This window comes from Helianthus annuus, chromosome 4, assembly GCF_002127325.2.
Source record: "Helianthus annuus cultivar XRQ/B chromosome 4, HanXRQr2.0-SUNRISE, whole genome shotgun sequence".
Lineage (NCBI taxonomy): Eukaryota > Viridiplantae > Streptophyta > Magnoliopsida > Asterales > Asteraceae > Helianthus > Helianthus annuus.
In genome coordinates, this window is record NC_035436.2 from 3,051,224 (window position 1) to 3,185,048 (window position 133,825).

Below are 133,825 nucleotides of genomic sequence, written 5' to 3' on the forward strand. Positions count from 1 at the left end.
CGTATGTTGACGATCAATAGCTGCCTGGACAGCATTGTTGATCAGAGCCTTTAGCTGTGCGCCTGTCAAATGTACTGACGCATTGTCATAGTCATCTTCATTCGTGTGGCTGTTCTCCCCATTGGGATCCGCCATTGTAACTTGAATCTGTTACAGAAGATAACAAAATTTTAATTTAGGAGATTATTATGTGATTGTCTTTTATGACAATTTGTCAACCATGGTACAGAGACCATATTCGGTTAATTTATTATCTCATTACATTAAATATTAGGATTTGAATATATCCTATTTTAACCATATAAATAGTACTGGCGGCATAAAGCCTAATCATGATGATGTTTTATAATATTAGCCGAGATTTCGGAGAATCAAAGGCATAGAGAGTTGAACCGTAGTTCTTTTATCTCTTTCTGACAGAGAGTCATAGACTACCACTGCCTTTTGTCTTTATAAGACAATTACTATGGCCCATAGGCACTACACCTCTAATGGATGTCTAAATATGGTTGGCCCGTAGGCACTACATCACTAATGGATGTTTTAATAATATTGGCCCGTAGGCACTACATCACTAATGGATGTTTTAATAGTACTGGCCCGTAGGCACTACATCACTAATGGATGTTTTAATAGTTCTGGCCCGTAGGCACTGCATCACTAATGGATGTTTTTATAATACTGGCCCGTAGGCATTGCATCACTAATGGATGTCTTAATAGTTCTGGCCCGTAGGCACTGCATCACTAATGGATGTTTTTATAATACTGGCCCGTAGGCATTGCATCACTAATGGATGTTTTTATAATACTGGCCCGTAGGCATTGCATCACTAATGGATGTCTTTAATATTGATCACCTTTATTGGCGATTTACCCCACGATTTATATATCATTTAGTTGGGTTTTGAAATCCTCAAAGGATTATTGTATAAGAATGACGTGTGTGATTATAACGAATCACATCTGCCATGTATGTTAACATGCGTACAGAGGTTAACAGGGAATCAGAATCTTTTCAGCTAGGTCGTACCATCTTGACTGATCTTAAAAGACCCCAAGCTAGGTTTCACCCCCTTAAGATTCTTTATTAGGCAGATCAATATAAAAGGAATGGTTTTGATTTATTTTTATATATATTAAAACAAAACTCATTACATACATTCCAAAATCTCAAATACAATTACATATTGCCCTAAACGGGTCTTTCAAATAATACATACCTCCATAGAGGTTTTAAAATAAGTGACAAGTCCACGCAGGGACTAATATAAGATAGGTGTCCATGCAAGGACTAAAGATAAGTCCACGTAGGGACTGAAATACGATAAGTTGTCCACACAGGGACTTATTTTTAAAGTAGAAATTACATTCGTACTACTATTAAGGGCTAGTGGTCACGTTTCTTCTTTTTGCCCTTTAGTAGGTTCGCCAAGCCCTTGAGAAATCCTCGGTGGCTTTTCTTCTCTTCCTCGAACTCTCTCCACACGATCTAGTCGATGGAGTATTTCTTCCTGTTCAGGAGGAGAGAATCGTGGTTGTGGCGCTTGATGCAGAACTGGAGGTCTGGGAGGTATTGGATACCCATGAGCTGAGTAATCCGGTGGTCCCATGTTTCCATGTGCTCCGTCAGGGTAGCGCGCATTATATCTAGCCGACACCACATATGGGTCGCGCTCATAGCCGTAGTTGTATTGTGCTTGTGACGGTTCAAACGGGTTGTAAGCCGTTGGACCTGTGTAAGCTGGTATGGGTTGGTCATACCCAAATGGTGGCGAATTTCGTGCAGTAGGTGCGGAGTTCGCTTCTTGTATAGGACTTGAAGGTCCTTCTTCATGTAGTGGCGGATAGTGGCTACTACTAGAATGTCGAGGAGTGCTGAAGTGGTTACCCCCTCCTCCTCGTGTAGACATACGAGCATTGGTCCTCCTACGCCTCGGCGGATCAGGTATAACTGGTTGTGCCGGTGGCGGAGGTGGTGGCGTAACTGCCTCAAAGCGTGAATCCTCAGAGGGATCCTGTGGATGTCTCGGTTGCGATGTCTGATGAGATGGTGTGTTGTACCACTCATGTCGGTCAAACAAGGCCATAAAGCTATCTGGGCCTTGATACTGCGGACCATGATATGAAGATCCATCAGATACTTCTATCGGATGCGTGGGCGTACCACGAGCTGGTTCAGTTGGATCCTCATCTTCCTCCATGGGATCTTCAGAAAAATGGTCTTGTGGCCCTAGTGGAACAAAACCTGAAGGTTCCTGTATGTAGTCAGCCGGATTAAACTGAGCTACGTAGTATGGACTAGGGTCGTCATAATTCCGGTGCGAAACCGAACGTTGTAGAGGTATGAAGGAAGGTTGTGGGTTGTTGGGATTATTTTCTGAATCTGGCCCAAAGGAGTGCCGGTAGGATGGCGTTGAGCTGTGCGAAGTGGAATGCCTCGCTGGTTCGTAAAGATCTCTTCGTCGTTGTGGCTCTTCGCTCCTTGTCATCGAAGGATGTCTTGTACCAGATGGTCCAGCTTCTTGATCGTGATGTGTCACGATTTCTCCTCGGCCTCTTCGTCCCCTTCCTCTTCCTCGGAATATAACAGGTGGCATTTTCCTGCTCCAAAACTTATTAAAAATCAAATCGAAAATAAAGACAAAAAGGAGTATTAATCCGAATTTGTCCTAAGTTCTTGTCTAGACTCAAGTATGTGCAATTGTGTCACTGAGATTAAACACAATAGGATAGTGTTTAATTCACTCAATGTTGGCTCTGATACCAACCTGTCACACCCCGATTTCCACGTGTCTCACCGGTGGGCCCGGTGGGGGATTACCGTGACGATGTTGGCAACAATATAGTCAAACCACACAATTATATAATGCACAGCGGAAGCATAATTTAAATATATAATTTCAACCTCTGATTGTAATATCAAAATGTATTACAGAAGTTGAATATCCACAGTGGATCGTAAATAAAAGTAAAGTATTGTTCCATTAGATACTGCAATCAAGCTTGCGAGGCTTATCCCGACGCTAGGGAGCTAATACCAGCCAATTACGTTTAGGTACCTGCACTTAATCTTTTTGGGGAAAATACGTCAGTTTACACTGGTAAATACATTCAACTGACACATTTGAAAATGTTTATTAAGATTGATTTGAATGCACAAGGCACAAACTCTTTTATAACTTGGGAAAATTCATAATGATCTTGTGAACGTTTTACATGTTCTTTTATGCGTTCAGTAGCCCGGGTCGTGCCGGGTTAAAGATTTATAGACACACCACGTTTGCGTAAAACCGTAGTACAGAAACCAACGGCTACGTCTTTTAGTTTTAATGTCAACACTTTATACCGGGTGTACGCCTACACCGGGATGTCGATGGTCGTGGCCATTTCGTAAAATGATGCCAAGGATATCCGGGACAACGGTCATTAAACCCCCCAAAGGCTTATAAGCAACAAAACTGTTTAAATGAGCCGATCATATTTAATCAATTAACCACCTAAGCGATGGAATTATATAATGCTCAATCAAGCGGTATTAATATACCGTAACCCAAGCCCATATAGGGGAAATAAGTCAAAAGTATTTACCTTTGCAAGTATTAATCCTTAATTTAGATCAAGTCACCGATAGCTTTTACTGGGGCTCCTAATCTGGAACGAAGGTTTTAATTAACCTCTTAGAATCCTAACGGTCCTTATAGTAGCCGTAGCTTAAACCGGTTGATTCCGATATATAGATATGGTTAATTCGCACGAAAAAGGCGAAAACCGAGAATGGAGTATGATTTGGACCCAACAAGTTCAGTGACTTGTTTTATATGGGTTTATAGTTCATACTCTGGATTTTGGGGTTCAAATAATATAATTTGACCCGTATCGGCTATTGCACGAAAACTAGTTCCATGAGCCGTACCGTGTGCGCAAATAGGCGAAACGGTTAACCATAAGAGTCGTACGCTTATTTCCTAAGTCAATATGCCTTAAAAGTATTTTGGTATCAGTAGGATACCTTCCGTAATGCCCGTAACGAGTTTAAGTTAATATTATGCCCCGTAGGGGCTTTTCGGTCATTTTAAAGACTTTAAAAGGGATTTTCGAGTTCTACAGGAAATCTGAGTTTCCCGAACAGTTTATAAAGCTTAAAATACTTTATTTATTATTTAAAATCAGTAGCAACTGGAATCGGGTCAAAAGACCTTGTAGAACTCCCGTCTTGGCCAAAAAGGGCATATTCGGTATTTACCGAACCGTAGCCATAACCGCAGGTTATGAGCAAGGTAAAATTTATTAAAAATCTTTAAAATTCCCAAAATATTATTTTACCACAGTGGGTAAAAGTTTTGGTGACGAAAACTTGGGTTAGATGGGCGTTATGCTAATTGCGCCGTTAATTACAAAACTTTCTTAAAAGTGCGCCTTTTAGCATAACTCTCATTCTAGACCTCGGATTGACGTGAAACTTTAAGGACATGCTTATAATTTAATAAGCAAGGTTTTGGTCCGTTCACGTGTCCGAAATACTCGTTTTAATTTTAAAAGGCCGTTACGGTCAACTTTTAGGCGAATGACGGAAATACGTAAAAGACTTGGATAACTCATGAACCGACCACAGAGGCTTACACCAACATGTGACCTGGTCCTAGGAGAGTCCTAAGGTATATTTATACCTCACTAAAACGGGTCAGAACTGAAGTCAAAGCAAAAGTCAAACTTTTGCGACATTCGGCTCCGAACCGGTTCTATATAGTAAATGATCGATTCAAACGAGCGCAAACATGTTTATATACATATTATCATGTTTTATGATTGTCAAAACAGGTTCCATAACATATATATTACAGATTATGCATAAATCGCCAAAATGGCTTTCTGTTGACTTTTTAACCGCACGTTTGACTCGATATTTGACATAGTTAGAGTGGTGATCAGGGGGAACCATTTTAGAGGTTTAATACCCACATAAATACCAACTCATAACCATTTTTGATTCGTCATAAGACTGAACCGTTTGCAAGATATTGCAATGACAACCGTTAGTTACGACGGTTGCGTTTATAGGCTATAACTATGGAAATGTGAAACCAAAATGGTTATGAACGACTTACAGAAGTTAACTCTTGATGAGAGAACAGAAGGGAAAGCTAGAGAGCTCTTGAATGATCAGATATAAGTGTTTTTGAGTTGTGTGAATTGTTATGCTTAAGGCATGCTATTTATAGCCAATGCCAAGCTTTGTTGATCATTGCAAGCACTACCATCTGACCAGAGGTAATGGTAGGTGTCCCCTAAGTGATATGGGTTGAGCATAGGGTGCCCATGCCCCATAATTATGTGCATGATCGTTCACAAGTTCCAAAAGCCAAGTAGTTACCATATTTCTGCATCTGGGCACTTTACGCGGCCCGCATGGGACTTTCCATGCTTTTTAACGCGGGTCGCCTAAAGTTCAAATAACAGACGCGAATTAGAGGAGGCTCGCGGCCCGCCTCAACTTATGTTGAAACCTTACGCGGGTCGCCTAAGGTTATATTTCAGGATTTTTAAATCTTTTTGTAATTATTACAGAATCTGGCCATTAATAACGAAATCTTTCGTAATGATTTGCCTGACCTTTCGGGTTTGAAGGGGTAACTTTGCGGTTTGGCCCTCGGTTATTTACCGATAGGGGCCTCGTGTTAATTACCCGCATTATTAAGTCCCCGGTTTATTTATTAATTATATTGGAAAGTCTTAACTTTCACTGTTTACGCTTTTAACCCTTCTTTTACGAATTCGATCGTAGCTTTCTCGTTTCATATCGAAACCTCGCGAAATTCATATATATCATTTTAGTGAGGGTATAATACCGTTACAAAGTCTTGGAAACGTTAAAGGGTCACTCAGAGATATTATTAAACATGTTGACACAGTTAACCCCTGTAGTTTGTAATCTCTCACTTTCTTCCGCGTTTTAGTTTTGTACGATCTATAATTTATTTGTTTGAAGGTTTAAGCATTATTTAGGGATACTATACAGTATATTCACCCTTGTTGACATTTATAACCCTCGAATTTATATACTTTCAAGGTTTGTCAAAATTAGTCCTTTATTTATTATAGATGCCACGTGTAATCAAATGACACGTGTTAACACATCATTGGACACAAAATTTCGAGGTGTTACACTTTTTGGTGTGAAGAACACATTGGAATCATAAGTTAATTGTCTTTGATCTTGATGAACAATATTACTTTTGTTATGATGTTGCTTCAAGCCATGTGTGGCTAAATCATACGTGGCCTCCTCCAGACAGATGGTTTAGTTAGGTTTTATTTCTTTCCAGTTTTATTCATGTTTGGAATTACTTTTGGATTGACAAACCTTTATAAGTAATTTGATGTGTTGATTTTGTTTGAACTATTTGCTTGTGTTTTTGAGTCCTTACTTTACAATTTGTTCGGTTGATGACAAAACCTTGTAGCGGATTGGGTGACATAGAGTAGGTTGATTCACGCTAGTGAATAGGGTTAATTGACTTATAAGAGATCTGATGACAAAGACCCGTTTTCAGTAACCAATCAAACTAATCAACTTTTCCACACTATGTCTATGTGGTGTCAATTATGGAATTAAACTGAGATTTTGTAAACCTAGAACCTGAAGTTTGGAGGAGGTTACCTTTACCACTATTGTTTTCTAAATCACATTAGTTTAGATTTTATTTTCTAAAGAACAAAACAACCAAACCAATCAATTACTCATTTTATTTAGTTAATTTAGATAGAAAACCAATTCTGACCACATACTCCTCGTGGACCGACACCCTACTTACCCTAACTAGTTAAGGTATTTAGGAACTTTTTATAAATATTTTTTTGACCGACCAAACGACATCGATCATTCATTAAATTAAAGATCGATCCCTGATGTTTGGATCTTGCCGGGTAAGTATAGTATGGGCTCATACTTTTAATGTTTGTTTATTATGTTTCGTTTCCTAACACTGTGTGTGTTGCACAGAGCCGAAGGCAGCCCAACCAAAAATCAAAACTATTCATTCCAAGTCTGGACCGAGGGCACCTTCAACTCCGCACACTGGTGTCACCAAAAAGGTGGAAAGTACGCCTAGGGCCAGCACCAAGAAATCTGCGCAGCCTGAAGCTGGAGTTCCCATCTCTGCTGGCACTCCTAGTACTGAAGGTGTCACTCCTAGAAGTGAGTCTGTGAAGACAACAGAGAAAACAGCTCAGGTAGAGAAGTTAGTTGGGGTTGAAAAAACCCACTGAAGCGAAGAAGACTGCAATCGTTGAGGTTGAGAAACATGTTCAAGCGGCTGACAAGTCGACTCAAAAGGTCAGGTAAGAAGCCGGTGACGTTGGTAAGGAAAAGGGGGTTGGGAGCATGCGCAAGGCGCGGGTGGTGAGGGTGTTAGTTCTTTCAGTGTGCAGCACAAAGAACCCTTGCCAATCCGTCCTGAAGACACCTTGGGCGATAACTATTACCGTTCATATAACGACAGTCGCGCCGAGGAGGATCATGTCCCAGTCTGGAAGTTGAAACAAGGTGACACTTTTTCCACCTTTGCGCCGTGCCGGGAATGGTTTATGGGAACCTTTCCCCCTTCTTAGATCTTGCACCAGAAAAAGCGTAAACATGAGCAGCTGTACCAATCGCACGTGGTCGCGCAGGCTAATTAGGTTTCGACTTGCAACCAGATCATGCGTGAATGGCGCACCATGCATCGCGAACGTGCTAAGTGGGAAGTGTACCGGAGTCGTTTAGCCGTTGATGCCAAAAATTTTGAAAAAGCCAAAGCTGAGTTAGATGTCAAACAAGCTTAGTTTGAGGCTGAAAAGCAAAAATAATAGTGGGTCCTTTTGAGCCTGAAGAAAAAGTTGAAGGTTGCCGAAGACACGCTTGCTGAAGAGCGCCGACAGTGGCGCGAGGCGTGTAAGAAAGATAACGACAATATGCACCGCGCGCACACCGAGATCACAAATCTGAAGGCGCAGGCTCAAGTTTCTGCTAAAACCATTGTAGACTTGAGTGCACCGTGAATGCGCGGAGCAAAATGAGGTTCGTACTGCTTCCATGTGTGTTCAACAAGAGAATGAAATTCAGAGATTAACTGCTCGTTTGTCCGCGCAGGAAGAGTTGGCAACAACTCGTCTCCAAGGACAGAGATATGACTGGCAAGGACGCTGAGATTGCAGAGCTCAAGCGTCGTTTGCGCGAGTCACAAGAGAAGGTTGACTCTCTAGAGATTGATTTAGAAGCTGAAAACAAAGCCGAGAGTGCTATCCAGTCGCGCAACGTCTCTCAAGCGGCCTTAGATGTAGCTCCCGATAATTATGCCAAAATGCAACCGATCGTCGAGCCAATCGATCGTCGAGCCCTTAGTCAACAACTCGGAGTGGTTGCAGTAATACGGGATTGCGCATGTAAGTTACTTATTACTTAAGTCTTTTTGTTGTGTTTACTACCATCTGGTAAACTAACTCTTTAATCTCGCGACAGGTCGGGAATACAGTGTTGAAGTCGGTCGAGCTTGACCAGACTATGGCGGTGCTTACAGTTACAGCGCACCACATGGGCCATCGTGAAGGTTATATAGAGTGTGCATCACATGTTGAGCCGCGCTTAAAATCAAGTGCGACAATAGCCATGAGGATAGCCAAGGTTTACGTTCGGCAGGAAAAATCGATAATAGCCAGTCACATGGCTAATAAGAAGAAGGAATCATATCGCCCGACGGAAGAGTCTGATCGTCGGGGGGGGGGGGGGAATCAAAACCCAGAGCGGAAAATTCTCTCGATGAACTCACTCCGAATCTCAGGGTAGGTATGATCGGCCTAGAAACATGTCATCACGGAGCGACTACTCCACGAGTGGAACAAAAACCGACTACCCGCTTTAAGCAAGACGCCCGCAGAGATCCTAGCATCTGAAAACCTTAAGCTTAATCCACCTAAGCCATTGAAAGATTCCACAGGGAAAGACTCATCCAAGTACTGTGAGTACCATAAGCGGCGCAGGCATGACACCAACGATTGCTACCAGCTAAAGAAGCAGATCGAATACTATGTTAAATCCGGTAAATTAGCACATTTGGTCAAGGACATCAAGCAGTGGCCAATAACAATAAAGGAAGAAGAAGGAAAGGCTAGTAAAAAGCGGGAGATGAACATGGTATACGTGGAAAAAACAAGAGGAACAAAGCGGGGGTTCAAAATCCTCGAACCACGGATGTCAGTTGATATCCGGGCGGGCCCTAGACAGCGGGATATCCGGATAAGCACAGAGCCACTCGTGGTCACTACGGCGGTGGGAGACTATCATATGAAGAGAATATTGATAGACACCGGAAGCTCGGAAGATATCATTTATGAGCACCGTTTCAATCGAATGCAGCGAGAAGACCGGGCACTCCTCAGAACAATTCACGCCCCCATCAGGGGTTTCACAAGAGAAAAAGTGGATCCCATCGGTCAGATTACATTCCAAGTAACCTTCGGAGAAGCTCCATGTGAAAGAACAATAATCATATACTTCCTAGTGGTTCGGGCGGAGTCACATTACACTGTAATCATCGGATGTTACACGCTTGAGAAGCTTGACGCCATTGTATCTGCAGCATGAGGATTTATGAAATTCCCAACTCCAGGAGGAGTGGCCACAGTATGTCGTGATTACTCCGGCGAAATAATGAATGTGAAACGATGTAGACAAGGGCCAACGGGTGTAATACGCCCTAAAAGATGGGTTTTGAACAATGATCACCAGGACCATATGGTCACTATTGGCGATACCCTGTCCCCGGAAACAAGGGAAAGCTTAAAGACCTTGCTCCGAAACAATATGGATATTTTTGCCTTTGGGCATGTGGACATGACCGGCATACCACGAGACCGAGCCGAGCACCGGTTGTCCACCATTCCCGGGATGAAACCCATTACTCAACATAGGCACAGCATGGTGTCCGATAGAAGGGAAGCAATAGTCAAGGAAGTATTAAAGCTGACCGAGGCGGGGATACTCCGGGAAACGAATTATCATACCTGGGTGGCCAACTCGGTCATGGTCAAGAAGGCAGATGGCACATGGAGAATGTGCGTTGATTACAAGGACCTCAATAAGGCGTGCCCCAAGGACGTCTATCCTTTGCCAGAAATTGATTTCAAGGTCGATTCGTCGGTCCCCTACCGTTTCAAATGCATTCTGGACGCTTATAAGGGGTACCATCAGATACAGATGGCGAAGGAAGATGAAGAAAAAATGGCGTTTTTCACTGACATTGGCATATTTTGTTATACAAAAATGCTATTCGGTCTCAGAAACGCAGGAGCAACTTATCAAAGATTGATGGACAAGGCATTCGCAAGCCAGATTGGACAAAATCTAGAGGTGTATGTCGACGACCTCGTAATCAAGAGTATGGAAGAGAAAATAATGCTTCAAGATATCGAAGAAACCTTCAGGACCCTGAGGGAATACAACATTAATCTGAACCCAAAGAAGTGCTCTTTCGGGGTCGAAGAGTGTAAATTACTTGGAGTCATTATCACGAGGGATGGCTTTAAGGTGAACCCCGAAAAGGTTATGGCCATTGTTTTAGTCAAAAATCACACAAGGATAATGTAACCAAATCTGATTTTTGTGAGGTTGGATGCTTGGTTATATGAACAAATATGAGAACAATGATTGAATGAAAATGACAATGAACACAAGGATTTATACGAGGAAAAAGCCCTTGATTAATGAATGATCTCCGACATAAAAAACCCCGGATAGTGAAAACTATCACTATCAACTATATTAAACAATGAAGATTACAACTTTGGATGATAACAAGCTTGGTACAACGATTTCTAGTGTGTCTGTGTGTGTATTCGCCAATGAGTTTCAGAGAGTTCGAATGTGTGTAATTGTGTTTCTAATAATAGCTTGTTATCCCTTTTTGAATGGAACAATATCTGGATAACTAACTATACGTAAATTGTGCTTGCCATCCACGATCAGCACAACGGTCATCACCTCATGCACGTGCCATAATAAGGAGCATATTCCCCTAGAATCTCGGTTAGAACAAGTCTCCTTCGAAATACACCAGCAAAACAAGCTAAAAGGTTATGGAAACAATTTTTAGTTTAAGAATATCAGAGAGGATCCTGGATCCTTAGTCTTCTTGCACCATTTCATGAGGATCCTTGATCCAGGTTGAACTGAGGATCCTTGATCCAGGTTGAACTGAGGATCCGTGATCCACAATCATTAAAATTCTATCCCTAACAATTGCCCCCAAACATGAAGAGTTGAAATTCAATCAGATAGTCATGTTTCAGCGAAATGCGGACTAGCCGTTACTTGGAGATAGAGCCATTACAGGCTTACGTCAGCGAGGGTCATCCCTACAACAAACAATGATTATAAATAGGTTAGAGATAGGGGTGATATTTCGCATTTAAATTCAAGATCTTCTCCTTTAAATCCTCATTCGAAGATCTCAACAGGTATCTCCTTCCTTCTTCTCTTTAAATTTCTTTCTTCTGATCCTCTGTTTCTTCAAGATCCATGGCTAAAATGAACACCCGATCCTTTCCTGCTAAGAATCCTGAGCACAACAACCCTCCGAAGAGTCAGGGCCTCACTAAGAATTCCTCCATGGAGCTTTGTCGCTTCACTGATCCTGAAGTTGATCAGTTACGTCACTGCTTCCCGGATGGAACTATTTTCCGGCCATTTGACTCTTCTATGAAGAGTGATTATTTATCAGAAGTCTGGATCACTTTTCCTGCTGCTCCATTTCATATAGGTTTCATATAAAGAATGTGTTTAGTGCTGGCATCAGATTCTGAATTGATGGAGAAAGGTCTTGTGGCAAGAAAAGCTGCTTCCAGGAGGTTGTCAATTGTTTTCGCTCGATGATTCCATTCTTGGGTGGTTGGTTTGGCCCTTGTTCCTGTAACTCGAATCCTAGCCCGGTATATCTCATTTTAGTTTTATACCATTGTGAACCTTACGCCTTTTTTAATCTCGGATCGAGGTTCTCGGCATTGAAATATCTTCGTAAACTAAATCACACGTCTATCTGTTTTGACATTGAAGAGATATAGAGTCAAGAAAATCAAGAGCAGTGGTGCTATATATGCGGATTAGACACCAAAAAATAAACACTCAAAAAATGACTACAATTTAAGGAATGTGTTTAGTGACGGCATCAGATTCCTAATTGAGGGAGAAAGGTCTGGTGCCAAGAAAAGCTGCTTCCAGGAGGTTGTCAAGTTTTTTCGCTCGACGATTCCATTCTTGGGTGGTTGGTTTGGCCCTTGTTCCTGTAACTCGAATCCAAGCCCGGTATATCCCATTTTAGTTTTACACCATTGTGAACCTTACGCCTTTTTTACTCTCTGATCGAGGTTCTCGGCATTGAAAAATCCTCATAAACTAAATCACACGTGTATACGTTGACATTTAAGAGATATATAGTCAAAAAAATCAAGAGCAATGGGGATATATGTGCGGATTAGACACCAAAAAATAAACACTCAAAAAGTGGCTACAATTTAAGGAATGTGTTTAGTGACGGCATCAGATTCCGAATTGATGGAGAAAGGTCTGGTGGCAAGAAAAGCTGCTTCCAGGAGGTTGTCAAGTATTTTCGCTCGACGATTCCATTCTTGGGTGGTTGGTTTGGCCCTTGTTCCTGTAACTCGAATCCTAGCCCAGTATGTCCCATTTTAGTTTTACATCATTGTGAACCTTACACTTTCTTTAATCTCTGATCGAGGTTCTCGGCATTGAAAAGTCCTCGTAAACTAAATGACACGTTTATATGTTGACATTTAAGAGATATACAATCAAGAAAATCAAGGGCAATGGTGATATATATGCGGATTAGACACCAAAAAATAAACACTCAAAAAATAGCTACAATTTAAGGAATGTGTTTAGTGACGCCGTCAGATTCCGAATTGATGGAGAAAGGTCTGGTGGCAAGAAAAGCTGCTTATAGGAGGTTGTCAAGTGTTTTCGCTCGACGATTCCATTCTTGGGTGGTTCGTATGGCCCTTGTTCCTGTAACTCGAATCCTAGCCCGGTATATCCCATTTTATATTTTTCACCATTGTGAACCTTACGCCTTTTTTACTCTCTGATCGAGGTTCTCGACATTGAAAAATCCTCATAAACTAAATCTATTAGGAAACTTTATTTGTAAGTATTGAAAAAAGTCTCAATCAACTGGATCTCTGAAGAGATAACAGTCCTGAAGAACACAACAAGAAGAAGAATATCAGATAGGACAACTGAAATGCAAAGTATCTACTTCAAAGAATCACAAGTTGATCAAGAGTTGATTTGGATTATCAGATAAGGTCATTTCTGATGGATTTGATGATATTTCTGATGAAATATCATCAGTTTCTGACGATTCTAATCATCAGACTTTCTAATGATTTGTTCACCAGAATTTCTGATGAAGTGGTTTATCAGAAATTCTGATGAAAGCCCCACTTGTCTAAAAATCACAACTCTATCCTGCCACCAATGACCGAAGCATGACATTATTGGTTATCATGATTACAAATGCAACTTGAACGATGGATTCAATGAATATGTCAAATTGCTACTTATTGCATGAATAAACAATTGTTTATTCATGTACACAGCCGTCTATAAATAGAAGGCTCGAGAGGCCGAAGATACTTGAGTTTGAAGCTTAGCATTCATATACAAACACCCAAACTCCACTGCTCTTCTCACCCACATAATTCAAGATTCATTTGTATTAGATAATAATCTTACAATCACCTTGTTAAACTAATTTGTTTCAAAGTGATATAAACTTGATAATCCTGTAGGTCTTGTTTCTTGAAAGTCTGATTTCCATTTCCGCACATCTTTTTCACATATACTGAAATCACTTGCCATATTACGTAAAAAAGAAGTTGTTAAGGCCATACTGGGTCCAACAATTGGTATCAGAGCAGATTGAATAAATTATTTTCAAACGATCAATCGTTCTTCTTCTTTTTACTAAATATGACCAGCTTTCAATCCTGGAATAATGCTTTCAATATTGGTTCTATGTCCAAACCTCGGACTCTGGTCAGAGAGGAATACCCCTAATGGAAAATCAGGATGGTCAATTTCCTTAATGGTCATGACTGAGCTCTGTTTCAATCCATTGAAAGGGGTCCACATATACCAATGACTGAAATACCAGCAATTCCAGCAACGGACCAACTACCTGCTATCCCTGCTTCCCGAGCTCCCAAAAGTGAAATACTTTGGAGTGAGGAAGGCAAGGAACTGGTAGCTGGGGATGAAAGAGCAAAATCACTCGTAATTATGGCCATCCCTAATGACATATTTTCACAAGTTGATGCTTGTGCATCAGCCAAGGAAATATGGGATCAGTTGGAAAATCTTTGTGAAGGAGGAGAAAGGATGACACATATCAAAGGTTCACAAAACTTTTAAACGAGCTAAAGAAATTTGGAATAACTAAATCAAATGATGAAAGAAACATAAAATTTCTTGATGCTTTGCCTAGAGAATGGAGGAGTCTCACAATGACTTTGTCCTCAACCTTAGAACCAGGAAACATGAGTCTTCATGACTTATACAACATCTTGATCCCCAAAGAGGAAGAAATATTTGAAGAAACCGTTCAAAGAGGGGGATCTTTAGCTCTTATCTCAAACCCACAAAGACAAACAACTTCCAATGATCCACAACCATCAAACAGCCAGAGTCATGAAACTTCTGATACATCATCAGATTTTTCAGCTTTTGCTGAAGCAATAGCACTGCTCACCAAAACATTTGAGCAGAGGATGAGGGGAGGAGGCCAGAGATACCAGAGGAGTGATAGAGGGAGGGAGGGAGGATGGATGGTAGATCTAAAGAAGAATTTAGATATAAGGATAAAGGAAAGGCTGAGGTGGTGTGTTACAAGTGCAAGCAAAAAGGTCATTATGCATCTGAGTGCAAGACCAAGAAGCTGAAAGATGTTGCTTACTATGAAAAGAAGCTTGAGGAAGCTAAGAAGCAACAACAGCAAGTCAGCTTAATTGCTGGGACAGATACATGGCTATCTGATGACTCTTCTGATGAAGAAGAAGAAGAAGAAGAAGAAGAAATGGCTAACTTCTATCTCATGGCACTTTCTGATGACATACCAGAGACTTCAGGACAACATGTAAGTTTAGACAATCTTGATCTTGAACACAAGCTAAATGAGCTCATGTCAGATTTTTTAAACTTGCAAGTTAAACACCAATCAGATGGTAAAAAATCTGATGAGTTGCAGAGGACCTTGAATAAAATTATTCTTGAAAATCAATTACTTATAGAACAAAGTTTAGATCAAAGAGCTAAAATTGAGTTCTATGAAAATGAAAGAAGAGATCTTTACAAGAAAATCAATGATAAAGAAATTAATGTAAGAGGTTTTCAAGAAGCAAAAGAATTCATAAATTTCATAGAGTCCACTCCAAAGAACAAAGGAGAAGGTTTAGGTTATGTAAGAACAAATAATAACAAACCCACTGTCTTTGTAAAAGCAACTCAACAAATTTCTGATAAATTCATATCAGAATCTGATTCTGAAACTTGCAAATCAACATGTTCTGAATACTCCTTTGAAAATCCCAAGTGGAACCAAAAAGGAGTGAATTCAATCAAGAGTTTGTAAAAACTCCAGAAGCAGTTCACTCATCTTTTCAAAATTATCCCTTCATTCCATCACAAGAAGGAACATCAGAGATTTCTGATGAATCTTGTATGTGTGTTGAAATACTGAAGCTTGTTCAACACCATCTCCAAAGGAAAAAGAAAAATTATGTAAATGGCTCAGCATTTAACAGAAATTCTGATGAAAGGTCATTTAGAAGAGATAATAAAACCAGAATATCATCAGAAAGATACCCAAGCATGCCTGGGTACCTAAAACCCTCTAACCATTTCATTTCAGGACCATCATGTGCAGCAGATCTGGTACTGCGACTCAGGAAGCTCCAAGCACATGACTAGGGATAGGAGCTTACTCAGCAACTTTGTCTCAAAGCTGGGTAAAATGGTGAACTCTGGAAATGAAATAAATGGAAGGATCATAAGATAATTTGATCATTGAAGAAAGTAGCCTATGTTTAAAAGGCTTAAGGTATGATCTGCTAAATCATGGTCAAAATTGTGATAGAGTTCTTTTTGATTTGTAACTTGTTTGAATAAAAGAGTCATAAGAAGAAAAAGTGCATATCTGATAAAGCACCAGAAATTCTGATAAATTATGAGAAAATCTGATACATTATTAAAAAATTTAACAAATCATCAGAAATTCTAGTAACAAATCAGAAGACTTCTTGGAACAAAATTATTGAATGATTATTTGAACAAGTTCATACATTTCATCACCTTTATCTATAACTCAAATTGACAAATGCATAATCTGAAATTTTGCATATTCTTAATTTTTTTTATTTTTTTTGTTGTTATTATTATTTTGTTTTTTTTTTTTTTGTTACTACAATTGAAAACGTCATTTGATAGAAGTTTTTCTGGGGATTGTTAGTAGGTGTAGAGATTTTTCTTCTTCATTAAATACACTGAAGTGACAACAGTAGGTAATCATGATATATAAATTGAAAAATAGCCGTCTAAATCATTTAATGAAGAGAGTTTTTTCTGGGTTATTCTTTATGCCACTTGATAAACAATTAAATAACCAAGATTGTGGTAGACAAGATACAGTGGGTAGATACCATTTATGGCAGTTCTTGAATTTACTATATATGTTTACCACATTAAGCAAAGTCTGTCACCATCACTTAGAGATTCACCAGAAAACTTCCTCATCTTCTTCTACATACTTTCAACATGCTTAAAATTAGAGCTGATCGTTTTCCACTTACTCAACATCCATACCACAACCTCAAACTCAGAACTAGCTTTGAGGGTCCTCTCTGGGATGGGTGTCAAACGGTGGTAAACATGCTAATGGCAAGTAACATAGGATATGCTCTCACTGCCAACATAACGATATTCCCTGAAATCCTTCAAATCTTCTGGCAAAACGCAACTTTGTCAGAAAGTCAGGATAGAAGGAGAATATATATTGAAAGTGAGGTGCTCAATCAAAGAGTCTGAATAACTGAAAGTAACATCAGAATGGCTCTTCAACTGAATGATGACAACAATGTACTGATGTTCTCATATTCTGAGATTCAAGAAACACTGGAGCACATGGGGTACAATCCTGAAAATGATCCTAGAGCAATCAACAAAAATGGCTTCATTAAGCCATGGCAGTTTCTGATTACTCAACTAGGTGCATGCTTCTCAAAGAAAGCCATAAATCATCATGAAGCATCTAATAAGTTGTTAGAAATTTGCCGAGCTATCACATTGAACATTCCTTACAACTTCTCTTATTATTTAATGAGAGACTTTGCATGCAATATGTGGTCAGGCAAGCCATTTTTTATGTATCCTCGTTTTCTGATGAAGATAATCACAAGCCAACTGGGCTTTGGTGGTATACTGCTGGTTATCAAAGAGCAGAGTTGTATCTTCAACAGAATGCAAGCATCAGTTTACTCAGACCAACAAATAAAAATTCTGGTTTGGTAACTGAACTTTGGGTACTTCTTGAGATAGAACATGGAGATGGAATAGATATTGATTAGAACTCTCCATAATTGGATCATATGTGTGTAGATAGATGGTATGCTAAATGTGTTTATATAATATGTTGCTTGTTCTGCTTTAAATTGATTCTTGTTTTATTTTGTTAATAGGGAAATGGATAAATAAGAATGATCATCAGAAATAAAATTTTAACTCAAAATTATAATTTTCTGATAACCTAAAACAAAATTTGGTAAAACAATCTGATTTTCTGTTAAAAAGGGGGGGTTACTCACTCAATATCAAGAGTGTTGAAGTGTTGCTTTAGAATCTGGTGAAAACGGTCACAAATTTAGGGGGAAAACACATCAAAGAAATTCTGTTGACTTCTGTTGACATCTGTTGACCATGTCAAAAGAAGTCAAATAGAAGTCGGAACAAAGGAAATGCATATTTGTTAACAGAAATTGTTGAATGTCTGATGACATGGAACTTTGACTTACAAGGAAGGAAAGGATGAAGATGAAGAAAGTTAATTGGACCTCTTCATAAGAGTAGGGTCCACAAAAATGGAAAGGTGTCATACAACCGATAATCTTCTCCAATCTGAACTCAGATGAGCACTTCAGTGAAACTGCAGATTAAAAGAACAAGTTGAAAGGGCACAACCAATCATCATTAAAGTCTTGATACCCACGATCCAACGGTTATATCATGAACCAAAAACCGACATCCCATGATCAAACGGTAATAAAGAAAATTAATGATCCTTTAACCGCCACTACATGACACGTTCCATATCCTCTCAACTCCATAAACCCACAACTCTCTGCTAAAACCCTTTACTTTATAACTCTCACTTAGCAGAAAATTCAAAAATCACACCTTTCTCACAAACTCCAAACCAAAACTCACTTTGTTCCTCACTCAAAAAATCCCTAAATTTCAAACCCTAATTTACAAACTTCAAAAATGGCCGAAGTAAACCTCAACATCCCAATTGTTCAACACGATGTATCTTTCATTGAAGACACTGAATTTCTGCCAATGAAAGAAAACAATTTGCTGATGAATACAGAGCATTCAGAATATGATGTAAGATGTCAACTTCTGACAGAGTATCTCATGAAATGTCCAATTTCAGGAGCTCTAACAAAAGAGAGAGAAGTACCAGAAAAGCTACTACAACAATTTGTTCACACCTTTGATGAAGTTGAAGAAAACCAAATCTCTGCTCATGTATGGGAAAATGTTTTTGTAACATTAACTCCTGCAAGGGTAAGAGAATGGCTCGAACTACCTATTCTTGATAACTATGTTGAAGCACCGAGCAGAAAAGAGCTATTAAGTTTTATCATTGGGCTTGGTTACAAAAACAAGAAGATCAACAAAATTGGTTCAATCAGAAGAAACGAAATGCCAGCTATATGGCAAGTGATGATGGAAGTATTAAACAAATGTCTCACCTCAAAAATCGGAGGAACTGATCAGATCAATCAAGCTATTCTAACAATCATGTATGGACTCATAACTGGGTTCAAAATTGATTATGGGTTAGAAATTTTCAACCTGATCAAGAGGTCAATCATCACCAAAATTGGAAAAAATAACTTCACATCTGCCATATCCGAGGTTAATTTCTATTTTCATTTCTGAAACATTTGCTGCAAGAGAAATAGAAATTCCCATTTTGGAGAATTTGTGGAGATCAAACACAATGAAGGCCTTGAGTTCCAATCATGGATGGGAATCTGACAAAGATATCCCTGAATTACCAGAAAGCATGCTATGTCTCATTACATCAGATTCACAGTTCAGAATACAGCATGAAGCACTTCTGACCAAATCAGACTCTACAACAGAAAAAGCCAGCAGAGAAGTTTTCAAATGCTCTTCATCATTAGAAGGAGATGAAGAACAAAAATCAAGATCATCAAAAGAGGTAGGAGGAGAAGGGATTCTGATGATTACCAACTCACCAGGTAGTAAGTCAGATGATGCTGAAGATGATCAAATTCATGAAGGAAGAATTCATCCAGATTTTGATATGCTACAAGAGACAGAACAAGAACATTATGCAGAATCACATATTGCTGGAAGAATTCATGAAGATGCTAGAGATCATTATGAAGAAGCTCAATTTGATGGCACTAAAATTGAAACAACTGAAGTAATACATCATAATGAATCCCATATCGCGGGTACATCTCTCTCAAGAACTGTTTTAGTTGATACTCACTCAAAACAAACAAAATCAGAAAGTTCAGTTAATGTTTCTTACAACTTAGAATATGAAAAAACTGATGTTGATAAAGAGGTTACTAGTGCTTTTAATCTCAAATCTGAATCAGAAAATGAGGAAGAGAATGAGGTCTCAACAGATAGAGATCAGGAAACTGATCAAGGAAATCTGGAAAAAGGTAATATGTTTACCTTAAAAACTTATGGAGAATCACATGTTAATGTGATTCAAGGATATAAGGAAATCCAGGATGAGAGTATGTCACTCACCACTGGTGGAGATGATACTGTTAAACTTAAGGTTGCACCAAACTCTGGTAAAGCCAAAAGTGACCCTATCATTTCCAAAACGGCAGCAAATGTGTTTGCAGCTGGAATGTTAGCAGGAACATCTGTTGTTCCAAATATCCCTGAAAAAACCCATGAATCAAGAAAATCTGGAAACTATGTTGAAAAATGTTTACAAAGTCTGCAAAAGAAATCTAGTGGAAGAAAAACTTGATATGTTGCTGTCAGAAATACAAGGTCAAAGGGCTGAGATGAAGACTTTGTCAGAATCAGTGGAAGCAATAAAGAAACAAACTGATGATAACACTGAAGCACTAAAGTCTCTTCAGAAGATGAAAGAAAAGGCACCAGAACTCAACATCTCTGCATCAGAAATCCAAATGATTCTCATAGAAATAGAAAAGATCAAAGAATAAGTTGTAAATGTGATGGAGTCAAGGCAGTCAAGCAGTGGAAACAGAGTTTTGGAATAAGTTACCATTCTAAGGGCAAGTAATAACAGTATCACAGATGCCCTTGAGAAGCTGTCAAAAGAATGGGCTGCAAGTCAGATGAAAGCTCAAACTGAATTCAACAAAGTTCAGAAAAACATGGCCAGCAACTCAAAACTGGTAAGAGAAGCGCAACAACTAATGGAGAAGATGCAATTCAATATTGCAAAATTAGCCAAAGTGGATCCTCAAGAACTCATAAAAGAAATCCCTGCTGAAAGCTCACATCAGGAAGCTCCAAAGTCAACTCCTCAACAATCATCAACCACACCAATCACCAAAGCTGAAACCACAATGATGGGTCCACCTCCAAATATCCCAAAAGATGAAATGCTGAAAAGGTTAGCAGCTGCAAAACCTCAAGTTATTACAAATTTGAAATTGCTAGCTGATGTTCCAAATCCAACAGTATTTGATGACTCAGCAATAAGCAAATATATGAATATACAAACGATGAAGGAATGGGAACAAGAAGGTAATTCAGTGACAAAATCAAAGATTGTTAAGAGAAAAATCTCTGAAACCAAGTCTGTCATGGTTAAAGAGATTGCCAGGGATGTAATGACATTTCCTGAATACAATCTGGTGAGTTATTATTTGACAAAAGAAGATGAAATGCCAAGATCACTATCTCCTATCAGACTGGGTTTAAGAGAAGAAAGAATGAAAAGAGGGTCAGGTAGCATTCACACACATAATGAGAATCCGGTAAGAAGAATTTTAAAGGTGGATGAAGTGAAAGTTGCAACTAATGATATAGGAGGAACTTATGTGCAAAACAGATACACACTTCAGAGAGAAAATGGGGATGAATAGAAGGTGACTGATGAAGAAATAGCTGACCAGTTGCATCCTTTAGACATTTTGTTCATGAAGGATCACTATGAAAAGGAAAAGAAAAATAACCAAGAGGTCAGAAGGGCATATCAAAGGCTGTAATATTGCTATTTGAAAGAATGGCTTTTTCAGACTTTGATCTATGCATCAACTATGAACATGTGCACAATAAAATGGTGTACTTTAGATCACCAAAGACAAAAGTTCCCTCAGAAATATTGGATGATGCAAGATCTGGAGACATCATTATGCAGACAAGCAAAGATGGAAAACAAGAATATGGTGTAATCTTCAGAGATTATGATAATAACAAAGCTCTGTTCAGAAGTGTTGACATCTGTAAATACTCAAATCAAACTCTGAGGTATATCTTGAAAACTATGAACAAAAGACAAGAACATCTTCAGAAGATAGAAAAGAACTTGGAGGGAAGCAGAAAAGAAATTGAGCAAATGATTGAAGAATAGGTCCAAGCAAGAGAATGGTACAAAGACATGTATGATAGTTGCAACAAATATATCTCCTACAAAAAGAAGATAAAGAAAGGAGATGTGCACAAAAGAGTGAAGCTGAATTAAAGAAACTTGTTTATTTTTTTCATCTTTTATGTAACTTGTTTTTCAAAACTTTAGCAACTTGTTTATATTTGCAAGTATTAAGTTTCCACTGTTTGGAAATTTTATATTCATGAGGTAGTTCATTTTCTTACAATACTTAGGGGAAAACTGTTAGGAAACCTTATTTGTAAGTATTGAAGAAAATCTCAATCAACTGGATCTCTGAAGAGATAACAGTCCTGAAGATCACAACAAGAAGAAGAAGATCAGATAGGACAACTGAAATGCAAAGTATCTACTTCAAAGAATCACAAGTTGATCAAGAGTTGATTTGGATTATCAGAGAAGGTCATTTTTGATGGATCTGATGATATTTCTGATGAAATATCACAAGTTTCTGACGATTCTGATCATCAGACTTTCTGATGATTTGTTCACCAGAATTTTTAATGAAGTGGTTTATCAGAAATTTTGATGAAAGCCCCACTTGTCTAAAAAACACAACTCTATCCTGCCACCAATGACCGAAGCATGACATTATTGGTTATCATGATTACAAATGCAACTTGAACGATGGATTCAATGAATATGTCAAATTGCTACTTTACGCAGCACTTATTGCATGAATAAACAATTGCTTATTCATGTACACATCCGTCTATAAATAGAAGGCTCGAGAGTCAGAAGATACTTGAGTTTGAAGCTTAGCATTCATATACAAACACCCAAACTCCACTACTCTTCTCACCCACAGAATTCAAGATTCATTTGTATTAGATAATAATCTTACAATCACCTTGTTAAACTAATTTGTTTCAAAGTGATATAAACTTGATAATTATGTAGGTCTTATTTCTTGAAAGTCTGATTTCCATTTCCGCACATCTTTTTCACATATACTGAAATCACTTGCCATATTACATAAAAAGAAGTTGTTAAAGCCATATTGGGTCCAACAAAATCACACGTGCATATGTTGACATTTAAGAGATATACAATCAAGAAAATCAAGAGCAATGGTGATATATTTGCAGATTAAACACCAAAAAATAAACACTCAAAAAATGGCTACAATTTATGGAATGTGTTTAGTGACGGCATCAGATTCCTAATTGATGGAGAAAGGTCTGGTGGCAGGAAAAGCTGCTTCCTGGAGGTTGTCAAGTGTTTTCGCTCGACGATTCCATTCTTGGGTAGTTGGTTTGGCCCTTGTTCCTCTAACTCGAATCCTAGCCCGGTATATCTCATTTTAGTTTTAGACCATTGTGAACCTTACGCCTTTTTTACTCTCTGATCGAGGTTCTCGGCATTGAAAAATCTTCGTAAACTAAATCACACGTGTATATGTTGACATATAAGAGATATACAGTCAAGAAAATCAAGAGCAATGGTGATATATATGCGGATTAGACACCAAAAAATAAACACTCAAAAAATGGCTACAATTTAAGGAAAGTGTTAAGTGACGGCATCAGATTCTTAATTGAAGGAGAAAGGGCTGGTGGCAAGAAACGCTGCTTCCAGGAGGTTGTCAAGTGTTTTCGCTCGGCGATTCCATTCTTGGGTGGTTGGTTTGGCGCTTGTTCCTGTAACTCGAATCCTAGCCCGGTATATCCCATTTTAGTTTTACACCATTGTGAACCTTACGCCTTTTTTACTCTCTGGTCGAGGTTCTCGGCATTGAAAAATCCTCGTAAACTAAATCACACGTGCATATGTTGACATTTAAGAGATATACAGTCAAGAAAATCAAGAGCAATGGTGATATCTTTGCGGATTAGACACCAAAAAATAAACACTCAAAAAATGGCTACAATTTATGAATGTGTTTAGTGACGGCATCAGATTCCTAATTGATGGAGAAAGGTCTGGTGGTAGGAAAAGCTGCTTCCTGGAGGTTGTCAAGTGTTTTCGCTCGACGATTCCATTCTTGGGTGGTTGGTTTGGCCCTTGTTCCTGTAACTTGAATCCTAGCCCGGTATATCTCATTTTAGTTTTACACCATTGTGAACCTTACGCCTTTTTTACTCTCTGATCGATGTTCTCGGCATTGAAAAATCTTCGTAAACTAAATCACACGTGTATATGTTGACATTTAAGAGATTTACAGTCAAGAAAATCAAGAGCAATGGTGATATATATCCGGATTAGACACCAAAAAATAAACACTCAAAAAATGGCTACGATTTAAGGAATGGGTTTAGTGACGGCATCAGATTTCTAATTTATGGATAAAGGTCTGGTGGAAGGAAAAGCTGCTTCCGGGAGGTTGTCAAGTGTTTTCGCTCGACGATTCCATTCTTAGTTGGTTGGTTTGGCCCTTGTTCCTGTAACTCGAATCCTAGCCCGGTATATCCCATTTTAGTTTTACACCAATGTAAACCTTATGCCTTTTTTACTCTCTGATCGAGGTTCTCGGCATTGAAAAATCTTCGTAAACTAAATCACAAGTATATATGTTTACATTTAAGAGATATACAGTCAAGAAAATTAAGAACAATGGTGATATAAATGCGGATTAAACACCAAAAAATAAACACTCAAAAAATTGATACGATTTAAGGAATGTGTTTATTGACGGCATCAGATTCCTAATTGATGGAGAAAGGTCTGGTGGCAAGAAAAGCTGCTTTCAGGAGGTTGTCAAGTGTTTTCGCTCGACGATTCCATTCTTGGGTTGTTGGTTTGGCCCTTGTTCCTGTAACTCGAATCCTAGCCCGGTATATCCCATTTTAGTTTTACACCATTGTGAACCTTACGCCTTTTTTACTCTCTGATCGAGGTTCTCGGGATTGAAAGATCCTCATAAACTAAATCACACGTGTATATGTTGACATTTAAGAGATATACAGTCAAGAAAATCAAGAGCAATGGTGATATATATGCAGATTAGACACCAAAAAATAAACACTCAAAAAATGGCTACGATTTAAGGAATTTGTTTAGTGACGGCATCAGATTCCTAATTGATGGAGAAAGGTCTGGTGGCAAGAAAAGCTGCTTCCAGGAGGTTGTCAAGTGTTTTCGCTCGACGATTCCATTCTTGGGTGCTTGGTTTGTCCCTTGTTCATATAACTCGAATCCTAGCCCGGTATATCCCATTTTAGTTTAACACCATTGGGAACCTTCCTCCTTTTTTACTCTGTGATCGAGGTTCTCGGCATTGAAAAATCTTCGTAAACTAAATCTCATGTGTATATGTTGACATTTAAGAGATATACAGTCAAGAAAATCAATAGCAATAGTGATATATATGCGGATTAGACACCAAAAAATAAACACTTAAAAATGGCTACAATTTAAGGAATGTGTTTAGTGACGGCATCAGATTCCTAATTGATGGAGAAATGTCTGGTGGCAAGAAAAGCTGCTTCCAGGAGGTTGTCAAGTGTTTTCGCTCGACGATTCCATTCTTGGGGGGTTGGTTTGGCTCTTGTTCCTGTAACTCGAATCCTAGCCCGGTATATCCCATTAGTTTTACACTATTGTGAACCTCACGTCTTTTCTACTCTCTGATCGAGGTTCTTGGCATTGAAAAATCTTTTTAAACTAAATCACACGTGTATATGTTGACATTTAAGAGATATACAGTCAAGAAAATCAAGAGCAATGGTGAGATATATGCGGATTAGACACCAAAAAATAAACACTCAAAAAATGGCTACGATTTAAGGAATGTGTTTAGTGACAGCATCAGATTCCTAATTGATGGAGAAAGGTCTGGTGGCAAGAAAAGCTGCTTCCAGGAGGTTGTCAAATGTTTTCACTCGAAGATTCCATTCTTGGGTGGTTGGGTTGGCTCCTGTTCCTGTAACTCGAATCCTAGCCCGATATATCCCATTTTAGTTTTACACCATTGTGAACCTTACGCCTTTTTACTCTCTGATCGAGGTTCTCTGCATTGAAAAATTTTCGTAAACTAAATCACAATTGTATATGTTGACATTTAAGAGATATACAGTCAAGAAAATCAAGAGCAATGGTGATATATATGCGGATTAGACACCAAAAAATAAACACTAAAATGGCTAAAATTTAAGGATGTGTTTTGTGGCGGCATCAGATTCCTAATTGATGGAGATAGGTCTGGTGGCAAGAAAAGCTGCTTCCAGGAGGTTGTCAAGTGTTTTCGCTCGACGATTCCATCCTTGGGTGGCTGGTTTGGCCCTTGTTCCTGTAACTCGAATCCTAGCCCGGTATATCCCATTTTAGTTTTACACCATTGTGAACCTTACGCATTTTTTACTCTCTGGTCGATGTTCTCGAAATTGAAAAATCTAGTAAACTAAATTACACGTGGATATGTTGACATTTAAGAGATATACATTCAAGAAAATCAAGAGCAATGGGTACATATATGCGGATTAGACACCAAAAAATAAACACTCAAAAAATGGCTACAATTTTAGGAATGTGTTTAGTGACGGCATCAGATTCCTATTTGATGGAGAAATGTCTGGTGGCAAGAAAAGCTACTTCAAGGAGGTTGTCAAGTGTTTTCGCTCTACGATTCCATTCTTAGGTTGTTGTTTTGGCCCTTATTCATGTAACGCGAATCCTAGCCCGGTATATCCCATTTTAGTTTTACACCATTGTGAACCTTACGCCTTTTTTACTCTCTGGTCGAGGTTCTCGGCATTGAAAAATCTTCGTAAACTAAATCACATGTGTATATGTTGACATTTAAGAGATATACAATCAAGAAAATCAAGAGCAATGGTGATATATATGCGGATTAGACACCAAAAAATAAACAATCAAAAAATGGCTACAATTTAAGGAATGTGTTTAGTGACGGCATCAGAGTCCTAATTGATGGAGAAAGGTCTGGTGGCAAGAAAAGTTGCTTCCAGAAGGTTGTTAAGTGTTTTCGCTCAACGATTCCATTCTTGGGTGGTTCGTTTGGCCCTTGTTCCTATAACTCGAATCCTAGCCCGGTAGATCATTTTAGTTTTACAACGTTGTGAACCTTACGCCTCTTTTACTCTCTGATCGAGGTTCTCGGCACTGAAAAATTTTTTTAAACTAAATCACACGTGTATATGTTGACATTTAAGAGATATACAGTCAAGAAAATTAAGAGCAATGGTGATATATATGCGGATTAGACACCAAAAAATAAACACTCAAAAAATAGCTACAATTTAAGGAATGTGTTTAGTGATGGTATCAGATTTCTAATTGATGGAGAAAGGTCTGGTGGCAAGAAAAGCTGCTTACAGGAGGTTGTTAAGTGTTTTTGCTCGATGATTCCATTCTTAAATTATGATTATAGTTTATTTAAAAAAATTAACAGAATTTCTGATGTTTTCTGATAAATCAGATGAAATTTCTGATAAAATAATCAGATTTTAATTTTAAATACCGATTATTTTAAAAATAACGAGCCAACCAAACCGAGCTAATCCGGCTTGTTATGAACTGAGCTAGGCTTGCTTTGTAGCCGAGCTGGTTGGGTCAGTTTCAAACTGAACCATATCAAACAAGCCTTTTTTAAGCTAAATCTGTGAGTTATGAGTCACGTGCTTTTTATATAGCCCTACATGTTGAGATCGGAATGTCCTACATGTTGAGATCGGAATGTGCATAGGAAAGTTGTATATAGAGCATCAATATTGATACCAAATTGATTATTTTATGTTTTTGTAGACTAATAAAAACTAATCTGAAAGGACCAACATGAAAGTATTTCGTACTACTCAAAGAAAGCATAAATGCAATTAAAGACTATATGGGGCACAGCCTGATTCTTCTAGTTAATATTAATAATATGGGCAAAAGATCAAATACAAATAATTTTAACATACTAAACATACAAATTGAAGGAAAACCCAAAAAGACAAGGTGACATTTTTGTAATTACCACCAACTATCAAAGTTACAACCAAAAATACCTAAAAAAAACACTTTTTTTTTAACATTTTTTATTAAAAAATCGCTACATTTCGTTAGCAAAAAAAAAAAAAAAAAAAAAAAAAAAAAGAAAATAATTTTTTGCTGCTACTAAAAGTAGCGATTTTTTAATAAAAAATGTTAAAAAAATAAAATAAAATAATTTGTGTGTTTTTTTTTTTAGATTTTTTAGGTTTTTTGGCGGTTTAGTTTTTAGCATTTTAGCTTGGGTGGGGTGGGGGGGGGGGGGGTTAGGTTTTTTTTTAGGTTTTTTGGGGGGTTTAGTTTTTAGCATTTTAGCTTGGGTGGGGGGGGGGGTTAGGTTTTTTTAGGTTTTTGGGGGTGGGGGGTGGGGGGGGGGGGTTAGGTTTTTTTTTTAGGTTTTTGGGAGGTGGGGGGGGGGGGGGGGTTAGGTTTTTTTTTAGGTTTTGGGGGGTGGGGGGTAGGTTTTTTTTAGGTTTTTGGGGGGTGGGGGGGGGTGGGGGGTTTAGGTTTTTTTTAGGTTTTTGGGGGGTGTTGGGGGGGGGGGGGGGTAGGTTTTTTTTAGGTTTTTGGGGGGTGGGGGGTTTAGGTTTTTTTTGGGGGTGGGGGAGTGGTTAGGTTTTTTTAGAGGTATTTGTAGAGTAACTTTGATAGTTATTGATAATTACAAAAATGGCACCTTGTCTTTTTGAGTTTTCCTTCAATTTATATGTTTAGTATGTTAAGATTATTTGTACAAGAACTTTACCCTAATAATATATAGGTAATAATGGTAATACAATTTCAGAAAAACAATCATGAACATGTTTAACTCTATATACACCCTTTACATCATCAAAACAAAATGATCCAACTTGAGTCATTGAACTCCTATTTACAAGGTGCATTTTTAGTTCCCACTGTCTATTTTATATTTTAATGCATCTAAGTGTCTTCCACCAATTCATGTGGGTTAAACACAGAGCTAAGTTAGATCGTAAGATTGAATAGATTCATGTAATTTTACATTTTAATTTCTTTGTCTCTATGTACGGTGGCTTTCAGAACTAATCTCTTGCTAGATCTGTTTAAAAAAAAAAGGAAAAAAAAAAACATAGCGTCTCCATGGTTTCTAGCAAGCATGGTTGTAAAACAAGGTTTTCAAGGCCGAGTACTTCCCGAGTAGTCGCTACAAGGTAGGCTGCTGAGGCGACTTTCTTTGACTCCGCCTAATTATTCAGAATCGGTCAAACGCGGTCAACCTCGGCCAAAATAGTTTCTAGTAGGTCAACTTGGGCCGAGTTTGACTTAAAAAATAATAAAACATAATTTCTATACCTATCATATTAAAGAATGAATATCATTCCACGTATTTTGTTATAGATATTAGTAAATTTATGTTATTTGACATATATTTAATTTTCAAAGAGTTAATTACTGTTTTCGTCCCTGAGGTTTGTCAAAAATAACGGTTTCAGTCCATTAGTTTAAAAATTGCGATTCCAGTCCATTAGTTTCATTTTCGTAACCATTTCAGTCCACTAACTTAACTCCATCCATTTATTTTGTTAACTTTGAGTTAACTAACTAATTCAGGGACGATTTGCGTCAGTTTTAGAAACACAGGGACTTAGTGTAAACTCTAAAACATTAAAACAAAAAAAATAGTAAATTCCAAAAAATCAAAAAATTCCAAAAAAAACCAAACAAATTCCAAAAAATTCTAAAAAATAATAAAAATTCTAAAAAATCATAAAAATTCTAAAAAAATCCAAAAAATCCGTTTCGGCGCGAACTGTTTCGAACCCGAACCGTTTCGAGCTGAACCGTCCGTACCGTTTCGACCCGAACCGTTTCGAGCTGAACCGTTTCGACGCGAACCGTTTCGACCCGTACCGTTTCGAGCCGAACCGTTTCGACCCGTACCGTTTCGAAGCCGAACCGTTTCGAGCTGAACCGTTTCGAACCGAACCGTTTCGACCCGTACCGTTTCGAAGCCGAACCGTTTCAAGCCGTACCGTTTCGAACCGCACCGTGCCGTTTCGAACCGAACCGTTTCGAGCTGAACCATTTCGAACCGAACCGTGCCGTATCGAACCGAACCGTTTCGAGCTGAACCGTATCGAACCGTACCGTTTCGACCCGAACCGTTTCGAAGCCGTACCGTTTCGAAGCCGAACCGTTTCGGTTCGATACGGCACGGTTCGATATGGCACGGTTCGCGTCGAAACGGTACAGCTTGAAACGGTTCGGTTCGAAACAGTTCGGTTCGATACGGCACGGTTCGGTTCGAAACGGTTCAGCTCGAAACGGTTCGGTTCGAAACGGCACGGTTCGGTTCGAAACGGTACGGCTTGAAACGGTTCGGCTTCGAAACGGTACGGGTCGAAACGGTTCGGTTCGAAACGGTTCAGCTCGAAACGGTTCGGCTTCGAAACGGTACGGGTCGAAACGGTTCGGCTCGAAACGGTACGGGTCGAAACAGTTCGCGTCGAAACGGTTCAGCTCGAAACGTTTCCGGTCGAAACGGTACGGACGGTTCAGCTTGAAACGGTTCGGGTCGAAACGGTTCGCGTCGAAACGGTTAAGCTCGAAACGGTTCGGGTTCTAAACAGTTCGCGCCGAAACGGATTTTTTAGATTTTTTAGAATTTTTTAGAATTTTTATGATTTTTAAGAATTTTTATTATTTTTTAGAATTTTTTGGAATTTGTTTGGTTTTTTTGGAATTTTTTTGATTTTTTGGAATTTACTATTTTTTTTGTTTTAATGTTTTAGAGTTTACACTTAAGTCCCTGTGTTTCTAAAACTGACGCAAACCGTCCCTGAATTAGTTAGTTAACTCAAAGTTAATAAAATAAATGGATGGAGTTAAGTTAGTGGACTGAAATGGTTACGAAAATGTAACTAATGGACTGAAATCGCAATTTTTAAACTAATGGACTGAAACCGTTATTTTTGACAAACCTCAGGGACGAAAACAGTAATTAACTCATTTTCAAAAACTAATTTCTTTATAATTTAACATGTCCGAGTACTCCTCGAGTACTCTCCGCCTACGCAGAGTACTCTCAACTCCCCGGTCAACCGACTAGGGAGCGCCTAGCGACTGGTACAACCATGCTAGCAAGCAACTATGGCTCTTTCGCCTTGTGAAGCGAAGTTCATGGCTGCTACCACAACTATGTGCCAAGCTCTATGGCTTAGTGAAATAATGGGATTGAGGTCGTAAAATGTATTGTTGAAGGTAGATAACATGTCGGCTATCACTCTCATTAAGAATCTTGTCAGAGACTAAATCAAGCAGGTTATTATTAGCCGGTTGGGTTGTGGTTTATGATTTGTAACTAAGTTTTGAGTAATTTTCTTAGTAATATAATTTGAGATTATCCAATATTTTGCATTTTGTTTTTCTGTTTTGTCGATATCAAACTTGAAAAGTAACCCCTAATGCTAATAACGTTAGATTTCAGTTAGTTAGACCACCCGTAGTGGGGCGTGATTTTTAAAAAAATTGAAAAAAAAAACGCCTCAAAATGCCCCCCCCCCCCCCTTACACTAGGCGTTATGAGGCGTGTTTTTTGAAAAAAAATACCTTTGGCGTTTTATTTAAAACGCTTGCACACAACCATGACCAACCAATCACCACTCACATGTCTGACAAGTTCATTTAATGCCGCCCACTTTTGCAAAAGAGTAGCAGCTTTCTCTTTGCCCCAACCAATGAGAAACTAGTAAGTGTTTTTTTTTTTAATGATTGGAAGGGGGTTATTGGCATAATGCCCCACTACGCCACTTTTGCTATAATGCCCCATCGCTGACTAGGACGCCACGTGTCGGATAATGCCCCATGGTGGGGGCATTATAACACATTACCACTACACATGTTCTTAGAAATTCACAAAATTGTAGTTGACATCCTATCTTGAAACTCTTAATGGAATAAAGTTTCCAAAAATTACATGTCCACAACATCATTTCATCGAAATACTTGAAAAATAACGTTCAAGGGGATGAACGTGTAATGATGTTGTGGACATGTAATTATTGGAAACTTTCTTCGACTGAGAGTTTGAAGATAGAATGGCAACTACAATTGTGTGCATTTCTAAATGTCTGAAATCTAACGTTACTTGCATGTGTTATAAGCATGATTATTAACACTAACATGTGTAAAAAAAAAACCTTTCTTATTACAATAAATCAGCCAAATGTAAGGTTAAGGGGCTGTTTGGCAACTTCTGAGCGAGTAAGTGTTGAACCAGTAACCATTAAGAGCCAGTATAATGCTTAACCGTTCAGATGTAAATATCTGACCAATTCAGATAAGAGGTCTTAATCGTTCAGACTCAGTATAATGCTTAACCATTCAGATACAAATGTTTGAACCATTCAGACATCTGCTCACGAAACAAATAATCTGAACCATTAAGAATACATTAAGAGCTGAAACAAACATCCCCTAAATTCCTTATAGTCGTTGACCTTAAGTTATTCCCACTATTGTCAGTTGGTTTTAGAATGGAACTCCATATGGTCTCATATATTAGTCAGATAAGCTAAATTATTAGTATGATAAAGGGGTGTTCATAAATCATCAAGGATATAACTTATAGTTTGAGAACAATAGATGACAATGTTGATTTACAACTCATCATGTAAAAAAGATACGTCGCGTCTTATGATTACCGGAGTACCCTAAAACTAAGCCATCATACTGTCTCATGGTCACATCATACATTCGCGTTTCAACCACCACTGCAATGACAAATAAGCAACGAACGATTACGTATTGTGTTACAATAGTGACAACCATACCCATTAAAATCTCACCCACTGCAAAATACTTATATTGTTTTAGTATTAAATGTGATTCCTTGCCTTTTTGTTATGAGTGGCAAAAACTTCTATATATTTTGTAAATAAGTTGGACAATGTAGAGTATATAACTATAGGGTGGGGTTCTAGAGTGAACACTAGTGTATTTGCGAACTGAGTGAACAAATCCTAGCCATTGATCTACACACGTGTATGCAGGGGCGGACCTAAGTTCATGGGTGGGTGGGCGGGCGCACCCTTTGAAAGAAAAAAAATAGTGTATTTTTTAAGGAAAAAACCCGATCGCACCCCTTAGAATTTTTCAGTCGCACCCCTTGAATTGTCTGATGTACATTGGAAGAGAGAAAGTGAGAAAGGTTTCATCGAATTTTTTTCTCCGGCCATTGTATAGTTGCAGAGCTGTTTGAGATGTAGGTAGAAGATGATATGAGAAAGATGATAACTAGATGTATGCTCTAGAGTCTATTAAGTCTACCCACTATGTACTGCAAAGTTTTCTTTCATGTGATCATGATAGCTAGATGTAGGCTCTAAAGTCTATTAAGTATACATCTCACTAAACCCTTTTTTTTCTAACTTAGAACTTAGAAACACAAAAAAACTAAAATAATAAAAAGGAGAGATTTTATAGTCAGTCAACTGAATTCTTAGTTATAATGTTTTACAATTGTTGATTTATTTAATTTAATTAATCTTTTTTGGTTTACTTTTTTTTTTTATTTTATTGTTTCATTTAAGTATTTTTAGTTAGAGTAAAAGGTTCTCACACAATAACAAATATTATCTCTACTAATTTAGTAGAATAGAATGATTTTGTTTGACTTTTATTTAATTTATGTCTTTACTCTATTATTTTATTTATTTAGTTATAATTTACTATTTTTTACATAAATATATCTTATAATCCTCCATTTGAAGGTGTTTACTTTGGCAACAATAAAAAAAAAAACTAAAGAAGTGTTGTATCCTTCTTATTTGTTTCTTATTTAATGTATATTGGTCGGTAGAGTTTCTTACTAATGTACGTAAATCAAGATTAAAAAAATTCTATTGCAACTCTTTGTATTAAAATTTCAATTTTCTATTTTCGCCAAAGAAGATGACCTGATATTTTGACAAACTTTTAACTGAAGAGTCTTTTTTTTTCTTTTTCTTTTTTTTTTTTTGTAATTTCCCCAATTCACTAAAAAAAAGTTCCAAAGTGATTATATGAAATTCATAGTAAAATGTGATAATGTGATTATTGATTTGAATGAGAATCATATTAATTGGTAAAATTTTAATGCTTTTATTTGGTTTATAACAAGATTTATGAGTCACATAATGGGTGATTCCTCAATAGTAAAGTTGGATTATATTAAAGAGCACCTTATGATATATAAACTTCCGAATATGCTGACTTGACCGACCTAACTCGACCCGACTTGAACCGTTCCGAAAAAAATTATAATACAGTAATGGCCAAACGACCCCAAAAAATTTTCGCACCCCATGAAAAAATTTCCTGGGTCCGCCACTGCGTGTATGGCCAGAATCTCATCATCAAATCGTAAAATACACTAGTGTATTTCAACATCAAATCCTGACCATTGATCTACACACGTGTATGGCCAGGATTAGTTCACTCAGTTCGCAAGCTACACTAGTGTTCACTCTTGAACCTAATCCTATAACTATATATGTTAAAATTGCATTCTACAAATATGTTATCATAAAAATAAAACAAAAAATATAGCAGGTTAACCCGCTTTGACCCGAATGGCCGAGTCCATCTGACTTGCTTTTAAACCTGCCCAACCCATTTTGACCCGTTATACAACCCGCCTAAACAAAAAACTAAGCATATTTGGTTTTTACCTCGATTGGATATCACCTAGGCAGCAGCCTGCAAAATATAACAATTACACCATAAAGCTAGAGACAAACACACACATACATACATATATAGGGGAAGGTTAACGTACAACAGCTCCTTAACATGCGACGGCACGCAACTTAATTACGCATGTTCATTTGTAAATTACGCACGTTATAAATTTCAAACCCTAATTACGCATGAAGAAGGAATCACGCATAGTCAAAACACAAAATCACGCATAGGTTGGTTTTTACCCTAATTACGCATGTTATATCATAATTACGCACGTTATTTTGTTGGTCGCGTACGGTCACACGTTAAGAGACTTTTGTATTTTAAACATGGATATAAATTACTGGCATTAAATTTATAAATATACCTTGTCATCAACAGGGGTGAAAACAGCCTTAACTGCTTCAAAAACTTCGGCAACCGGCTTAGCGGCATCGATCTATGATCGATCAAGTTTAAATTAGTCGTCACAATATTACTAACAAAATTTTCAGCATACCATACCAGTAGTAACAATGATAAAAAAAAAAAAAAAAAAAAAAAAAAAAAAAAAAGATAAAAAAGTAGTTTGTTTACCTTTCTGACCCTCCCCTTTGAGTTGTAATAGTTGATAACAAAGAGACTAGATTCAACGAAAACCTTAAACCGCTTCCTTATTGTGTCAATGTTATCATCTACTCTTCCCTTCATACAACAAAGTTAAATTCAAATAGTTAAAAAAGTAGTATGGCTCAAGTAAAAAAAAAAAGAAAAAAAAAAAAGATATTCCACGGTCCTCCCAACCGCCGAGGTGATCCCACCTCGCAGACCGCCACCCAGCGAGCCTGAGTCTGGGGGTAAATCTGCTACCGTAGGGGCATTGGGAACGAGCAAGACTCGAACCCGCCACCTCCAGGTTAGAATGCGGGCTGGTGGCCATTGGGCTGACACATTCGCTAGAGGTGGGAATTTTGACCCATGTACTTGAATATGGGTCGACTGTGGTTATGGTTTAAATCATACGTATGAAAGAGGTGGGAATTTTGACCCATGTACTTGAATATGGGTCGACTGTGGTTATGGTTTAAGTCATAAGTATGAAATATCAATTGGGCCGAGTTTTTTAAACATAGCACGAGTCAAACGGGTTGAGTGGGTCGCCGAAAGTGTTACTCGGATGTCTTCAAGCCCCTATATTGACTTATTCAAACACATTATAAATTATTTTTAATATAATACAATAATTATTCATAAAATTAGGGGTGTAAACAAGCCTAGAGGCTCGAGAGCTACTTGGGATGGACTCGGTTAAAAGTTAGAACGAGCCGAGCCTTAACGAGCCTGGGCGCGAGCTCAAGCCTGAAATACAGCTCGTTTAGTTATCGAGTCCAAGCTCGAGTTGGAGTCTGAAATACAAAGCTCGTTTAGGCTCCGAGCATAAACGAGCCCACACATAATTTTAGTTTTTTTACATATAAATGATAATGATGATTATAACCCAATGGTTTCAACTTAGGCCCATATGATTTAAAGTAATAACTTTGGTAAGCTGAGCTCGAGCCGAGCTTTGGTTCGTTTAAGCCTTTTTTCTTTTTATTAACCCTTTTCTTTTTATTAACCCTTTTTTCTTTATGGCTTTTTCTTTTAAATGAAATGACAAAAATGCCCTTGGCAGACTTAACAGATATGGATGGAGTTAAGTCAGTTGGACCAAAATGGCAACGATGAAACCTTTTTGGATCCAGATGTTAAAAATGAAACCTTTGGACTAAACTGGCAAAATGACCCAAACCACAGGGACTAAAATGGCAATTAACTCTAAAAATAAAAACTAGTAAAATTAATCAAGTTGTATACCGAACCTGGTTGCGGCTTAAGAGGCGCCTCTCCATCTCTTCCTCAGAACAATCAAAGAAAAGAACAAACTCGGGTACAATTCCGGTCTGTATATTACCATAAGATTATAACTTCTTTACCAATAAATAAACATTTTTTTATGTAAATTTGGTCACAACTTACGACTGACTCAAACATTGCACGGTTTTCCTCATTACGGGGAAACCCGTCGATCAGGAACTTGTCGTTCTCACTTTCCATAATTGCTTTTTCAAGAAGCTTAATGGTTACTTCTGGCGGAACGATTACTCCTTCAGAAATCATGTTCTGGATCATGGTCCTATAATGTATCAACACAAAATTTATATATTTATTTCCAGTGGTCAAACCATAGTTGTTAATAGCGATTACTATGCAGTTAATCTCGGTGATATATCGGTGATATATCGGTCATATCGGTCGCCCAGTAAAATATCGGTCTCAAATATCGGTCAAAATATCGGTACCGATATTATCAGCGATATTGACAGATATTTGACCGGTTATGATTTGACCGATATAACCGTTATATCACCGATATTTGACTGATATAATCGATATATCACCGATATATCACTGAATTATTATCAACTTATAAAGAAGCAACTTGAATATGCATTATTGTGTTGTAAGATGTGCTTAGGGGGGTTTTCAAAAAAAAAAACTATAATTTTACTTTGTAACCCTAAAGTTTTTATCTTTAACAATTTAAGTTTAAAGTTTAGTCTTTGTTTCCTTTTAACCCTAAAGTTTTAATATTTCACAATTTAAGTTTAAAGTTTAAATCTTTGGCAATTTAACCCTTTTGATTAATTTGATTTTCCACTTCTAATTCAAAAGTTTCTACCTTATACGATTTAACTACTTTGATTAATTTGATTTTTCACTTCTAATTCAAAAGTTTCAATCTTTTGCAATTTAACCACTTTGATTTTTTTTACTTATGTGTGGTAATCTTGGCTTTGGGGTTTTTTAAACAAAAAATGGTTATGCATATGGTTGTTAAAACCTTGGCTTTTGGGGGTTTTTAAAAAAAATTAATGTTTTTACTTCACTCAAAAGTATTTCATAAATTACTTTTAACCCAAAACTATTTGTTTTTTTTTTACTTTTAACACAAAACTTTTTATCTTTTGCAATCTATCCTCACAACTTTTTTTTATTTTCAGCTTTGGTCCTTTATAGTTTTTGTTTTCCGCAAATTTTTCGCTTTATACTTCGTTCTAAATTTTGTGACTTAACACATCGGAACGTGCGTCTTTGGTTTAACGTTTTTACGTTTCGTTTTAAATTTTACGAGTTAACACGACGCAACGTGCGTGTGTGGGTGAACGTTTTTACATCGTCTATTTTTTCGCGTTTGACAGGTTCAACATAACATACGCGTCTTAAATCGACTTAGTTATAACTAAAGAATCCCCGCCGCATTGCGGCGGGTCGTAATTCTAGTTAGTATTAAATTGCTATATATATAAATTCTACATTGTATTAAAATCACCGATATCCCACCGATATCTCACCGAGATAACCTATATCTCAAATATCGGACCTCGACCGATATCCGATATTTTACCGCATTAACTGCATAGATAGCGAATAGCGATAAATAACGGAAGCTATTTTATAAATAGCGATACGCTAGAAAAAAAGTTAAAAAAAGTTTATATGTATATTATCTGAAAATACCCTGGTATATACGCTATTTAAGAAAAATCGAAAAATCCAGCTATATTTAATCGTTATTTATATTTAAAAAAATAAAAATAAAATAACTGAAATCCCGCTGTTAATGGCTGCATATCATGTAGTGACCTTCGACCAATACGCTACGCTATTCCCTATAGCGACCACTATTGTCTATTGACAATTATGGGTCAAACAGGTCAAAAGAAAACATACCCGTTTTCAGATCCGGAACTTATTTCGGCCCGGAGAAGATCTCCGGCACTGAGATGCGTATACCCAAAGTGTTCTACGATATTTGCACATTGTGTACCCTTGCCACTGCCCGGGCCTCCTGCTCGATGTAAGAGAAGACACTTATTGAAGGATATGCGAGACATTTCCAGTAAAATGTTGCAAAATTCTTATTTTTTATTCAAAGCTTTTTTTTTCTAAACATGATTATTTGTAGGCCTGTAAACGAACCGAACGTTCATGAACTGGTTCAGTGGAAGTTCGTTTATTTAATAAACGAACAAACATTAACACAATTTTTTGTTCATTTAATTAAACGAACGAACATGGACACATTTCTTCGTTCATTTATGTTCATGAACGTCCATTTATGTTCGTTCATCTATGTTCATTTATTTACATTTGTTTATATTCGTTCGTTTATGTTTGTTTCAAGTTAAATACACAAGTAGTTATATTTATATAAATATTAAACATAAATGGAACTTTCTATCTACTTATATAAATATAACTAATTGGTAATTGAGCTTTCTAGTAATAAAAATGAGTTTTCCAATGGAATTTATCATAAGTAATCACTAATTTATATAAAAAGAGTAAATTACTTTTTGAGTCCCTGTGTTTTAGTGGTTTTAACCACTTTAGTCGAAAATCAAAAAGTTTAACGCCCTGAGTCCCTAGCCATTTATTTTATAACGTTTTGAGTCCAATTTTGTTCATTTTATAACGGTTTGAGTCCAAAAATAGACTCAAAAGGTTAAAATTTGGACTCAAATGGTTATAAAAAAAAGCGTCTAGGGACTCAGAGCGTTAAACATTTTGATTTTGGACTCAGATGGTTAAAATCACTAAAACAAAAGGACTCAAAAAGTAATTTACTCTATAAAAAATTACTTTATGTTCGTTTATGTTTTGTAAATTATGTTCATTTATGTTTCTTCAATTATGTTCATTTGCGTTGTTTATTGTGTGTTAAATTACGTTCATTTACATTTGTTTGTTTGTTTATGTTCGTTTACGTTCGTGAACTGTTCTTTTAGGTCTTAAACAAACAAACATGAACATGCTCATTTTCGTAATGAACGAACACAAACAAAAAAAATTGTTCGGTTATATGTCCGTGTTCGGTTAAATTTAAATGAACGAACACGGTTTACAAGCCTAAATAGAACTATAGAAGTCCTCACCTAGAACAAACACAACTTTGGGCTTCTTTACACTAAGAGCGCTTTCGGTTCCTTCCTGCAACCAATTAGACAATATTTAGCTTCTCATAAATGAACTATTCTAGTATTAAGCCGATTAAAACAATGACGTTATATAGCTACCGTATGTGCAGCATCAACGCTAGTCCCCATGATCCACACTAGAGTAGGCTTAGCTTACTGCATCCAACAACAAGGAAGTATGAAACATTTCCGCCAAATTTTTTTTATCATACTTATGATTTCAATCATTTTGTGACCCGATTTAATTACCAAAATTTCAGGAATTTTCTGGATATGATCAAATTCAAAACCTTTTGCTCTCTTTAATACACCTGGCAAAACGGGTGGGCCGGGTAGAGGTGTACAAATCGGATTTTTTTTTAAAAGAGTTAATTACTGTTTTCGTCCCTGTGGTTTGTCAAAATTCACTATTTCAGTCCATTAGTTTAAAAATTGTGATTTCAGTCCCTGTGGTTTCACTTTCGTAACCATTTCAGTCCCTGTGGTTTCACTTTCGTAACCATTTCAATCCATTATTCTGTTAAGTACAGGGACTGAAATAGTTACGAGGTGGACTGAAATGGTTACGAAAGTGAGACCACAGGGACTGAAATCGCAATTTTTAAACTAATGGACTGAAATAGTGATTTTTGACAAACCACAGGGACGAAAACAGTAATTAACATCATACACTTATGATTTCAATCATTTTGTGACCCGATTTAATTACCAAAATTTCAGGAATTTTCTGGATATGATCAAAACCTTTTGCTCTCTTTAATACACCTGGCAAAACAGGTGGATCGGGTAGAGGTGTACAAATCGGATTTTTTTTTAAACCAGTCCCGTTTTTAACCGAACCGGTTTTTTTGGTCGGGAAAAAACCGGTTTTTGAAAAAACCGGCTCGGATTTATAATCGGTTTTACATAGTGGGATGCCGAACTGGGTACTAATCGATTCGGTTCAGTTAAAAACTGATTTGGGCCAAAAAACCGGTTTTTATCATAAACCGGTTTCAAAGATCAAGAATACTAACTGTATACAAACCGCCGGTTCGGTTCGGGTTGAAACCGGTTTTTTAAAAAAACGGTTAAAAACACCGGTTTCGGTTCTAAGACCGGTTTTTAAGACCGGTTTCGGTTTTTAAGACCGGTTTTGGTTTTTAAGACCGGTTTCGGTTTTTAAACCGGTTTCAAAGATCAAGAATACTAACCGGTATACAAACCACCAGTTCGGTTCGGGTTGAAACTGGTTTTTCCGTCTATAAAAAAAACGGTTTCGGTTCTAAACCGGTTTTTTGTACACCTCTAGGGTCGGGTGGCGGGTCAAAACGGGTTCGGGAAAATGGGTCAATTAAAAAAGGGTGGTTTTGGTTCGGGTTGAAACGGGTCGGGTCAGAACGGGTTCCGGGTCGGTATTAAAAAAAACCCTTTTTTTTTCACTTTGATCCAAAATTGATATGTTTAATCTATGTAAATTGGATCTTATAAACAGTCTTTGATCAGTTGTCCATTCAGATTAATCTTCTACATCCATTTAATCAAAGCAAACAAGAATCAATTTTGACAGTAACCATATAAACAAACATATATATAGATCAAATCAATCAGATCAAAAATTCAAAATGCATGCAAACAAACAAACATTAAAGGGTTCAAATTGTGTTTGACATTGAGTTGACTAGATAAAACAATGCAAGATTTTAGAGAAAAACTAACCGAAAAATGTGTGTGAGAAACTATGAATGGCGTATGGGTTGCAGCTGTTGGTGGTTCGAGCAACAAGCAAATTTGGGGAAATGTTCGAATAATATATAAATATTTTTTCAATATTTTTTATTCAAACAAGTGATTTGAATATTTCGTTTTGGGCTTATTTTAGTGTTTACTATGATTTAGGCCCGATTGAAATACATGTTGTTTGGGCCTTGGGGTTAAGTAAAATTAAGGGTCTGTTTGGTATGAGCTAATGGAATGGACAGGGGAATGGAAATCGACGGGGTAATGGAATTGATTATTACCATTTGATGTCTTGTTTGGTTACCATGTGTGAATGAAATGAACAATTACTTTTTGTTGTTTAGTTTGCGAAAACGACGAAGGAATAAAATCAGATTGTGCGTAGTGCTAGGTTTCAGTTGTAGCGACGGCGGTGGTTAGCGGTGGTGGTGGGTGGAGATGACGGCGGATGGTGACAACGATGGTGGTGGTGGATGATGGTGGAGGTAGGTGGCGGTGGTGGTGGGAGGTGGTAGCAGTGGCGACGGTTGTCGGAGGTGGTAGCGGTGGGTGGTGGCGGTTGATAGCGGTGGCGGTGGTGATCGGAGGTGACAGTGGCAATGGTGGCGGCGATGATCGAAGGTGGGTGGTAGCGATGATTGTAGGTGGTAGTGGCGACGGTAGGTGGCGGGTGGCGGCGGAGGTGGGTGACGGCGGCGGATGACGGTGGTGGTGGTGGTGGTGGATGACAGTGGAGGTAGGTGGCGGTGGTGGTCGGAGGTGGTAGCAGTGGCGACGGTTGTCGGAGGGTGGTAGCGGTGGGTGGTGGCGGTTGATAGCGGTGACGGTGGTGGCAGTGGCAATGGTGGCGGCGATGATCGAAGGTGGGTGGTAGCGATGATTGTAGGTGGCAGTGGCGATGGTGGGTGGCGGCGGTAGGTGGCAGGTGGCGGCGGAGGTGGGTGACGTCGGCGGATGACGGCTGTGGTGGTGGTGGGTGGTGGTAGCAACGATGGTGGCTTGTGGTGTGTTAATGATGGGTGAAGAGGGAATGGAATGGAAAAAAACCAGGGGGCGGATGGATTGATTTTGAGGGAATACTTGCTGCTAAAGAAGTCAAAACATACTTTTTAACCAATGAGAATACTTGCTGCTAAAGAAGTCAAAACATAAGATGCCCCTGATAAAGACTGAAGTAGTTAAGTTACTATTGCCAAGTAGCTTGGTACTATCAAAGGTTATTAACTTGTTAAGACCATGTTAATGTTGAGTGTCTTAATACTAACGAAGACACTAACGATAGCAAGATTGACGTTAACAAAGAGCACAATATCGTGATGACCATGTTAACGTTTAGCGTCTTGATACTGATAGAGACGCTCGAACGATAGCAAGACCGATGTTGACCAAGTGCACAATATCATGGAAGATCAAGTAAGATTTCGAATTTTCGATAAAGATAATCTTTACTTATGTTTATCTCTAGCAATCTTTGTTTGTATCCTTTAATATACCTCCTCCCGTATTACATTTTCAAAAAAAAATGCTACTAAAAAAACTTCCAACAAAATTATACTAGGAATCGAATAATGGCATCTTGCGACTGCTGAATGTCGGTTGAAACTAAAATCCCATTCCCATATCATCCATGTTCGGCATCCGATTTGCGAGTGGGTTTTTCTCTCCTTGACGATCCACAATGGTTGACTCAGCGGTGGTCAACAATAGCGACACACTGCACACATGCACATCATTTATAAACACATCAAAAATATGAAGAATAAATCACACAAGTAACATAAACTCAACATTTGACCACTAGTCAACTGTCTACTAGAAAGACTCGAAACACAAATTCAAGTTTCAAGTTTCAACATTTTTCATAAGTGAATATGAAAAATGGTAACGATGGACAAAAAAGTAAGAGTAAACTTCCGTTTTGCTCCCTGTGGTTTGGTCACTTTAACGGTTTTGCTCCAAACCTTTAAAAATAGCCATTTTACTTCCTGATGTTTCGATTTTTTTGCCAGTTTGCTCCCCGCCTCTAACTCCATCCAAATTGTTTGTTTTTCCATTTTGCTCCCCGCGGGGAGCAAACTGGCAACAAAACCAAAACATCAGGGAGTAAAATGGCTATTTTTAAAGGTTTGGGGCAAAACCGTTAAAGTGACCAAATCACAGGGAGCAAAACGGAAGTTTACTCAAAAAGTAATTTAAGCGATAAAACTTGCTACTAATTTACCTGGCAGCATCTACTAAAGCCGTTCTCACAACTTTTAGCGGATCTATAATTCCAGCCTTCACCATGTCAACGTATTTTCCTAATGAAACACAAACCCACCATGTAGTTACACATATTTTTTTATCGAATAATAAGCTACATTAGGAAGAAAGAATTAAGGAGTGTTTGGATATGCATTTTAAAAATGATTGTGATATTCAATAACCAGAAAAAAAAAATCAGCAGTAACAGAAAAGGACGTAGAAGACATATACGCTTCTATTGTACTTCTATCGTACGAAGTTGGAATAATCATAATTTTCTCCAAACGGCAATGAGTTATATCTAGGGACGCAAACGAGCCAAGCGGCTAGCGAGCTGCTCGAGAAAAAGCTCGAAACGAGCCGAACCTTATCGAGCTTTAGTGTAATATTAGTTTTTATTAATATTTAATAAAATATTAACATTTACCCCTTATTTAAAGTTGTCTAGTAAACGAGCCAAGCCAGAACCTAAAATAAGTTTGTTTAGTAAAGGAGCCCGAGCTTCACTTATCGAGCTCGCGAGCCTAAACGAGTTTATTATTTAAATTATTTTTATTTAATATATTAATTAAAAGATAAGAAACGAGCCGAGCCGAGCCCGAGCCGAGCTAGAGAAATTACCAATGAGCCGAGCTCGAGCTCTCATAAGTTAATCGAGCTCGAGCCCGGTCGAGCTTGGGCTCGGCTCTGCTCGTTTGCACCCCTAGTTATTTCGTTTATTTTAATGTTGGAATAATCATACGTTTTTAATGTTTGGCCATTTTGAATATTTATTGAATTAATTGATAAAAACACCAGAAAGGAAAAAAAACAGTGGAAAAAGGAGCCATTTTTATGTGTTTTGGAGACAGCTTAAGCTTATGATTATAAGCAAAAACACATAATCAACTTATTGAAAACAACTTATTCCCCACCTTAGGGGCAAACTTGTAATTTTGAATTCACCAAGAATACTCTTATATGAAATAACCAGAAGTAGGTTATTTTATATAAGAGTAAACTGCCATTTTGGTCCCTGTGGTTTGGTCACTTTTGCCACTTTAGTCCAAAACTCAAACTTTTTGCATCTGGGTCCATGTGGTTTCAGTTTTATTGCCATTTTGGTCCAAAAGTGAAATCAGGTCATATTTGTCTTATAAAATCCTGCTATTTTGTCATTTCCCGCAGGTGCAAAATGATCATTCCTTTTTTTATAAATAAATACCATATTTTATAAGACAAATATGACCTGATTTGCCCCTGAGGAAAATGACAAAATTGCAGGATTTTATAAGACAAATATGACCTGGTTTCATATTTGGACCAAAATGGCAATAAAACTGAAACCACAGGGACCCAGATGCAAAAAGTTTGAGTTTTGGACTAAAGTGGCAAAAGTGACCAAACCACAGGGACCAAAATGGCAGTTTACTCTTTATATAATAATCCTATGAAACTTCCTACCTAAAGATGATTACTTGAATTAGATAACCAGAAGTAGAATTAGTTTATCCAAACATTAAAAACTGATTATATAAAACTGTATATTTAGTTTTTACTAACCTTGGGCAGCGTCAAAGCCAAAACGAAGATCATCTTGTTCCAATAGCTTGCCAAGAACCAATGCACCCTCACCGCCAGCATTTGAGATTATTGTAAATGTAGGTGCCTATAAATAAATAAAGATAGATAGCTATATCATGTAACGCTTTTATCTTTATAAATATTAATTTTCTTTAACTAGTAACAGTCATTTTAGGGATAATATATGTGGAGCCCATACAAGTATTCAACTTTTTTTCATTCAGGTTATTCTTAGGGGTGTAAACAAGCCCGGAGGCTCGAGAGCTACTCGTGATCGGCTCAGTTAAAAGCTCGAACGAGTCGAGCCTTAACGAGCCCGAGCTCGAGCCTGAAATAGAGCTCGTTTAGTTATCGAGCCGGAGCTCGAGCCTGAAATACAAAGCTCGTTTAGGCTCGCGAGCCCAAACGAGCCTAAACAAAATTTTAGTTTTTTATATATATAATATAAAAATGATGATAACATTGGTGAGCCGAGCTCGAGCCGAGCTTTGGCTCGCTTAATCGCTGTTGAAACGAGCTCGAGCCGAGCTTTTAGCTCATTTGAGGCTGTTCTCGAAATAGCTCGAGCCGAGTCGAGCCGAGCTTGAGCTTTGGGTTTTACTCGCGAGCCGAGCTCGAGCTCAGAGAAGTAGGCTCGAACCGAGCCGAGCTCGAGCTCGAGCTTCATAAAAAAATAACGAGCCGAGCTCGAGCCTAGTCGGGCTCGGGCTCGGCTCGTTTACACCCCTAGTTATTCTGTCACCAAATGCTGTACCCGATGTCATTAACACCAAATTCGGTCCAAAACCAAATCTTATGAAATGTACGCCTTCGAAAATAACCTTGCACTGATCTATCAAAAACAATGATTTACGTTGTTTTTTTGTCATTTTACAAGATTCTAGTGTATTAAAGAAACATTGTACACAGATGGTCCCTGTGGTTAACCAAAATTTTGGATTTAGCTTTTCAAAAGTACACCAATGGTCCCTGTGGTTTGCACTTTGTAACGCATTTAGTCCCCAGCTAACAAATCTAAAGGTTTTAGCATGTGCAAGTTAGGGACTAAATGCTTTACAAAGTACAAACCACAAGGACCATCCATGTACTTTTGGCAAAAAAAATTGGGGACTAAATTCGTTACAAAATGCAAACCATATGAACCATCTTTGTACTTTTGGAAAGCTAGGGACCAAATTCAAAATTTTGGTCAACTACAAGGACCGTCCGTGTACTTTACACTAAAATAAAAGAAAAAACCAACTTTTTTACATCGACCCATTGCTTATTGATAGATCGATGCAAGGGTATATTTGTCCTTTCACAAATGGTAAATAGATCATCATCATTAAGCATTATTTTTACTAAAAGTGGTGCAAAATGAAACGGCATCATACTTTGGTGACCTATAAAATAGTTCCAACACATTGGTGGTCTTAATATATAAATATTGGAATGGTCCCTATATATAAATATAAGAGTTAATTGCCCGGATGGTCCCTGTGGTTTCACATTTTTTCACGTTTAGTCCCCACCTTTTGAAAATAGCAGGTATACCCCCTATGGTTTGTTATTTTGTTACTCGGATAGTCCCCCGAGTAGTTGTCAGTTAGTTTGGAAATAGCAGGTATGCTCCCTATGGTTCGTCATTTTGTTACTCGGATAGTCCCCTGAGTAAATGTCAGGGGACTATCCGAGTAACAAAATGACGAACCATAGGGAGCATACCTGCTATTTCCCAAAGATGGGGACTAAACGTGTAAAAACGTGAAACCCCAGGGACCATCCAAGCAATTAACTCTAAATATAAAGAATAAAACAAAGTGTAGAGAGAAAACCTTGAGAGCATTTTCGACTATTTCAACTCCTCTCTTCTGATCCTCGTTTGCGGTTTTAAGGCTTTTAAGAACCCTAGTAGCATATAGAAGTGCAACCCCGCCACCTACGATAAAGTTATAGATTAGAGGTAGCAATTGGGACTCGTTTACTTCTTAACGGGTCAGTATGGACTTTTATATTTATCCCAAAAAGGTTAAATAAAAACAAGTAGCTGAAAGCAAAACGGGCCAAATGAGTCAAACGTAAACACTTGCAAAATGGTAGTTTTGAAGTGTATAGTATAACCTCTCAAACTCACTTTATAAAAAAAAAAAAAAAAAAAAAAAAAAAAAAAAAAACTGTCAAAAATAACCTTTTTTATACCTGGAACTATTCCTTCTTCCACAGCTGCTCTTGTAGCATTTAAAGCATCGGTTACCCTATCTTTTCTTTCTCCAACTTCCGCCTCACTGGCACCACCAACCTGCAAGAAAATACGCACGTGTGATGACAAGAGCACGTAATTTTAGCTTATACATGTAATAATAGTAGTAGTTACTTAAGGTTATATTTAGAGTAAAGTACACGGATGGTCCCTGTAATTTAACAAAAATCTGGATTTGGTCCCTAGTTTTCCAAAAGTACACGGATGGTCCCTGTGATTTAACAAAAATTTGGATTTGGTCCCTAGCTTTCGAAAAGTACACGGATGGTTCCTGTGGTTTAACAAAATTTTGGATTTGGTCCCTAGCTTTCGAAAAGTAAACGGATGGTCCTGTGGTTTGCACTTTGTAACGCATTTAGTCCCCAACCAACAAATCTATAGGTTTTAGCAGGTCCAAGTTAGGGACTAAATACGTTACAAATACAAAGTGCAAACCACAGGGACCATTCGTGTACTTTTGGAAAGCTAAGGGCCAAATCCAAAATTTTGGTAAACCACAAGGACCATTTGTGTACTTTACTCTTATATTTATTTCGACTGGGTCCGACTGAGGTATTTCAAAAAATTAACTGAAAAGCAAACAGGGCTAACTATTTTAAGCTTTAAAGTCGTCCAAAGTTTACTCAAATGTTTACAACAACAACAACCGTACCCGGTACATCCCACAAACAACAAAAGCTATTGGTAGGGTATGGAGAGGGTGGGATGTAGGCAAACCTTACCTCTATCCTTGTGGATAGAGAGGCTGCTTCCAGAGAGACCCCAGCTCCAAAACAACCTAAATCTAAATAATGGACCAATAAATTAATGGAAAAATTACAAGTTTTGTCCTTTATCTTTATACCACTTTTCAGGTGGTGTCCTTTTTAACGAATGTTGACAGGCGGTGTCCTTTACTAGGTATTTTGTTGCAAGTTTAGTCCTTTGCACCCAACCCAGTTAAAAAACCTTGTTAATTGTTGACAAGCGGTGTCCTTTACTAGGTATTTTGTTGCAAGTTTAGTCCTTTACCTAGGTATTTTGTTGCAAGTTTAGTCCTTTACACCCAACAATTAACAGGGTTTTTTAACTGGGTTGGGTGTAAAGGACTAAACTTGCAACAAAATACCTAGTGAAGGACACCGCCTGTCAACATTCTTTAAAAAGGACACCGCCTGAAAAGTGGTATAAAGATAAAGGACAAAACTTGTAATTTTTCCTAAATTAATTCAAGAAATATACCTTGAAGACGGCAACACCACCGGATAACTTTGACAACCTTTCTTGTGCTTTCTCTTTGTCAAACATGGCGGTACTACTCTCAACCGTTGCCCGTAATTCTTCGCATCTTTCTTCAATTTGCTTCTTATCACCACCACCGTGTAGAATTATGGTATCATCAAGAGACACAGTAACCTAGTACACAAAAAACCATGAACGAAGTCTGTTAATATCTAGTTTCCAAATTATTGTTTTAGTGTTATGGTTTGTCGAATAACTTTGTATAAAACTTTAGCACAAACCTTTTTTGCAGTACCAAGTTTGTCGAGTTGAACATCGTTAAGGCTTAATCCACGTTCCTCACTAATAACCTGCATATCACCCCTGTAAGTACATATATATAGAGAGAGGGGCCGGTTACGTACGCGAGCATCTCAACCGCACATCTAATCTAATCTAGGCCTTCCATTGAACGCGGTGGCACAATAGTAATTAACTTTGCATAATTACGCACGTTAAAATACATGATTACGCACGTTATTCGCATCATTACGCATGGGTTGGGCTAAACCCTAATTAAGCATGGGTTGGGTTAACCCTAATTACGCACGTTAATTGCATAATTACGCACGTTATATTGGTGGTCGCGTACCGTCGCACAATACGAGCCTTTTGTATCTAAACCTTTCACTATATATATACAAGGTTGTAACTAGAAGTCGCAATTTGGACTAATTTAGATACAGATCGGTAAATCTGATATCAGTTTTGTTTCTAATGAGTCAAATGGGTTAAAATATATCAACTAAACAGTTCAAACGGTTTGAAAAAAGCTTACGTAACTATTGTAATAGGGTTAAAATGTTAAATTTCTATGAACAAACAGATATTGTAACCAGTGGCGAAGCTTGACCCGAATGACGGGGGAAGGGGGGAGGGGGGGGGGGGGGGGGGGGGTCGAAAACGTATATACCAAAAAAATTCTATACGAAAACTACATATATAACACTGCTTAGCGAAAAGTTCGGGGGGTCGGGCGCCCCACCCCGCCCCTTCTATACTTCGCCACTGATTGTAACATATTAAGAAAATTCGCAATAACAAGTAATTAAGGAAATCGATAACTAACACACCTCGCCTCCTGTAAGCACTGCCAAATCTTCTAGATTAGCTCGCCTATTATCTCCAAAACCGGGAGCTTTAATTGCACAAACCTACGAGTATAAAGCATATAATTGTTTCTTTAATATTTATAATGAATAGTACAAAAAGAATTAAAGTGATGTTAGATTGGCAAATACACAGATGAAATTAAAGCTAATTTGGACACTTACCTTAAGCCCGGCTTGATGCTTGTTAATAATCAGCATTGCCAGCAGCTCACTTTCGATATCTTCAGCAACAATTAGCAGTGGTCTACGTTTCTGTTTCGAAATGCCAAGTGATGATGTAGAAGTAAACAAATGTACTAAAGATGAGGCATTAAGCCTAGATAGAGGTGGTAAATAGATAGGTTGGGTAACGGGTCAAAACGTCGAGCTTTTGGTACATGTAAAAACAGGTGTAACAAGCAGTGTGTCAAATATGATTATAATAAACAAATATATTATTTTGATAATAACTTAAAGGGGAATTGGCCTGTAATAATCCCACCTAGACCTTATTGGCCATTAATAATCCCACCTCAGAATATTCCCCCCACCAGTCCCACCTTTCACCTATTTTTCCTACAATGGTCCCCCGTTAAAAAAGCTTAACGGAGTTAAGCTTTTTTCCAAATTACAAACAGATTTTTTAGGGCTTTTGATCAGAACGACGATACGAGTCCATTGATGTAAAACTTACTTCGAAATGAGGCTCCACGTGACTTGATTTTTGTTAATTGGAAATTTAAACACCCGAATTGAAGCGTTGTTTTCATCGTTTGGAACACCGTTTCAAGGCAAGTTTTACATCAATGGACTCGTATCGTCGTTCTGATCAAAAGCCCTAAAAAATATGTTTGTAATTTGGAAAAAAGCTTAACTCCGTTAAGTTCTTTTAACGGGGGACCATTGTAAGAAAAATAGGTGAAAGGTGGGACTAGTGGGGGGAATATTCTGAGGTGGGATTATTAATGGCGAATAAGGTCTAGGTGGGATTATTACAGGCCAATTTCCCTAACTTAAATCTTTTAATAAAATGGTTTAGAAGGTTTAATGCACTAAAAATACACTTTGGCCGACTTTTGACCCGTTTTCTATTAAGCTAATTTTCGTTAAAAGTATAATGCCAAAATTGTCCCTGAGGTTTAGTCATTTTTGCTTGTTCTTCCATCCAAAATGACTCTTTGTGAATTTGGGTCCCTCAAGTTTGCAAAATTTCAAACTTTTTGGCTGAAAATGACAAAATTTCAAACTTTTTGGATAAAAATGCCACATCAGGGACGACAACGGCATTTTACTCGTTAATTAATTACCACAAATAAAAATACATAACTTAAATGGGTAAAAATGCCACCTCTAATTTCCCATGTGTCACTGACCCACTTAAGAGAACGTAAAACACTTATCTCAGTTACCTCTACAGCGAGCTCCAAGATCCTGACAAGTGAATTCAAGTCCGAAATTTTTTTGTCGTGAATAAAAATCAACGGATGCTCTAGTTCCTGCCTACATGCAAAACACAGGTTTCACATAACATGAGAAACTTAACTACCAGCAAAAAAAATGTCCACTACTTAAAAAACGCCATCAACTGACAAAAAGAGTGGATGGAAGCGGTAACCGACATAAACAAGCCAAAAGATTAATGAATACTAGATAATTTCAAGAGCCCGTTTTTCCCAAATTCAAAAAAGATGATTATGTAACAGATAGTAAGATTTGATCAAGTACTCTCTTCACTGATATATAAAACTATACAAGTATAATTAAAATCTAGAGTTAAATGCCATTTTAGTCCCTGTGGTTTGGGTCATTTTGTCAGTTTAGTCCAAAGGTTTCATTTTTTACCTGTGGGTTCAAAAATGTTTCACCGTTGCCATTTTAGTTCACTGGGTTAACTTCATCCATTTTTTTTCTTAACAAGAAGGGCAATTCGGTCATTTTATATGGTCGAATTGCCCTTCTAGTTAACAGAATTACATATAAAATGACCGAATTGGCCTTCTCGTTAACAGAAAAAATAGATGAAGTTAACCCAGTGGATTAAAATGGCAACGGTGAAACCTTTTTGAACCCACAGGTGAAAAATGAAACCTTTGGACTAAACTAGCAAAATGGCCCGAACCACAGGAACTAAAATGGCATTTAACTCTAAAATCTATATATACACACCTCTAAAGTCTATTAAAAATAAGTTATCATGTTTACCCATTCGGTGGCAAACAAACAAAAGTCAGTAACTTATATGAGTCTGTTTTATGGAATAAACAAGCAGGAAAACATTGTTGTTGCTACGCATCATCTCCAGGCGTATTGTTCTCTTTATTTATTTAGTGAAACGGACTGTCAATCCGTCATAACTATTTTATTTTAACTTATGTACGGTGTTGAAGGGGTATGGTCCCAAATCCCGCACCAGGCTTGGGCGCGAGTGACCACCACCCGGCTCATTACCCCTACCGACAAGGACTCACCTACGTTCGTGCGGGCATGCGCGAACCCGGTTTGCTTTCCCACTCGGGGAAAGATGAGAAGACTCACCTTGTGTATGAAAATGGCTGTTTTCGTCTACAAGGGTTGCGGTAATCACTGCGGTTACCGCACATAGCGATGCGGTCCAAAACCGCATCCTATTGTCGAAACAAGTGGAACTGACACTTTGACTTCAGTAACCAAACCAGCAAGTGGTCCGCCCGGGCACTGACAGCAGCGGTCAACTGACCACCCAATGCGCAGCTGCCCAGCCCACATGCATAAAAGCTAGTAGACAGACTGACAACACTAGCAGGACGTGGCAACACCTCCGGGTGCGCCCAACACTCCCGTGACCTGCGCTCCGCGCTCCTGACACACCTACAAAAGGCTATGCGTTGTTAGTCAGGTCCTAGGCCCATCTAGCGGCCCTTTAGGCCCTTCTCCTTCGCTCTTCGGCTATAAATACCCATCCCGAACCAGGTTTGAGGTAACGCTAATCTGCTCTCTCACAAATACTACTTAAATACTTATCTTGCTCCCAAGCAAATACTTATTCTCACGCCGGAGAGTGGTAACAAGGAGCAACCCCCACCCCATCCTCCTTGTTACGAGTCACGGTGTGTTTCCTTGTGCAGGAGACGGATTAGAGGACGACCCGGCCATCGATCGAGGAAAGAAGGGATTAACTCTACTTGACGAGACACGTGGACCAACCTCTTGGTTAACCACTGTTTCATCAGGTGTAATGGGTAAATATGATCCTTTTAGTGTTTGGAAATAGTATACACGATATAATAAAAATTAGAAAGATACAAAATTTTAAACTATTAGAAACTACATATTAATTGGAACAAAATCTAATATAATTATTGGTCAAACAGTGATACTAAACTCAAATAAGTTGAGAACATACACATTTTTGTGTCTTTGTGTCGGTAACAAAATACGGAGAGATGTAACCGCGGCCTAGCTTCATCCCCTCAACAACCTCCAGTTCATTATCTAAAGTATTACCGTCCTGCAGAGTTATCAAAACAATTATTTTTTTCATTTAAAAAATTAAGTTGAAAATAATAATTAACCAGGGGACGAGTTTATATATATATATATATATATAGGTATATATATATAGGGAGAGGATCATGAGAAAACACATATAAATGAGAAAACTAGAAAACTAACTAAAAAAAACCTAAAAAAAAGCTAAAAAACATACCAATTTTTTTTACAATTTTTTTATAAAAAAAATCGCTAGTTTTTATATATAAAAAAAATTTCAAAAAAAAAAAATTGTTGTACTGCACATGTGCATTATATGTGTACGACACATGTGCACTATATCCGTAATAGTGCACATGTGCAATACAATAAAAAAAATTTTATTGAAAATTTTTTCCATGCATAAAAACCTGCGATTTTTTATAAAAATTAAAAAAAAAAATTGGTATGTTTTTTAGGCTTTTTTAGTTAGTTTTTTGGTTTTCTCATTTAAACTAGTTTTCTCATGATCCATCCCCTATATATATATATATATATATATATATATATATATATATATATATACACACACTTACAGCAACTGTAATAACTCCTTCTTTTCCAACTTTCTCCATAGCTCTTGCTATCAGTTCACCAATCTCACGTTCTCCATTCGCAGAGATAGTCGCTACCTAATTCAAATAAATATTATAAAAAAAACTGAAAAAAGTTAATAACTATTTAAAAATAAATAGAAGAAAAGTACAAGACCTGCGTTATTTCTTCTGGTGTACTTATCATTAACGCTTGATTCTTCAAATCGGTTATAACGGCATCAACAGCCATATTGATACCACTTCTTAAATCCATAACATTTACACCTGCCGCTACAGACTTGCAACCTTCGTTGAATATCGCTTGAGTCAGAACAGTAGCACATGTTGTACCTGTAAGGATATCGTATATCATAATATGAGTGTTTTAGCACATGACAAAGGTTAATACATGTTAGAAAATTCTTAAGGCAAATTGGAAAAAAATAATCTCATCTTTCTGAAATTGGTCGATAATAATCCCAAGTCAGTTATTAGCCAATAATAATCCGACCTCATCCAATTTTTCTGTAAAATAGACCGCCGTTAAAATAAGCTTAACGGAGTTAAGTTTTTTTCCGAATTGCAAACCGATGTTTTAGGGCTTTTGATAAGAACGAGGATACAAGTCGATTGATGTAAAACTTACCTCGAAATTGTGTTCAAAATGGCTTGAATTTTGTTAATTGGAAGTTAAACACCCGAATTGAAGCACCGTTTTCGTGGGTTGGGGGCAGTATTTTGAGGTAAGTTTTACATCAATCGACTCGTATCCTCGTTCTGATCAAAAGCCCTAAAACATCGGTTTGTAATTAGGGAAAAAACTTAACTCCGTTAAGCTATTTTAACGGCGGACTATTTTACAGAAAAAAATGGACGAGGTCGGATTATTATTGGCTAATAACTGACTTGGGATTATTATCGGCCAATTTCAGAAAGATGGGATTATTATTTTCCAATTTGCCAATTCTTAATGAACATTAGGAAAAAAATACACAATAATAAATATATTTACCGTCTCCAGCAGTAGAATTAGTTGCACTAGCAACCTGCTTGACCAAGCTAGCACCGAGATTTTTAGCCTTCTCCTCGAAGTTAATGCTTTTGGCTACGGTAACACCGTCCTTTGTGACCTTAGGACTTCCGTAACTTTGCTCAATAATCACATTACGCCCCTGATTGCAACATACGATATAAGAATGGAAAAAACGCTACAACTGCTTTAGATTAAAATGTAAAAAAAAAAAAAAAAAAATCAGTTCTTATTTCACCAAAAAAAAAATGAATGTTCTCAAAAAATCGAATCATTTGCGAGAAAAAGGATAAATTTCATAAAAATAACAACAAGATTTTAGTTTTATCTAACCTGAGTCATTTTTGTATATAAAAGTATACATTTTTAGACAAATTTCATTATTTAGCTTATCTTTTAACTTATTGCTGTTAATCATAGTTGTTAAAAGCCATCGCCCCTTGCGCCTAGGCCCATTTTTCAGGCGAGGCGAGGCAGTTGCGCTTTAAGTCGAGGAAATTGTGCTTTAATTCTCCAGGTGATGGTTCAGGCACACATTCCGGCGAGATTCCTAGATTCCGGAGAGTTTCCGGCCAAATTCTCTACATTCCGACAAGATTCTCGCCAGATTTCTACTAACATCTAGGGAAAACTATTTTTCTACACTAATATTTTATGACTTTTGGTACTAAATAGATGATATAAAGTGTTATATAATAGATTTTGTTTATTTTATTTGAAGAATAGTATTCTTTTTCGTATACATAATCTATGCAGTTAATATCGGTGATATATCGGTTATATCGGTCATATCGGTCCCTGGTATAATATCGGTCAAAATATCGGTACCAATAATATCGGCAATATTGACCGATATTTGGCCGATATACCCGATATATCACCGATATAACCGATATTTGACCGATAAAACCGCTATATCACCGATATATCACTGAATTATCAAGTTTTAAATTGTTATATATATAAATTTGCATTATATTAAAATTACCGATATCTCACCGAGATAACCTATATCTCAAATATCGGTCCTTGACCAATATCCGATATTTTACCGCATTAACTGCATAGTACATAATATATTTTTTTCATTGTGCGCTTTATTTTTCTCAGGCCCTCGCTTTTTTTGCGCTTTGCGCCTAGGTCCAAGGCGAGGCCTATGCGCCTTGAGTGCGCCTAGCGCCTTTAATAACTACGCTGTTAATTATTAAAACTTATTTCATAAAAACATCAAACACAACACACAGAAAAAGAAAACGACAACCGAAAATTTTTACCTTGGGTCCCATTGTGACCTTTACAGCTTCAGCAAGTTGGTTAACACCAAGCAACATGGCAGCGCGGGCCCTAGTACCAAACTCGATATCCTTCGCAACATAGTTTCTGCTCCAAATAACTCTACCTGATACCTTTCCACATTTCAAATCATTTAAATTTTTTAGAAGTCGCCAAAAGAATATTTTGTGGTTCACAAGAAACCATATTATATGCATAGAAAGATACTGCGCTCGAAAATAGATGCACTTAGTACAAGGTCAAACCTTAGACCTAGTGCCTTTGTGCTGCAAAACACACTAATTTTACTTGCTTATATAGATAAACTGGTTCAAACCAGTTTCATACAAGCCGGTTTCGGATCTCAAAGTTTTTAGGCTGTGCACTTCACATTAAAAGAGAACAAGAAGTAGCTCCAAGAGCATAGGTGGGGGGGGGGGATATTCCACGGTCCTCCCAACCGCCGAGGTGATCCCACCTCGCAGACCGCCACCCAGCAAGCCTGAGTCTGGGGGTAAATCCGCTATCGTAGGGGCATTGGGAACGAGCAAGACTCGAACCCGCCACCTCCGGGTTAGAATGCGGGCTGGTGGCCATTGGGCTGACACCCAATACCGCCGAGGTGATCCCACCTCCAAGAGCATAGGTGCACATGTTTGAAACCAGTTCGGATCCAACCCGCCAGTTTGAAACAGGTTTGAGTGTATATATTTGAATCCAGTTTTGAAACCGATTTGAGAAGAACTAGTTATATAATATGTTGAATCCGGTTTGCATGGGCGGATCTTAGTTCCCCACCCCTTGTTTTTTCGCTTCGAAGTGTACATTTTACCAAAAAATTCCAAAAAAAAATATATGTATTGAGTTAGCAACCCCCCCCCCCCTTCCCCCAATTTAAAAGTTCAAGATCTGCCACTACCAGTTTGAAACCGATCCCATCCAAAATGGGTTTCCATCAGTCATCACTATAGGGGTGTTCTTCGGGTTTTTTATTCGGCTTTCAGGTCAGGTTGTTCGGGTCTTCGGCTAGGAAAAAGTGACCTGATAACCGAACCATTTAAAGTTTAGGCTGGTCATGTTCGAGTTATTCGGCTTTCGGATTTTGATGTAATATTAGAAAAAATGCAAAATTTAATTAAAATTCATCATGCTACTTAAAGAGTATCATCAAAATTCAAATATTATTTGACACTACGATATGATAATATTCAAAAATCCTAAAACATAATGTTTTAGATACCAAAAACTCTAAATCAAAACACATCCAAAAAAAAACATTAAATGTTCTCGTTTTTTTCGGGTTCGGGTTTTTCGGGTATTCTCTATGTCGGGTTGGGGTGACTTCGGGTCGGGTTACGAAAGTGAAACCACAGGGACTGAAATTGCAATTTTTAAACTAATGGACTGAAATAGTGATTTTTGACAAACCACAGGGACGAAAACAGTAATTAACTCTTCGAATAAAAATGAACAGCCCTAGTCATCAGACACCGGTTTCAAAACCGAATCCGTTGGGCCCGATCCGGTTTTAACTTTCAATGACTCAATCCGAACCGGTTTTATCATCCCAAAGTCTCAAAACAACAACAAGCACACATAGCAAGACAACAGTATAAACCCTAATCTATCATTCTATCAAGATCAACCAATTCAATAAGATAAAATCAATAAACTGAGGGTAAAATGAAGTGGATTGTTACCAGCTTTCTTGATGTAGACGACCTGAAAACAATTAATCACAGATTTGTTCAGATTTGTTTGATTTTTCAATAAATTATGAACGTATGAAAAGAACGAAACGAAGAGGAAGTGATTACCTGATCGATGAAGTCAATGCTGTAGCGAACCGGTACATGACTGCTGAGAGATTGAAATGATCAGATCAGTGGAATGAGATTGAGAATTAGGGAAGAAGAAAGGTTTTAGAAGAAACTAGGGTTTAAGCTAAAGAATCCAAACCGGTCTTCTCGGGTCAAATATGGGATCCATGGATATCCTCTTATTATTATTAACTTACTAGTAGGGTGCCCGCACGATGCGGCGGGGGCGACACTTTGCATTGTAAAACTCGTTTCTGATAGTTTTCTTATTTGTATAATATTTATGATAACATTATTGTGGTGGATATATGTCATAAGTTTACACATATGTAAAAGTTTTGTTCTTTTATAAAAAATAATAACCAAAAGACAAAAAATATTGTTTTTTTTTGTATAAAAATTAATAATCAAAAGACAAAAAATAAAAGATAAGTTGTTATAATTGTAAAGTTTGTTTATTTTATTGGTTAAATTACAAAGTATAATTTTATTATTTAAAGTTCATAACTTTTTATAAATATCCACATAGTACTCATCCAATAAACTTTAAGTTTAAAATTTTCTTTTTTATAAAAATAAAAAATAGTATTTGACTCGTAAGTACGTTTTAGAGCTTTAACTTAAATTGTTAAATTTCGGGTTTTTACAAATATAAAAAATTTATATTTTTATAAGATTTCATAAACTGTTTTTATAAAAAAATAGAATGATAAGAGTTTATATCTTTATTAACTTTATATCATACTAAGTTCAAACTTTTAGTTCCTAACTAATCTTATCTATATGAGTCTACTTTTAACAAATAATCCCTAAAAATATGCAACACAACCTACTACTATGTATCTAGTCAAGTTGGTAAATAATTATTTTAGAACTGACTAATATTATCTATAACAATATAGTTGAACTTATAATTCCTAAAAGTTTGGAACCCAGTTTAGAATTTATCTAGTAAAGCTTGTAAATTTCTGGAGTATTTTATTTATATTACTTGTTATAAAAATGTTTATAAAATAATTATTTTTTTATTAACTTTATATCATAGTAAGTTCAGTTTTTTAGTTTAGCTTTAAAGTTTATTACTTTATTACTTTTTAATTAAAAAAATGCAAATTATTAGATTAATATCCAAGAATAACTGCAATAATTATTTTTTTTATTAGTTGACTTATAATTCTTAAAATTTTGGGACATAGTTTACTATTTATCTACTAAATATCGTAAATTAGTATTAAATAATTCCTAAAATTTTGGGATATAGTTTACTATCTATCTACTAATCCGTAAATTAGTATTAAATAATTCCTAAAATTTTGGAACATAGTTTATCTTCTATCTACTAAATATCAAAGTTTTGTTTTGTTATAAAAATTAATAATAAATAAAGTATAGAAAAACTGTTTTAAACATGTAAAGATTCGTTTATTAATAAAAAATACTAAACAAATGACAAAAAATAAAAAATAAGTTGCTATCGTTATAAAGTAAGTTTATTTTGTTGGTGAAATGATAAAGTTTATAATTTTATTGTTTAAAGTCCATAACTTTTTTAAATATCCACATCATACTCATCCAATAAACTTTAATTTTAAAATTTTCGTTTTTGAAAAAGTAAAAAGTAAAAAATAGTAGGTGACTTGTAGGTACGTTTTAAACATCTTTAACTAATGTTAAATTTCATTTTTATAAATATTTAAAAAATCATATTTTTATAAAACAGTTTTTATAAAAAAAATAGGATGTAAAAGTTTATATATTTATTAACTTTATCTTTTTATTTAAGAAATACAAATTATTCGAAAAATCTATAATATTATATAATTATTTTTTCATATCTCGTGTCGTCCAACAGTTTTTTTTTATAGAAGGCACTAATAGATATATACGAAATCCTCGTGAAACATGACTGTTAAATTGAATAAGTTTAGTGTGCTTTGTAAATACAATCTTGAATTTACTCCAAACCAAGAGGTAGTTTTCATGTTTTGGCCATTCTTGGTAATCGAATTTATCTCTTTGGAAATAATCAAGTACGAACATGTAAATTATATAATACGAACATGATTAAGTACTAAAGTATATTAGTTCAATCGAGATGTAAATTATAAGTGCAATAAAATAACACAAAACATAAACTTCAAATATAAAATAAACTTTATTATTCATGGGATAGTCTATATCAAACAAAAACAACTGAAAATGAAAAAAACATAAAAACACTTGATATATTTCATCTAAAATCTCTACTTTTTTGATCCGTTTTTCTTGTTTGTGCTCGAATCAGCAGCATCATCTAATTCATCTTCTTTCTCATCGTCCTCAGAATCATCTAAATTTATAATCTCGACTCATTTCCATTCAGAGAGTCTCTTAGATCTTTTCTTTTGATTCTCATACTTCCGATCCTTAAAAAACAAAAATTTAATAAAAAAGTTAAAAAATGATTAAATAAATTTAAAAAAAGAACAAATATTGAATAAAAAAATTTAAAAAAGATTAAATAAATTTTAAAATTACCTCTTCACTAAATTGACGTTGAAGCTTAGACTTGTATGGACTGAACATTGCACCATAAGAAATAATTTCAACACTATTATCACCATCATCCTACAATAAAACACCAAATAATAACGTAACGAACTTGTTAATATGAAAGATTATAAGCGAAAATATTACTTAAAAACTAACAAAAGCTTGTTCGATAACTGGGGTGTTTAAATTGGTGTGTTGAATCTGAAAAATCAAATAAGTTAGTATTCACATTAAAGTAAATAAAAGAAAACAATTATTCATTATTGTGATATAACAAAACTTATCATAGAACCGACCTTAGATTTTTCAATATCGCATGCTTGTTTTTTCGCATCAAGTGAATTCAGAACTGGCTCCATATTTTAAATCTGTTTCGCAATAGAAATGTAGAATTGTGAGTGTTTGCTATGTATTTATAGTAGTCCATTAGGGTTTAGTTTTAGATTGGTCATCCATTTATTTAGGAAGTTTGTTGTGAGTTTTAAGTTTTTAAAATAAGATGCACATATCCTGTTTAGTTTGTTGTGGCATGTTTAATAGCAAGTTTGTTGTGAGTTTTATCTATACTTACTATATTAAACATGCCACAACAAACTGACTCTGTACATGTAAAATTAGGGAATATTTTAGTTTATTAATGCCGTTCAAAATAAAAAACTTGGGTAAAAAACAAATGTTAATGTACGGTAGCTAGGTAATGGTCAAAGCTGGCTTGGGTAAAAAACAAATGTTGGCTTTAATCAATTGTACATTTACGCATCGGCTATTTGTACTTTATGAACGCACGGCGAAACTAAAAAAGGCAACTATCGAAACGTTTAAAAAAATGTGCCGATCGTCATGGTACCTTCGGATTTTTTTAAAACATTACGGGTTGTAATATATCGCAGGAATACATTAAAGAATTAAAGAGGGGGGGAGTGTAACTAATTACCCATAATTATGTTAAATGTCAAGGATTTAAATGTAATAGATTGAGGGACTAAAAAATAATTATGGTTTAAAAGACCACTTTACCCTCATTCTAGGGGTTTATTTATAAATAATAGGGGAAGAAGTTCTTAACTTTTGGGAATCCTTCCCTCATGTATTATAATATAGTATAGATATCACGCATTTTCACATAACTACCATATAATAAATCAGTTAATTATCAAATAATCCTTGTTTATTAATGTCACACCCCGAAATATCAGAGCTGGCGTGACTGGACCGGTATCTTCATTGCACAGCGGAAGCAAATAAGCTAAGACTTCTAGAAAAAGAACGCCGCTAAGTACTCGAATTTCCATAGGTTCTCCTATTCCAACCGTTCCATAGTTTTGAAAATGCAACCTGAGAAAGAACATGCGAAAAAGTCAACATAAAGTTGAGCGAGTTCATAGTTTGTTTTGAAACAAATCTTTTTGTTTACCGGTTTAAAAGTTGTTGAGAAAATATAGTAAAATCATTTTCTCGGCATGATATATGAAAGTTGTGGGTCTAGCCCACGAGAGTCTTTGTAAGCAGGACCAACTCGTCCTCTTACTTGTACATAAGTTGAAAACGTTACCAATGTTTGTAAATCCATGTATTTGTGAGTTTGTGTCAAATGAATCTTAAAGACATTTGAAAGTTTAGCTGTCGAAATTCGGCATGTAAAGCGTAAATGAATATGTTGATCATTAATGTGTAGCTAGGACATTAATATGTGTGCCGACATAGGAAGCCACCAACCCGTAAGCGATTTAGTACCGGTCCACCCGGCGAGGGTAACAAAGGAAACTCCATGTTGTCACACAAGGACTCGTGAGTGGGGCTCGCCCTGTACCCGATAGATCTACCCCCTTTGTTCCGTGGTCTTAAACAAGATTAATGGTGCTTTAAGTATCAGCCTATTCGCACGTGATCTACTAATTCATTTTGTTGCTTAACCATACCATAGTAACATGTATTTCCCCCCGAGAGTTGTAAAACCAAAAACGTTTAAAAGAAAAGGGGGACATGAACTCACTGGGTGGTCTCGTTTTGCGTACGCAGACAAACCCAGTCTCGTTGTTGTAGCTAGGACATTCCCGTCTCTAGACTTGAAAATCATGCACGTTTCGTAATTACGCGTGTGTTTTGTAAAACCGGTATGTTTGGTATAAAGCGTTCGTAAACCATTCAAGTTCGTTGAAAATCATTTGCAACATGGTTTAAATATGTGTTTTCGTTCATCGAAAAGTTATTTACTTTTGCAAAAACTTGCATGTCTTTCCACCCCCGAAAACATTTATAAAAATGTAAAACTGTAAAAAAAATGGGGGTTATGAACTCACCTTGATGTCCTTGTGCAAAGCTAGCTAAAGTGTGATTTCCGTAATGTTGCTCCAAGACGTGAACTCGTTAGCATGCAACTATAGTATTCCTAACAAGGAAAATACTTATAAGTTTCTAATTAAACGTAGATAAACTACGTGTCCGAGCTCTACCGAGTCGTTAATAAAACGACTCTACGAAGGTGTTGTTAGTTTACCTTAGAATAACCGATCGATGGTTATTTGATCCCGTTTATATTCGGATAAATCTAAGTCTCGAAAACGACTTAGTTTTCGAATGGTTTAGAACATGTATATATTTATATATGTAGATTTAAATATACTTACGGCGTCGTGTTAGTTGTTGCGATTAGAAATACGTAGAGGGATAGCGGTAAGTCTCGTTGAAGTCTTCGTAAGATGAGAATAAATAAATATATATATATATATGGTACGACAATCTATCGTTGACGCTTGGAATAAATATAAAACATTATATTTATTTAATAAAATTACACAAAGTATGGACGGTGAAATAAATATACACAATTATATTTATATTAAATAATCTGCGAATAATAGTCGTTCGAAATAAATATAAACATTATATTTATTGTATAAAAAGTGTTCGGAAATCTTGACATTCGAAATAAATATAGACATTATATTCATTTGTAAAAGCGTTCGAAAGTATTGATGTTCGCAATAAGTATATACCTTATATCTGTTTGCAAAAGTGTCCGGGAGTATTGATATTCGAAATAAATACATACATTATATTTATTTTAAATGAGCATCGGGTTTCATTAGCTTATAACGTCGTCAAAATAAAGATATCTTTATATTCTTTATATTTATTTTATAACAAAACTCGGATCTGGTCAAGTGTCGTTTTTAAACTATAAATATGTTTTGTAATTCGGGGTTTTAACAAGAAACGGACAGAGTTTCCTCTCTTTTTGGACGCTCCCGACAGTCAAAGTGTCGATATTTTAAATCAAAACTCAACAACTTTCAACGACAATTCAATAATATAATCAATCTATATAAAATTTTTGTCGAGTATAGTAAATGTAAACTAATTTATAAACGAAACGGTTCGAGCTCGGTCGCGTATAGATTTAAAAAAAAATCTATAACTATGTAATCGAAAGTTTCGCGTCGTGTAAATGTTACCGGGTCGCGTGAGTTGACCGGGCTTTGACTGCTGAGCACGTTTGACCATCCTTTGACCTGAGCCCGTTCGACCGAATCTGAACCGGAATCGAAGCCCGAATGTTGACCGAACCGAAATCTGATTTTGACCACAACTTTTGACTTGTTGACCCGTTGTGAAACCCGAACCACGTCTGACCCGAGTTGACTTCCTTTGACCGCCTTTGACTGAGTTGACTCGGTTTGACCGAGTCAAACCGAGTTGAACCAAACCAAATATGACTTTTGCGGACTGAACCTGAATATTCACAACACCACCACTGTCGCACACCACCGTCTTCATCATCTCATCGGTTATCACTCAGCAACGTCATCATCATCATCGGCCAATAATAAAAAAAAAACGAACACCAGTCGTTATGTTGTTACTCGGAGGTGAACGGAAAGAAAGAAAAAAAATAACAATTAAAATAAATAAAAGAACTCACTGGAGTTCTTGTCGGGTGGAGATGGATGCCTGGCTTCACCCTTCGTCGCAAGAACCACCATCTCCGTCGTCATCATCACGCCGCCACAAACCCACCAGAATCTCCCACCGTTTCATCGTCACATCATCACTATCACCGACAGCAGCGGCACCTCATCAATGCAGACGCCTCTTTCTCTCCCTCGGTTCCCCTCTCTTTCACTCGCTTCCCTGATGTCGCGCCGCTGTGCGCCACCCTCCTCCGACCTCCGATCTCCGATTCTCTCTCCCCGAGTCACACCCTAACCAGGTGTGTGATTTAGCAGGTTTAATCGGAGAGGAAGGGGGTGTCTTGTCGGTTAACCAAGCCACCGAACCACCGGCAGCCGGCCGGCCTTCTGTCGAGGGGGACGGGTGATCGAGAGGGGTGTTTGGGCTTGTGGAAAGGTGTGTAATTGAGAGATTGAGAGTAGATCAAGGGTTTGTTTTTTTTTTTCTTTGAAGATCATGTTGCAGACAATGAGTTGAGAGGGAAAGTAGGATATAGCGGCTGACAACAAATGAAAATTAGGGTGATCTCTAGTCTTAAATAGGTAGGGTTTGTTTAGTGTGTTTTTGGGCTTGGGCCCAAGGCCCACAAGCCCAATATCACGTGTTTTAAGTGGCCCGCCAGTTCCTACGAACCCGTTTCCGCACCCGGATTTTCTAAAAATTGTCGTAAATTATTGTTTTAAAATCAAAGGACGTAAAATAGTGTCGGTAGTCGCGGTGACGCGTTCGTTCGTCGCTTACGGTGTAATTAGCGTAAAATCGCGTCATTGTCGTTTTAATCCGTTTTTGACCCGGTTTCGACTATGGTTAATAAATTTAAAGACGACGCTAAATATATCAATATATATTAACATCGAGACGAAATTCTGATCTGGTGTTTCCGTTTCGCCGTTGATTGTCGATGTGTTTCTGTTTCCGCGTTTTTCGTTCACGTTTGCGCTTTGTGACAAACGGAGGCGCGATAAGTTCACAAAATTAAATTCATAAGTATAAAATATTCATAGAAAATCTGTACTTGTCAGCGTGGTCAGTATTTTGTTCGGTTTCAGTTCGTTATTGCTTAACGATCAATAGTTTTCTCGAAAATCACCGTACGCGCACTGTAGAGTCAGATAAGCGTTCCTAGGCATTCCACGAGCCTAATTAAGTTAATACGTGTCTTAAACACTATTTATTATTGCTTTAATCACATGTTAATCACGTAATTAAAGGCCGTTAATTACAGGTTGTCACAATTAAATCCCACACTTACAAACTTACAATTATAAAAGAAACATGCAGAAAGACCCGAAGTGTCACAAATACTAACTGAGTTCTCGCACGAAGAAATCCATCTGGTTAAACAAAAAGCTTGAAGAAAAGGATAAAAAAAACAATGTATTAATTAATTAATTAAATCTATACTATATTATAATACATGAGGGAAGGATTCCCAAAAGTTAAGAACTTCTTCCCCTATTATTTATAAATAAACCCCTAGAATGAGGGTAAAGTGGTCTTTTAAACCATAATTATTTTTTAGTCCCTCAATCTATTACATTTAAATCCTTGACATTTAACATAATTATGGGTAATTAGTTACACTCCCCCCCTCTTTAATTCTTTAATGTATTCCTGCGATATATTACAACCCGTAATGTTTTAAAAAAATCCGAAGGTACCATGACGATCGGCACATTTTTTTAAACGTTTCGATAGTTGCCTTTTTTAGTTTCGCCGTGCGTTCATAAAGTACAAATAGCCGATGCGTAAATGTACAATTGATTAAAGCCAACATTTGTTTTTTACCCAAGCCAGCTTTGACCATTACCTAGCTACCGTACATTAACATTTGTTTTTTACCCAAGTTTTTTATTTTGAACGGCATTAATAAACTAAAATATTCCCTAATTTTACATGTACAGAGTCAGTTTGTTGTGGCATGTTTAATATAGTAAGTATAGATAAAACTCACAACAAACTTGCTATTAAACATGCCACAACAAACTAAACAGGATATGTGCATCTTATTTTAAAAACTTAAAACTCACAACAAACTTCCTAAATAAATGGATGACCAATCTAAAACTAAACCCTAATGGACTACTATAAATACATAGCAAACACTCACAATTCTACATTTCTATTGCGAAACAGATTTAAAATATGGAGCCAGTTCTGAATTCACTTGATGCGAAAAAACAAGCATGCGATATTGAAAAATCTAAGGTCGGTTCTATGATAAGTTTTGTTATATCACAATAATGAATAATTGTTTTCTTTTATTTACTTTAATGTGAATACTAACTTATTTGATTTTTCAGATTCAACACACCAATTTAAACACCCCAGTTATCGAACAAGCTTTTGTTAGTTTTTAAGTAATATTTTCGCTTATAATCTTTCATATTAACAAGTTCGTTACGTTATTATTTGGTGTTTTATTGTAGGATGATGGTGATAATAGTGTTGAAATTATTTCTTATGGTGCAATGTTCAGTCCATACAAGTCTAAGCTTCAACGTCAATTTAGTGAAGAGGTAATTTTAAAATTTATTTAATCTTTTTTAAATTTTTTTATTCAATATTTGTTCTTTTTTTAAATTTATTTAATCATTTTTTAACTTTTTTATTAAATTTTTGTTTTTTAAGGATCGGAAGTATGAGAATCAAAAGAAAAGATCTAAGAGACTCTCTGAATGGAAATGAGTCGAGATTATAAATTTAGATGATTCTGAGGACGATGAGAAAGAAGATGAATTAGATGATGCTGCTGATTCGAGCACAAACAAGAAAAACGGATCAAAAAAGTAGAGATTTTAGATGAAATATATCAAGTGTTTTTATGTTTTTTTCATTTTCAGTTGTTTTTGTTTGATATAGACTATCCCATGAATAATAAAGTTTATTTTATATTTGAAGTTTATGTTTTGTGTTATTTTATTGCACTTATAATTTACATCTCGATTGAACTAATATACTTTAGTACTTAATCATGTTCGTATTATATAATTTACATGTTCGTACTTGATTATTTCCAAAGAGATAAATTCGATTACCAAGAATGGCCAAAACATGAAAACTACCTCTTGGTTTGGAGTAAATTCAAGATTGTATTTACAAAGCACACTAAACTTATTCAATTTAACAGTCATGTTTCACGAGGATTTCGTATATATCTATTAGTGCCTTCTATAAAAAAAAACTGTTGGACGACACGAGATATGAAAAAATAATTATATAATATTATAGATTTTTCGAATAATTTGTATTTCTTAAATAAAAAGATAAAGTTAATAAATATATAAACTTTTACATCCTATTTTTTTTTATAAAAACTGTTTTATAAAAATATGATTTTTTAAATATTTATAAAAATGAAATTTAACATTAGTTAAAGATGTTTAAAACGTACCTACAAGTCACCTACTATTTTTTACTTTTTACTTTTTCAAAAACGAAAATTTTAAAATTAAAGTTTATTGGATGAGTATGATGTGGATATTTAAAAAAGTTATGGACTTTAAACAATAAAATTATAAACTTTATCATTTCACCAACAAAATAAACTTACTTTATAACGATAGCAACTTATTTTTTATTTTTTGTCATTTGTTTAGTATTTTTTATTAATAAACGAATCTTTACATGTTTAAAACAGTTTTTCTATACTTTATTTATTATTAATTTTTATAACAAAACAAAACTTTGATATTTAGTAGATAGAAGATAAACTATGTTCCAAAATTTTAGGAATTATTTAATACTAATTTACGGATTAGTAGATAGATAGTAAACTATATCCCAAAATTTTAGGAATTATTTAATACTAATTTACGATATTTAGTAGATAAATAGTAAACTATGTCCCAAAATTTTAAGAATTATAAGTCAACTAATAAAAAAAATAATTATTGCAGTTATTCTTGGATATTAATCTAATAATTTGCATTTTTTTAATTAAAAAGTAATAAAGTAATAAACTTTAAAGCTAAACTAAAAAACTGAACTTACTATGATATAAAGTTAATAAAAAAATAATTATTTTATAAACATTTTTATAACAAGTAATATAAATAAAATACTCCAGAAATTTACAAGCTTTACTAGATAAATTCTAAACTGGGTTCCAAACTTTTAGGAATTATAAGTTCAACTATATTGTTATAGATAATATTAGTCAGTTCTAAAATAATTATTTACCAACTTGACTAGATACATAGTAGTAGGTTGTGTTGCATATTTTTAGGGATTATTTGTTAAAAGTAGACTCATATAGATAAGATTAGTTAGGAACTAAAAGTTTGAACTTAGTATGATATAAAGTTAATAAAGATATAAACTCTTATCATTCTATTTTTTTATAAAAACAGTTTATGAAATCTTATAAAAATATAAATTTTTTATATTTGTAAAAACCCGAAATTTAACAATTTAAGTTAAAGCTCTAAAACGTACTTACGAGTCAAATACTATTTTTTATTTTTATAAAAAAGAAAATTTTAAACTTAAAGTTTATTGGATGAGTACTATGTGGATATTTATAAAAAGTTATGAACTTTAAATAATAAAATTATACTTTGTAATTTAACCAATAAAATAAACAAACTTTACAATTATAACAACTTATCTTTTATTTTTTGTCTTTTGATTATTAATTTTTATACAAAAAAAAAACAATATTTTTTGTCTTTTGGTTATTATTTTTTATAAAAGAACAAAACTTTTACATATGTGTAAACTTATGACATATATCCACCACAATAATGTTATCATAAATATTATACAAATAAGAAAACTATCAGAAACGAGTTTTACAATGCAAAGTGTCGCCCCCGCCGCATCGTGCGGGCACCCTACTAGTAATTAATATGTGAAAATGTGTATGTATGTTTGTGAGTTGAAATCCTTCGGTTCCGACTCGAAACCTCTTGGTTTCGAAACGGGAATTCCTTGGTTCCAAACACCCTTCTTTCCTGGACAAATGGACCATATTTACATGGCCATGCCCAGCTGATTTGAGCCCACTCGAAACCCTAAGGGTGTACGGTTTTGGAAAGGGTATAAAACCCTCATTTCAGCTGACATTAAGGATGTTGGCAGCAATCATTTCAGCATACATCAATCCCAAAACATTCCATTATCCTCTCATTCCCTCTCACTCTCCTTATCCACTTTCTCTCTCTAGAAAACCCTAAAAACACACTCAAATCTCTCTTTCTTCCTTGGAATCCGGCGACAATTTTACCCTTCATTCAACGGCAGCTTTGCCCACTTGAAGATAGGTTGCAACCGTGCATTAGGAGCTGTGTTTCATCATTCGCTTTACCCACTCTCGTGTCCACGCTAACCTGGTTAGTTTACAATCTTCATACGATAATAATAAGTGATAAAGGTGCTAGCTTGATGAATGATTTAAGTAGTAAATGATACGGATGACATAACTTGTTTGTGTCTTGTTGTGGTATGAAGATGATATGCTTGTTTGATTGACATAAATGAACTTGTTTGATCAATACTGTTTTGAGTTATGAGATGAATGATATTGAGGATCTTGATTGTTTTTGATGGATGAAACAACGTAGAAGAGGTTGTGTTATGAGATATAGGTTAGATATGTTTAGGAGTATAGTGTCAGGATGATTCATATGATAAAACGGTTATATATGTTACTGTTTAGTGAAATGGATGAAACTGTGTTAAAAGATATAGTGTTAGATCTGTTTTGATGAATGATGAACCTGATAAACTGTTTGAATATTCTAAAAATATTTGAATTTTTTGTGTCTTTGATCTGGTTTAGAGTTTGTCGTTCAATAAGTATCAAAGTTTAACAAGTTTCAAAGTATCACAAGAATCTAGTATCACAAGAGTCGAGTACCAGAAGAATCAAGATTCATATTGTTCATGCATCAAGTCTCACAAGAGCATCATAGAGTAAAAGTTTCACATAGTTTAAGACTCAAATAAGTATCATTAAGTATTACAGGAACGAGACTTGCCAAAAGATAAAATTTTCAAAACGCAGGGTGTTACAATACATCTTAAAACGCCAATAATGCAGCACCAAATGTAACATTGCAGTGGTGATTATCTATACTAGTGAACAGTACAAACACCATAACGTATATGTATATGAAAACACCATAAGAAATGAAACGATAATAAAACGTCATTTCATGTAAACTCTGAAAAACCCCAATGCATGTAACCATTGAAAATGCCAAAAGAACAAAAAAATTGAATTTTAAAATATTACTTGTTGGAACGATGCATGGCGTCAAACGAAATCACATCACCAAACACGTGGTAGTTACGTTTGGCTTGATCATCACACCAAAAAAGTCCCTTCAAACAATTGTCTTCGTCTGTGAAGTAATCATACGAGAAATTAGGTTGGGACTGTTTTTTTTTTCATCCAAATGTCTCACAACCATCTGAGTGTCGTATTCCCCTAAAAAAAGGTTAATTTGCCTCTTGTAGTTCTTAAATTCAACTTTACTTGCACCGACGTCTTCAAAACCGCCAAAACAAGTCTTCATAACATGAAACACCTCGACTGGACCCAAATTCAACTTAGACATGCTGTGTATAACATGCTTCTGGAGCTGAGTGAGGTGTCGTTCAGTTGGAAGAAAATGCTTATCAAGACGTTCAATAAGATCATGGTTGTGCTCTTCAACAAACGTATAGACCTTCCATGATCCAACCTCATAAATTACACATAATAATGCACCACAATCAGTCCTCTTTAAAAAGTTGGATCGCACTAACCGTTCCTTTTGATTGGGGTCCAACGTATCAACCTTCTTGTCCTTATATACCCCAGCTCCCGTACACATGTAATACTTAATATATCTAACACCTTTGGCGTTTATCTTTTCAGTCCCTTTCCTGACTGAAAAACCACAAGCCTTGGCATACGTAAAATATATTGAATAATAATCATCGAGGCTTGTGAATGTCATTGAATAATAATCATCGAGGCTTGTGAATGTCATGTCCATTCCGGGCTTTATTTCTTCACTAACGTCAGGATTGATAAATGGTAAACCAGTTTTGGGGCAAAACCTTTCACTTGAGGAAGCACCTTCGTCTGAGAAAACACAGTGAGGAACAACATTTCAGAAAACATCATTAAAAATAGAAAATGTCTCCTAATAACATTATCGATGAAAATGCGATTAATTGAATAATAAAAAAGACATAATAAACATATAATTTGAAAACGCCATAATACACAAAACATAACTTTATTGATTAACAAATATGATGAATTAACAATACTAATGCAACGTGATAATGAAAACGTCATGAGATGGATAATTAAAAACAGTTAACAACATGAATAATTAAAAAATAACATCATAATGAAAACGCCATAGTTAACAAAAACTGATGTTTACACAAATTAATAAATAGTAATAACTGATGTTTACAAATACTACTAAATAATATTCAAAACTAATTAGGTGTAAAACGCCAACGATCATAAAAACATAACAAAAATACTAGATCTGAAACGACAATTATTATTAATAATGAAAACTCCAATTATTATTAATAATGAAAACTCCAATTATCAGTTCTTACTAATTGTTTAACTACCAATTAAAACGCGAATAAATTGGATACATGAACAACGCCTTTGAAAGCATACAACATGAAATATTAATTGAAAAAAAAATAATGAAACAAGCATAAAAGAACAAAACGCCATATCTGTTATATACGTGTTGCATCATTTGGTGAAACAAAAATATGAAACGTCATCAAATATTACTTTGTCGAACAGAATCCACGTTAGACGTCATAGATCTGAGAAAGCTTGGAAATGAGGTAACAGCTAATACGACATCTTTGGAGTTTTAATTTGAAACAGATTTATAATGCGAATAAGGAGGGAATGTACAAAAGGATAATCGTACCCCTGCATATCATTTAGCGCCCCCTGCCACGTGTTGGGCCAGGATCCGTTCTCACCGTTCTCACACTTTAGGGTGTTTTCTCCTCATCCCGTACCTATATATATATATATATATTTTAAAAGAATTATTAGTTTTCAGATATTGGATAATTTGATTATCCAAAATTTTAGAAATCTATATCTGAATCTGAAAATTCGGATTATCCAGTTTTCAGATATCCGAATTCTTAGATATCCAAATTTTTGGATATTTCGAATACGGATTTTCGGATATTTCGGATTAGGTTTCGGATTCGGATTTTTTGTAACTGTATGCATACAACAACAATAAAATCAAATTTTGTAATCATAAAAACATAAGAAAAAGCAATAACAAAACATACCTATAAGTTTTAGTAGATACACAAGAAAACCAACATGAATAAGCTGCTTTTGTGATTCAACATTCACTTATCATGCCCTTTTGGCATGATCTTGTAAAAGGTATCAAGTGCATCTTCTTCTACCACTTCTACTTTCACATTCTTGAGATCACTCCATCGGTGAGAGACTTCTTCATCACAAACCACTTTCACTTTATCAAAATCCTTGACTAAATTTGGCAACTCATGCAGTTCCGTGCAACCCCTCACATCGATTGATTGTAGACTACTAGTATGCAGTGGCAAGTTGCGCACGTTTAAGCAGTGGGAAAGATCAATCATTCTTAATTTCTTGAGGTGTCTCATTGATTCAGGTAATGTTACGAGCTTCGAGCATGATGCAAGCCGCAACACTTCCAAACTTGATAAGTTTCCAAATTTTTCAGAAAGTGAAGTCAACTCGTGGCAATTATTGATGCTAAGTTTTTTAAGACCAACTAAATTGCATAGCATTGTAGGAAATGTGGCTAAATCATCACAAGATTCTATATCGATCTCCAATAGGCTAGTCAACTTGTTGGAGATTCCTTGGTTGAAACTTTCGCCTATTTTGCACATGATCAATGACAATTTCTGCAAGTTCTCCAACATTAGTACGGTTTTACTAATTGAAGATATGGAAACATGATCCAGCCGTATTCTAGTTAGACCAGATAAATATTGCGGTTCAGGGAAGTTCTCGATCTTTGAGAAGTTATATCCGTAGTTTGTGATGTTTAAAACCTTTAATCTTTTCATGTGCTGCACAAACTGCGGCAAGGGATGCATCTTTGACATGAAATTAAATACAAATACTTCCGCTTTAGGGAATTGAACGTCGTTCCATGCTAAAGCGAATCTTTCATCTGTCATAAACACATTATCAAAGAAACGATATGCTTTTATTATATGTATCAACTAGGGGTGCAAACGAGCCGAGCCGAGCCCGAGCTCGACCAGGCTCGAGCTCGAGCTCGTTTAACATATGAAAGCTCGAGCTCGAGTTCGGCTCGATTCGAGCTTTATTTCTAACGCTCGAGCTCGGCTCGAAGGTAATTTTTCAAGCTCGAGCTCGGCTCGGGCTCGACTCGTTTAGTATTTATTAATTAATTTTTATTAATTATAATTATTGTTATACATATAATTTAGTTATTTTTTATATTTATATAAATGTAAATATTATTATTTAAATATATGTTTAATATATTAATAAAAAATATATAAAAAGAAAGCTCGTTAAGGCTCGCGAGCCGGCTCGAGCTCGATAAGCAAAGCTCGGGCTCGTTTACTAAACGAGCTTGTTTTTAGGCTCGGGCTCGAGCTCGTTTAAGCTCGGCTCGTTCGAGCTTTTTTTCGAGCCGAGCTCAAGTAGCTCGTGGGTAGCTCGGCTTGTTTGCACACCTAGTATCAACTTTCTAACAACAAGGAAATGCATTAAACAGACCTGTGGAAATTGACAATACACGGGCGTTGACAGTTTGTGGCAATAGGGGAAGATCTTGCCCATACGCGTTTATAATCAACGTCTCTCTATGTTCTATTGACTTTTGGCTGTTCAAATGAATAGCTAAGTCCCTCATCACATCATGTTGCATAACAAATTCTTCCACACAATGGTTCCCAATAGTATGTGAATGTTTCCTAGAGTCAAATACAATGTTTCGGTATAAGAATACGATAAACCGTTACCTCTTACCATTTTGGTGGTTTGTTAGTTAGCTTCTTATGACAAAATGAATGTCTATTTTATAGCCCTGCAGGTAGAGGTGTACAAAAAAACCGGTTTTAGAACCGAAACCGTTTTTTTTTTAACCAGTTTTACAACCGAACCGAACCGCCGGTTGTAGACCGGTTAGGATTCTTGATCTGAGAAACCGGTTAATAACTGAAACCGGTTTGGCAAAAACCGTTTTTTTTTGGCAAAAACCGGTTAAAAACCGTTTTTTTTTTTTTTTTTTTTTTTTTTTTTTGCAAAAACCGGTTAAAAACCGGTCATTGTTTTGGACTTGAAAAACCCGTTAGTAACCAAAACCGGTTTTCGTTTTGGATGAAAAAAACCGGTTCGGTTAATAACCGAAACCAGTTTTTGAAAAAAACCGATTTGTACACCCCTACATGCAGGGAAGCTATAGGACCATGATTATATCTTTTAAGATGGCGGTTTTGTAACATGTATACCATTCCCAAACTATAAATAAGCAACTTTTTGGTGTTTCATGGAGTTGTACTCCAAGCATGGGTAGTTTTTTTTTTTTTTTTTTTTTTTTTTTTTTTTTTTTTTTTTTGAAGTTGATTTTTCATTTCTAACCCCAAAGATTTTCATCCTTTGCATTTTAACCCCTTTGTTTTTTTTACTTTGAACCTAAAGTTTTTCATCTTTTGCAATTTAACCCCAACACTTTTTTATTTTCAACTTTGCTCCCCAATACTTTTCATCTTTTGCAAATTATTCGTTTTACGTCTGTGCTAAATTTTGCGAGTTAACACTCCGCAACGTGCGTGTGGGGTTCAACGTTTTTTCGTCTATTTTTCCCGTTTGAGAGACTCGTCTCAAAGCGTCTATTTTTCCCCTGCTTGACAAGTTCGTCGCATCGCGCGGGTCCTTTTTTCCTATATTTTATGTTCCAGTCTAATTTCTTCGCATTAACATGTCACAACGGACGTGCATGGTTCAACAATTTTGCGTCTGCTTTTCGTTCAAAGTTATCTTACCTTTTTATTTATTTTGTTTTTACGAGTTTTTCCGGTATCGGTGGTCGCTGGCAATGGTGTAGCATTGGGGGGGGGGGGGCTTAATACTAGTTAAATATAACCAAAAAGTTGGGAAAGTACCTTTTCGGCGACAAAGTTGCAAGGTTTATAGAAGAAAGCCTATCGAGAATATCCATGGTAGCGGATCCCTCGTCATCATGCTTGTACAAATGCGCCCATATGTCCATAAGTGCCGTGGCGGCTATCTTCTGATCTTCAGGAAATGGTTACGAAAGTGAAACCACAGGGACTGAAATGGTTACGAAAGTGAAACCACAGGGACTGAAATCACAATTTTTAAACTAATGGACTGAAATGGTGATTTTTGACAAACCACAGGGACGAAAACAGTAATTAACTCTTTTTTTTTGAAGTTGATTTTTCATTTCTAACCCCAAAGATTTTCATCCTTTGCATTTTAACCCCTTTGTTTTTTTTACATTGAACCCAAAGTTTTTCATCTTTTGTAATTTAACCCTAACACTTTTTTATTTTCAACTTTGCTCCCCAATACTTTTCATCTTTTGCAAATTATTCGTTTTACATTTCGTGCTAAATTTTGCGTGTTAACACTCTGCAACGTGCGTGTGGGGTTCAACGTTTTTTCGTCTATTTTTCCCGTTTGACAGACTCGTCGCAACGCTTCTAGTTTTCCTCTCCTTGACAAGTTCGTCGCATCGCGCGGGTCCTTTTTTCCTGTATTTTACGTTTCAGTCTAATTTCTTCGCATTAACATGTCACAACGGACGTGCATGGTTCAACAATTTTACGTCTGCTTTTCGTTCGATGTTATTTTTACCTTTTTATTTATTAGTTTTCCCCTCCTTGACAAGTTCGTCGCATCGCGCGGGTCCTTTTTTCCTGTATTTTACGTTTCAGTCTAATTTCTTCGCATTAACATGTCACAACGGACGTGCATGGTTCAACAATTTTACGTCTGCTTTTCGTTCAATGTTATTTTACCTTTTTATTTATTTTGTTTTTACGAGTTTTTCCGGTATCGGTGGTCGCTGGAAGTGGTGTAGCATTGGTGCTACTTGGCACGGTTTACGCCCCCCGTCGCAACGCGGGGGGGGGGGGGGGGGCTTAAGACTAGTTAAATATAACCAAAAAGTTGGGAAAGTACCTTTTCGGCGACAAAGTCGCAAGGTTTATAGAAGAAAGCCTATCGAGAATATCCATGGTAGCGGATCCCTCGTCATCATGCTTGTACAAATGAGCCCATATGTCCATAAGTGCCGTAGCGGCTATCTTCTGATCTTCAGGAAACAGTCCCAAGTCCAGGTAACATTGCTTTAATTCAGGTTCTTTATCAAATAAATACAAACTCTTTTCCAGACATTCTAGTATAGACTGGTCCGAGTCCAAAAGCGAATTATTTCCCGACAGCTTTTTCCACATAACTTCCCAGCGTGCCGGATGTGTCCCCTTTAGCATGCCACCGATCACAGTAAGGGCCAGTGGATGAAACTTGCAACACTTGACCAACTACAGAAATCCATTCATACATATCGGTTTTGGTTCCTTAAAGAGTTAATTACTGTTTTCGTCCCCGTGGTTTGTCAAAAATCACTATTTCAGTCCATTAGTTTAAAAATTGCGATTTCAGTCCCTGTGGTTTCACTTTCGTAACCATTTCAGTCCCTGTATTAATAGAATAATGGATTGAAATGGTTACGAAAGTGAAACCACAGGGACTGAAATGGTTACGAAAGTGAAACCACAGGGGCTGAAATCGCAATTTTTAAACTAATGGACTGAAATAGTGATTTTCGACAAACCACAGGGACGAAAACAGTAATTAACTCTTCCTTTAAATATATAAATCCAAATCGGGTACTAAACACAAAAGACGTTTCGGTTTCACTATACCTTCTTAACAAGTTCATCTGGTATATTACTTTGTTCTGGAGACGCCGACTGACAAAACAGATGGATGGCGTCTTGAGTGTCCAAAGACGCCAATTTATATGTTTTGAATTGCTTAAAAGTGATCCGAGATGTGACGAGAATTTTGTATCGGGGTGACTTGAACTTGAAGTCCGTTATAACGTTACCATGCCATACGTCGTCAAGTACTAAAAGCACTTCAGATTCGTTTTCAGCTAAAAAGCTCCCCCATTGCTGGATTGCAGCGTCGTCACTCGTATTATCAGGCACCTCACCAAGTAAATTTTTGATGATGACTTTCTTGTCGTAGACACGTGAGATTGTAACAAAATAAATGTTTTTACCAAATCTTCCTGCTCAAATGAGAATACTATCGCATTACATGCAAGATTTTTGCAACCATAAAAAGAAAGAAAGATCACGAGTATTGACCAAAGAAAGGCTTTCATATTAAGCTAATGACAAACATTATGAAATTTTAAATATAAGGACCTAAACAAACCATCGTTTGATCTTAAAATCATGTTTAATTTAGCGGATAGATGTGCAACTATTATATCTATTTCATTACATGAATCGCGATTGTCCCCTCCTTTTCATCGGCTCCAGATCAAAAATCACTATTAGGAAATTAACATGCGATGTCTTAAAAATTCAAGCGTGGTGTCACTGTGATCTTTTACGGTCACTGTCACGCCAAAACCATGTGAAAAAAAGGATTTGACGCCATATTCACACAAAAAAGCGTGGACACCATGCCTAAAAATTTAAGACAACATGTGTTAATTTTTGGGTCCTAATAAAGACACACCCCAAAATCTTAATTTCACACCCTGTATACCAGCCATATAATGTTATACGACCCGTATAAAATAATCTGACATGACAAATATTGGGCCGCATAATGTTATACGGCTCGTATAATGTTATACTGCTCATATAGATGGAGAAAATATTAGGTCGTATAACATTCTATACAGGTCGTATAACATTATACGGGCCGTACAACGTTATATGAGGTTTGGGTCGTATAAAATTATATGGGTCGTATAACATTCTATACAGGTCGTATAATGTTATACGGTCCGTATACACGGAGACAAAAAAAATTCTCTAACATTCTTTTTGTGCAACAATCAGTTATACGACACGTATAACTCTATACCGGCCGTATACATGTAGAGGTGTGAAAATAAGATTTTAAGGATGTGGGAATAGTGGGAGCCTTATTTTTTCTTTTACGCTTTTTAGGCACAATGTCATTTTAACATATGTAAAAAGTGGTTGTTTTAGTTCTAATAGTTTGTAAAATATTTAGTATTCATATTAAGTTCATTAGTTCAACTTTAGGAATCGAAATAAATCATCCATTTGTATTGAGTAGCAACATGTATACCTTTTATATAAGGATCATGGCAGAACAACGTTACGAAAGTCGTCTTCCCAGAGCCACCTGCAGCCGAAACAACTACAATTGAGCAATCATCACCGCGAGAATCCTTAAACATCATGTCCTTCAAATCAGTAACTCGGTCATCAAATCCTATAACATCGCCCTTTAGCAATGGAACACTCGACCACCAACCACTTGAACTCCCTTTCTGTAGTCCCCTATTCGGATCTTTCACCACAACCAACGCTTCCTTCACATCCCTCGCCATCTGCAGCTGAAGGTAAATCTGCACATACGTGTGCAACGATTTATTCAAAGCGTCCAACTTCGAAGCGTGACTGTATCTCTCCCATAAATTCAGTTTGATATGGCTGCATTTCTGAACAAGGTTTTCGGCTTGTTGGAGTAGATTAACGAACCCGTCGGTTTCCTCTTTCCGTCGATCAAGTTCCTTGTTTAGTTTCTCCATATCCGCGAAGATAGGGGTCATGCTCTCTATACATTCTTTCATTTCGTTGAGTTGGGCTTTAAAATGCCAAGTTTTCTTTATCGCCGCTATGATGGCAGTTGATACTTTCGAAACTGCGTCTCCTAACAAAGCTCCTCCAAATAACTCACCCATTGATCACTTCAACTGTTTGATCAAACAACAAGTCAACTTAGAGCTTGTGAGTTTGACTTAAAAAAATTGGAGCCGCGTCAACGTCAAAAAGTATTTGATATCATAGATAGATAAGAGTAAATTATAAGAACTTGTACTTTTAGCTAGTGCTGTTCACGAGCCGAACCAAACTGATCGGACCTTTGCTCATGCTCAGTTCGTTTACAAACTGAACCAAACTGAGCGTTTATCAACCGAGGCAAAGTCGAACGAGTGTATGTTGATCCGAGCATTTTCAGAGCGAACGTCGATCGAGTATCGAGCGTGTCGGAACAAAAAAGGAAAGTGATGATGTGAGTGTTTGTTTTAGAGTAAAGTACAGTTTTCGTCCCTGAGGTTTCGTCTAACTAGAACACAAGTATAATTTAACTTATTAGTATAAGTTTCATAAATAACAAGGAATAAAAAACACTTAACTCGTTCTATTGAGATCAACTGAGCGGGAAGATGAATCATTGACCGATTGAAGCAAACCCTTGTTCTATCGGAAGTTCGAAATCGAATTAACCGATCGAAGCAAAATCTGACCAGTGGCGATGGATAAATCAAGTAATGATGGGGGGGGGGGGTTAATCAAGATTTTGTACTTCTGAATCGAATGGTGGGTTTGAGACATGAGTATCGATCAACGCTTCACATATTTCATTGGAGTATTGGACAACGGTCGAAACGTACTGGACTTCAATTCTAATTACGTTAATGGGCTCTATTTGATCTTGGACCAAACATTATTAATGCGGGCCTTTCGTCATTTTATTAAATGTTTGATATATATATATATATATATATATATAAACACACATGTTAAAAAATAAATGGAGGCAACCGAGCCGAACCGAACCAAGCGGACCTTTGCTCGTGCTTGGTTCGTTTACAAACCGAACCGATTTTAACCGACCATCTTTTTTAATCAAGTTGAATCAAACGTGCAAATTCCGAGCATTTTTCGAGTTAGCATCGAACGAGTGTCGAGCAATTTGAACAACCCTACTAAATAGCTACACAACAATTATCTCATGTACCCAATTGGGTATATAGTATGGTGTATCAATATGAAATTAATCGATAATTAATATTAAGAGCAATTCAACCATTCAAGACCACAACAATTATTGTTATAGAAGCATAGTCTAATTTTCAAACTTCTTAAACTAACAAGTCCTTAACCAGCGGTGTTTCAATTTTTTTTTACGTCAAAACGCAAATAAAAATAAGCACGAATACCTATTATATTTAATCCGACTCATTTTCAAGAAAAAAAATTTACGTCAAAATGTAGACCAACCGAAAGGTACATGATAATAAGCATAAAAATATATTATATTTGATCCGACTCATTTTTAAAGAAAATTTACGTCGAAACATAAATCAACTTAAATTTATACTCACATGTATATAAAAATAAACACGTAAAACTCGATTACAAAGTTTCAGAAAACTAAAAGGTTGTAAGTATTAATATTGAAAGTTAAGGGATAAAGTATAAAACAAAATATAAAAAGACAAAAATAAGAGCATAAAAGACAAAAGAATAAAGAAAAAAACATTAAAGCACTAATCACCAAGTTTGATAATTGTGTTATAGATAACTAAATACGATAACTAAAACGAGAGATTAGTCGCAAATGTACCTGAATAATGTTTTAAAATCCGGTTTTTATATCGTACCGGATCGGGCTCGAGAACGGTTTAACCTAGTGTATCGAGTGGTTCAACCAGGTGTACCGGACGGTTTAACCGGTTCTACCGGACAGTTCAACCGGTACTACCGGCTGGTTTGAACCGGTTTTTAAAACATTGCCTGAATGAGTCAGGTTTAGGGTGTCGGAACTTCTGGGGCCTCACTGATGCTTATGATTTTCTAATGATCAAATGGGGTTTTGAAGGTTGCAAAGAAAGAGAGGAAATTTCGAGGAACGTTGGTCGTCTCTCTACACGTAATTTACGCGACACTGGGACAAGAGGAAGCAACCTGGAAGGAAGGAAGTCCCTGGTTGACTAATTAAACTTAATTAATAATTTTTTCTTCTTTAATTTTTCCATTACTTTATTTCTTAAACTACTAGACAAATTCCCTAGTGGGTTGCGTGGAAAGTTTGATATGTACAGGTTTGATTCATTATACTAACAATGCCGACACTTGACGCAGCAACCGAAAGAAAAGACACAAAAAATAAAGTCATAATATGTCGAAAGAATATATACCGACATGTGTTTTACGTTAATCGAAAATCATAAAAACGTGGTAACGATTCCAATACTACCGATACGGAAATCAGTGTTGTTTGGTCGTAATATGTTCGGTTCATTTCGGCACCGGTACAAAGGAAATTCTATATTTTGAATACAAAATCCATTTTCAACATTGTTTGATTGGAATCAGAACGTAATTTATATCAGAAACCATAAAAACGAACGTTGGTTCCACTACCGAAGTTGTTAGGATCGTATTGGTCTGGTTCGTCACGCTAAAGTACAGAAAAACACTATATTTAACCCGCTCGAGTTTTAACAAAACTTATATTGAAACGTAAATATAAATAAGTACGGCACAAAGGCACAAAGCCACAAAGGTATATATTCGGAATTTATAAATCACTACATTCTATTATTAGAATAACAAAATATTTAATGTGAGATAGCTTTGTTAACATATACGTTTGTGAGTTGTTTCACAGTAAGTATCACAGAAGTTATGTGCATTCTTAGTCGTGCCGCGAGAAGCACTCTTTATTGGTAGTGGGTCGATCTGGGTGGATTGTCCTATGTATGTGTAGTAACCAAGTCAGGTTGGTTTGGGTGACGTGTTAAGACCTAGATGTTAGGGATGTTCAAGATCGGATTATCTGGTTTTTGGATATCCGAAAATTTGGAATAGTGAATATTAATATCTGAACCCGTATCCGAAATATCGGATATCCGATTTTCGGATATCCAAAATTTCGGATACGGATTCGGATATTCAAACGGATATCTGAATTCATAAAAAATTCAAAAAAATTGTTTTCTTGCATAGATTAAAACTAAACCTATATTCGATTTTCCAAATATTTCAACGTTAAAAACAACGAACTTTTATAAATCCACATTCGAATCCGATTATTTACTATATTTCAAACTAAACTTAGTGCTCATAAATATATATATATAGGATGATTTAATTAATTACGGGTAGATGTGTCATTTAGCTTGTTTTAAACATGGAAATAATAATCATCCCATAAATCACTCCACATTTCTAGTGATTCTCTCTCTTTCTTTCCTTCTCTCCTTAATGAAGAAACACAACGCTAAGAAAACACATCGTGAATCATACAATATCACACATCGTGAAGAAACCCAAGAAAACATATCGTGAATCATACAATGTAACACAACGTCATTTAACTTGTATGGTGTGTTATACAATATAACACATCATGAAGAACCCAAAAATTATATAACACAAGATCAAGAAACCACAAAAGACATGTCATTTGTGAATCATAACTGGTATAACACGTTGTGAATTAACCTGTAACTAGTAAAACACATCATCAAGAAATTATAAATACAACTCCTTCCTAAAAACACGTTAATAATTACAAAATACATCTCCTTCCTAAAAAAATATGATATAACACATTGCGAATTAACTTGTAATTGGTAAAACACATCGTCAAGAAATTATTCATGAAGGATTGCAGCTGGTAAAACACATGTTACATTGTGAATGTTTAAAACACAACGACAACAAATTCTCTAATTAATCCAATTATAAACTCCTAAAGCACAACAGTATTGGTCTGCTTGCTGTTAAAACTTAAAACACACTGTCAAGAAATCCTCTAACATTAATTCAATATCGTAATCATTGTTAGATAAATCATACAATTGCTACAACACATCAAACAAAAATTCAAGTTATGCAATATCATAAAACTTTACCATCACCACAATCAACCATAACATTTGACGCCATGATTTTGATCAGTAAATATGTTATGAAAAATTAGATGCAATATGAATGCTCTGGGAATATGTTTTATCAATTGTATAATTTAAACGAAAATGTCGATTTGATTTCAATGAGATATCTACTTTCCTAAATTATCTGCTTAGTTAGTTAATCTATTAATATAATCCATAATTACAATAATAATTAAATTACCTTAATACCCTTTTAATTAAAAACTCCAATTGCCACATGTCACATGTAGAAGACTTCCTACACTTTGTATGAAAAAATGGCTTTGTAGCCAACTCCTACCCTATATATATATTTAAAAAGAATTATTAGTTTTCGAATATCGGATAATCCGATTATTCGAAAATTTTAGAAATCTATATCCGAATTCGAAAATTCGGATTATCCGGTTTTCAGATATCCGAATTTTCGGATATCCAAAATTTCGGATATTTCGAATACGGATTTTCGGATATTTTGGATTCGGTTTCAGATCCGGATTTTTTGAACACCTAGATGTGGGGAAACTTGGATGACAAGTCTTGAGTGATGGTAATGGTTAGGTTGTGATGGGTTAACATGATTACAAGTTTAATTTAAACTGAGTTCCTGTGTTTATAATTAAAGTATTTTGATATCACTTTACTGTTTAAACTTAAATGTTAGAATTCGCTCAACGTAATTGACTTTTACGTGCATGTTAGATTGATTGCAGGCAATTTTTGGGGTATATGGAGCTCTTGATGCGCATGTTAAGCTTCTCGAGGTTGTGGCAAGGCATTCGTGTGACATTTCACTTTTGGGTTTAAAGTGACTATTAGGTGTTGTTTGTTTTTAAAGAGGTAAAATGTCTGCAGTTTGCGGACCACATCTGCAGACATCTGTAGAAGAAGAGGTGGACAAACCTCTGCAGTCTGCAAGAAGAAGACTGTTTGTTTTTTAACGTATGCAGACTTCTAAAATAAACTGGTGGTGGTGTACGGACGGTGGTGGTGGTGCTGGACGATGATGGTGGTAGACTGTGGTGGTGGGTGGTGGACGGTGGTGGGTGGTAGACGGTAGTGGGTGGTGGTGGTGGTGATGGACGGTGGATGGTGATGGTGAACGATGATGGTGGTGGTGATGGACGGTGGTGGTGGGTGGTGGTGTTTAACCCTATGCAGAACTTAGAAGATATTAGAAGTTGTTGGGCCAAGTCTGCACCAAGAAGAGCTCGCGCAGACGATTTTCAGTGGAACGTCTTCGGAAAAACAAACAGTCTGTGCGTGACAATGTCTGCGCGTGGTCTGCGCGGCGCAGATAGAAGAGCCTGCGCGTAGATTTTCAGAAAAAACAAACACACCTTAGGTGCTGTTTGTTTTTTCTACGGCAAAAGGTCTGCAGTCTGCGGACCACATCTGCAGGCATCTGCAGGAGAAGGGGTGGACCAAATGTCTGCAGTCTGCAAGTAGAAGAGGGTTTGTTTTTTTCTACAAAACCACTTCACACACACCACACACACAATAGCTCTGCCTTCTCTCTACAAACTCTCTCTCTCTACAATCTGTCACCACCACCGCCAAAGCACCACCACCACTGCACCACCACCGCCATCACACCACCGCCGTCACACCACCGCCTCTCTCTCTCTACGGTCTCTCTCACTTACCGATCTCGCTCTCCCTCTCTCTCTCCTTTCTTCCACTGTCGCCGCCGCACGCCGTACCGTCAATGGTGGTCGGTCGTTTAATCTGTAACAGGGGGTGTCAATGGTGGTCGGCTGGAGAAGCTCACCGGAAAGGCGGCTCCGGTCGCCGGCTGAAGAGGTTGTCGGCATGTGGAGGTGGAGGGGGTGGTCTCTCTCTCACCGATCTCTCTATCTTCTTTCTCTCTCTCTCTCTTCTTTCTCTCTCTCTCTACGGTGGTGGTGGTGATGTATCAGGTTGCGGAGTTATTTGGGGGTTTTGTCGGTGGTGGCAAAGGAGGTGGTGTCGGAGGTGGAGGTGGTGGAGGTGGTGGCAGAGGAGGTGGTGTCGGCTGGAGGGAGAAGAGTAGAAGAGGAGAAGAGATTTGAAGAGTTTGGCAGACTTGGGGACATGTCTGCTTGGGGAAGAGGTGAGGAAGAGGTAAAATGTGAGAAGCTCTTCCGGAAAACAAACGAGCTGCAGACCTCAAACGTCTGCGCGCATCTGCGCGACGCAGACATAAGTGCCAAAAGTGCCACTTCTGGCCAAAAAACAAACACCATCTTTGTAAATATATTTTAGTTTTTTTCTTACTTTAAAACTTCTTGTTGCGTATTTGTAAAAGAAAAATGAGTCTTTTGAATTAAAATGGTGCGAAGCTATAAGGTGCCTGGTCTGGACCTTACAAAATTTCAAGCATTATCTGTTTTCTTATTTCTTTAGTGATTTAGAAGTGTCAAACTTTAGTTCTATTGGTCTTTGTCTCTTTGAAGCTTATGAAAATCGAATAAATTTGTTAAAAAGTTTTGTTTTTATTTTGATTTGCTAGAGATCGCAAGTACACACCCAAAGTGTTTTCACAGCGTTTGTATAAAGTTTACATAGTTAGTCATTTGTTTTATAATGCTGGCATTATTGATTTATTTTTGTTTGGTATAACATCATGGTACGTTTAGAAAAGTCTTTTTAGGTCTCAAACGTTGGAGTTTTTGCTTCAACAAGATAATTTGCATAGGTAACTAGTCACGCAATCATAAAGTTTTCTAGACATTTTTGGTCGCTAAATGGACCCAAGTTGTGCCAACTTAAGTCCTTGATGTCTACTACTTGCAAATAATTTCTACCTTAATTAACAATATTTGACAATTAGTACACGAATTCACTGATGAACACCACACACTACTCGAATTCATCTTCGCAATCTATTTGTTTTCCCTAGCTAACCTTTCTCGCAAAATCTTGACTCCCATGTACCTACATTGCAACGTATCACCGTGTTAATATCACACAAATAAAAAGGACGAAAAACTTAACATGTTATCTAGGTATACAATACCTTCCCATCATCATAACCGTGGCTTGGGGATTTGTGCCAGGCGATTCGTCAAAAGTTGACCCATCTATGACACGAAGCCTGTGAACACCCATAACCTCGTAATTAGTGTTCACCACCTGGCCTACATGACACCCGCCATGATAGTGCCAGATTGTGATCACTGTATCTCGACAAAACTGCTCGAGTGACTTTGTATCATTTGTGTGTCTAGGTATCAAATTGACGTTGGCGGTTACACTCATGTTGAGGAGTTTTTTGATGGTTTTTCGGTCACATTGAGTGAAGTTGAGGAACGGTTTAGACCTAACGAGTTTCTCAACAATTCGGATCCCGTTAACACACGCCTTTAAATCTTGAACGTGACTAAAATAGTTAAATGTGACGGATGGATTGTCGTCGGCATTGGTGTTGACCAATTTGAGCTCCCCTTTTGACTTTGGGTAAGCAATCTTTGACAAGATAAAACCTCCATGAAATGCTTCATATGGGATATCCTTCTTGTTTCTTTTGTATGATTCTATTGCCTCATGTGTTCTTTGTTTTGGAGGAATCGTTGACAGTTGTCCAATCTGTCACAAATAACACATAATTAAGCAAACTTTCAAGATTGGAGGAACTATAACTTTTTTTATAGTTTATAACAAATTACCATGAAAATCTTGATAAAATCATCTAGACCGTACACTTGTCAATAATTTATTTGAAAAGTTGACGTATAAACACCATTGACACACTAGCATCATACCGCTAACATGTATTACGGGTTGTATGATAGAATGCAAAAGTGATGGTCATGTGATACAACAAAAAACCCTCATATGGGTCGTATGAGGGCCAAGTCATATGACCCCATATAGGGTTGTAAACGAACCGAACGTTCAGCGAACAGTTCATGAACTGTTCGGCGGGAAGTTCGTTTATGTTCGTTCGATTAGCTTAACGAACAAACATGAACAAAAAATTTTGTTCAGTTAGCTTAGCAAACGAACACGAACACAGGTCTCGTTCGTTCGACTACGTTCGTGAACGTTCGATAATATGTTCGGTTACGTTCGTTTGTGTTCGTTTGGTTATATTAAATAAATAATAAACAATAAACCTTTTATCTAAGCATATTGAAAACTTGAAACACTAATTTTTTCTTAGTTAGCTAAAATTTGGATATTCTAAGACATTTTTGAATTACGTCTAAGAGCATTCACAATTAAATCTCTTACTCCATCTTTATAATTGCACTAAAAAACACTACCTTTTCTCTCTTCTTTTCAATTAAATAATATTTTTTTATACTTTTACCATTACCTTTTTTTTTTCTCCTCCACTCACAACCACTTTCAAAAATATTAAGAAATTATAGAGGTAAAAAGTATTCTCCAATTTACTGATAAACAATAACTTTTTCTGCTTTTTTTCTCTCTCCTCCACTCACAACAAGTTACAACCACTCTCACAAATATAAAGGTTACACTCACATACATATAGAGAATCCATTGTGAATGCTCTAAGTTAGTTAAATTTGATTCATCGTTTGGTGGTGTAGTAGACTTCTTGTGTTTTGATTTATCATTTAATGGTTGTATTCAACTACTTACATCCAATGTTTTTATTTTTTTTATTTTCAAGTTAAATGTTCGTTTGCGTTCGTTTTTATTTGCTTGCGTTCGTTTATGTTCGAGACCAGTGTTCATGAACTGTTCGTGAACAACTGAATTTCCTTAACGAACGAACACGAACATAAACTTATGTTCGGTATGCGTTCGTGAACAGTTCGCGAACATGTTAATTTCCTTAACAAACGAACACGAACATGGCCTTGTTCATGTTCGTTCGGTTCGTTTACAGCCCTAACCCTATACGATGTTTTGACTAACAAAAAGTCAAAAATATATGATGTGATCTTTAACAAAATCACACGAGCTTTTTTGTTCAATCATACGACAAATATGGATTTTGTGATAGTTAAATAATAATAAATACTTTATTAGATATTTTTAAAATTTATCTTGCAAATTATATCATTAGTCACAATATAATGTTTTTACACTAACCTCAGCCGAAGCAATACCATGGTGGCAACTAATACTATCCTTAGATTGACCATAACCGCTACTAGCTTCAATATACACACCCTTTTTCGTAATCCCGACGGTTTCGATCAGCGACTGCTTGACGGGTTTTCTGAAAGGAACATAAATAGTATTCATAGGATTGTCCGACATATCTTTCCCGACGAATTTGTTATCGTGCACGACAGAAATGTTTAGTTTCTCAAGCTCGGCTTTTGGTCCTATCCCACTAAGCAATAGTAGTTGCGGGCTTCCAATCGCCCCACACGTCACGATAACCTCACTCCCGTGCCTCCTAGAAATAAACGCTTCATGACGAACCCCATTTTCGTCGTTAAAAACCACTCCGACTGCCCTTGGCTTCTTCCCTATTTTTAACATAAGTGTCACGTTACAAATAAATGATTGCCCCTATAAAAACACATTAAAAAGTTATTTACATTAGCATACCAGTCATGTCAAATATAATCTTCTGAGCTTTTGCGTGAATCAACACGTCAATATTTTTAGGGTTTGAAGAAGCTAATAACTCAGCAGCAGTGTGTCGACGACCATACTTATCAAAAATGGTCCCACCAACCTTTGTACCATATAAATGGTCATATGTAAACCCGTTATCAGGTGAAACCCCGGCATCTAGTAAACCGTCATGAACCGCTCTTTGCCACGGTTCGAACAAGGGTTCGTGAACAATTTGCTTTTCAACCCATGGGTATGATTCATTCACCAATTTTGCGTCCCATCCCATTCTCTTGATATATCTAAACAAACCAAACGATTACGTAGTTAATAATTGTTTTTTTTTTTCAATAAAATATGAACGGTTTGGAAAAAAAATATATATATTTTGTATTGTTATATTTTCTTAAATTGTAAACAGAAACAATAAGAAAAAAGGGTGTCGACGTTTCTTCAAAAAAAAAAAAAAACCTTATACTAAACGTTTAAACCAAACTGTATACAAATATATCAAATTTGAAACTTGTTATTATTACTACTACTATTGTGTTATTTAAAAGTCATCTTTTACGTTATTAAATAGAAAAATTTACCTTTTGTTACGAAAAGTACAAATGAGAACACATTTTCTTGTGTAAAAGTTCAAAAAAGTTAGTTATATGAAAATGTAAAGTTCAAAAAAGTTAGTTATATGAAAATGTAACTTTAAAAGTAATTTTTTAAAAGTTGTATACATCAAATATAAATTTGAAAGCCTGATAATATATAAGTGTAAAGTTGAACACTTATATAATAGCCTTGTTGATGCTAAGGCCACAGTGTGTGCTTAACGCCACCCTGTTCACCTCAACATTTATGACACCCCGAGTCGCTAATCACCATCTCATCGCAGTTAAGAGGGAGGCGTTATAGGCTCTCTATCATGGTGCTAACGAGCAAAAAAGGGGTGTGTAGATGGCCCCCACCTCTTTTCAACCACAAAAATCTTTTTTGTTTTTAATTTTGTTTAATATTTTAAACCATTGCATGCATGTTAAAGGGAGTGGCTTTAAAGCCTCCATATGACGTGGCACCGAAGTGGATCTGACATGGCGTGATAAAGCATCTAGGGGCTTTATACCACACCCTCCAGCCTAACCGTTAAAAATGAGTCAAATGACCTATTAAATGTTATAAGTTATTCTCTAGGCAATGAAAAAACAATAAAGGGTACATCAAAGGTTAATCATGGCTTTGCAATCACACTTAAGTTATGTAGTACTCAATAATTCAATATAGTGGTTAATAAATCAATTCTAGTAGTTCATGGTTATGATAAAATATTTAACTTTTTTCTTTCTTATTTTTTATATTTGAGTCTAATTAAAATAAATTATCTGTTACAGATATAACTATATATAAGTTAGTAAAGTAATTACATATTAATTAACCATAAGATGTTATTTTATAAGTAAATTTAAACCTATTATTTCAAGCAAATAATAGTTGTTTAACCTTTTTTGAACCTCAGAGGATTTTTTTATAAAATTCAAAGAACTAGCAAGACGCTAGAACAAGTATACTTAGAACATATAAACACCAAAAGACGTTTAGGCCTTTATATATCAATCATTTTAATAAACAATCTAAAACATTCAAGATAATTGTTTATTGTTCAATCAACATATAATAAACACGTAAACGCTTTTAACAATCGATCTCAAACAGTTAAGATAACGTAGATTAGAAAAGCTTAGAGAGAGATGTACCTTGCGCTTGCTCGAGTGTAAAATCCTGCATTGATGGAAGTGCCACCACCTAAAACCCTAGCTCTTGCATTGTAGACTCCATCATTAGACACAAAGTATTGTGAAGGTGAAGTATTAGAAGTGTCCGCAAGTGTAAGATGGAAATTTGACAAAAAGGACACATTTCTATTTGTAAAAGGGACACCACCCCTTTCAAGTAATAACACATTGTATTTTTGGGACAATGTGGCTGCCAATGGACACCCTGCTGTACCACCCCCTACAACAATGTAGTCATACCCCTTTTCACCTTGGTTAGAGGACGAAGACGGAGATGAGAACGAGCTCGCCCATCGAATAAAAGAGAACTGAGTTTGCCAATGCTTGTAATCACCTGCATTGTGTAAGTGAAGTTACTAAATTGCCACTTGGAACAAGGTTTGTGGATATGTTTTCCCCAAAGGTGGCACCTTTTGTGCAAAAAGATTGCAACTTGGACAAACCCAGAAATCATTTTCGTCCTCATGGGTTGTTCACTTTTGCTATTATAGGCTAATTTTCAAAAATGCACCAGTTTCCTCCCTGACATACTAGAAACGTGTCACTTCAATCCAAAAATTAAAACCCAGTTAAGTCAGACATGTTAATTGCAGGGTATTATTGTCAATTCATATATCTTTTATTTTCACCTTATTTTATTAATTGACAATAATACCCTTCATTTAACCTGTCTGACTTAACTGGGTTTTAATTTTTTGACTGAAGTGGCACGTTTCCAGTATGTCAGGGAGGAAACTGGTGCATTTTTGAAAATTGGTCTGAAATGGCAAAAGTGAATAAACACTAGGACGAAAATGGCATTAACTCAATAAAATGAGATAAAAAAATAAAAAACCCTTAAATATTTAATTTTCCTTCTAATTGATATACCTCAAAACTTTGTGTGTCAAAAGTCAAAAAGGTTTAGTAAACAATGGAGCAAAGCGGTTTCTTTGGGGGAAATTAAGGGGCTTCGGTTTAAGGATGAGGCAAAGCCTTTGTCTCACCTTTTTTATGCTGATGATGCTTTGATAGTGGGGGAGTGGTCTAAGGTTAACATGGATAATGTGGCTAGGGTGCTTCGGGTTTTTCATTTATGCTCGGGTTTAAAAATAAACATCCAGAAATCATATTTGTATGGGATCGGTTTAGAGGGCAGTGAAGTGGAAAGCATGGCTTCGGTTATTGGGTGTAGAGTGGGAGTTCTCCCTTTTGATTATTTGGGTATTAGAGTTGGAGCTAACATGACCAAGTCTTGTCATTGGAGCACGGTTATTGAGACTATCAAAAATAGGCTTTCCTCATGGAAGGCTAAAACTTTATCCATGGGAGGGAGATTGACGCTTATTAAGTCGGTGTTATCTAGTCTTCCAATTTATTACTTGTCCATTTATAAGGCGCCGGTGAAGGTGTTGGATCAAATGGAGCGTCTGATGAGAAACTTTTTATGGACAGGTACAGATGAGGTGAAAAAAGCCCATTGGGTGTCTTGGGAAGTGGTCACTACTTCCAAGAAAAAGGGGGGGTTGGGGATATCGAGATTGGGTGACGTTAATTTGGCTTTACTGGCGAAATGGGGGTGGAGATTCACGGTCGAGTGTGGATCGAGGTGGCGGGAGATCATTGAATCTGTCCATGGTGGGAGGGGATGTTGGTGTTTTTTGCCGGTTAAAAAAGCTATTCAGGGTTGTTGGAAGACGATTGTGAAGTATTTGGAGTCAACCCGGATACAAGGTAAGTCGATTCATCAGCTGATTCGGGGTATAGTGGGACATGGTGAAAGAATTTGCTTTTGGTCAGATCATTGGTTTGGTGATGTGATATTAAAAATTAGATGGCCTTGTCTTTACAAATTAGAGAAAAATAAAAAGTGCAAGGTGAGGGATAGAGTCGCCCAAGGTAGGGATGGGTTGGTTTTTAATGGGAATTGGTATAGACTTCCACGATCAGTTGAGGAGTTGTCCGAGTTCCAGGACTTGGAAAGAATGTTATTAGCCTGTAAGATTGGTGGTTCTAGAGATTCTTGGGCTTGGGGCGATAGGTCAAATGGCTCTTTCACAGTCGCAAAATGTAAAGAGATGCTAATTGATGGGAGGAATGGGCCGATTGATACACACATGAAATGGGAAGGTTGGGTTCCTTTAAAAGTCAATTTGATTGCTTGGCGGGCTGAACTCGACAGATTACCCACCAGGGTCGCCTTGGTTAGAAGACGTATTAATATTCCAGATATGTCTTGCCCGCTTTGTAGCACTGCGGATGAGGATTTAAAGCACTTGTTGGTGGGCTGTGGCTTTGCTTATGGAGTGTGGAGTGGTATTTGTAAGTGGTGTAAGTTGGATCCTTTCTTTGCTTACGATTATGATGATTTATTAATGTTGTACAAGAATGTCCATGGTGGTAAGTGGAGGAAAAAGATAATTAGAGGAATCGTGATGGTCACAACTTGGGCTTTATGGAACACTCGGAATGTAAAGATATTCCAAGATAAAGATACGAAGATAATGGAGGTGGTGGCTGAAGTGAAATCAAGGTCTTTTCTATGGTTAAAAAATAGGTCGAAGTTTAAATGTATAGATTGGAAGGATTGGGCCATTTATCCATTGTACATGTGTATTTAGTTTTTGGCGGTTCTCGTGTTTGAGGGCTAGCCGTTTTTAATGATAGTCAATGTTCAAAAAAAAAAAAGTCAAAAAGGTTTGAATAGTTTAGCTGAGTAGTCAAAACTTTGAATATATATATTTTTACAAAGTTGCCACCTTGTGGCAAAAACCAGAAGTCTTTTATGGGCCATATTGCCATAATATAATGTTTTTGTTCCATACTTGCAAAAGACAAAACCCATAGATAAAATGAGATAATAAGCAATTAATAACTAAAACCCCAGAAAACTTCTTTCCTAAAATAGCCAACTTATTGTGCCAAAGCTTAAAAACCTTGATTTGAATGGTCTGCTCAAGTCTTTGAAACTGATCTGTCTATCAGAATATATATATATATATATATATGTATTTATTTATATATATATACATATACATATACATATACATATACATATACATATACATATACATATATAACAAAATGTATATATTCAAGAGAATGAAGTAAAAGAATTGCAATCATCTTAACATGGTTTACAAGTCTTTCCAAAAGAAAAGCACCAGAAACCCTAAACACACACACACACACACATATATATATATATATATATATATATATATATATATATATATATATATATATTTGCAAAAACTTGAAGTTACCCACTATAAACCAAGAATTAACATGACATAAAAACAAGAATCAACAAATTTTTATATGTGACATATGACTGTATATACACATTTTTGGACATATGTGTATGTGAATACACACACATACATATATATATTTTATATATATATATATATATATAGATATATATATATATATAGAGAGAGAGAGAGAGAGAAGAATAAGTACCATGAGAGGGGGTGAGGAGGGTGGCAAGACAAGAAGAAAAGAGAAAAATGAAGAGAGAGAGCTTCTTGTAGCTCATTTTCATTGGATCCAAAGAGACTGATGAAACCAACTTGTTTGGGCTGTGGGCAAATGTGGTTGGTCTTGTTGTGTGTGTAAAACACCCTGCTGCTTACATGCTAATCATCACATACTCATGTCCACTTATATATACTCCACTTCTATGGACTATCCATATACACCTGTATATCATTTATTATAATTATAATAGAAAATAATGAAAAAAATAAGCTACTATTTCTGTGTTTCAAAAATTATTCTACATAGCTGTAAAAAGAGAGGAATTATGGCATCAATAATGTAAGGAAGATAGAGCAATAAATGATCACTAGCTAGCTCCATCTTCCTCCTATACACACACACACACATATATATATATACATATATATAATATGATGAATCAATGTTTACAGATGAGTTTGGTGTGGATATAACTTAATGCAAGCTTCTTAGAGCAAGGTTTTGAATAAATTAAATTAATAAGAAGTTTAATATGCATCATGTTGAGTAGTTACAAGTACAAACGTTTATAGAACATGGCAAATGTTTAGGAATGCATAAAAGCTTCCTGCAGGCATAAATAAAATGAGTACTAGTTCAACTAACTTATAGGTTAACTTTCACTCTAAGGATGAATATGGCTACAAAGTTTACTTAAAGTAAACACTACGTCAAAAAAGGGCTATGGCCACACATTTGCCCAAACCGTCTTGCCACACACTCAAATAAATGTGTGGCTAAAGATCATTCAGAACACTTTTCGTCACACATTTCATTTTTCATGTAACCATTGTAAAATAGTTGAAACCATTAGTCACACTTAAACAAAAAAATGTGACATTTACTAGCTACACTCGAAAAAGTGTTGCCAAATGTGACCAACAGCCACAACATTTGTTTGATTTTTGATTCATGTGACTAAAAATACATTAGTTCGAAACTTTTAGCCACACTTTAAAAAAAATTGTGACACGCTAGAAAAGTGTGGTTAAATGTGACTTACAGCCATGATTCTGTTTTAATGATGTGACTAAAAACAATAAATATGGTCACTTATTTTAGTTTATGTGACCAAAACATGTTGTTTATTAGTCACTTAGAAGTTTTAAGACTATTAATAGTATATGGTCACACATTAATTGCTTCATGTGACCATCAACCCTCCACCTCCAATTGGAACCCTAATCTCACCTGCTGCCATACGTCCACCTTCACCTCGTATAACAGTGCATCAACATCGAATTGAAGCTCATCTTAGTTTGGTAGGTGATTTACACCAAAAATTTTAAAAAAGTTTTGAGTCTGGTTGATTCCATGGCAATAATGTGTTATGAATTTAGTTTTGTTCGTATATGGTTTTGTCGGGTTTTTTCTGATAATAGTGTTTGATTCGGTCATGAGTGGGTGAATTACTTTGAAGTTTGAAAACTAGGGCTTGATTTGGATCACTGTTGGTATGATGTTATTTGTTAAAGTCTCTGCAAGTTTTGTAATTCTATATATATCATGTTTGCTGAGGCCCTTTGCCAATAGATTCAGGATATTGTTCGGTATAGATTGTCGGGTCTCTCTTTTGTGTGATTCCACATTAATGTTGATGTTTTTTAATCAACTGATAACTTCCAGCAGAGTTTGCAACAAATCTCTTGTCAATTTCATGTTTCTCGATCTAAGGTTGATTAAGGGCGTGATGATAGATTACAACAAATTAACAGTATAATTAGATGATTTTACCTAGTGTAAAAGTTTACTGCAGTGCAGAACAAACAATTCTTGCTGAAGTTGGACATAAATATATGTTATAAAGTCAACAACCTTTTTTAGTGTTTCATAAAGTTAGGGTCTATAAGGTGTATTGTTGCATGTTCTTTTCGACTCTAAACTTATTTTTATTGTCCGATAGAAATATGTTTTTTGAAATTTATAATGTGGGTTTAAGGTTAGTCCGAGTAGTTTTACCATTAAAAGTGGTTGAAACTATTCGTTAGCTAGCTGAAGTTATCCTGACTTTGAACAAAACGAGTAAATAACCTTGCTAATTACAATGTTGAAAAGATAAGTTCACACTCTTTCATTTTGATCCCCGAATCAGGTTGGACTGTGGATATTTGAAGGCTTGCTGAATGTTGATGCTGTTACGGCTGTTGTTCTTGGACTGTATGTTCTCCGTATAACCGGAGTCGTGACATGGAAGGAATGCTTGGCTGAAGCTGTTGCATGGGAAACCCTTACAAGGTTTGTTGTACCTTAACGAATATTTGTCAGGGTATGTCTTCATATATCAAGATGTTGCCCTTTAGAGTATTTTTCATATAAAAAAATAAAGGACTCTTAATTCAGATAGATTAAGTAACTTTTTGAGGGGCTCTTGATTCTATATGTTTTACATCGCTTCTAATTTGTCATAATTTTAACTTTTTGCACGTCTGTTCATTCTTTACTACCTCTCTAATCTCGTGACCCTCTCCTCCGCCACAGCAGCTCATTCAGGATTTCTAATCTCGTGAAAAAGTTATGCATGACCAAAGGTTAGCAATTAGCCACACTTAAAGGCACAAAACTTCATGTGGCTTTACATAAACATTAGCCACACTATCATCATTTTGTTTTTGTGTGACAAAATGATAGCAAGTGTCATGTAAAAACAAATTATGTGTGACCAAAGGTTAAACAATAGCCACACTTAAAATTATAAATTTTCATGTGGCTTTACATGATCATTACTCACATCATCGTCACGTTGTAAATTTTGGTGTGACGAAATGTTAGCGATTGTCATATCACAGGTAAAACATATTATGTGTGGCCAAAGGTTAGACAATAGCCACACTCAAAATTACAAAATTTCATGTGGCTTTACATAATCATTAGTCACACCATCGCCATTTTGTTTATTTTGGTGTGACGGAATGATAACATATGTAATGCACAAAATGAATATGTGTGGCCAAAGGTTAGATTATAGTTACACTTAAAATTATAAACTTTCACGTGGCTTTACATAATCATTAGCCACATTATCATTACTTTGTTTTTTATGTGACATAATGATAGCAAATGTCATGAAAAAAGTAAATTATATGTGACTAAATGTTAGCCATTAGCCACACTTAAAAGCACAAAACTTCATGTGGCTTTACATAAAAAATAGCCACACTATCGTCACTTTTTTTTTGTATGGCGGAATCATAGCAAATGCCATAAGAAAAAAAAGAATGCGTGACTAAAGGTTAGACAATAGTCACTTTTAAAATTACAAAATTGTTTTGTGTGTCTAGAAATAGTTTTTGGCCACACTTATGGTAAACTCATGTGACTAAATAATAAAAGGGCCACACGTACACTGAGTACATATGGCCACTACTATCATTTAGTCACACTTAATGAATGAAATGCTTAATTAAAACAACTCCTTTTGTCACATTCTTTAATTGATGTGGCTAAAACAAACTTTTAAGTGACTGTATAATAGAAATGGCCACACATGTAATAAATTCATGCGGCTGTTGCTACCCTTTAGCCACACTTATTGTACAAGATTTTGATTCCAGTAAGAAATAGTGGTACCCTTTAGCCACACTTTTAAGTTACTATGGCCACTAAACGTGAATGTGGCCGTATAATACCTACGATGACTAGACCTTTGGTTACACTTGAGTTGGAAAAAAAAAGTGTGGCAAAAGGCATATGGTCACACTTTTTTTGTGTGGCCGTAAGCCTTTTTTGACGTAGTGAAAGAGGTTATCCTCCTTGTTGTGTTGATAGACACTAGTTAGTATGGGCTAGTGGATGTAGGTTCGGATTAGTCTCGAGTCTTTACTTCCTAGCAGGGTTGTAAACACGTCAAGCCGCTCATGAGTTACTCAAGACCGGCTCGCTAAAAGCTTGAGACGAGCTGGGCTTAAATGAGATGGAGAGCATACTCTGGTAGACGAGCTCGTGAGACTAAACATGTTTGTTAACGAGCCGAGCTTGAGTTTTAGGCATAGAGTTTGAAACTAGCAAGCCGAGCTTGAGGTCTCGTAAACTAAACAAGCCGGTTATGCCTCTACTTCTTAGTATGTGTAAAAATGGCTCAACATAGGTTGACTAGGAATCCCTTTTCTTATAACGTTATATAAATACATAACTAAATAAACCTGTTTATATAACCATAGCTAATATTGTCACACCCCCAAAATCCACACGCGGAGTATCACCGCTTGAAGGAGCGACTGACCAGGATCAAACCACCAATCATATTGAACATAGCATATAATTAAAGGTAGTTTATGAAATCCAACACAATACAATTGGTGTCCAAACAAAACATAGTTTAAGTAGCGGAAGCATAATATGAAAACCCAACATAAGTATTAAGTTCAAAATGTCATAATGTTTTTAACATGGCATCCACTGTCCATGTCCCACAACGACTGCGCCTCCCAGTGCAAGCTCCATTGCAAGCTCCATGAGTACCTAACATCCTGCAAGGCATGTAACAGAGAGTCAACAACAAAGTTGAGCGAGTTCACAGTTGATTGTTCAGTTAATGAGTTCGTTTCAGAAATTGTAAGTTCGTTTCATAACCATGCGTTACTCAGTATCTTGGTTTCCAAGCCTTTACAATATTAAGTGGGGGCTTCCCATGTTGTATGTACTAGACTAGTTGTATCTATAAGTGTCCTTCCCAATCCGAGGACAGTGGTAAGTATGAGTTTACATAGGTTTTACGTAAGTGCCCTTGCCTAACCGAGGACAGTACGTAGCGAGTACGTAGGTTTAGCGCTGGTGTCTTTCCTAACCCGAGGACAATAGTACGCAGGTTTTACGTAGGTTCTAACACATGCGTCCTTCCCAAACCAAGGACAATAGTACGTAGGCTTTACGTAGGTTTTAGCACTGGCGTCCTTCCCAAACCGAGGACGGTGTTAAGTAGTCTAGTAGAGATATAAGTACGGGTAGTCATACAATCCCATTCCCAACCCACCGGGAATCCCATGCCTTGGAAGTGTGAACTCACCTTGGTTTGCTCAGTATGCTAAGGTATGTGCTCACAAATAATCAGTCAAGGCCTATGGTATGCATTTGTACATAATCAGTTTGTATTCACGAAGTTCACGTATAAGTACAATCACAGTGGGCATTGAATCAGTGATCACTAAATAGCACAAAGCACGTATTCAAACTCATACAAATCATGCTTATCATTTAACATCAGTTAGCTAACCCAGTTAACCCTTAACAGAAGTAAACTTAGTTACTGAGCAGTTTACTCCCTCGACGAAACACACTTGTTTCATCGTACAACCCTTCGACGAAACACCCTGTGTTTCGTCGTGATCCCTTCGGCGAAACACCCTCCGTTTCGTCATATCTACTCTCGGCGAAACACAACCTGTTTCGCCGTGATTTGTGTTTCGTCTGCAATGTCAGTTACGTCGCGTAACTGATGATTACCCAGAAACCCTAACCAATAATCACAGCCGTTACACACTAACATCGATCATCACCATACGACAAATCATACAGTCATTCAGCAAATCATCGATATCATTGATTACCAATCATAACATAATCATGTGTTAACCTTAGAAAATCTAGCATATGTGTTAGCCATTACATGAGAGCACATTCACAGATTCATCAATATCAACATCCTATTCTGATCATCAACAACAAGCAAATCCGATCTCGACACACGAAATTGTAACTGATAAAATAGATCCTATTATAGACAATACATCATCTAAACATGAGCATAAACATTACTTAGCATCAAACCCTAACGATTTTGATTAACAGTTAATGATTTCAGGCAAACAATCACGCAAGGGTTTAAACACTAACTGCGATGAATAGAAAGAATGATTTGATCCATTATGGATGGCTCCGAGGCACACAGTCGCCGTCAACAGAGAGAGAGAGAGAGAGAGAGAGAGAGAGAGAGCTCTAGGGTTTCTTATTTGTTAAAGTGTGGCAAGTGAAACGATGATTCCCAATAAAAACACACGACGTAACGTACTGGGCCCTAATGGGCTTCGACGAATCATGGGCCGGCGGAACACCTCGTTTCGTCGAGGTGTGTGTGACGAAACACGTCTGTTTCGTCGAGGTGACTTATGGCGAAACACTCCTGTTTCGTCGGAGTGGTTGATGGCGAAACTCTTTGTTTCGTCGGGTAGTTCTATCTTAAACAGTTTACAAGTTCATGTTCATGCAACCAAACACTTTACTCATATTAAACACATAACATATCAAACAACCATTTCAACTTATAATCCAGTGTACAGTTACAAGTCAAACAATCAAACAACTAAACAGTTAAAGCGCAATTAATGCGAAGATGGAATCTTGGAAACTCGAGTTGTCACATTATCCCCAACTTGAAAGAAATTTCGTCCCGAAATTTAGCATGCGGTTACTGAGGAAGCTAGTTGTGTCGTGTAGTTTACTGGTTTTCCTGGGGTGTCACATCATCCCCCCGTTGATTTGGAATTTCGTCCCGAAATTCTGTAGTAGCTTCAGCCTCAGTAGTGGTTGCATTGTTCTTGAACAACTGGGGATACTTGAGTTTCATTTGATCTTCTCGTTCCCATGTGAACTCTGGGCCACGACGGGAGTTCCAACGAACTCGAACAAGTGGTATTTTGGTGTGCTTGAGGACCTTAACATCTCGGTCCGTGATTTCAACTGGTTCCTCGACGAATCGCAACTGATCGTCGATAGTGAGCTCCTTCAAAGGAACTATGAGGGTCTCATCTGACAGACATTTCTTCAGATTTGACACGTGAAAAACGTTGTGAACTCCACCGAGTTCTGCTGGTAAGTTCAGTTTGTAGGCCACCTTGCCTATTTTCTCGATTATTTCAAACGGTCCGACATATCGCAGATTGAGCTTGCCTCGTTTGCCAAAACGAACAACACCTTTCCATAGTGAGACTTTGAGTAGCACTCGATCCCCAACCTGGAACTCGAGTGGTTTCCTGCGCTTATCAGCGTAGCTTTTCTGACAGTCACGAGCTGCCGCCATTTGTTGTCGTATCTGAGCAATTCGTTCCGTTGCGTCTACTACAAGTTCTGGACCTGTGATCTGACTATCACCTACCTCTGCCCAACAAAGAGGTGATCGGCATTTACGCCCGTACAATGCCTCGAATGAAGCGGCTTGGATACTGGTGTGGTAACTGTTGTTATACGAAAACTCCACCAAAGGGAGATGTTTTTCCCAGCCGTTGCCAAAATCAATCACACATGCCCTAAGCATGTATTCAAGGGTTTGAATAGCGCGCTCAGACTGCCCATCCGTCTGAGGGTGATAAGCTGTGCTCATGTCTAATCGTGAGCCAAAAGATTTGTGCATCGCTTACCAAAGTTCTGAAGTAAAACGTGCATCACGATAAAAAATAATAGAGGTTGGCACCCCGTGCCTCGAAACCACTTCTTTTAAGTAAATGTCTGCTAAGGTAGAGAACTTGTCTGTTTCCTTGATAGCCAGGAAGTGTGCAGAGTTAGTGAGTCGATCCACGATCACCCAAATAGTATCATTCCCACGTTGAGACCTAGGCAGGCCAGTAACAAAATCCATGGAAATTTCTTCCCATTTCCATTGTGGTATCTTTGGTTGCTGGAGTAGGCCTGATGGTTTCTGATATTCCGTCTTGACTCTCGCACAAGTCAAACACTTGCTAACATAAGTTGCTATGTGAGCTTTCATGCTAGGCCACCAATACGTAGTTCTAAGATCGTGGTACATCTTATCCGAACCTGGATGTACTGAGTAGCGAGACTTATGTGCTTCATCCATCACCAGCTCGCGTAAGTTTCCATAATGTGGGACCCAAATGCGTCCTGTTACATAGTAGGCGCCGTCTTCCTTTTGTTCTAACCATTGCCTTAAGCCGCGTAAGGCTTCAGCCTTGACGTTTTCTGGTTTCAATGCTTCTACCTGAGCATCTCATATCTGTGCCGGAAGACTAGACTGAATAGTGAGTTGCAACGCTCGTACACGCCTAGGTGTAGTACCCTTTCGACTGAGGGCATCGGCCACCACATTGGCTTTGCCCGGATGGTATTTAATTGCGCATTCGTAGTCGTTTAATAGCTCGACCCATCGACGTTGACACGTGTTTAATTCCTTCTGTTTGAAGATATGCTCGAGACTCCTGTGATCGGTGTAGATAGTGCACTTGGTACCGTACAGGTAATGTCTCCATATCTTAAGTGCGAATACAACAGCTCCCAGCTCCAAATCGTGTGTAGTATAATTCCTTTTGTGAATCTTAAGTTGGCGCGAGGCGTAAGCGATGACCTTATCCCGTTGCATCAATACACAACCAAGACCCTGAATTGATGCGTCACAATATACCACAAAGTCATCTGTGCCCTCTGGCAATGAAAGAATTGGTGCACTGCAAAGTCTATCCTTTAAGTGCTGAATGTTGATTCCTGTGTATTACCCCATCGATAAGTAACGCCCTTCTGCGTTAGCAAGGTGAGAGGTGGCGCAATCTTGGAAAAATCCTTGATAAACCTCCTGTAGTAACCTGCCAAACCCAAGAATTGGCGAATTTCTGTTGGTGTGCGAGGTGCAGGCCAGTTCTTGATTGAGTCTGCCTTGGATGGATCAACATGAATCCCATCCTTATTTACCACGTGGCCTAGAAAGTGGACTTCACGAAGCTAGAAGTCACATTTTGAAAACTTGGCGTACAGCTGTTCTGTTCGAAGGAGTTCCAAAATAAGTCGTAAATGCTGCTCGTGTTCCTCCTGACTCTTAGAATAGATCAGGATGTCGTCGATGAATACAATAACAAACTTATCCAAGTAAGGCTTGCACACTCTATTCATAAGATCCATGAATACTACAGGTGCATTTGTTAACCCAAATGGCATGACCAGAAACTCGTAGTGGCCGTAGCGGGTTCTGAATGCTGTTTTGGAGACGTCCTTGTCTCGGACTCTCAGTTGATGGTAGCCTGACCTCAGATCAATCTTTGAGTAGTAGCTCGACCCTTGCAACTGGTCGAATAAGTCATCAATACGTGGAAGAGGATAGCAATTCTTCACGGTCACCTTGTTTAGTTCGCGGTAGTCTATGCACATACGGAAGGTACCGTCTTTCTTCTTCGCAAACAACACTGGAGCTCCCCAAGGCGAAGATCTAGGACGTATGAAACCCTTATCCAAGAGTTCTTGTAGTTGTGTAGATAGTTCTTCCAATTCTGATGGAGCTAAGCGATACGGTGCACGAGCTATTGGTGCTGCTCCAGGGGCTAGCTCGATTTGGAATTCAACCTGACGATGAGGCGGTAGACCAGGTAATTCTTCAGGAAACACTTGAGGAAAGTCGCGTACCACAGGAATATCCTCTAGTCTCTTCTCTTTCGATGATGTGTCAGTAACAAGTGCTAAAATAGCGGTGTGGCCCTTTCGCAAACACTTCTGGGCCTTAAGAAAGGAGATGATGCCCACCACGGCACCACTCTTGTCGCCTTGAATTTCGAGAGGTTCTTTACCAGAACGGGGAATACGAACAATCTTCTTTTTGCATAGGATCTCTGCTTGCTATTGGAACAACCAATCCATCCCAATGACGATGTCGAAACTACCCAGAAATATAGGAATGAGATCGATAGAGAAGGTCTGACCAGCGAGGACAAGATTACAACCCTGAACTATGTGTGTGGCCTCTAGACTTCTACCATTTGCTAACTCTAAGACATGCTTGGTGTTCAAAAGTGTTAGTGTGCGCTTGAGCAATTGACTAACTTTTAGAGACACATAACTGGTATCGGCACCCGAATCAAATAAAACAGTAACATAAAAGTCATCGAGAAGGAACTTACCCATCACCACATTTGGATCATTCCTTGCTTCACCCTGACCCAACACGAACACACGACCCCTAGCACCGTTGTCATTATTGTTTCCCCCATTGTTGTTCCCGTTATTGTTCCTGTTTCCTTGGTTGTTGTTCTGATTCTGATTCTGATTTAACTGCGGGCAATGTCTCTTGAAATGACCTTCAGCACCACACTGAAAACATCCTTTGTTGCCCTGTTGCCGTTGCTGATTCTGCGGTGCTTGCTGTTGCTGCTGACGATTCTGATTTGCAGGCCGTGAGCTCCTGCAATCTTTGGCCTCATGACCCATCTTGAGACACCTCTGACAACGTCCCCTGTTGCACTGACCACTGTGGTGTCTGTTGCATTATTACACTTTGGGTGATTTCCTCGATATCCACCCGGCCCCTGACTACCAGAAGATTGCGGACCAAGACTCTGGTAGTCGTCAGTCTTTCGCTGCTGTGCCTGGGACTGAACAGTAGTCGAACCCTTGCTAGAATCCCCATCCCATTTTCGCTTGTTGTCACTGGGAATAGCAGAAGTAGTAGTAGCGGTAGTAGCACTGATACATTTAGGCAGCTTATTCTGTTCCACTGCCTGATCTGTGAGACGATGAGCAAGACGAGTAACATCCTGGATAGTAGCAAGATTAGCAGAGGTCACATGGCTTTGAATCTCTGGTACTAAGCCTTTAAGGTACAACTCAATGCGCTTGATAGGAGGATCCACCATAGTTGGACACAAGATGGTCAGCTCGTTTGACCTTTTCGTATACGCCTCTATCTCTGACCCTGTCATCTTCAGGTTAAAGAACTCTACTTCCAACTTGTGGATGTCATCACGAGTGTAGTATTCCCGCTTGATCAATTCTTTGAAGTCATTCCATGGGGTGGCATTAGCAGCCGCCAACCCCAGCATCTGAACTTGCGCATTCCACCAAGTCAGCGCAATGCCTTCGAGAGTACCAGTGGCATACTTCACCCTGCGAGCCTCAGGGCATTCACACATCTCGAAGACTGATTCGAGCTTCTCGAACCAGTGGAGGAGTCCAACGGCTCCTTCAGTGCCACTGAAAGTGCTAGGACGACAGTCCATAAAAGTCTTGAATGTGCATACAGGTGGCTGAGCGTGCTGACCTGTTGTGTATAAGAACAGGACAAGGTTAAACACAAGAGTTGGTCTATGAGGGTAGGATCTAAAGATCCTAGTGTGAGTTGTAACTGCAGGATATACCTCCTCCTTGAGCGGCTGCAAGTGCCGCAGCAACTTGTTCGTTAATCAGAGCCGTCAACTGGGCTTGGGTCATATTGACACGTCCATTCATGATCTTCATAACAAAAGGGAGACATGAGTGAGAGAGGTTCGCGAAAAAATGCGATGACAGAAGAGAGTAAGCACACATGTGTTTTCAATCAACAGTTGCTACGTTTATCTAAGCATACCATGGGCAAAGTTCTATGTAACTAACAAGTAGGCAATAAAACATAAACCTTATCACCTAGAGTGTTGAGTCTTGCACGTGGAGCGAAGCGTCGTTGTGGATCATTGAGCACTGTACAGGTTATAGTCTTGTTTTAATAAAACTTTTTCCCCTTATTAAAACCAACACACCCCCAAAATCCACACGCGGAGTATCACCGCTTGGAGGAGTGACTGACCAGGATCAAGCCACCAATCATATTGAACATAGCATATAATTAAAGGTAGTTTATGAAATCCAACACAATACAATTGGTGTCTAAACAAAACATAGTTTAAGTAGCGGAAGCATAATATGAAAATCCAACATAAGTATTAAGTTCAAAATGTCATAATGTTTTTAACATGGCATCCACTGTCCATGTCCCACAACGACTACGCCTCCCAGTGCAAGCTCCATGAGTACCTAACATCCTGCAAGGCATGTAACAGAGAGTCAACAACAAAGTTGAGCGAGTTCACAGTTGATTGTTCAGTTAATGAGTTCGTTTCAGAAATTGTAAGTTCGTTTCATAACCATGCGTTACCCAGTATCTTGGTTTCCAAGCCTTTACAATATTAAGTGGGGGCTTCCCATGTTGTATGTACTAGACTAGTTGTATCTATAAGTGTCCTTCCCAATCTGAGGATAGTGGTAAGTATGAGTTTATGTAGGTTTTACGTAAGTGCCCTTCCCTAACCGAGGACAGTACGTAGCGAGTACGTAGTTTTAGCGTTGGTGTCCTTCCCAAACCGAGGACAATAGTACGTAGGTTTTACGTAGGTTCTAACACTGGCGTCCTTCCCAAACCGAGGACAATAGTACGTAGGCTTTACGTAGGTTTTAGCACTGGCGTCCTTCCCAAACCGAGGACGGTGTTAAGTAGTCTAGTAGAGATGTAAGTACGGGTAGTCATACAATCTCATTCCCAACCCACCGGGAATCCCATGCCTTGGAAGTGTGAACTCACCTTGGTTTGCTCGGTATGCTAAGGTATGTGCTCACAAATAATCAGTCAAGGCCTATGGTATGCATTTGTACATAATCAGTTTGTATTCACGAAGTTCACGTATAAGTACAATCACAGTAGGCATTGAATCAGTGATCACTAAATAGCACAAAGCACGTATTCAAACTCATACAAATCATGCTTATCATTTAACATCAGTTAACTAACCCAGTTAACCCTTAACAGAAGTAAACTTAGTTACTGAGCAGTTTACTCCCTCGACGAAACACACTTGTTTCGTCGTACAACCCTTCGACGAAACACCCTATGTTTCGTCGTGATCCCTTCGGCGAAACACCCTCCGTTTCGTCATATCTACTCTCGGCGAAACACCCCCCTGTTTCGCCGTGATTTGTGTTTCGTCTGCAATGTCAGTTACGTCGCGTAACTGACGATTACCCAGAAACCCTAACCAATAATCACAGCCGTTACACACTAACATCGATCATCACCATACGGCAAATCATACAGTCATTCAGCAAATCATCGATATCATTGATTACCAATCATAACATAATCATGTGTTAACCTTAGAAAATCTAGCATATGTGTTAGCCATTACATGAGAGCACATTCACAGATTCATCAATATCAACATCCTATTCTGATCATCAACAACAAGCAAATCCGATCTCGACACACGAAATTGTAACCGATAAAATAGATCCTATTATAGACAATACATCATCTCAACATGAGCATAAACATTACTTAGCATCAAACCCTAACGATTTTGATTAACAGTTAATGATTTCAGGCAAACAATCACGCAAGGGTTTAAACACTAACCGCGATGAACAGAAAGAATGATTTGATCGATTATGGATGGCTCCGAAGCACACAATCGCCGTCAACAGAGAGAGAGAGAGAGAGAGAGAGAGCTCTAGGGGTTCTTATTTGTTAAAGTGTGGCAAGTGAAACGATGATTCCCAATAAAAACACACGACGTAACGTACTGGGCCCTAATGGGCTTCGGCGAATCATGGGCCGGCGGAACACCTCGTTTCGTCGAGGTGTGTGTGACAAAACACGTCTGTTTCGTCGAGGTGACTTATGGCGAAACACTCCTGTTTCGTCGGAGTGGTTGATGGCGAAACTCTTTGTTTCGTCGGGTAGTTCTATCTTAAACAGTTTACAAGTTCATGTTCATGCAACCAAACACTTTACTCATATTAAACACATAACATATCAAACAACCATTTCAACTTATAATCCAGTGTACAGTTACAAGTCAAACAATCAAACAACTAAATAGTTAACGCGCAATTAATGCGAAGATGGAATCTTGGAAACTCGAGTTGTCACAAATATATATTGATATTCTCTTATAAACTAATATATATATATATAAGTAAGTAAATGTTATTTATTTAGAAACTAAAACTTAGTTACATTTTTCTAGCATAGAAAGAAAGTTTAAGTTGTTGGGATTTGCCTTATTTGTTTGTGAGAATATACGTGAAGAAGAGTGGCCTTCACCTTTGTCCTTAGGAGCACTCAAGTAGCTAATAAAAAGATGAAACCTTCATCCTAATTCTTAAGAGCACTCAAACAATCCTATATATCCTTCACAATATGCAACATCATGTGTCTATTTCATTATTCCTTAGAGACCAATCCTTGATCACAATATGCAACATCATGTGTCTATTTCGTTATTCCTTAGAGACCACTACAAGAAGTCAAGAACTACTCACTAATAGCAGCGACAAGCCAAATGTCGCCGCTATTGGTCAATCCAACGGTTGGGGTTCATTAGCAACGACGTGTCGGTGCTAAAAGTGTTACACCTTTAGCGTGGGCACTTAAAGGTCAATACCGACCAAGCAAAAGCGGCGACCCTTTAGTGGTGACATGTCGCCGGTAAAGGTTTTTTGCGGCGCTGATCACCACCTTTAGCGCCGACAAGTGTTACCCATATTATTGCGTTTTCTTGTAGTTGACTCATTACAGATGGCCCTGATAAGAATTATACTAAATACAATTTATACAACTCTCAACCTTTTTTTTTATATTTTACCCAAATGTAATATATTTTATAGGAAGAAAATGTATAACAAATATGAGAAAGAACACATGTTCCATCGCATTATTACCTACATTCAATGATTCCATGTTATAATATATAAATATTATGCCTGGCAATCTTGGCCAGCGGAAGAGAAATGGGTTGGAATGGGTGATTTTTTTCTTGTATATGGATTGAAATGGACAGTTCCTTAGTAGGGAATGGGTTGAAATGGGTAGAGAACTAAAGGGGTTAAATTGCAGACGGGTTAGAATGGATCAATAGAAATTAGTAGATGGGTCAGGATGGGTCAATAGAAATAAGTCTGAAGGGTGAGTTGTTCAACTTAATACAGGTAAATGCATTCAAAAATCTTCTGGAAAATCAACAACCAGTACAAAAAGCCACCATTGTGCTGGTAGGATTTGGCAATACTACTCAAGGTTGTTCATTGGTTTTGAGGATGAGCCATTTTAACCCAAACCTATCCTAATCCAAACTCATTCTAGCCTAAACCCATTCTGACCTTTTTTTTAATTGGCTCATCCTAACCCAAACCCATTCTGACCCAAACCCAACAACCAACCCGCCCATTTTGCCACCTTTAGTAAATATATAATTTGTGCAAGACACAACCAAGATTCAACTATGTTTTTACAACAAATGTGTAAGGCATATGGTGATCCAACAATGACACCCCACAAATGTAATTGCAAAGTTATGATTTCGTGGTGAGAAATGAATCACATATTAATATATTCACCCTAAATTTCTGAGTCACATTCAATGTCCAAATGTCGTACACAATGACCCTTTGGCCACCAATTCCGGCCCTTTTGCGATGGAAATAAAATTTACTATTATGTCAACTCACAAACATCTTGTGTTTTCTTGTGAAACTTTCATGGCTTTAAAGTTTAAACAATACGATTTGAAAATGGTTCGAGTCGCGTGATCATTCTTTAAAAGTTTTTTTTTTAATCACAATAAGCGTATCTCATTCATATTTGTCAAATTACATCAAAACAGAAGTTAGACGGGCAACAAGTTGCGCCGCCACCCTTTCTGAATTGCAAACCCTAATCTACCAAAGACAAAAAACAACTCTAAAAGTTGTTTTTTTTTTCTCTTTTCTAGATTTAGTTTTGTCTAATAGTTTCTAATTTGATATGGGTATAAAACTATATCAATTTCTTTTAAAGTGATAGTATCGATTTTCAGATCGCGCTCTTAAATTTCCTTTTATATTTCTAGTTTGACATGAATATAAAATCGAATGATTTTCATCACTACGTTTTTACTATCTTAAAATACAAGTCTTTAAGGACAAAAATGCAATTTTATCACGATTTGAATATAAAATCCAATGAATTTTATTATCTATATATATATATATATATATATATATATATATATATATATAAATGAGATGTGATTTGGGCTAGGTGGCATGGGATTTGGGACATTTTTGCTGATGTGGCAACCTCATTTTTTGAGTTTAGGAAGGAATCTACTATACACACAATTCCACGCGGGATCCGTTTCTAAATCGGGTTGGAATTTGGATTCCGGTCAACAATCTGGATCGTATATATTATCTTTGCTAACCAACATTACTTTTCTAAACCCTAGCCTCCCCTCATTCATTGATGTACTGGATCCGTCACCGTCTCCAAGCGATTCAACAAACAGGTAACAATTCTTCGGATATTGATTCATGTTTGATAATGCACCAGATGGTCACACATTTGATTGATGAGCACTAATATTATCCTCCCTTCCCCATCAGATTCTCGGCGATTTAATCATCCCCAAGGTTTGATTTCCTTTCCCTTTTCTCATGTTCTACGATTTTAGGGTTATCACAAATCTTTTGTATACATTATATGTTGTTTCATCTTCAACGATTTTAGGGTTTTCAGCAATATATTATATCCTAATCTGTTTTTTTTTTTCATTTTTTTTATTTAGGGCTTTTAGGAATCGATTTTTATTTTTTGTTATTTCGATTGGTACTTAATGGATTAACAAGTTATATGTTTTATACAACTTCGATTGATACATAATTATATATTATACAATTTATATTATCTACCTTTTATATATTGCCAGTATATGTAGAATCGAGTAAAATCACCAGTGATATATGTGATCTGGCTAGATGGAAGCAATTAACATGACTTTATATTTCTGGTTAAAAAATTGTGACAACCCTCACTAAACCAGGTATCCGTACGACTTAATTAACTATTAATTGCTGCTTAATTACTGTGCTTAAACTGAGATTACTGATGAACTGCTACTTGACTGTTGATACTTGTACATATCTGCATCATACTTTGATTTCCGTCACTACATTATTTACTTACTGAACTTTAGTGACAAACGTGATGCACAAAAGCACAGTAGTATTTGAACGGATAACCTATTGAACATGCTGATAAAGCCAGCATCAGGCAGACACTGCCTCTAAAGGCCTGTATGAGCCAGAAATATTTTACTACACCCAGAGTGTGTGTAGGGATACAAGGGTTGTAGAACTGCGTCTCTAGGAATAAGATACAGAGATTGGATGTGCCTAAAACGTACTCTAAGCACGAAACACAGCACTTTTATTAACATACTAGCTTTTAGCTAACTAATAACGTGCCAAAACATGAGGAAACTGACACTTTGCAGAATAAGATGTGTCACTAAAAATATTATTAACGACGCTTAAAAGATTACTTAAGCTCTTTAACGGATTACTATCCAACCAAACAACCGGACTATACCCGGAACATAAAAATATTGCCAGAAATATTATTGGTCTTTTTCTGAGCCAGTTAGGGTCCCTGATTACCCTAACACTCGGTTTATAACGCATCATACAACTAACGGGGTTAATCCCTAAAGTTAACCTACTTAACTAAACTAAACACTAACTGAACGATTGAAAACGAACTAGATACCCCCCCCCCTCAATGGAATCGGCCAACTCGAGGAGACAAGGGAGTACAACTTTTGATTATTAAATTGTTTATGTCTAATATCTAGAAGACATAAGATCCGTTGGACGATGATCATAATTTTCTCTATAAATACCCCACTTTAACCTTAGAGATTAAACACTTCACTTAATCACCAAACTCTTTCCTCTCTCTTGCCCTCCCACTCACGGCCGAACCTCCATCCATCCACCCATCCATTTTCGAATTCCATCTTTCACATTCCAAGTATCTACAAGCCTTACGGGTCACGTATTAGGAAGCTTGGAGCAAGCGGAAGTGGAAGGACCTCGTTACTTAGCTTTTATCCACCACATTTTCGCCTAGATTCTTCCCTAGCCCCGAGCTAGAGGTATAATGTTTAAAACTCACTCTCGAACGTATCTAAAGTGGTTAATATGAGTTATAACGGTTAAAAGTCGGAAACATGCGTTTTGAATCTCTAAAGTCTACTAAAACATGAATTTTGTTGGATAAAAGGTCATGTCTTGTGTAAAAGTTGTAGTATTTGAATATGTTGGTTATTGAGGCCCGATCTACGTTGTGGTGGCTCTTATCATCGTTTAACCCGACTTTGTTAAGATCATAGATCTTGACATAAGCTTGTTTCTATCGGTACGAGGGTTAAAAGGTGAAACTCCACCACACGAGAAACATGAACTTGTGTAAAAGTAATATTACTAGTAAAATGGTGTTTAAAACTAGCGGATCTACGTATCCGCAAGTGGTATTTTCGTAGAACCAAGTGTCGAGAAAATCATGTTTTATAAAAGTCGGGTGACATACTAACAAAGGTGATTTTACAAACCACAAGTGTATAAACACTTGTGAAATAAGAAGTTTCGACAAGATAACAATCTTTGAGAAAGATGACGGGAAGTTGTAAAGGATGATTTATTCTAAAAACGGGGTTTTTACAAGATTAAACTATTTTATACAAAGATCCACCAAATATAACGGGATCTACACTATAGTTTTCGGAAAAACTACAAGTTCATGTAATAATGCGATTTTACATACTTGCCGACTAGTTTGATGTGTTAAGGCAAGTTTGATGTGTTGAAACTAGTTTGATGTGTCGAAAATTGTTTGATTGATTTAAAGAAGTGTTGAAGTGATTTTGTAAAAGAAAATGATACGCTTGAAAGCGTGGCCACCTCCAGTTACAGGGGAAACTCTGGCGAAATTTTTTCTAAAATCTAACACTTAGAATTATTTACAAGTGTTAGAACTATTTTTGATATATTTTCAAAATATATTTCGCCATGACTTTATTTATTAAATAATCGGAGGTGGGATTTTCACAAAACTAAACGTGATAAATATTTATTCGATAAATATATTTTTCACCACACTGATTATGATTATTTTGTGAAAATACATAAATATTATTTTTAGAATAAAAATAATATTTACCAACGATAACGAACCCAAAATAATACAAACGCTTACACGACAAACATATAAGTTACAACGGTAATTACTATTACCACACGATCGCTAAAACGTAACTTACGCTTTATACGGAAATATTCATTAACGCGTATTTTGTCAACGTATTATTTTGGAAAGTATTATATGAAGGGAAATATAATATTTTTGAGAAAAATACTTATATTTTGGAATGAGAAGTAAAAATATATTAAGTGGGACTTAATGAGATGATACAAATACACATGTATTAAATCCCCCATCCTTGGGAAGGAGACTAAACTACCAAGTATATACAAGGAACGGTTGTCTAACTGTTTCCCGAAACTTAAACTATAAAGCTAAGGCACGGCCATCCGTCTAATAGAATTAGCACATGTAGGTCGTTGCACAGCTTTCGGACATTTGGAGTACTTGGTATAGCGACGCACTGACTGTGAGTTCATGTCCCCCTTTTCTCATAACTGTTTTCAGTTTTCTAAACTGCGGGGGTGAAATACATGTTACTATGATTATGAATATTTCTTACATGGTATGGTCAGCTAAGGAAGGAACTGTTAGGTTATGTGATTTGGGTAGGTGAAACCTTAAGAACATTAGTCCTCGTAGTACGATCGAGGGATACAAGTGATAGGCCTATTTGAGCATAACAAACCCCACCCATGCGCCCTAAGGTTGGACCATGTGGTGACCTTGTCTTAACACCACCCATGCGCCCGCAGGTTGGACCATGTGGTGACCTTATCGTAACACCACCCATACGCCCGCAGGTTGGACCATGTGGTGACCTTGTCGTAACCCCACCCATGCGCCCGCAGGTTGGACCATGTGGTGACTCATGCCCATTCCCCTGTCCCGGACTCATTTGAGTTCCTGACATCCGCATTTTCGCATATACAGGGAGTGCAGCACCATTCACACGACGCCGACCCTGGTACGGCATCATCAGCTGCACCGGTTCCCGCACGCAGCTTTGAGTTTAATCACAGTATTGAGGGTGATCTTGTTCTTCCACCCGGTTTTGATCCAGACCATGACCTTGAGTTCATACACTTAGACCAGCCCTTGGAGGATCCTGAAACCCTCTATGATGGTTGATCCAGCTGATTTTGAGATGGAGTTGGTTGATCCGGAGCCAGCCGTGGCCCTTGAGCCAGGCGTTGCTCCTAACACCGCATTGGAGCATGACCCTGTTCATGCCGATGCACCTGCTGTTGCTCCTTGATTGGTCATCTGCTTGGACGAGAGAAAATTTGGGGTAACTGTGCAAGACAATTTATTATTACGGGGGCCCACGTAATAACGACTTGTAGTGCACAGAAATCCTGGGGGACTCTGCGGGTCAAGCTAATGAAAACCAATGTGGCAGGAAATAACTCGAACACGAATGACCAAGGCGATGAAGCCTCGAGTTCATCCTATTTCAAGCAACAAGCCAAATTGGCAAGCCTATGTGAAGGCTCAGTAATTTATTTCCCCATCCATACATTGAGTATATTTACGTATACAATTAGGTGAGTACATGATGGCTTATGGTGCTATGTATCTCATAAACAATTGGGAAGTTGTCTAACCCACTTCATGCCATTTCGGCAGAAGAGAATGCCACCCAGGCATGACACAAACACCAGTATGTTGCCAAGGATAGAAGCCGAGCTACAAAAACGCATCTCACAGGCAATTGCATGACATGAAGCTCTCCGCTTTTAGCACAGCAATGGCACTACTGGAAATAACCCCCCCCCCCCAGCTGACTGCACCTATAAGCAGCACCTAAACTACAAGCCTTTGAACTTCGACGTAACAGGAGGCGCTGTTACATTTGTTCGTTGGTCCGAAAATATTGACTTCATACCAAGAATGACTAATTGTTCATCCCAATCGAGTGTTACCTTTACCTCGGGGTCATTTCTAGATGGCACACTTCCATGGTGGGACCATCAGGGTCAGGCCATGGAACAGAATGCTGCCTATGCACTGAGCTGGGACGAGCTCAAGGAAATGATTAAGGAGAAATATGGTTCTAAGACTAGAATAACAGAAGCTTGAGATGGAGTCCTGGAATTTGAAAATGGACGAGTCAGAGATTCCTGAACATGACCAGCGATCGCACGACTTGCCAAGGGTCGTCACCTACTAAGTCATTGATGTTGTATGATACAGTTGGGTACCTGTAAACCTTACATTCTGGTCTCGATCTGTGGTAATGAAATCGAAGTGATCTATTGTTTATATTCTATAACATGAGATGTTACGTGATTGATTTATTGATAACATGAGATGTTATGTGTTGATATTGTTGTATACTTACGCACATTATACTTACTATGACCTGACCCATACGATCATCATAGGAAGATGCCTCCAAAACGGGATGTACGCATACCTACCAATGAGGCGGAACTTCAGGGAATCATTGCTGCAGTCATCGCACAATACGAGGCCCATCACTCCGAGCGCAACGGAGGTACCTCAGGAGATAACCCACCCAACGGCTGCACCTACAAGCAGTTCTTAGGCTGCCAGCTCCTACATTTCAACGGAACTGGGGGTGCCGTAGCCTTCGTACGCTGGATTGAGGAGACGGACACTGTTTTGCGTGCGAGCAAATGCGCCCCAAGGGATCAGGTCACGTACATTTCCGGGCTGTTCCGAGATGGGGCTCTGTCATGGTGGAAACTTCAGGTTCAGACAATGGGCGAGGCTGTTGCGTATGCTCTATCGTGGGACGAACTGAAAGAGCTAATGCATAAAAAGTACTGTTCGAGAACAGAAAGCCAGAAGGTAGAAACTGAGTTCTGGAACTTGAAGATGGAAGGTCCAAAAATAGCTGAGTATGTGGAGAAGTTCCAAGTTCTATCGCGTATCGTTCCTTACATGGTAGATCCGGAGTTTAAAAGGATTGAGCGTTTCATTTGGGGATTGGCACCCCAAATCATGAGCATGGTAACGGCATCAAAGCCTGCCACAATCTCTGAGGCCATCAATCTAAGTGTAGCCCTGACGGAAGAGGCAATCAGGATGGACAAATTTTCAGCCTCTGAGGAGAAGAAGGGGACTCATGTAGAGTCATCTGGGAACAACAAGAGGAAGTTGGCGAATTTCAAACAGGGTACCCAGTCGAGTAGCGACGACAAGGCCAAAAAGAGAAAAGAGTACACGGGTATTCTACCAAAGTGCGACAACTGTCGACGTCCCCATAACGGGCGGTGTAGATATGGAAAATGTGGTAACTGTGGTAAGGTGGGACATGTCAAGGAAACATGTCGGCAAGGTACTGAACATGGAAATGGAGGTCAAGATGGTAACGGAAATCGCGGAGGAAATCACAACGACAACAACTATCAAGGCAGGGATGGTGACGATCAAGGCTGTGGCCAAGAATGTTTTAATTGTGGTGATGTGGGGCATTTCAGGAAGTATTGCCCTAAGAACACTCAGGCACGTGGATGAAAGCTCAGCAGCGGGGATATAATCCAAGCATGGATATCGGTACGTCTCATAATAGTCAATGTTACGCTCTATTTGACAGTATTGTCAAATTTTAGCTTCAGGAAATATAGTTGTTTTAGTAGTAAGTAACCTAGATACCCAGTTCTCGATAAAACAAGCCTAACGGAAGCTTCGATGTGATAATTGGGATGGACTAGTTGTCGAACAACCCAGCGGAGATTGTCAGCCGCACCCCGACGACGAACGGAGAAATGATAGTGATTCATGGAGCAGGATACGCTCCTACGGATCATCAGGCAGAGAAGAACCAAAACCCGAAGACATCTCTGTGATTGGAGAATACCCCGAAGTCTTCCTCGAAGACTTGCCGGAATCGTCTCCTCAACGATTAGTCGAATCCCGCGTCAATTTAATTCCAGGCACTACATCCGTAGTCAATGCATCGTAGCGACTTACATTTCCGGAGATGCAAGGATTGACAGAGAAGTTTTAGCAATAGGTAGAGAAGGAAGATAACAGACCAAAATTCCCTTTTGGGGTAACCCCATTACTACTCGTCAAAGAGAAGGATGATGATTTTCAAATGAACATCATCTACCGGGAGCGGAACAAGCTAACGATCAAAAATAGATACCCTCTGCCAAGGATTGATGATCTGTTTGATCAACTGCAAGGTTCGAGCTTTTACTCAAAGATCGACTTGCGATCTGGATACCATCAACTAAGGATACAAGAGGAAAGTATCCCGAAGACAGCCTTCAGAACTCGTTATGGACACTACGAGGTCCTTGTTATGCTGTTTGGTTGACAACGCACTTGCAGTGTTTATGGACTTGATAAATAGAGTTTGCAAGTCGTACTTGGACAAATTCGCGATTGTGTTATCAACGACATCTTGACTTATTCAAGAACAAAGGCTGAGCACGAACAGCATCTAAGAGCTATTTTGGAACTGCTAAAGAAAGAGCATCTGTATGCCAAATCCTCTAAGTGCGAGTTTTGGCTACACGAAGTCCAATTCCTTGGGCACGTGGTAAATGGAGATGGAATCCATGTGGATCCAACCAAGATCAAGGCGATCAAGGATTGGGAAACGCCAAAGACGCCAACCGAGATTCGGCAATTCTTGGGTTTGGCTGGCTATTATCGAAGGTTCATCGAGAACTTTTCAAAGATCGCTCAACCATTGACGCTCCTCACGCAGAAGGATAAGAAGTTTGATTGGGGAATCAAACAGGAGGAAGCATTTCAGATATTGAAAGGTAAGCTTTGTAATACGCCAATCCTAGCTCTACCGGAAGGTACCGATGATTTTGTGGTATACTGCGACGCATCGCGTCAAGGATTGGGTGGTGTGTTGATGCGACGCCAAAAGGTTATTGCCTATGCGTCACGTCAGCTGAAAGTGCACGAAAAGAACTATACCACGCATGATTTGGAGCTAGGCGCAGTGGTTTTGCTTTGAAGATCTGGAGACACTACCTTTATGGTACGAAGTGTACGATCTTTACAGATCACAAGAGCCTCCAGCATATATTCAACCAGAAGGAGTTGAATATGAGGCAAAGACGAAGGGTTGAGTTGTTGAACGACTACGACTGCAAGATAAAGTATCATCCAGGGGAGGCGAATGTGGTCGCCGATGCCCTAAGTCGTAAAGAAAGAATCAAGCCCATAAGGGTTAGAGCTTTGGAAATGATTATTCAAACCGATCTTTCCTCGCGCATTCGTGCAGCGCAGCAAGAAGCTCCCAAGGAAAGAAACCTTGCAGAAGAGTATCTCCGTGGGATGGAGAAGTTGTTGGTACCAAACAAGGAAGGAACGTTGTGTTTTGAGAAAAGGATTTGGGTTCCTTTGTTTGGTGGTTTAAGGAAGGTTATTTTCGATGAAGCTCACAAGTTACGGTACTCTATCCACCCTGGAGCGGATAAGATGTACCAGGATCTTAAAGATTATTATTGGTGGCCTAGGATGAAAGGCGATGTTGCTGTTTATGTGAGCAAATGTTTAACATGTGCCAAGGTTAAGGCAGAATACCAGAAGCCTTCGGGACTTCTGCAGCAACCAGAGATTCCCAAGTGGAAATGGGAACAAATCTCCATGGATTTTATTACAAAGTTGCCAAGAACGCCAAGAGGCCATGACACTATTTGGGTAATAGTGGACCGCTTAACGAAGTCAGCACACTTCCTACCGATCCGAGAGAAGGATAATACGAGCAAACTGGCCGAAATTTACATGAGAGAGATTGTTACACGCCATGGAGTACCTATCTCAATCATCTCCGATAGAGACGGAAGGTTCGTATCGAGGATATGGCAATCCTTCCAGGAAGCTTTTGGCTCAAAGTTGAATCTGAGCACCGCGTTTCACCCGCAGACCGACGGTCAAAGCGAGCGGACGATTCAGACATTGGAAGACATGCTGAGAGCATGTGTGATGGATTTGGGCGGTAGCTGGGATAAACATTTGCCTCTGGTTGAGTTTTCATACAACAACAGCTACCACACCAGTATTGGTGCCGCGCCATTCGAAGCTTTATATGGGCGCAAGTGCAGATCACCACTTTGTTGGGCTGACGCAGGTGATAGACAATTGGTTGGTCCTGAAATGGTACAGGAAACCACAGATAAGATCGCACAGATACGGGACCGCGTCAGTGCGGCTCGTGACAGGCAGAAAGCCTACGGATCGAAGCAGGAAACCTCTAGAGTTTGAGGTTGGTGAGATGGTTTTGTTGAAGGTATCACCCTGGAAGGGTGTGGCACGCTTTGGGAAACGTGGAAAGTTGAATCCGAGGTATATTGGACCGTTCAAGATCTTGGAGATAATCGGGATAGTAGCATACAAGTTGGACCTACCTGCCGAACTAAATGGTGTGCACGATACATTTCATGTATCCAATCTGAAGAGAAGTCCAACGCAAGTTACCGTTGCCATTCCCACCGACGAAATTCATGTTGACGACACGCTCCATTTCGTTGAAGAACCTGTTGAGGTCACGGATTGGAAAGTAAACAAGACCCGCCGGAGCAGTGTCAAGCTCGTCAAAGTTCGTTGGAATGCTAGACATGGTCCTGAATTCACCTGGGAGCGTGAGGACCGAATGAAAGAGAGATACCCCCACCTATTTCCTGAGAACCCTGCTTCTACAAGCAGAACTTAAAATTTCGGGACGAAATTTTTCTAACGGGGGGAGAATGTGACAACCCTCACTAAACCAGGTATCCGTACGACTTAATTAACTATTAATTGCTGCTAATTACTGTGCTTAAACTGAGATTACTGATGAACTGCTACTTGACTGTTGATACTTGTACATATCTGCATCATACTTTGATTTCCGTCACTACATTATTTACTTACTGAACTTTAGTGACAAACGTGATGCACAAAAGCACAGTAGCATTTGAACGGATAACCTATTGAACATGCTGATAAAGCCAGCATCAGGCAGACACTGCCTCTAAAGGCCTGTATGAGCCAGAAGTATTTTACTACACCCAGAGTGTGTGTAGGGATACAAGGGTTGTAGAACTGCGTCTCTAGGAATAAGATACAGAGATTGGATGTGCCTAAAACGTACTCTAAGCACGAAACACAGCACTTTTATTAACATACTAGCTTTTAGCTAACTAATAAAGTGCCAAAACATGAGGAAATATTCCTGACACTTTGCAGAATAAGATGTGTCACTAAAAATATTATTAACGACGCTTAAAAGATTACTTAAGCACTTTAACGGATTACTATCCAACCGAACAACCGGACTATACCCGGAACATAAAAATATTGCCAGAAATATTATTGGTCTTTTTCTGAGCCAGTTAGGGTCCCTGATTACCCTAACACTCGCTTTATAACGCATCATACAACTAACGGGGTTAATCCCTAAAGTTAACCTACTTAACTAAACTAAACACAAACTGAACGATTGAAAACGAACTGGATACCCCCCCCCCCTCAATGGAATCGGCCAACTTGAGGAGACAAGGGAGTACAACTTTTGATTATTAAATTGTTTATGTCTAATATCTAGAAGACATAAGATCCGTTGGACGATGATCATAATTTTCTCTATAAATACCCCACTTTAACCTTAGAGATTAAACACTTCACTTAATCACCAAACTCTCTCCTCTCTCTTGCCCTCCCACTCACGGCTGAACCTCCATCCATCCACCCATCCATTTTCGAATTCCATCTTTCACATTCCAAGTATCTACAAGCCTTACGGGTCACGTATTAGGAAGCTTGGAGCAAGCGGAAGTGGAAGGACCTCGTTACTTAGCTTTTATCCACCACATTTTCGCCTAGATTCTTCCCTAGCCCCGAGCTAGAGGTATAATGTTTAAAACTCACTCTCGAACGTATCTAAAGTGGTTAATATGAGTTATAACGGTTAAAAGTCGGAAACATGCATTTTGAATCTCTAAAGTCTACTAAAACATGAATTTTGTTGGATAAAAGGTCATGTCTTGTGTAAAAGTTGTAGTATTTGAATATGTTGGTTATTGAGGCCCGATCTACGTTGTGGTGGCTCTTATCATCGTTTAACCCGACTTTGTTAAGATCATAGATCTTGACATAAGCTTGTTTCTATCGGTACGAGGGTTAATAGGTGAAACTCCACCACACGAGAAACATGAACTTGTGTAAAAGTATTATTACTAGTAAAATGGTGTTTAAAACTAGCGGATCTACGTATCCGCAAGTGGTATTTTCGTAGAACCAAGTGTCGAGAAAATCATGTTTTATAAAAGTCGGGTGACATACTAACAAAGGTGATTTTACAAACCACAAGTGTATAAACACTTGTGAAATAAGAAGTTTCGACAAGATAACAATCTTTGAGAAAGATGACGGGAAGTTGTAAAGGATGATTTATTCTAAAAACGGGGTTTTTACAAGATTAAACTATTTTATACAAAGATCCACCAAATATAACGGGATCTACACTATAGTTTTCGGAAAAACTACAAGTTCATGTAATAATGCGATTTTACATACTTGCCGACTAGTTTGATGTGTTAAGGCAAGTTTGATGTGTTGAAACTAGTTTGATGTGTCGAAAATTGTTTGATTGATTTAAAGAAGTGTTGAAGTGATTTTGTAAAAGAAAATGATACGCTTGAAAGCGTGGCCACCTCCAGTTACAGGGGAAACTCTGGCGAAATTTTTTCTAAAATCTAACACTTAGAATTATTTACAAGTGTTAGAACTATTTTTGATATATTTTCAAAATATATTTCGCCATGACTTTATTTATTAAATAATCGGAGGTGGGATTTTCACAAAACTAAACGTGATAAATATTTATTCGATAAATATATTTTTCACCACACTGATTATGATTATTTTGTGAAAATACATAAATATTATTTTTAGAATAAAAATAATATTTACCAACGATAACGAACCCAAAATAATACAAACGCTTACACGACAAACATATAAGTTACAACGGTAATTACTATTACCACACGATCGCTAAAACGTAACTTACGCTTTATACGGAAATATTCATTAACGCGTATTTTGTCAACGTATTATTTTGGAAAGTATTATATGAAGGGAAATATAATATTTTTGAGAAAAATACTTATATTTTGGAATGAGAAGTAAAAATATATTAAGTGGGACTTAATGAGATGATACAAATACACATGTATTAAATCCCCCATCCTTGGGAAGGAGACTAAACTACCAAGTATATACAAGGAACGGTTGTCTAACTGTTTCCCGAAACTTAAACTATAAAGCTAAGGCACGGCCATCCGTCTAATAGAATTAGCACATGTAGGTCGTTGCACAGCTTTCGGACATTTGGAGTACTTGGTATAGCGACGCACTGACTGTGAGTTCATGTCCCCCTTTTCTCATAACTGTTTTCAGTTTTCTAAACTGCGGGGGTGAAATACATGTTACTATGATTATGAATATTTCTTACATGGTATGGTCAGCTAAGGAAGGAACTGTTAGGTTATGTGATTTGGGTAGGTGAAACCTTAAGAACATTAGTCCTCGTAGTACGATCGAGGGATACAAGTGATAGGCCTATTTGAGCATAACAAACCCCACCCATGCGCCCTAAGGTTGGACCATGTGGTGACCTTGTCTTAACACCACCCATGCGCCCGCAGGTTGGACCATGTGGTGACCTTATCGTAACACCACCCATACGCCCGCAGGTTGGACCATGTGGTGACCTTGTCGTAACCCCACCCATGCGCCCGCAGGTTGGACCATGTGGTGACCTTGTCCTATCCCCTCCCATGCGCCCGCAGGTTGGACCATGTGGTTACACATTAACTGATATGTTTCCTTATTTGCTTTCATACCAGAGTTTACAAAATATTCACACTTACAATGGTTATAAAGGTTTATTCGCGCGCACATACTAAACACATGAACTCGCTCAACATTATTGTTTATTTTTCAACTTACATGTATTTCAGGGAATTAAAGGATCTGGCACGGTATGGCACGTTTTCCCGCTGCACTAGTTTCCGAGGTCATCCGGGGTTTAGGGAATGTGACTCTTTCCTGGACAAGTCACAGTCCTTAAACTGTGTTTATGTTTTTTTTTTCTTTCTTTGCTTGTTGAACAAGATTATGGTTGTGAGGGTGTATTCCCGTTAAAACAATGGTATTGTATTTGGTTTTCAAAACTTAATGGATGATCTTGCATGTTTTTAATTCATATAGTTTTGTTATGATTAAGCTATGGTATTAAGAAGTCACACCAAATTAACCACGCTTCCGCAAAGCCAGGGTGTGACAAAAATGACTTGACATTTCTTTCCAATGGACATCCACCACTTTGGATTCCAGTTCATATTGTGATCGTTGAATGACGTACCGAGTAAACTGAATTCAATGTTATTGAAGGTTATGTTTTTTAAATTATATTACATGCTACCATTTTTTATTTGGTCCAGTGGTTTTTGGCTTGGTTATTTGAATGATAGGTGTTTTTTGTGTATTTAATTGCATATAATAATTACTCTATGTCTCTATCACACACAAAGACTATTCACAATTGCATACTTTCCTATTATCATGTTCCAAATATACTTTTAATTTGGTAAAGCATGTCAATTTTTTTTTTGTTTTGTTGTTCTTTATGGAGTTATGGTAGCCATTTAAGTCATGACTTTTTTCATCGAGTTATTATAACAAATTCTCCATGTGATTCGGTTCAATTTATTGAATGTTTGCATTTGTCTTGCCCTCACACCATACATGCTATGTTATATGGGCATAAAAGTATATAACTCTACGGACTCAGCCTTCGCAGGTAAGCTTTGTTTGCCCATGTAGACTATGGACTCAGCCTTCCTCTTGGGATATTTCTATTTAGTTTAATTAAGGCTTTGAAAAAGGGTAATGAATTAAATGGAAAATAAAAAATATTAACTTCTTTGGGTACCATGTTTTGTTATATTTATATGTGTTTTGTAGTTTGGTTTACTAATATATGATTTGAATATAAAGATTAAGATGATAAAACCAATAATAGATCTACACATGAACATTCCTGCAATAAAGAAACTTGACAAGATGCTCTGTGTATGCCTTCTAATTTTAATTTGTATATACCTAATTCATAATATGGAGTGAGTTTTTACTTTAAGCCATTTTGGTTATTGATTCAAATCATAATTTCAAAAACATCTTAGGGTCCATGGATGTGTATCTCTTTGATAATTTTGGAGATTATATGTGTTAAAAGCTTTTATGGTAAGTGGTAACAAGTAAATATAGGTTATGTTGGGTTTAAACCATGTATTAACATTCTTGGTAAAACGGGTCAGAATTCGCATCATATATAATGTTATAACCCGACTCTTTTCTTTCATATACCTCACATTCTCCCAAACGGCGATTACGGTTTTCATCCTTCACAATCTAGGGTTTCTCCGTGTGCGATACCTTCTCTTCTTTGCTACGATCCAGGATCAAACCCTAGATTTCCTGCTCCTCCATGGACGCCCCATCTCGATTCACACTGGGATCCTCAGATGTCTTCAAATCAAGGTTAGATCTCGAATTAACCATGATGATTTTATCATTCTTTTAACATTTAATCTTCCTTTCAACTGTTGATTTATTGGATTTTTATTTGTTATAGCCCAGGGTTTCTTGATCTTCGATCGCTTTTCTTTTCTAACAGTTAAATGCGGTCGACACCAAGGTACGGATCCGTTATTTGTCTATTATTCCGATTTTGATTTTTATATTTGACATTTTCTTTTTTATTCTTTGGAAAATAAAAAAAATATAAACATAACGTATTTAGGGGTTTGTTTCTTTCAAATCGTTTGAGTTGATCTTATGTACCTCATCCCTACCTACCGGTTGTTGTGCTGGTATTGCGATGATTTCAATTTGTTAAATACCTTATTCCTTTCATTCATCACCATCACAAGAAAACCCTAACTTGCTCATCCAATGCTTTTTTTTTCCGATCTCTATATTATCAAAAGAAAACCCTAAATCGCTCATTCTTCTCTGCCGATTCTCTCATGCATCGTCCATCTGCTCTCTACCTTATAAATGTAGGTATTTCTTCTCTACCCCTTCTGGTTCAATATAGGGTTTTTTTCCCTTTATTCAGTTCTTATTGTTGTTATTTTGCTCTAAGAACTATGTAGCCTTCTCACATGTTAATAAGAGTTTGTCCTTATCAATTCACGTTAATGGTTCTTTCTTGTGATTATTATGATGTTTGACACTGATGTTTTCACGTTTTTTTTCAGATTCATGTTAAGCGATTCCATATGCATTGAAAGAGAAACAATCTATTTTGGTTTAAGGTATGATCTTCAACAAAATCTTCAATGATTCTGTAATTGATTAATTGTTTCCTGTTTTTTTTTTGTGATTTTAGGGGTTTTGTTAGATTTTCTAAGTTGTTGACTTAATTGAATGGTTTGACAAGTTGACTTAATCATGTAATAATATGTATGGCTTATTTTGCTATATTGGATTGCAATAGAGATATCAAACGTGCTTTTTATCCATTCAATACAAATTAGTGGTGATATTTCTTATAATGGATACAAACTAGAAGAATTTGTTCCCCAGAGAACTACTGCCTATATAAGTCAAAATGATTTGCATATTCCTGAGATGACTGTTAGGGAAACACTTGATTTCTCATCCCATTGTTAAGGTACTGGAAGCCGTGCATAAGGAGAAGTAAAGGGGATTACTGGTTGTGGTTTACAATCGTGCTGGTGGTGGTTGGGGTGAAGCTGGCGGCAGCCGTGGTGGAAACCGGTCACGGCTGGGGGTTTGGCTAGATTCCGGTAACCAACTCTATCCCTTTGTCATTTGATTTTCACCATGTTTATAAATGAGTTAATTTATATATATATATATATATATATATTACAAAGTTTGCAGGTCTTGCTTTTGCTTCTTGAGAGTATGATTATAAATCAAATGAATTCAGAAAGGCAAGACAATCATGTGGATGTTATCATATGCTAGATGTGATAGCACTATTCCACTAGAAAATTTTTGTTTATCAAAATGATGGGTCGGTTCACTGTGGTATTAAGCTTTTACGCAGCAGGATAGATGGGTGTGGAAGGAAGATGATACGGGTTGGTTCACTGTGGCTTCAGTGAAAACAGTGCTGTATAAAGAAAGTTGTTCACCACAGCTCCCATAAAAATTTGAATGGAATTTGTGGGTGTTGTTAAAAGTTAACCTCTTCTATTGGAGAGCAAACTTTTATCACCTCCCGACAGCTGATGAATTGGTTAAAAGAAGGATCCTAAATGGCTCGAGCAGGCTTATGCCTTTGTATTTGCTGTTGCAGAAAGGTGATGCTTTCTATGATATTGAAACCGTTACTGAGGGTTTGAGCCAAAAACCGTCAAAACCGGACCATGAACACCCCTACTAAATTTGATCACATGTTTGTCTCTGGTGTTGTTAATTTCATGATGATATTATTTTAGTTATTCAATGTTGTAGAACTTCAGCACTTTGTTGTTTTGGAACATGTTGACCCACACTACAAATTGTTAACTGGTCTTATGTGTATATGTTCGGCTTCTTCGGTTTGGGCTGAACGGAACCGAAATGATTATAACATATATGCATGACCGAGGAATTTGTAGTTTTGAGTTAGCCTAAGAGAAATTTGAGATTTCATTAAAACTTGCACCGCTTAACATGCTATTGCACTGTATAAATTTTAAGATTAAACTCAAAGGTTTGCTTTGTAGATTCTTGACAATATTTGTATATTACTAATTTGGAACATTCTTAGACTGTGTTGTGCTATTTTTATTAAGGGTTGTACACTTTGTTGATGAATTGGGATGTTGACGGAAAGCTATCCTCACCGACTCTCGATGAATGCTTCAGGTATGACATTTATCGATACCATGCAATTAACACATTTCTAATTAAGATCGATTATAAACTATACAACCTAATTGAAGTATAAATCGTAACATGCCAATAACTAAACATAGGTAGCAACTGATTATGTTTTTTTTTTCTTTAGGTTATGTTGATATGGTTTGAGTATTCATACTCCTCGGATGAAGAAGTTATTCAACATTTGTCAAGTGCACTTGTACTGATGATCCACACAAAAAGATGGATCCAAGATTGGGACTCTCTACATTAAGCATGGCAGTGCCAAGGTTCGATACAAATTTTATACAATCATTAATTTTTCTTATAATTATATTACTTTGTTTTTTTATGTTGATTAATAATTGTAAATTCGTGTGCTATTTTTTATGCAGAAAGGAAAAGGAATGAAGGGCCGTGTCAATATAATAGCTTTATGAGATTCGGTACTATGGTAAGGATGGATTTTTTTTAAACTCTATTTTTTGCGTATGACTTAAAATTTGATAGGAGATTTGGCTCAATTGTATCCTCTCTGTTGTTGATGACATACAATACAATTAATAACAAATGTGGGTCACCCTTTATATTAAGCTTTTGCATAGTCATGAAATGTCCCAATAGTTTATAAAATTACCTTACAAATCAATAGTGAGATTTGGCAGGATGGTAATGATGGTTATGTTTAGTTGCACACTATAAAGTCCACAAAATTTAGAGTTAGAAGGCAACATCTATAATTTCATATATAAAGGATCAGATTACTTATTTAACTTCAGCTTAGTTTTTTAAGTTCAGAGTGATCGAAAGTTGCCATCATTGTATCTTCTCGGCGGTATTGTGAAGAACATTGGGTGGGATTGCATTAAACACTTTTCGACCAAACTCCCCGAGGTTAGATCATTAATCATGCAATTTCTTATGTGAAGATGAATGAAATATGTTGATATTTATATATTTTCGTTGTATAGGTTTTCGGTAAGACGTATAGACATGTTGATTCTACACTACATTTAATGGGATATATTTTCCGGACTTAGAAAGGAGTGTTTCCTCATCAAACGCTTCACTCAATAGAGAAAGAACTCGGTTTACAATTAGTTAGGAACGGATCAACTTTAACTTCAATCAAACGCTTCATTTGAATTTGATATTTACGTTAGTATACAATGAGATTTACTGTTGCATGCTTACCCATATTATTCTTTAAAAGTAATATGATGTTGATTACCAGTATTATAATGGCACAACAGCTAGACAATCTTAAATGCATAAATTTTCCATCAAGAATAATATGTCCAACAATTGACTTTGACTTGATTTTTTAAATGTGACCTAATTACCTATTGGAATCAAAATTTTCATTTCTAATCGAAAGTACATAAGTATGGCAGCAAATGCATAGATTAATGAGAAATGTTTTAGAAATTACCAGCAAGTTGGGAATTAGGATAAGGGTGGGTGTAACTCACGAGTTTGATATTGCCAAAGCATGTCTCATATTATTTTTATATTATTTATCAACTTTTTATTAGTGTTGTTTTACGACGAAAGTCTTGATCGTCTCCATAATGATTAAAATCTTGGGTCGCTATTGGTACCGCATAGTAGCATAGTATCGACAACAAAGTTTAATTTATTTATTTAAACACCAACGTCTTTTACCCTTTTAGCCCAAAAAGAAATTTTTTGACATCTAAGCCCCCAACGTCTTATTTTTAACCCTTTTGGCCCCTAACGTCTTTTTTTCTAACCCTTTTGGCCCTTAACGTCTTTTTTTCTAACCCTTTTGTTCCCTAACTTTTAATGGATGGGGTTAGTGTTAGGGGCCAAAAGGGTTAGAAAATAAGACGTTGGGGGCTTAGATGTTAAAAAAAAATTTGGGCTAAAAGGGTAAAAGTGATATAACGACAGGGGTCAAAATCGTAATTTACTCTTTATTTTATTTAAGGATTCATATAAGTTATATAAACCTTACATTAAATAATGCAAGAAGTAGGTGTACATTGGTTCATCTCTTTGTATTTTATATGATAAAGATTCAAAATGAAGCTATTCTTAATTAGGCATTTGGGTTGATGAAAAAGAAGGTACAGAGATGAATGAATCTAATAAAGTTTTTGTTAAACAATTAGAGAAGTAAATAAAATTCATACACACTTTTTGATTTTTTTCAAACATTATTCGTCTTTTAAATTATATATACAATTGTGTTTAATAAATTTTAAATATCTGAATCCGTAAGTATTCATTGGTGATAACCTATCTATTATAAAGAAAAATAAAGACGACGTTTTTTCTTCGGCCTATTTGATTCTAATACTCTAAGCTGGCTTTAACTATGCCTATGACTATTAACTGTATAGTATATCCTAAATTCAACAGTTCCTCTTCATAGTAGACATACCAATATTTAATAGTTCATTACTCAGTGCCCATTATGATGTTGCATTTACAATACAATGGTTTTACTTACTCAATGCCCATTATGATGTTGCCTTTTTATGACAATACAATGGTTTTACTTAAACTTGATGCTGCTCTACTAATCTTTTGTATTTTGTCCACGGATCAAAATCAAGACCAATCAAAGAAACCAAAATTCGAAACTCTATAAAATAAGTTATAGAAAAAATCAGGTAAACAGGTGCCGCATTTGGTAAACATAGCTAATGATATATTTATTTTGTGACATGGCAGCTAACGTGGCATCTAGCTTGGCTTTTTGATGATGTGGTAGCTAGCGTGGCACTGGTTTCGTGACGTGGCAGTTGATGTCAGCAAACTAGGTTAGTTTGGGAGTGCTATCGGCTAACAAGTTAAAAGGTGAGAGTGGTTTAGTACAAATCAAAAGTTGAGAGTGTTATCGGCCAATTGATGAAAGTTCAGGTTATTTAAATCCAATATCTCTTTTGAAAATGTATATACAGTTGTGTTTGATAAAATTTAAATAATCTAACCCGCGAAGTTCGCGGGTGATAACCTAGTCTACATATATACTACATAAAAATACAAGTCTTTTAAGGACAAAAAAGGGTAATTTTATCACCATTTTAAGACACTTAAAAGAGTTTGCCGTTTTAAAATGTGGGACAAATTCCCTTCAGTCCTTCTACTTAACTTATACATTAGTTTATAAGGCTTGAACTCTCAAACACGTTTTGTCCCACATCGCTTGTCTGAAGAAACATCGCCAAAGAAAACCTTTATATATAAAGAGAAGAGTAACCCAAAGAAAACCTCTATATATAGAGAAGAGTAACTCAACAAAGTTTCTTAGCAGCTTTGTTTAGCTGCGTCGGTGGGTTTGGGTTGTTTAATTTTAACTTTTTCTTGGTTCATTGGCCGGTTCAAAATTTGAACCGAACCGAAAATTTTGCTTTTTATTATCGCTCAAAACTGAATCGAAGTGTCCTATGAACACCCTTAAAATCATCAATTAACTTAAGTGTTTTGTTCTCTGCCACATCGCACCACCCTAATAATGATACCATTTGTATATAAAGAGAAAATAAAGGATATGGAGTAAATATGAGGTACGTTGAGGGTCACTTATGATTTATTACTCATTAAAATATGAGTTTTCATGCCACCCATATTTGGTTTGTACCTCAATGACCACCTTTAGTACGAGCTTTTGAATTGTCCCCTTTTAAGGGAGTAAACACTTTAAACGCCTTTTTACTACACTATTTAATTTAAATAAGTCACTTACATACTATTAAAAGGTTTAACCACTAGAGTATTAAATTTTCTCACGTGGGTAAGTTTAAATCAAATAAGTCACTTAAATGTTATTAAAAGATTTAACCAGTAGAGTATTAAATTTTCTCATGTGGGTAAGTTTAAATCAACTTATTATTACACAAATAGTTTATGTAAAATAGTTGTGACATTTTAATTGTATAAACAAAGACAATGTAGCATCCTAGCTATAAACTATTTCGCATTATCGGCATCCAAATTTGCGATGCCACCCCCGTTATTTTATATAATAACCGTCACGCTATGTAACCGGGTAATGCAACTTGTAGGCTTGTGTTAAAAACATTATAATTTTTTAAAAAAGAAAAAATGAAAGTTAGATTGTTAAACCTTTTGCAAAATTTTAAAAGTTCCAAGTGAAACCATGGTCAAAGTTGAATAATAATCAGTGATATTATTTTTCAATCAATTCTAATCTTAATAAATCTCTTAACATCACAAATGGGTGGTAGTCATGTTGCCAAGTCATATGGTAGGTATGGCCTAAAAGCAACACACATTATAGGCCAACCATAACAAAAGACCGTATAAACTATGACATACTATTTGGGTTTAAATGCAACATTCAATGTTTCCACCCACTCTTTTAATTTAAGGGTAATTAGCATATAACTATAACATAAACTACTCTCAAATTTCACTGCACATGCTATGTAATAAATAAAAAATTTTGTTTGTCACGTGACACCTTGACAATCCAAGTTTTAAAGAGAAAGTCTTCTATAATTTAGAATTTTATATTTGTAACACCCCAAATATATCAAAATATGGATTAAAAAATACATTTTAATTATTAGTTAAAGTAAAATAACTAAAGGTAAATAACCTACTTAGTATTTAGTAAACTTATAAAGAAAACATGAATGGTAAACATCAATTGTTAAATGAAACAAACTTGAGAAACTAAAGTGGGTTAATGAGAAAAACTGGTTTTATTAAAACAAAGAAAATAAAACACAACACACATATGTGCGTGTGTACGTGTGTGCGATCAGAGGAGCGAAAGAAACACCAAAACCCTCATCCACCAAATTTCTCAAATTGGAGGGTGGATTGGGACTTTTATTTGTGCATGAATAAAGAATAGTAATCATCCATACTTGTCTAACATAAGATAAGTTGTAATTTCAGTTTTGGTGATAATTGATTATGGGTGAAATTTGGATGATTGAAATTCTTGAACAATTGGTTGATGTTGTGACCCAAATAAGGTGTAATCTAAGTGTAGGATCATAATCCTAATTGAAAATAGTTGATGAATTTATAAAAAATATGTGTTGAGATTATTATTCTTTGTATGAAGAAGTGGGTTTTGATTCTAGTATGAAAAGTATCATGTTCTTGTGTAAATAATATATGTAATGACATGAGTTAAGCCCAAGGTATATAGGACCATTCGAGATCATTGAATGCATTGGATCAGTGGCTTATAAGTTAAACTTACCTGAAGAGCTCAGTGGTATTCATAACGTATTCCATGTCTGCAATCTGAAGAAGTGTCTAGCTGACGAGTCACTAGTCATACCACACGCAGATGTGCATATAGACGAGAGCTTAAAATTTGTGGAAAAACCTGTGTCGATTGAGGACCGACAGGTAAAGAAGCTTCGAAGAAAGCTTGTGCCTATCGTCAAGGTGAAATGGGATGCCCGTAAAGGTCCTGAATATACGTGAGAGTTAGAGTCCACGATGAAAGAGAAATACCCTCAATTTTTTCCATAAATCTCGAGGTCGAGATTTCTTTTAAGGGGGTGAGGATGTAACACCTTGAAAATTTATGTCCAATAATGTATAAACACGTGTCATAGGCTCTGAACGTGAGAAAGAATACTTTAAAGGGACTAAAGTTGACAAACGGGGAAACTATGTGAATATAAGGGTCCAAAGTGTCAAAAATGGATAAATATATTCAAACATAGCCCTACACAATGTTTATACCTTCAAACGAATAAATCATGGGTCATACGAAGCTAAAAATGAAAGAAAGTGAGGAATTACAAACTACAGGGGCTAAATGTGTCAACATGTGCAAAGTATACCTCTGAGTGACATTTTCGCAGACCCGAAGCTTTGTAACGATAAAATATACTCACTAGAATATGTGGTTAAAATTTCATAAAGTTTCGTTATCGTATGAGAAAGTTATGATCAAATTCGTGTACGAGGGGTTAAAAGCGTCAACGTTGAATTCTAAGGCCTTATGAGTGGTACAAGGTTAGTCAAGGACTTAACCAAGTTAGTAAAAGTCCCAAGGCCCTTAAAAGTCAAGTTAGAAGGCTGAAATAGCAATTTAGAAGCTTAAAACCACGTTACAAAGGACCAGGGACCAAAAATGCAAAGAATGAAACTTGTTTGGTTGGTTCTGACAGGTCAGGCGACCCGCGTAAGCCCCCCTTACAGGCTTATGCGGGCCGCGTCAGGGTGCCAGTATCAGAAAAACATGGACAGGTGCCTGTTAAGGCTGTTAACCGACTTTAAACGTTTGTTTCTTATACCAGGGGCTGCCCCAATGGTATTTCATGCATAGGGGGCACCTGTAATGATCTTGTATCACCTGTAGACTCTTGTGGCATCATCAAATTCATCCATGAATGCTATATAAGAGGAAGCATGTTACAACTTGTGAACACTTGCTTTTACAAACTCTCATAAGCTAACTTCTGGAGCTCCTCTGGTCAGCCACAAGCATTCTTAGCATCCTTAATCCTAATTAGGACTCTTGTAAGTAAGCTTAACCCTTCTAATTTCGTTTTAGCTTAGTCAATTAGCTAAAAGTCAAGCCGTCGTAATTAAGGTTTGACTTCGGGATTAGTCAATAATCACCCACTAATATCCCGAATTAAAAATACCTTTAAGTAGGTAATTATGTGGGTAACAAACCCTTAAAAGGATATTTTTAGATTCCCACTCTAACTATGTTAATTGTCGAGTCAAAGCTTATTATAAAAAGTCAACAGAAAGGTTATTTGCAAATTAATGCATAATTAGCAATGTAGGATACATGCAACCTGTTTGATCATTAAAATAACTTGGTAATTGATGTAAGAACATGTTCCAACCTGTTTGATCATTCAAAGAATGGCCACGACCTTAGCACACGGGTCTAGGCGTACACCCGTAGTGCATTACATTAAAGTATAATCGTCGGTCGAGAGAAGTCTCGCGGCGGAATTATATTAAGTGGTGTGTCTATTAATCTTTAACCCGGCACGACCCGGGCAACTGAATGCATAACAGACATGTAATTCTTTTACAAGATTATTAAGCAAATAATTATCCCAAGTTATAAAAAGTTTTGTGCCTCGGGCATTTAAATCAATTTTTAAACATTTTCAAAATGAGTCAGTTAAATTGTATTTACCAGTGTAAACTGGCGTATTTTCCAAAAAGGCT

The 133,825-nt window shown here is 37.1% G+C and overlaps 5 protein-coding genes and 4 long non-coding RNA genes across 10 annotated transcripts; 2 read left to right on the top strand and 7 right to left on the bottom strand.

Moving 5' to 3' along the window:
- Window positions 1-32,433: 32,433 nt before the first annotated feature.
- LOC110935517 (UMP-CMP kinase 3) lies at window positions 32,434-41,381 on the bottom strand. The gene is made up of 10 exons (XM_022177900.2): window positions 41,284-41,381; window positions 39,685-39,741; window positions 39,544-39,598; window positions 38,339-38,456; window positions 36,584-36,740; window positions 36,427-36,507; window positions 35,162-35,269; window positions 34,953-35,024; window positions 34,573-34,600; window positions 32,434-32,634 (listed from the first exon to the last, which is right to left on the bottom strand). Exons 2-9 carry the CDS (start codon window positions 39,712-39,714, stop codon window positions 34,589-34,591), a joined length of 633 nt encoding a protein of 210 aa, XP_022033592.1. The 5' UTR covers window positions 39,715-39,741; window positions 41,284-41,381; the 3' UTR covers window positions 32,434-32,634; window positions 34,573-34,588.
- On the bottom strand, window positions 41,050-42,628 carry LOC118491302 (velvet complex subunit 2-like). Its single transcript, XM_035988938.1, has 3 exons — window positions 42,566-42,628; window positions 41,830-42,390; window positions 41,050-41,091 (listed from the first exon to the last, which is right to left on the bottom strand). The coding sequence occupies exons 1-3, from the start codon at window positions 42,626-42,628 to the stop codon at window positions 41,050-41,052; spliced, it is 666 nt and encodes a 221-aa protein (XP_035844831.1).
- An 80-nt stretch (window positions 42,629-42,708) lies between these two features.
- Window positions 42,709-58,013, bottom strand: LOC110935518 (chaperonin CPN60-like 2, mitochondrial). The gene is made up of 17 exons (XM_035989663.1): window positions 57,867-58,013; window positions 57,750-57,771; window positions 56,052-56,183; window positions 54,760-54,919; window positions 53,923-54,098; window positions 53,748-53,843; window positions 53,087-53,191; window positions 51,114-51,200; window positions 49,888-49,977; window positions 49,687-49,767; window positions 48,856-48,924; window positions 48,575-48,748; window positions 47,293-47,392; window positions 46,929-47,032; window positions 45,091-45,196; window positions 43,526-43,604; window positions 42,709-43,018 (listed from the first exon to the last, which is right to left on the bottom strand). The coding sequence occupies exons 1-17, from the start codon at window positions 57,902-57,904 to the stop codon at window positions 42,907-42,909; spliced, it is 1,731 nt and encodes a 576-aa protein (XP_035845556.1). The 5' UTR covers window positions 57,905-58,013; the 3' UTR covers window positions 42,709-42,906.
- A 1,987-nt stretch (window positions 58,014-60,000) lies between these two features.
- LOC110934291 lies at window positions 60,001-60,774 on the bottom strand. Its single transcript, XR_002588209.2, has 3 exons — window positions 60,698-60,774; window positions 60,387-60,476; window positions 60,001-60,274 (listed from the first exon to the last, which is right to left on the bottom strand). It is a non-coding gene; the product is annotated as an uncharacterized LOC110934291 (long non-coding RNA).
- Window positions 60,775-61,695: 921 nt separating this feature from the next.
- On the bottom strand, window positions 61,696-64,851 carry LOC110935519. The gene is made up of 3 exons (XR_002589181.2): window positions 63,857-64,851; window positions 62,702-62,790; window positions 61,696-61,736 (listed from the first exon to the last, which is right to left on the bottom strand). It is a non-coding gene; the product is annotated as an uncharacterized LOC110935519 (long non-coding RNA).
- A 1,630-nt stretch (window positions 64,852-66,481) lies between these two features.
- Window positions 66,482-67,070, top strand: LOC110934292. Its single transcript, XR_002588210.2, has 3 exons — window positions 66,482-66,560; window positions 66,782-66,871; window positions 66,984-67,070. It is a non-coding gene; the product is annotated as an uncharacterized LOC110934292 (long non-coding RNA).
- A 3,443-nt stretch (window positions 67,071-70,513) lies between these two features.
- On the bottom strand, window positions 70,514-81,191 carry LOC110935522 (probable disease resistance protein At5g66900). 2 transcript variants are annotated; one of them, XM_035989664.1, is made up of 8 exons: window positions 80,986-81,191; window positions 78,697-79,327; window positions 77,283-77,653; window positions 76,537-76,898; window positions 74,104-74,300; window positions 72,642-73,525; window positions 72,260-72,353; window positions 70,514-71,427 (listed from the first exon to the last, which is right to left on the bottom strand). In XM_035989664.1, exons 2-6 carry the CDS (start codon window positions 79,313-79,315, stop codon window positions 72,705-72,707), a joined length of 2,370 nt encoding a protein of 789 aa, XP_035845557.1. In that variant the 5' UTR covers window positions 79,316-79,327; window positions 80,986-81,191; the 3' UTR covers window positions 70,514-71,427; window positions 72,260-72,353; window positions 72,642-72,704. The 2 variants fall into 2 exon arrangements, with proteins under 2 accessions (XP_035845557.1, XP_022033594.2); XM_022177902.2 differs by lacking the exon at window positions 70,514-71,427 and having other exon boundaries at window positions 72,033-72,353.
- A 4,759-nt stretch (window positions 81,192-85,950) lies between these two features.
- On the bottom strand, window positions 85,951-94,463 carry LOC110935523 (protein HOTHEAD). The gene is made up of 6 exons (XM_022177903.2): window positions 94,057-94,463; window positions 90,574-90,946; window positions 88,817-89,127; window positions 88,349-88,734; window positions 86,301-86,869; window positions 85,951-86,218 (listed from the first exon to the last, which is right to left on the bottom strand). The coding sequence occupies exons 1-6, from the start codon at window positions 94,136-94,138 to the stop codon at window positions 86,167-86,169; spliced, it is 1,773 nt and encodes a 590-aa protein (XP_022033595.1). The 5' UTR covers window positions 94,139-94,463; the 3' UTR covers window positions 85,951-86,166.
- Window positions 94,464-125,478: 31,015 nt separating this feature from the next.
- On the top strand, window positions 125,479-127,817 carry LOC118491692. Its single transcript, XR_004891943.1, has 5 exons — window positions 125,479-125,601; window positions 125,692-126,673; window positions 126,816-126,957; window positions 127,067-127,561; window positions 127,639-127,817. It is a non-coding gene; the product is annotated as an uncharacterized LOC118491692 (long non-coding RNA).
- The last annotated feature ends 6,008 nt before the right edge of the window (window positions 127,818-133,825 follow it).

Coding starts and splice junctions, on each gene's coding strand:
- LOC110935522 (XM_035989664.1), bottom strand. CDS start 79,315: ATGGGTGAGTTATTTGGAGGAGCTTTGTTAGGAGACGCAGTTTCGAAA. Junction 76,899..77,282: donor CAGATGAACTTGTTAAGAAG/GTATAGTGAAAC, acceptor GGATTTCTGTAG/TTGGTCAAGTGTTGCAAGTT. Junction 73,526..74,103: donor TGTATTGTCAATTTCCACAG/GTCTGTTTAATG, acceptor TGTTTATGACAG/ATGAAAGATTCGCTTTAGCA.
- LOC118491302 (XM_035988938.1), bottom strand. CDS start 42,628: ATGGTCATCACGATATTGTGCTCTTTGTTAACGTCAATCTTGCTATCG. Junction 42,391..42,565: donor TATCGTTAGTGTCTTCGTTA/GTATTAAGACAC, acceptor TGACTTCTTTAG/CAGCAAGTATTCCCTCAAAA. Junction 41,092..41,829: donor CGCTACCACCTCCGACAACC/GTCGCCACTGCT, acceptor AAATGGATGTAG/AAGATTAATCTGAATGGACA.
- LOC110935518 (XM_035989663.1), bottom strand. CDS start 57,904: ATGTACCGGTTCGCTACAGCATTGACTTCATCGATCAG. Junction 45,197..46,928: donor TAGTCGAAAATGCTCTCAAG/GTTTTCTCTCTA, acceptor ATTTATTTATAG/GCACCTACATTTACAATAAT. Junction 43,019..43,525: donor GCTTTAGTAGATGCTGCCAG/GTAAATTAGTAG, acceptor GCATGTGTGCAG/TGTGTCGCTATTGTTGACCA.
- LOC110935523 (XM_022177903.2), bottom strand. CDS start 94,138: ATGAAAATGAGCTACAAGAAGCTCTCTCTCTTCATTTTTCTCTTTTCT. Junction 90,947..94,056: donor CCTCCTCACCCCCTCTCATG/GTACTTATTCTT, acceptor TACACAATGCAG/GTGATTACAAGCATTGGCAA. Junction 86,870..88,348: donor ATGGTATTGCTTCGGCTGAG/GTTAGTGTAAAA, acceptor TATTTGTGACAG/ATTGGACAACTGTCAACGAT.
- LOC110935517 (XM_022177900.2), bottom strand. CDS start 39,714: ATGGGGACTAGCGTTGATGCTGCACATACG. Junction 36,508..36,583: donor GTGCAATGTTTGAGTCAGTC/GTAAGTTGTGAC, acceptor GGTAATATACAG/ACCGGAATTGTACCCGAGTT. Junction 35,270..36,426: donor GCCTCTTAAGCCGCAACCAG/GTTCGGTATACA, acceptor TGTTGTATGAAG/GGAAGAGTAGATGATAACAT.